At 33.0% G+C, this 139,592-nt stretch overlaps 6 protein-coding genes across 24 annotated transcripts; 1 reads left to right on the forward strand and 5 right to left on the reverse strand.

The window, feature by feature from the left end:
- Positions 1–7,372: 7,372 nt before the first annotated feature.
- LOC110656140 (protein KINESIN LIGHT CHAIN-RELATED 2) lies at positions 7,373–12,308 on the reverse strand. The gene is made up of 9 exons (XM_021812749.2): positions 12,196–12,308; positions 11,164–11,361; positions 10,701–10,974; positions 9,974–10,124; positions 8,853–9,075; positions 8,676–8,767; positions 8,351–8,486; positions 7,740–8,071; positions 7,373–7,643 (listed from the first exon to the last, which is right to left on the reverse strand). The coding sequence occupies exons 1-9, from the start codon at positions 12,237–12,239 to the stop codon at positions 7,396–7,398; spliced, it is 1,698 nt and encodes a 565-aa protein (XP_021668441.2). The 5' UTR covers positions 12,240–12,308; the 3' UTR covers positions 7,373–7,395.
- Positions 12,309–13,106: 798 nt separating this feature from the next.
- Positions 13,107–22,893, forward strand: LOC110656146 (uncharacterized). The gene is made up of 10 exons (XM_021812762.2): positions 13,107–13,317; positions 13,397–13,604; positions 16,127–16,252; positions 16,329–16,493; positions 17,793–17,922; positions 18,107–18,148; positions 18,931–19,266; positions 19,429–19,471; positions 21,985–22,062; positions 22,596–22,893. The coding sequence occupies exons 1-10, from the start codon at positions 13,229–13,231 to the stop codon at positions 22,660–22,662; spliced, it is 1,284 nt and encodes a 427-aa protein (XP_021668454.2). The 5' UTR covers positions 13,107–13,228; the 3' UTR covers positions 22,663–22,893.
- Positions 22,894–25,956: 3,063 nt separating this feature from the next.
- LOC110656164 (MDIS1-interacting receptor like kinase 2) lies at positions 25,957–29,460 on the reverse strand. The gene is made up of 2 exons (XM_021812790.2): positions 26,838–29,460; positions 25,957–26,477 (listed from the first exon to the last, which is right to left on the reverse strand). Exons 1-2 carry the CDS (start codon positions 29,290–29,292, stop codon positions 26,050–26,052), a joined length of 2,883 nt encoding a protein of 960 aa, XP_021668482.2. The 5' UTR covers positions 29,293–29,460; the 3' UTR covers positions 25,957–26,049.
- A 7,624-nt stretch (positions 29,461–37,084) lies between these two features.
- On the reverse strand, positions 37,085–41,203 carry LOC110656173 (serine/arginine-rich splicing factor SC35). Of its 3 annotated transcripts, XR_009142485.1 has the most exons (11): positions 41,025–41,203; positions 40,853–40,931; positions 40,002–40,081; positions 39,852–39,918; positions 39,559–39,630; positions 38,857–39,063; positions 38,468–38,654; positions 38,251–38,381; positions 37,831–37,963; positions 37,567–37,730; positions 37,085–37,466 (listed from the first exon to the last, which is right to left on the reverse strand). XR_009142485.1 is itself a non-coding variant. In XM_021812797.2 (8 exons), the coding sequence occupies exons 1-8, from the start codon at positions 41,098–41,100 to the stop codon at positions 38,376–38,378; spliced, it is 774 nt and encodes a 257-aa protein (XP_021668489.2). In that variant the 5' UTR covers positions 41,101–41,203; the 3' UTR covers positions 38,040–38,375. The 3 variants fall into 3 exon arrangements, 1 of the variants encoding a protein (XP_021668489.2); XR_009142484.1 differs by lacking the exon at positions 37,831–37,963 and having other exon boundaries at positions 37,567–37,781; XM_021812797.2 differs by lacking the exons at positions 37,085–37,466; positions 37,567–37,730; positions 37,831–37,963 and having other exon boundaries at positions 38,040–38,381.
- A 3,662-nt stretch (positions 41,204–44,865) lies between these two features.
- LOC110656183 (copper-transporting ATPase PAA1, chloroplastic) lies at positions 44,866–89,847 on the reverse strand. 17 transcript variants are annotated; one of them, XM_058131887.1, is made up of 18 exons: positions 89,210–89,847; positions 89,035–89,088; positions 87,505–87,658; positions 82,838–82,912; positions 82,360–82,637; positions 81,000–81,233; positions 80,597–80,715; positions 80,288–80,435; positions 77,423–77,569; positions 76,322–76,372; positions 75,760–75,932; positions 74,614–74,746; positions 66,653–66,750; positions 53,851–54,091; positions 52,224–52,427; positions 47,144–47,224; positions 45,265–45,533; positions 44,866–45,183 (listed from the first exon to the last, which is right to left on the reverse strand). In XM_058131887.1, the coding sequence occupies exons 1-17, from the start codon at positions 89,603–89,605 to the stop codon at positions 45,267–45,269; spliced, it is 2,853 nt and encodes a 950-aa protein (XP_057987870.1). In that variant the 5' UTR covers positions 89,606–89,847; the 3' UTR covers positions 44,866–45,183; positions 45,265–45,266. The 17 variants fall into 17 exon arrangements, 11 of the variants coding, with proteins under 11 accessions (XP_057987870.1, XP_021668509.2, XP_057987869.1 ...); XR_009142487.1 differs by lacking the exon at positions 44,866–45,183 and adding an exon at positions 45,900–46,018 and having other exon boundaries at positions 45,396–45,533; XM_058131891.1 differs by lacking the exon at positions 44,866–45,183 and adding an exon at positions 45,900–45,942 and having other exon boundaries at positions 45,396–45,533.
- A 43,324-nt stretch (positions 89,848–133,171) lies between these two features.
- Positions 133,172–136,167, reverse strand: LOC110656266 (ubiquinol oxidase, mitochondrial). The gene is made up of 4 exons (XM_021812926.2): positions 135,572–136,167; positions 135,353–135,481; positions 134,020–134,508; positions 133,172–133,432 (listed from the first exon to the last, which is right to left on the reverse strand). The coding sequence occupies exons 1-4, from the start codon at positions 135,941–135,943 to the stop codon at positions 133,373–133,375; spliced, it is 1,050 nt and encodes a 349-aa protein (XP_021668618.2). The 5' UTR covers positions 135,944–136,167; the 3' UTR covers positions 133,172–133,372.
- Between the last annotated feature and the right edge of the window lie 3,425 nt (positions 136,168–139,592).

A 139,592-nucleotide genomic window follows, 5' to 3' on the forward strand; every position in this document is an offset into this window, starting at 1 on the left:
TCTTTAAGAAAAATTTAATAAGAAAAAACTTGTAATTAATTAAAAAAATTAGATATGAAACTTTTTTTTTAAGAAATTAAAAAAAAGTACACGAATTTCGTTTTGCCTACATATCCTCTAGGAATTTAGAAGAATCAAAGTTTTCAATTCTATTACTTGCCCTTTTTCTAAAAACCATGTGATAAAATTTGATAATTAAAAAAAAAGCAAAAAGGGAAAAAAAATTAAAAATATTAAAAAAAAATCTTAAATTTTAAGATCATATCTTGTAAATATTCGTGATTCTCTTATTCACGTTTTCTACTTATTTCTTTTTATTGTACATATACATAAAAATGTATTAGTTCTAAAAGAAACAATACATCAAAATTGGTGAGAAAATCCCCATAGATTAAGGGTAGCCATGATTCAGGAATCGCTAGTTCAGGTTCAATGAAATCATTAACATGAACTAAACTGTCATGGAACAGTTTGGAAGACGATTCCTAAACCACTGGTTTCGTAGCCCCAGTTTAAAATGATTTAAAGGACGGTATAAAAAGGATGGTTCAAGACAGTTTTGAGGGTGATTTGGAGGCTGTTTAAGGACGATTTAGACAAAAAGGTTGGAGGAAAATTTTATTGATTTGGAATTAAGTTGTATTTGTAAAAATATTTTAATTTTTTTTAGAAATCTTTCCATCAAAATAAAATAAGAAAAAAGAGAATAAAATTAATTTGTCTTTAAGAAAAATTTAATAAGAAAAGACTTGCATTTGATTAAAAAATTAGATATGAAATATTTTTTTAAGAAATTAAAAAAAAGTGCATGAATTTCATTTTGCCTGCATATCCTCTAGGAATTTAGAAGAATCAAAGTTTCCAGTTCTATTGCTTACCCTTTTTCTAAAAATTATATAATAAAATTTGATAATTAAAAAAAGCAAAAAGAGAAAAAAAAAATAAAATAGAAAGTATTGAAAATTTTATTGAGGATATAAAGAATAACAGAGTAATTGAGATAATATTGAAAATTTCAATGAGTGTATAAATAAAGTAAGAAAATTGAGAGAGTATTGAGAATTCAAAAGAGTGTAGAAAATAATTGTTTAGAGAATTTGAGAGAAATTGAGAGACTATTGAGAATTAGGAGAGTTTAGAGAATAATTGTATAGAGAATTTAAGATTTATATGAATGAATTAGGAGTCAGGTGAGATATTTATTGAGTTCCTTTGTATTTAAACCATCGGTTTGATCCGGTTCAGAACCATTGATTTGATCTGACTTGAAGTGGTCGGTTCAACTAGATTCAGAACTAAAGTGGTCGGTTCAATTAGATTCAGAACTAACGGTCCATGGTTCCTAAAAAATATAAATCTGAATCACTGTAGACACCACATTTTGGGCCGATCTTTAATCACAACTCACATTTCAGTCGATCTCTATCACTTACTTGACCTCAAGTCATTTTCTCCGAACCCACAATAACTTGTTCCCAGATGAATAATAAATCCAGAGTCTATCCGATCTCATGAATAAATTGAGCATTTTCCGATCTCTATGTTTATTCCACTTGTTTTGATTAATTACCTAACCATCAATCTGCATTTAGTTTTTCGATCCCCTAAGCCCAAATTTTAGGTAATTCCAAGCAGTTTCAGGATTAGATCTCGCTCGCATTATTGAAATACCTAACCAAGTTAATATCTTATCCGATCTCTGACTAATCCTGAACCTAGCAAAATTGGACAGAGACCTGGGCTCAAATTATGTATTTTCAAAGGTTTCCTAATCTCATCTTTGCGCTTAATGTTTACCGAGCTCTTTAAGCAGTCATGTTCGATAATCGATCTTAAGATTTGTGATTGGACTTATCTAATTAATTGGGAATTGAATTAATGCTCATTCATTCTTAGTTTAGTATTTTTTTGATCTCATCAAGAACCTATCAATAAAGAAATCAGCAAATAGAAGGAGGGATCGGGAAGCAGCAAAAGATCAAATACGGAGAAGAGATGAGAAAGAGATCGGGAAATAAAAGGAGGGATTGGGAAGCAGGAAAAGACAGGATGCAGAAAAGTGGATAGAGATCAAAATAACAAGCCTCAAATCAGTCAATCACAATGAGAGGTCGGGTAGACTGAGGAATGACTTACAGAGATCGGAGGGCCTGAGGAGTCAAATCACTTTTAATCATAACCCTTAATTCATAAGAATAATTCTCCTACTGTCAGATTTGAGTCAGTTAAAGCATTTTGGGTATGATTTAGCCCTCACCACCCATTTCATTTTTAAGGATGCACTTTTCGCCATCGGATTTCAAACGGTTAAAGCAGCCCAGTATATCTCAACTTACATTGTTGATCATAATTGTAAGGATGGATTTGAAGCCCTTGGATCAAAAGTAAATAACTAATTTAGCACCTTTAGCTCCCAGCCCTTGGATTTAATCTGTAAGACAGAATTCCTGATCGTTGGATTAAAGAATGAAAAGACAGAGATTCTGAACCAAATCCTGACCCTCAATCTTGATTTTCTTTAATTCTAAGACGTCAGATCACGTCCTTTTAAATATGAGCCCTCCATCTCCTCCTGCTGGAATCCTGACCCACTGTTTTGAGTACCCATCTCCTATAAATACCTGAATGCAATGTTATGGAGATAGCGGTGATTATTAAGGAAAAACTCGGGAATTTTGCTATAGCTTTATTTTCAATCAGAAACTCTTAAGGTTCTTAGAGACTTTAGAAATAAGTTTTTCTAAAGGATCTTATTGCGGAAGCTATAGGCCTTGCAATCCATACCCTGGACAACCTCGCACGGTCTTGGAAACTCAATCACCGTCTATCAAGAAGATCTCACTTCAATCGCTTATAACTCCTCAAAATCACCTTACTTTCTCAGTTTTAGTGGCACCAGATACATGAAAACATCGGTACCAGCTTGCTCGTTGTTTCAGTCTTTTCTACAGGTAAGTGCTCGACTTATCATTCTCAAATGTTCATGACATAGAGTCTTTGTTAGATCTTTGTCGCAACAAATCTTCAGAATAAGTTTACGTCAAATTGGACTTATTTCACCTTCTGTGACGTTCACGAGTTTTACCTTTTATTCTTACGTTGTCCTTAACTTCTTTACGTTATTTCGTGTAAAAAGAATAAATAGTTCAAGACACTGATATTCTGTGAATACCGTAAGGAGTATAGACAGAAGAAGACAATATGGAGATTCCCGATCATGAAAAATGATTAGGAATAGTATGGACAAATTGAGAGGTTAGCTACTTAGGCTAGCTCTGGAAAACAGGAATGAGGTCAGGATTTGGAATTAGGCTCGGACGGAAAACCTCTGAAATAATATGTCTAAAAGACTCTAAATGAGGAGTCGTAATAAGCTAAGGAGAGTTCGGTAAATAAATCATGATATCGGAAATTAAAATTCTGGGATAATATGAAAAGCGAAAGGTGATGTGAGTGATGCTCTCATATCTAATAGGGTCAAACGAGTTCGGTCTCACAACCGAGACCTTTTAAAATTCATTTTTGACGAATCAGAAAAGATGGGGAGAGAGTCCTTACCCAAATCCTCTTAGCAAAAATTCTAATAAAAAACATCTTAAGAGATCGAGAGAGTTCTTACCCGAATTCTCTTAGCAAAAATTTTAATAAAAAACATCTTAAGAGATAAGGAGAGAGTTTTTACCCTAATTCTCTTAGCAAAAATTCTAATATATACATCTTAAGAGATCGGGAGAGAGTCCTTACCCGAATTTTCTTAGCTAAAATTCTAATAAAAACATTTTAAGAGATTGGGAGAGAGTCTTTACCCAAATTCTCTTAGCAAAAATTCAAATAAAAATATTTTAAGAGATTGGGAGAGAGTCTTTTCTCGAAATCTTTTCAATTAAAATTTTAATATTTAAATACCGAGGTACATAACATGTGAGCCGAGAATCCTCTTCATTCATTACGAATCTTTAAGGACTCAAATAACATCTCTTTAAAATTAGAATCCTAATTCAAAGCAGAAAAATTAGATAAAATATGTAACAAATCAAATAAACAAAACACCAATTCACCGTAGGGTCATCCCATGCACCCGTGTTCTTGAAAAATCCAAAATGGTGAGATATTAAACGCTCCTTTTATCAATGAAAGGACCAACATCGTGACTCCAAACCCCCTCCCAAATTATCAATCGTAAGTAATTAAGAGCACATCGTTAAATTTGCTGACCCTCATTAAGAGACGAGGTGGGGTGCCTAATACCTTCCCCACTCGTGAACAGACTCCAAACTTAGAATCTCTGTTTTGGAAGTGGTTTTTATTTTTAGTAATGGTTTCCTTTAATTTTCCTTAAAATTAAAGTGGCAACTCCTCACTTTTTCCACTTCGGTGAGAATCGTCCAACGACTGCAAAACCCTTGCGACATGAATCAATCCACAAAAGGGTGGTTTTGATCCAGTTTGAAGCTGGTCCTATTTTTGAGTGGTTTCGATCTAATTTTGATTGAATTGGATTCGAAACCAAATTGTGGCCAACCCTACCATAGATGAACAGTGCAATTTCAATTTGAGATTAGAGGGCATCTTTGGCGAGAAGAAAAGAGAGGGCATTTTTTTCTCTTTACAAGGAGAGAGAACCTACCTTTTTTTCTGGAAGTTGCTTTCCTTACTTTCTACATGTGCAATACAAAAAACAACGTTATTTCTTATTGTGTCTCATTTTGAGAGAAAGAGGCGTTGGCTTTTCTCAATCCTTCCCTTCCTAGATCTTTCTTTTCTCACTTTCTTCCTAAATGATATCTCTTTCTTTGACTAGCCTACCTTTCTTCCTTTCCAAACCCTATCTAAGAACCCTAGGAAAAAAGAAGACTTTGATTTACAGTTTGTTTGAAGAATTCTCTATTTAAGAGAAGGAAATAGAACGAGTGAATTTTGGTTTTGACCAAAACGCAGTCCTTTTTTCAGAAGTTAACCGTGGAATACCCATGGTTAATTATTGTGGACCTCATAATTAAATATTATTATTTGTTGCTAACCTAACTACCACATATGCATCTCTAGAAGTAATTCTCTCCCCTCGCCACGATTGAGTCTAATTTGTGAAGATAGGCTAAAATTGAATTTAGGCCAAATTTGACTATTAGGCCTTTACAAAATAAAAATAACAATAGAAAACCCTTTCAATATCTTAAAAATTTGAGAGAAAAGGAATTAATCAATTAGCAAGTTAATGTATTATTTTTACATTTTTATTATTTATTTAAAAATTTTCTAATCAATTTCTTAAAATGTAAATCAAAATAAAATGCTTTCAAAACCTGTTTGTTATGGAAAATACTTTTGTACTTAGGTTATGTTTGATGGAGCGTAATATAATGCAATCAAAATTGTAATATAATTGTCATTAAATTCCTCTGTTTAGTTACAAAATAAAAATATAAATAGTATAATGTAATAATAATTTTTATTTTAATATTTAATTTATTTATAATATTAATAATAAGTGGAAATCGTTGTAGTGATTGGTAGTCGAGTGATAGTGGTGGATAAGTGGTGGTGGCAACAGCGACAGTTGCAGTTAGATGGTGGTGGTGGTGGCGATAAGATGAGGTAATGGTGGTGATAGTGGCCAGGTGATGATAGAGATAATAATAGCTAAGCAGTGATAACGGTTATCAAGTGATGGTGATAGTGATGATGGTAACAGAATGATAAAGGTGATAGCAGTGGTGGTGATAATAGTGGTTGTGGTGGTGATAATAGTAGTGATAGAGGAGGAATAGTATTGGTAGTAACAATGGTGGCTGAGTAGTAGTAATAGTGATAATATTAATAATAAATAAAAAAATCAAAACAAGTAACCATGATTATATCCATTTTTATATATAATGACTATTACCTTATAAACTTAATTACTTTACGTAATTATCATTCAATTACGTCAAATTTTTTTGCGTTACTAAACAGCAAAATCAAGTATGCAATATAATTGCAATTACATTATAATTTTAATTACGTTATACCAAACATAACTTTTATTTCTTATGGTGCATTGACACAGCTTAACTGCATAATATGATATAAAAGTTAAATTGCTTTATTAAACAATATGGATTTTATTTTCTTATTATTTTCAAATAAAATCACTGAATTAGAAGAGATGGGTAATATAAAACCCATAGTCTTTTTTCCCATTCTACCCTTCATTCCCCTTTCTGGTCCCAAAAGTATAACAACTCTATTCCGAGGCCAAACTTTTTCTTATATTTTCTATATTAATATAATTAATAAAAATTATATTAAAATTTTATTTAAATATATTTTTTCAATAATATAAAATATTATACTTATATCTTATAAATAAAATTTTTATCTATCAATAATTATTAAAATTATTTAATTAATTTAAAAGAAATAAAATTTTAATTTTTCACTATATTGTTTTTACATATATAGTTTTAGTTTAAGATCTGTATATTTAAATTTGGATTCTAATTATAAAATAAATAATAGTAATAATAGTTAAAAAATAAATTAATTAATCCATCTAAAATAAAGCGTAACACTATTCTTAAACTTTCATATTCTAACTCAGAAAATTCAATTAATTAAAAAAAATAGAATAATATGTTAAAAATTTCAAAATATATCATGTAAAAATTAAAAAAAAATTCATTTTTAAAAATAAAATAAAAGTTTTTTTTTTAAATAAAGACATTAAAAATAAGAATCTTAATTGGAAAAATAATCACAATATTATTATTAGAACAATAAATTATATTTTATTATAAATAAAATTATTTTAATAAAATAAAGGGAGCATACAGAGAAAAAACAAAAAAAAAAGAAAGTTGAAGAACCAAAATAGGGGAGTAAGAGGGTCCTTTTACTGTATTCAATAATGGTAAAAGTGTGCCCTCTTTTAATAATAATAATAATAATAATAATAATAATAATAATAATTGCTAAATATAATATAATAATAATAATATAATATAAAAACACCAATTTCGTTGTCGTTTTTTAATGCACCACATTATTTTAATAAATAATTTTAATTTCACATCATATTGATAATTTTTTTAATAATGAACCCAAATTTTTTCTATTTTAATTTTTTAACTCTTCAAATATTATGAAAAAAAATATTATTTCCTTTTATAATGTAACATCATATAATATAAAAAAAAATTTATTCAATAGAAATGACAAGAAAATTGTTATTCAAAGAAATAATAGCTTGAGTGACTGCATGTGATATTTGCCCAGCAAATGGAAGAGTAGAAAAATGAAGACTGAACAGGACAAGTTAAAATTGTCATGTCCTTTCCCATAAACCATGTAGTTAAAATTGACTAGTTGTTTGTGGAGAAAGAGAAGAGCATCATTGAAGGCTAATGAATTATGATATTAATATTGAACCGTTTGTTTATATTTCATCCTCAGCACAGACAATCTTTTCTGAATGGAAAATTTCTCATCCTTTCTTCCTAATTTATCTAAGTAGAATACAATCTTCTTTAGGGTTTGCATAACCTCTTCACTCTCATGGCTCTCTTTCTCTTGAATATTCAAAACCCTCTTGAGTAGCTCTAGCAACTCAGCATCTGCCCTCTTTAATCTGGTCTGAATGGATATCAAACAGTCCAGAGCCTCCCCTGTGCCATATCAACATTAAGATATAAATATATCAAACTACACCAGATGACCAAGTTGTATTGTATCACTAGAAAAGCAAATAATAAGAAGCTTACCAACTGGAAGAGAATCTTTTCCAAATGCCTTCTCACGAATGCGCAAAACCTTCAAAGCAAGTTGCTCTGCTTCTTCATCCCGATTTAAATGGTATAGAGTCACTGCAAGATGTAACATTGGGAAGGTGATGGACTGATCCTCAGGGCTTACAGTTTTCGCCATGATATCCAAACTTATCCTCAACAACCGCTCGGCCTCAACAAAATTCTTGGACTGTGAATAAGAGGTAGCAAGATTTAGAAGGTGGGTAACTGAGCTGGGATGATCTTTTCCTTTGGATCTTTCAGAGATCAACAAGCATTCCTCTAGCAGCTCTCGGCCTTCTTTTCCTCTAAATAGCAAAAAAGGGAGCGGAAAAAAGATCACCTTTTCCGAAAAAACAGCTCAGTTATAAATTATAAACCAACCAATTCAAAAAGATGAATCATGAGACATTGAATTTGGTGTATAATTTCCCATGATTTTCTCCCTGCATACTGAAGCAGTTTCATTTCAAAAGCACTGGCAAAGGAAGGGGGAAAAAATTCCACCATAACAAGCAATCAAAATGCAAAAGAGAAAAAAAAATGCACTTTTCATTCCCACATCCTGATGTTTTATCAGTCTTTACCTCCCTACAACATGAAGTAATTCTGCCAAATCAATCCTCATCTTCTCCATGATACTGTCATCCAGAGCTATATAATTTGTGTCCTTGATGAGCTGAAGACCCTTTCCATACAAGTCAATAGCTTCTTCGACATTCCCTATATGAAATAGGCATATGAACCATGGTTGAGTGTTTGTGTGTGTCTACATACATATATATATATATATAAGTACGGTTTAGAAGCTAATATTGCCCAAACACAGAATACCCTTAAAGCAGGGAATCCACTATGACAAGTGAATCTTTCAATAAGCTCAACATAAAGATATCCGAACGCCTATCTTACCTGTTGAGCACTTCACATGGGCTAGGGAACACAAAGCCACGCCAATTCTTCCATCATTTTCTCCATATAACTTACTATATATGCTCAAAATTCTAGACAGAGACAAAATAAAAATGAAGTTAATGATCATACCTAACCTCTAATTATTCAGCAAAGACAAAAAGAAAGTATAGTAACCTAATAAAATGAATTTCAGAATCAGTAGTTCTTCCTTCCTTGAGCAAAAGATTGCCTAGACCAATTAAAGGGACCACCAAGTCTTCACTCTCTACACCTCTGCTTGATTCTAAAATAGTTATTGCACGTTGGTAAATCTCTATGGCTTTTGTCACTCTTCCAATTGAAACAAGAACTTTTGCCATCCCCAAAAATGGTGAGACAAGAAAAATACTACTTTTCCCTGGAAAAACAATGAACTAAGATGAGCATTGAGCTTTAGACTGGGACTTCCCTTGCTAAATAATTGAAAAAATTTTCCAAAGATCAATTGAAGTACTGTGGTCAAACGTAAAGCAATATAATGCGAAAACAACTATTGAAATCTACACAAAAATTTCATATCATTGTTAGTTTAGTCTCCATTTTCATTTACATGATTATATTGTTCAGCTACAGTCAATTTGAAATTGCTGCAAAACTGCAGAAAACTTTATATTATAGATCAAGTCTATAGTCAAAAGAAAATTAGGACTCCAAGATGCATTTTGTATACAAACAGCATAAATGCAAGGATATGGATCAGTTGCAGACAGGCATTCTAACTTTTAGTTCCAGGAACGCCCAATCTAAAAGGAAATAATGTGCTATTGACCAAAAAGCAAGCTGGTTTAACTGCAAGAAAATTTTTAATTGCTTCAATCTAGTAGGGGGAAAAAAAAGCTTTCCAGCTTCAACATTATCACTTTAGCACTGTAGCTTACCTGCTAGAAAATTGTTAAGAATAGATTCTTATAATATTAGTAATAAGGTAACCTGTCACAATAACTGGTATAACAAGTAGAGCTAGTCAAAGTTGAAAGACACCAGAAAATTCAAGATATGATAAAATTCTAATGCTACACCTACAAAGACAAATAAAAGCTTCAACATTATCACTTTAGCACTGTAGCTTACCTGCTAGAAAATTGTTAAGAATAGATTCTTATAATATTAGTAATAAGGTAACCTGTCACAATAACTGGTATAACAAGTAGAGCTAGTCAAAGTTGAAAGACACCAGAAAATTCAAGATATGATAAAATTCTAATGCTACACCTACAAAGACAAATAAAAACAAATTTGCACAAGATAGGACTTACCATATTTGCTTTCTAGAACACCTATTACTCTTTTATATACAACCATGGAGTTCTCAAACTTCCCCAAAGCTGAATACATGCTTCCCATGTGTATTAATACTGAATCTAGAAGGGGGCCATCATCTTTTAGACTTTCAACAACCTTGTCCAACTAGTCATACGTGAAAATGAAGATCACAAAGAAAGAGATTAGTTAAAAATCTATGCATGAATGTATGATTGTCAACATATTCATAACCTCCCATATTGGTACAGTGTGTACCAATGCACTCAACATCTGTTCAAGTAAGAGAAAAAGAATAAAAATACTATCATACACATTTTATCTTGATTTTAGTCCTTATAAAATGAAATCACTAAGTTCACCTCTCACATATTGATAGAGCATTGACAGACGTTCGCTTGAACCATAGCCCACGATCATGAATAAATACACCTTTATCTTTCATATAGATTTTCCAATTTCCAGTTCATAAGAATTTCTCTATACATGTGCTGACAAGTTTGAGTTGGTCAATAAAATTCAGTAGCAAATCCATGCAGAATATTTACAAACCCGGAAAATGCAAATTTATAACATAAAAAATAAAATTTATTTATAACTCATACTTTGTCGAGAACCTTCTTAAATTGAATCTAGGTCCATAAACATTAAATCACCAATACAGAACTAAAAACCAGAGCCTACAATCATGCACAGACTGAAAAAAAAAAAAAAAAGACTTACCAAATACAGTATAGGCCCAACAGACTTCAAATCACCAATAGCCATGTATCCCAACGCTATGACGTCAAGTGTAGCAGCTTCTTCAATGCCTCTAGCACCTGCATTAATCTGCTCTTTCACAACTTCATAATTTGCTTGGAGTAGGTCCATAGCGTTGTCTTTGTTTCCCATCAAAATCATTGACTTAACTTCATCATACAACTCTTGCAATTGTCTCTCAAAATCTTTCATACCATCCGAAGGATTACTTGGGCTTTGAAGCAATGTCCTAGACCTGCTAATACAGAACAAACACATGATCAAATCCATGAACTTTTTAAACATGTTAAGTTGCTAAAATTTTTATCTTGATATATGTTCAAATCTTAAAAGTGATCTCAGAATAAGTGATATACAAACCTGCAAAAGGTCAAGCAAAGATAAATAAATAAATATAAATATCTATGCTTGAGCAAGTTCCTACCTTGGGAGGTCACTTGGATTCGAGGCACCTGATGAATTTCCTTTGCATGCCACATCCACATTTAATGAGGCAACTGAAGTAAAAGTTTTCAATGTGCAGTGAGGACTAATGGCTTGAGCCGGTATCATGTATAGTTTGAAAATACATTTCATGCCTTTCTGATGACTTGAATGCAAGTCGACAAAAGCTTGATTAATCCTGAAATGTTTAGACCAAAAAAAAAATGAATTACAACCTTGCAAACCTAATAAAATTATGGCATGCTCAATTACGCACTAATTAATTAACAAGAAAAGGTAGACATAAAAAGAGAAGTACAACTCCAAGTGAATAAAAAAACCACTAGAAGCCAGACATATCGAGCAAAACCTTTCAAGAAAAGAAGGAAGCTACTTTTGTTATCTGAGGGCTGCACCCCTTTTCTCTTAAGACAATGATCTATCAAGAAAAGGATACTCTTTGGATTCACTATAAAAAGTGGATCCTCCTTCTCAAGGTTTGATCCTTCACTTGCTATGTCATTCTCAGCCATTTAAGATAATATTTGTTTCTTTTCAGTCAAATATGAGATTGGTTGCGATGAGGGTAAACTTATGGGAAGATCACATTCTATTTTCTATAGCCTTTGCTCCTTCCAAAGTTCAATCTTAAGCACCCATTAAATTTTTCTGAATACCAAGCAATAAAAATTCCTTATAACCTTTATTCCCGTTGAACAATCATGGTCATCATTTCAGTGGAAATCCAAGCAGGAAAAAATCATTAACTTGAAGATATTGTCTTTTGAAATTCAAAGAAAACAGTAAAAATTGGCACTTTTGAAAGCACCAATGCGAGTGGGAGTTTCTCTTCTTAAATTTCAAAACCTCTATCCTTAGCCATTAAATTCACGTATGCCCTTTTGGAATGAAGAGTTCAAGTACCCTAATAAGAAGAACCAGAAAGCCAAATCCAACAAAAGAATTAAAAAAAAAAAAAAAGGAAGAAAAAGAAGAAGAAGAACATCAAGAGAAACAGAGAAAGAGAGAGTACCGGTGGTTGCTTAAAGAGGGGAAAGATAAGAGAGAAGCTGCCATTTCCAGGAGTTGCAAAGCAGAGAGACAGCCGCTAAGTAGACTCGCCTCTAGTAACCAAAACGTAGGAATTCTATTGGTATTGTTTATGGATTATATATATTTTTCATATTTATATGGATTAATTATTTATTGGCTTCGATATTGATTAATGGAATTTTTTAAAGTTAATTATATATTATATTAAAAATTAAATATATAAAAATTGTTACAAACAAAAATATTATAAGGATATTAACTAGTCAAAATGATTAATAGTTATATTTAATAAATTATAATATTTTTTCATAAAAATTAATTTATAAATGATTAATAATTTTATAATTAATAAAACCTTGTCAATTTAATATTTATATTTTTGTTATTTAATATGATCATTGTATATAAAATAATTTGATTATAATAATTAATTATACTTAAATTTATATAGTATCCATCATAATTAATAATTATTATAAAATTTTTATTTATATTTTTTTATAACACTTTTCATATAAATTATTAAATTATAGTCTCTTATATATTAAAATAAAAAATTATAAAATATTTTTTATATATTTTTTTAAAAATAATTCAATTAAATTAAATCAATCAAGTACTATTTTATTATGAGTTCATTGGATTAATATTTTAACGAAAAATTTTAATTTTTTAGTTATGAATTCAATTGACAATAAATTTGTTTTTTTAGAAGCAATTAAAAATAAATTTGTTGATTTCCAAATTTAACAATAAAATTATCATCAAAATGACTATTTTTATTAATTTTGTAATATATATTTAATAATTAATTAGGTAAGAAATATCTTTTTTTCCATAAAGAGAAAATAATCCTGTGTTCGATCCGACCCGACCCAGTTGCTGGGGCCGAGTCGGCAGGCAAAGCCAACAAGAGCTGGTTCCTTTTATCGGTGAAAAGGAAACAGCTCTCTCTCTCTCTCTCTCTCTCTCTCTCGGAATTGCTACGAAGAGCTGTTCTTGTTTCTTTAACAATGGAAGGTATGATTCCTTCTCGCTCTAATCGCAAGCGTCCTTTCTTGGAAGGCGAAGATGAGGACGACGACTCCAACAAACCCCCCAAGTACTTTTCTCTCTTTTTCCTTTTCTTCAATTTGTAATTTCTCTACTCGAAATGGCTAATTGTTGGATTCAATTTCCAGGCAGAAGAAAATTCGATTTCCCAAGGGTAAGAAGGTGAAGCCAGGGGACGAAGCAATAGTGAGTAGAGCCAAAGTTGAAGATATTCCGACCGATACGAAAGATCCCCGTTTGGCTGCGCAGGAGCGTGCAAAGCGTCGTAATCTTATCACTGCTGAACTCTTTAGCGAAGAACTCAATGAGGCTTCTGCAGCTGAAGTCACTTATGAGGTTGGTTTTGTTTTGGATGGTATAATTGTATGCTTGTTTGTTGGCTTTATTCTATTTGCTTCTGCATTTTATGATTGCATTGAATTGCTTTAAAGCAATTTTCTGTTGAATACTCTAGAGGATATATGTTTAGTTTAAGTAATTTTCCTGTGTGTGGATTCAGAATAAGATATTTTAAGGTTTGAAATTAAAAGTGAAGTTATATAGGACTTGTAGATTTGCGAGTCTTCAAACCCTAGAGCTGTTTTTTGGTTTAAATTTCAAACTAGGAAGCTGAAATGGCCACAAATTGGGTGTTTAAGTAAGTGTTGAAAATAGGTCTGGAAATATGTGAAAAATTTATGCTCTGAAGTTTGGTGCTACAGAACTGCAAATGAGGTTATCCATATAACCAGCGTTTTGAAGGACTTAGGTTTAGATTTATGGGAGAACTGGAGTGCAAGGTTAGGAAATTGAATTAGAGTTTATTAGAATGAGAAAAGAAAATAAATTGGAGGCCTGTTCATGGCTGTTAACATAACTTCAGTGCTGTAGAAGGAGCAGTTTTGGAAGAAAGGAAGAAGAAGATGAAGAAAAGAGGAGATACAGCAGGTACTAAGCTTTTCAAATCAAAGACTTATAGTTCCATTAATCAACGCCTAAGAAAATGGCTAGTTATGTGAGTATTTATAGGGGCTTGATAATTAACTCTACCACCAGGATTAGCAAGCCCAAACTTAGAAGATTCTAACTCAATACTAAATATTAATAAGTAGCGAACAATTTTCTGAAAATTGTGCAGATACAAATGGCTAAATTTCTAAATTAGTGCTAAACCTTAAGGCATTGTTTAGTTATAGAAAATAGTGCATCTTTTCTAGAAAATTGGTTCCAAGAAAACAGGAATATGAGGTTTTGTGTGTTGCAAAAATTCCAAAATGGAGCATTATAAATTAATTTTTCAAGTTTTTGGTAGCCTTTGGAAAACTGATTGGAGTTTTTTTCTGCTTGATTCCTTTGACAAAGTGATCTTTTTTTATTCAAATGGAAAACACAAAGTTCCCCACTGCGCCAAGGTTGTTGGTATTACAATGTTAAGTTCAAATCTCAACAGACACATTTTTCTTTCTGTTTCAACAATATGTTTTGCATGCTTTATGTATGTTTGTGTGTGTTATCATTTGTTTCAAATTAAGTTGCTAGAATAATAGTGGCTAAAGTTGTAAAAATAAAAAAATAAAAAAAAAAAGAAGGAAAAAAAAAACTATAGCTCAGGCTGCAAAATCCCTTATTTCAATATTTTAAAGCATTGAATACCCTTTACCCCTTGAAATTCTTATTGTACTTCTTTGCAATTTCATTTTTTGCTACTTTTTTCTTGTGCTATCTGTAGCAGCTTCATAGAAGGTGCATTTTGCCTTTGATTTTCAGTAGGCTTATTTTTTGAAATATGTATCTTTTCATTTTCTTATGATGAAAAATTTGAGTAGGAATGATGAATCATGTGATTTGACACAATTTGGGGAATAACAAAAGAGAAACCTTGCCAATGAACTTTATGATTTGCATGTTGCATTCCCCGCAGTTTGAGTATTTACTCGTTATTCTTTAACCAATAAAAGGTGATAGACTGCTAAAATTTCAGGTAGTAAGTAAGGGGGAGCTCTTTTAGGACCAATATACATACACATCCTTCAGATAAAGTAACTCATCTAATTGAATGTTGTAACCGGTAACTTTGGCTTGTAGTCTTTGAATTTCAGCCCCTACTAATGCTATCCATCAAGTTTAAGTTGCTAGGATTGTTTGTTTTGATGGTTGATTCCAAACTGATGTGACACATCTTAATACTTTTTGGTGGGTAGCTATCAAGCAATTGCTGGGTTCTAGGGTTTAGATTTAAGGAAGGAGGGGAATTTAAGGTTAGGAAATTGAATTATGACTGATTAGAGCGGGAAAAGCGAAGAAAATAAATTAGAGACTATTTGTTGGCTGTCAACCCCACCTGAGTTGCTGTAGCTACAGCTTTGGAAGAAAGGAAGAAGAAGAGGAGGAGAAATGGTATGCACCCAGTTTTTACAAATCAAATACTCATTCATTTATCATTAATGTCTAAGAAAATAGTTAGTTATACAGGTATTTGAAGAAAATAACTAATCCTACTCCTACTCCTACCAGGATTAGTGATCCCAAATTAGAAATATTCTAAACCAATACTAAAAAAGCAGCAAACAGGTTTCTGAAATTTTGAAAATAAAAATTCCTAAATATTGCTAAACCATAAATTTCCTAAATAGAACATTTTACATGAAATACCGAACTACAAAATAAACAATTAAATCAAAATAAATACATCTAGTTTAATTGAGCTTATCACTTGGTGTTAATGGATCATGCTTATTAATATTTCCATTAATGCTTTTTTTGAGCATGCTATGATTAGGAATACTTACTTCTCCCGAATTGACAACATTTGCTTTTAAGATCATCAGTAACTTGAACAAACAAAAAGACAGCCTATGATGAGGAAATTCTTTTGGCAGGATAATGAAAATTTTGTTGAAGATGGGATTCAAATAGAACCATTCAATCTTGACCAAGAAAGGGAAGAAGGCTACTTTGATGTAGATGGAAATTTTGTTGAGTATGTCAATGAGAATGAACACAAGGTAAAGCGCTGTGTTAAACTGCATTCTTCTCGAAATTCAGAATTAGATTTCTTGATTTTCCTGTGGATTTTTGCAGGATGCATGGCTTGATAGTGTTGAAGTTGATCCAAGATTTGCTGGCAAAAGCTCTATGGTAACAACAATAGAAGATGATAATAAAAATGATTCAAGCGAACTTTCATCTGAAGACATTGGAATAATAAAGAGGCGTATTGCCAACTTTCTTGAACCAGGGGAAACGGTAAATTTTTTTAATTTATTTTGTGGATTATTTTTTAATGTAATCTTTTGTTTGATTTTTTTTCCACTTTCAGTTAAGCTAGTACGAACAAAATTACAGCATGTCTTTTGCTCTTGTCCTTGAAATAAAATATTTAAATTAGATTATATAGATGTAAATAGTTAAATAATTGGTGATGTTTATATTTCGAAGCACCAGATTTTTGTGTCTTGTATCTTAGGTTAGTGATCGAAACTTCAGCTTTATATATAAATTCATTTGATATGCTAATGCTGTCAATACATGCACTGCTGATAAATGTCTTATTTTCAACTTCCCAGATCATTTCGTTGTTTACTACAACGGTTCTTGTCTTCTCTTTGTTGATGATTGATATTGTCATTATCAAAATAATATATATGGATTATGGAGCTGAGGCCCAGTCTTTGAATTGTTCAGATGTTCAGTTATTATTTATCTATTTTGGATCCTGATGAGATAGCTATCACAATATTGACAGGTTTCTCAATGTGCAGTGTTTGTATTAATTTCCTCTTTTGCTGTTCCACCAGAGAGGTTTCACAGAGTGAAGGAAGTTATTAGGCATGCAAAAGTGTGATTACATTGGTTTAACTATCCATTTGTGCTTGAATGATTACTCCCGCTTTAAATTAATGGTCCAATTAATAAATATAATGAATCACCCTTGGAATATATCAACATTTAAACATTGAAAATTATTTTTTTAAGGGGCCTTTGTTGGATATATCAATAAATGCATTTATTGAGTCTCTTTGAAAAGTTAAATTTTGTAAGTTAGAATATATACACACAACAGATTAAGTAAAAAAAGTTTATGACCCGGAGTTGTTTGCTACAAAGAGTGATCCTGACTCCTGAGTTGTTCTTGTGTCCTAATTCTCTGGTGATTTTCACTAGTAAACTTAAGATACAGAATAACTTAACACTTGGCGTAAATAATGGAAGATTGGGTATCTTCTATCTAAGAAGTATCTGAAAATGCAGTTTCTGATGCTATCCTGATTTTGTAGTATGGTTTTAAGTTTTAGCATCAGCAATGTAGAGCTGCAGAAATAGTTTAAAGTTGCGTTTTATTGACATCTAATTAGGATTTCCGAGTATATTGTTGCAATAAGAAATATAGGGTGATTAAAGAAATAAAAAGCATTGAATTTACATATTGGTATCATGGCTTTTGAGCCTCATAATGGTATTGTCTGTCAATTATGAAGGTGCACACTGTTTCGTATGAGTATGTGTGGCAAGGTGTGGAGTGAGTTAATTTCATTTTGCTAACAGGTGTTACAAGCTTTGAGAAGGTTGAAGGGTGGTTCAAATAAGAGGAAAGAGAAGATGTCAGCTGAGACACAGCTTCTATTTGACCAGCTGACTGAAGATGCAAACAAGTTGTTGGATCATGGCGAATACAGTTAAGTGTGTTACTTCAGTTAATCAGTCATTGGAGTTCAAAGTACTTTTGAGATATTTTTGATGCATATTATTATGGCATAATGCCTTTTCTTTTCCTTTTATTTTAAGATGTTTTATTGCCTTTAACTTTTGCACGATGATGTATTATTAAGTACTCACTTATTAAAGGATCCATTATGCAGATGTCTATCATGACAAGCAAGAGGTGTTCGACCGGGAGGCAGGTTGGTACAATGTGTAGTAGTTTTTCTTGTACTCTTCTGCTTTTTCTTCTTTTTTATTCTTAGTTTCTGGAAATGTTATTTTTCTTTAGAAGAAACAAGAAATTTTTATATTGTACTGTGTTGGACTAGTTGGTTTGGATCTTCTTATGTGATTCTTGCATGCTAAATGTGTTATCATGTCTGTGAATTGATAGTGGATATTACTATCTTGTAATCTCTCAGCTCTTCTTTATAGCCCAAAACCCGTCTTTGTTTGTGTGTGTGATTCCTTGTTTTATTGTGATATTTCCTTCTTCATAGTCCTCTGATGTCCCCGAATATCCAACTGCCAAAGAAATACTGCATCCACTGCTACAAGCCTTCCTGACAAATCAGAGAAATTTATAGTACAAGATGTTGTAAGAATATATGTAATGAGATTCTCTGTAGGTCTGGAAATACTTCTAAAGTAAAATTAGTGATATAAATATTAAAAGTTCTCTTTTATCCATATTATGGTTAATTTTTTTGTATCCTTTCAAAAGCTTTTGCTCCGGTAATTCTATGTATACTATAGATTAGCAAAACCTCTATCCTTATGGTGTTGGTGCATGATTTGTTACTGTAGAATAACAATTTGTTATTTACTTGTCAAATTTTCATGTTTTAACCATGATGATAGTTTTCTGAAGGATACTTCCATCTGTTAAGTTTTGCCTTTATTAGCATTTTCATTGGCCTTAAATAAATTTGGTTCCTTGTTGGTGATTATTAGTTAAATCTGATTGTGTTATCTTCTTTAGAAGGATATGAGAAGTTAGCTCTGGCTAGGGAGAAGAGCGCATATCCGAGTGCAGGCCAGGAAATTTCTTACAGCGTGGGAAAGGACTTGTCCTCTGATATAACAGATCATGGAGCAGGCTCCTCGATATTGTCCAATGCTGATGTGGGTGGTTCAAACACAAATGTATCTGCTGGACATACCTCACACAATGATGCTGATGCATACGACATGTTTGCAGACGATGATGATAATGCTACTGCTGGACCATCCTCCAACAGTAGTAATTTGGTTTCTGGCCCTAGTTCTAATGGAGTTAGTCAACCACTTTCAGATGGCCAGATCTCTGGTTCTGAAAGTAAGTTCTTATTTTTGACTTTGTTGTTGAGAAGTTCATGACGGAATTAATATTTTTCTTTGATAAGATAATGGCTTTTTGAGAGTCATTGTCTGTATGAATATTAATTGCTTCCTTCACTCGGCCTGGTTTTCTTATGCCTTGTAACATTTTGGTCTGCAGCTGGAGATTTGCAAGATGATTATGTTTATGATGAGGCATCTGGGTATCTCTCTCTCTCTCTCTCTCTCTCTCTCACACACACACACACACACACACACACACACATACACAAACGCGGAAATATGCAAGGTGTTTTCAAGCAAATTACTATTGAAAGCATTGCAGTACTTTCTGATAATTGTTGTGTTTGCCACCTGTTTACTTGCCTTACTGAGCAGTCTTTCATATGGGTGACCTGACTTTAGGATGTGGTGTTGCTTCATGCTAAGCTGCAATAAGTGATTCTGTGATTCTCAGCCCCATAATTAGCTTGTTCATTGTTTCCTTCAATGGTTATAAAGACAGAAACTTCTAGTTCTTACCATGCTTCTTTATCATTATTGAAATGGATAAAGACAATAAAGGTATAGTATGGCACAAGCATGCTGAAGCAATGTTTCTTAATATATATCTTCCAAGAGGTGGGAACACATGATTGTTAATTTTTTTAATTGCCAAGAGACTCCTAATTATAAATAATGGATAAGACTTTGTTATAATTCATGTCCTTTATAGAAGATGCATGCTTGGCATACATAAGTAGAGGTTGAAACTTCTAGGGAAAAGGTTCTGAGTCGCCCCTATACTTTTCAGTAAGGCACAATTGAGCCCTAATTCTTTTTTGGACCCAATGAAGCCCTTGAACATCAATTTTGAGTTCATTTAGGCCTTTGAATTAAAATTTTTCATCAATTTAACCAATTTGATAAACTTTCATTAAAATTCTGTCAAAATCTGACATACGGTCCTATAAAATTAATAAAATATTATCTAAAAATATTAAAAAAAAAAAGAAGCAATAATCCATGGACAAAAAAGCCTTCAAGCCTTCTAAACTAAAAAAATAAAATAAAATAACCCAGAAAATCAAAACTCAATAATAATTCATCCACAATCTAGAGGCAAGACAAGAACAAATTCATTGACAATAATTCATCCACAAATTCAGCCACAGTCGCAATTTCAGCCACAATTATCAAAATCCATAAATTCACCCTCAATAATCAAACCTAAAATAGTTCATCCATAATCTAGCCATGAATTAAAGAACTACCCTAAAACCAGAAACTTAGCAAGAAAAAGCTCTTCACAAAAACCAACATTAACAAAAACCCATTAACTTTTTAGTCCTCAAATCCCAAAATATATCTTGCCTTTCTTGCTTCCACAGTCCATTCCTTTTTATCTGCAGCACTCACTACGCCCCATTTTTGGTTTCCAGAAACATGTGGGTCATCACAAGCACCCTTCTCATGAACAAACTGCCTTGGCCAGAATTCATGAGCATTAAGAGTATTTCTGTGGACTAGAGATTGTGAATCCAATCCCCATGAGCAGCCACCATCCTGCCACAAAACATCAACTATGGTCTTTGTCTTCACAATAACAAAGATTTCCTGGAAATTTTAGTAGAGATCTCGCATCTTAAATCCTTTTCCTATCTTATCTTGCTCTTTAATGATCTCAGGGCCAGATGCATCAAAAACCATCTGCTCTAGATGCATCAAAAACCATCTGCTCCATCACTTCCTCAAGAGCTTTGCCAATGCTCTGGTGGATGGCATAGATCTGAGAGGTATGCACACCACCCTTGATATGCATGTCGACGCCTGCAAAAGGGTGTCGTCCGAGGAGAAGCATGGGCTCGTAGTCCTTAAAATGCAGGATCTCAGGCTCCACCAGCTCGATATGGCAGCCATTGATCTGCTTAGGCCTCTCTCACTCTTGTAGTAGTTGATGAATATGACGGTCTTCTTGCGGCTAAGCACTAGATGGACTCGATTGGTGCTGCTAGTGTTTCCATTGTTAGGGCTTGTGACAATAAGAGAAATTGAACGAACAAGTGGTTATTCAATGGCTGAAGCATTAGGTTTTCTTTTTCTTTCATTTTGCTTTTTTTTTTTTATTAAATTTGAGTTAAAAGGTTTATAAATTTTCAATAATACGTTATTTATTTTATGGGTCCCATAAAGTCACCTTGCTAACTTATTAACAGAGGAAAGTAGCACCATATAAATTTGGGCTTAATTATTGAAAAAGTGAAGTTCAAGAGTCCAATTGGACCCAGAAAAAGTATAAGGCTCAAATAAGCCTTGTCCAAAAGCATAAGGGCGAATGTCAACCTTTTCCTTAACTTTTATGTACTCATTCTCATTATTTGATAGTACTTGTTCCTTTAAGATTGTGGATAAACAATTGTGTTGGTTATTATTGGTTTTCTTAAGTTTCAAAAGACACTCTTGTAATACATTTCCTAATTGACTAATTTACATTTTTTTGTCTTTTTGTTGTTATAATTGTGATTGTTGATTTTGTATTCGCTAATTTATGGATTCTTTCTTTGCCCAAGTTGATCCCGCTTTAGTTTCTAATCATTATTCTGGTTATAAGTTATCTTTTGCTCTTTTCTTATGTTTGGGGCTTGTTCTGATAATCAACTTGTCATTGTATTCAGTTTTTTTTTTTTTTTTATTCTTTTTATCATCGAGTGTCTCAGAGTTTTCGATATTCCTTCAGGTACTACTATAGCAGCAGTTCAGGTTACTATTATGACCCATCTACAGGATTGTACTGTTATGCAACATCAGGGAAATGGTAATAAAATTACATTCTAATTTTAGTCGAACTCTTGTTTTTGTGTAGTAGCATTTAAATTAAACTGAGTATGGTACAAGAGATTCCCGACCTTGTGCTTTATATGGTTCACAATTAGTTTTTATAGATGATCCAAATCGATTCAATTTAACCAAACTTGAACCAACCACAATCCTAGTTCAGTTGTGGTTATATGAATTATTGTTGTTACTCATTTTCAAATCTTTTAGAGGTATTTTATATTTTGTATGAGATTTCCAGTCATTACTGTTCCAGTATTTTGTCATTGGTTGGTTAAGCATTGCCTCTAGCTGGCCTTAGGTTTTCAACTTTTGGATGAGCCCTTATAGGAGCCTTGAGTTTTTGTTTGTTTGCTGGGATGTTGTCCCCCAAAAACTCCCAGAAGAGTTGTCATACGTAGAAAATTCACAAGTTGGCAAGTATTTGTTCCTCATTAAATGCTATACCTACATGCAGATGTAATTGCAATCGTACGTAGCCCAACTAAACCTTTTCCTCATCATTTCTTATAGGTACTCATTCAATGAGGAGACTGGCACATATGATGAAATCCAAGAAGTTTCCTCAACTGCAAACTAAAGGAATCAGTTTTTTTGCTCGCTTGTGGAATTTGTACAGTCTACCAAGGGAGAGAGTTGTAATATGAGAAACTGGATATATAAGAACGATTTGATAAAGGTGCCTTTCTTGCACTTGAATAACTAACCCTTGCATTGTAATTCCCTGCTGAAGATGAGCTAAACTTTTAGCAATGTGAAAACTTTAAGATAGTTTTAATTTTTATGTTACTTCCAGGAGTTTGTTCTGTCATTTGTGCTCCGATAGCAGCTCATTTCATTCACTGGAGGCTTAATTTTACCTACTGTTACTTATCTTACCTTTGACTTTAATTTATATCACAAAAATATTTAATACTACTCAAGTCTATCTGATCAGATTTCGTTGGATACTTTGGACATGCCTTAATGGATTAGGCACAATAAAAAATATCTCTTTTGCCATATAGAGAGAAGTCTCGCCATTTATGCATGTCTATATCAGTTTCTTGTTAGAGTAACAAATGAAATCTTCTCAAAATATTTGAGTTATATTAAATTAAAATTCGAATATTTTTATGGTATTGATTGAATCATTGGAATACCTTTTAGTCTTAATATCACATTTCCTGGGATGGTTGACATATTTTTATGTGATTTATTTCGATTGAAATTCGAATTTAAGATTTTACAATTCTATAGACAATGGTAGAATTATTGAGCTAAAGCTAATCATTTACCATTGAATTTTTATTTTCTTTGTCAACGTTGAACTCTTTTATCTTTGCCAAGCCAACGGGATTGCATTTTTCTTGTAGAAGGTTCTAATTTTCTCGCACTCAAAAGAGATCAACAATTGTCGCGCAGATCAGAAAATATTTCCGGTAATATAAGCATCTTTTGACTTCTATTTTGTTTCAACCGAGGCTGATTGCCCGCTGGGATAACTAAAAATTTTATACTATCACACCGTAATTAAGGAGCACAAGTGGTGCGATTAAGGAATTGACCGAGGAATTTGACTATAACTAAGGGAGTGATTAGGGGATTTGCCCCCAAAAAAAAAAAAAAATTCTTTGGCTCAATGATGAGCTCAGCCATAGTTCTACAAAAGGGGCTATGTTTGATGTAAAATTTGACAAGATTGAGTCTTTGGAAGTAGTTCTTGCATTGAAGGAGGAAAATGAGTTTGCTACAGGAACAAATTAAAGTGTTGTGAAGAGAAGTTGACGCGAAAGAAGAAAAAGATCATCGAGTTGAAGGAAGAAAAGATAATGCTCCTGTAAAGAATCCAGAAATTACAAGACGAGGAAGATATAAGAGATGTATTTACTAGAAAATTTAGGTTTATTTGTATGGCTGCATTGTGCTTATTTATCATTGTTATGATTAGTTTTGTGAAGCGAAATGACAAGAAGTTTGTGTATCTGAACCAGTTTGTTTAACAAAAAATTATGTGTTTCCAGCAATGTCATTCTTCTGTTTGAATTTGATTTGCCTGTGATTGACTTATCAATTAGCAATTTGGTGAAAATCCTTGTGTAATATGAACAAATTTGTGAATGAGGCATAATGAAAAAAATGCTAGAAATGTAGAGCAATAATTTAGTTAAAAAGCAAAATTAGAATCATGGAAATAATACCCAAACAATGGTGGAAACCATATTCATTGTCAGAAATAGATGAGTTTAAACACCACAACCATTAACTGAGAAACAAAACCATGTCCAACATAACCCAATTCTAATGCTTCAAAAATCTAAAAGTATTTCCTAACATTCAAAAGCCACCCTAACATATGTAAACAATTTGATGTGGTCAATGATTGTGGTGGACTACCAAAAAAGTTCTCTACTGCTCATGGGTTCACAGTTTTCTTGCCATTGGTTGATCTCTTAACTGGTAACTTGCTCCGGATGCTTGAACCTCCTTGGTCAATGGTTGAACTACTTTATGATGCATTTGGTGATGTAGGTGCTTGAGACCCAACTGGTTGTGAAGATTGGCCTTCAGTTATGGCTGTAAGTAACTTGCTCTGGATCCTAGAACCTCCTTGGTCAATGGTTGAACTACTTGTGATGCATTTGGTGATGTAGGTGCTTGAAACCCAACTGGCTGTGAAGATTGGCCTTTAGTTATAGCTGCAACTCCTTAACCTGCTACTACATTTCCTTGAGTTGATACTGCATGTCCTCCACCTGCTGCTGCTGCTCCATGTCCTCCAACTGTTGCTGCAACTGATGCTAATCCATGTACAATATTTACTGAAAATTCACCTGGCATCTATTGAGTAAAAATAATACAAACTTAAATTAATTCAAAACAGCCTAAGTTGTTAAATATCAAGCCGACCTCAAACTAAAAAGTAGAGTGATCACACTTAGAATCATACATCTTAGGTCTAACCTTCTTCTTCCTAATAGCATCAAGGTCATATTCATCACTGCTACATGGTGTTTCAAAACCCTCATCTTCAAATTCATCATATTCACTTTGATAACCATGCTCCCTATTCTTAGGCTCCAAATCTACACTAGTCCATCCATCCATCCAGTCCCATTTTAGCTTTTTTAAAAATTCTTTTATTTTCATAGCATTAACAAATTCCTTGTCATCCGTTTCATACTCAGAAGCTATAAATCTTCAACGTTGCTAGCTTCAATATATGATGCATCATGGACAGGTAACTCAGTCGCAATTTCATAGTGGATTTCATCAGCTGCAGCTTCATTAATTGGATCCTTAACAATCTGTTTCATCAAGTATTGGATCCTAAGTTACTCTTTCCTGTTCAACACTTCCAGCCTCCACACCACTACTTTTCTTAACTCTACTTTCATACTAATACCCTTCCATGATGTAGCAGTGATCATGCTTTATGGACGATAAGATCTGGACCTCTAAGCTCTATGAAGTTGAAGTCTGCACATCCTTATTTTTTTTGTGTGAGTTCACTAGCTCTCCTCTCTGGGTTCCTTTAGCTATAGTAATGGGTAAGTTAATAGGTTAGGCTTGGTATTCAGTAAATTTAGTGGGTTAGGTTTATTAAGCATGGTTAAGTGATGAGGTGAACTAAATTTATTATTAAAAAATGTGACGTGACATTTTCACGTGACAAAAGTCAAAATTCTCAAATTAGCTTTTAGGGTTTGGATATAATTTCTTCTATTTTAAAAGTTATGGAGAAATATCCAAATTTTAAGATTTTAAAATTATAATTAATTAAGAATTTTATCATCAAAAAAATTTTGTATAATATAATTTTGAAAATAAAAGATATATAAAAATGAATATTAAATTATATCATTAAAATAAAATAATAAATAAGATTAAGTAAAAAAAAAATAAAATAAAATAATGAATAATCCGAAAACAACCAATTATATAGTATTATTGAGTCAAAACTCATTTATTACACATATGTGAACAATTAGTCTTCCACAACTTGGATGTCAAGATCCAAAACTTGTTTCAATGCAAGTGTGTGCAATCCCTGAGGGAGAGGAAGCCTTCTTGTGCATAACTCTTGAGAAACCTGCTGCATTGTTGGCCTAAATTTTGGATTGGCATTAATGCACGAGAATGCTAGTTTGATGATGGTGACAATTTCATCAGCCAACTCAGGATCAGGAGTCTGCAGGCGCTGGTCCAATACATCTTTCAACTTCATGTTAGTAAGAGCATTCAATCCTGACAAAGACAATGCTATTGATGAAGATGATGATGATGAAGTTGATGAAAATGATGGAGGTGAGCATATTAGTTCACCAGGATAATGCCCCATGATTATTTCAAGTGTCACCACTCCGAAACTATAGACATCACACTTCTCAGTTACCTTCATTGTGTATGCAAGCTCTGCAAATAAACACACAGAAACATGAAAACAAATTCATGGAAGAAAATTTAAAAAAGAACAAATTATAATTGCTTATAACTCCCCAAACCTAATCTGTATAAATTTTTTAAGAACTCTCACAATCTATTGAAATATGCAAAATATACAATATTTATATTAGTTTATACCATATCGGTTGGTATCGCCATTTCAAATCTCACAAAATATTTTGTTCTGTCATAACAAATATCATAAGCATTTGACAAAATACCATAAATTATCATTTTTTACATTAAATTTTTAATGATGTTAAAATTAATACCGTTCTTCATATATAGTATTAAAAATCCACTTTCTCAGTGAAAGGAGAAGGCCATTACCTGGTGCAATGTATCCATATGTGCCTGCTAGACCTGTCCAGTTGGATGAATCGTTCTTCATGAGTCTTGCAGTGCCAAAATCTGAAACCCGAGCTTCATAATTCCCATCCACCAGTATGTTATTGCTTGATATGTCCCGATGAACTATAGGTGGGGTGCAGTCATGATGCATGTAAAAGAGAGCATTCACAATCCCTTTAACAACATTAATTCTTCTAGTCCAATCCAACTCTTTTGCCTGTTCATCTTTGCCCAGGATTTTAGCTAAGCTTCCCCTCTCCAAGTACTCATAAACCAGAAATGATTGTCGTGCCTGCAAGCAAAAACCATGAAGCTTCACAATGTTTCTGTGTCGAATTTTACTCAATGCCTGAATCTCACTCTCGAAAGTCTTTTGATCTTCCAGCTTGGAATAATGAATTTGGTGAAGCTTCTTTACTGCTACAACCTGACCTGTTGACAGCTTTGCTTTATAGACACTTCCATGTCCTCCAACTCCAATGCAGTACTTGGAATTGAAACCTTCAGTTGCTACTTTAATATCTGCATAGACTAACTTTCCATCATAGCTCCAGACTTTAAACAAATTCTGATGCTGTGAATCGACAAGCTTGTTGCTTATTTTGTTCCTTCTTTTTGTCTTCAGGATACAGAACACACCAATAAAAATAACCCAGATGAATGATGCTGCAGAAAGAGGAACAAGAATTAGAACTAGTGAATTGGACCCTCCTTTCCCATTGTTAAAAGGAGGAGGACAAATCTTCAAGCCTGTGTAGTTGCCGCACAAGCCTTTGTTATGGGTAAATGCTTCTGATGGTGCTTCTCGAAAGGCTTTGTTATCTGGAATTGGACCCTCCAACCCATTGTAGGATAGATCAACCAGTCTCAGACTCTGCATTTGGTCGAATGTGGAAGGAATGGAACCAGTGAAGTTATTGTGAGAAAGATTCAAAATTTCCAGTTTGACCAAGTTCCCAAGTTGCCATGGAATTTCACCAGAAAGTGAGTTTCTACTAAGATCTAGCTCAACTTGCAGGGACACCAAATTTCCAAGTTCAACAGGAATTCCTTCACTAAAATCATTGTTGCTTAACTTCAGGTACAACATTTTCGAGCAATCGCCAAGTTGTTTGGGTATCATGCCACTTAGATTGTTTGCTGCTAGATCAATATAGGCAAGATCGGGCAACATTCCAAGCTCTGGAGGAATACTGCCATGAAGATTGTTATTGCTCAATGTCAGATTGAACAATGACTTCAACTTCCCCAACTCATTTGGAATAATTCCTTCAAGATTATTTGAAGAAAGGTCTATAAAATGCAGAAGTGATGCATCTGCAAGCTCTGATGGTATCACCCCAGTGACATAGTTGTTGGAGATTTTTAGGCTTGTTAGAAGTCGGCACTTTCCCCAATTTGGTGATACCTCCCCAACAAAATTGTTGTAGCTCAAATCTACATAATCAAGCTTCGGATATACACCAAAATCTTCAGATATATTACCAGTAAGATTATTCCTGTCCAGTCGAAGTCTAGTTAAGGTTGTGCAGTTTTTCAAGCCTTTAGGAACAGTACCTGTAAATAGGTTATTACTAGCACAGAAGTCTTCTAGTATACCACCATGACAAATGTTCTCTGGCAACAAGCCAGAAATGCTATTGTTTGACAAGAATATTAAAGTCAAATTGGTAAGTTTATTGATCTCTTGAGGCAATGGACCTGAAAGCTGATTCCCATAGAGTGACAAAACCTTTAGGCTTGTCAGATCACCTATGGAGGAGGGGATTGAGCTAGTAAAGTTGTTTAAATTAAGGCGAAGCTCAATAAGAGATCTCAACTTTCCAAGTTGTGGTGGAATTGATCCTGACAGGTAATTGTTGGCAAGTTTCAGTACAGAAAGATTGGTCAAATTCCCAATACCAGCAGGAACAGACCCTGAAAGAAGGTTGTTAGAGAAGCTCAAGACATTGAGTTCTATCATGTTTCCTATTTCCTTGGGAATGTATCCGTGGAATTGATTGTAACCCAGATTGAGAATGGTGAGTTTGGATAGGTTACTGATTTCAGGAGGGATTTTTCCAGTGAGTGCATTGTAATGGAGATCAAGAGAAGATAGATTAGACAAGGCTGAGAAGTCAAACTCATCAAGCGTACCTTCTAATTCGACATAAGTCAGATTTATCCGGGCAATACTTCCAGCATCATTGCAGCTGATACCAAGCCAAGAGCACGGACTTATAGCAGAGCTGCTGGTATTTCTAGGATCAAAATTCCAAGAAGAGAGGACAGATTGAGATTGGTCACTGAGGCTTCTTTTCCATTTGAGTAATGCTTCCATTTCAAATTCTTGTGCACTTGAAACAGAAGCAGAACAAGAAAGAATCAACATCATCATCATCATCATCAGAAGAAGAATAAGAAATGAGAAAACCTTGAACAACATGGTCCTCATACAGAAAAATCAAAGCAAGAACAAGAATTAATATTATCCTGGAAAGTGGGATTGACCTAGATTAAAATTTACATATGAAATGCAAGATTTGATGAGTATAGTTTGGTTGCTTCAATATGAGTTGAAAGTGTAAAATATTTGGCATTTGTTTCTTCCAAGACAATTGCTATTCAGTCAAGTCTTTTTCATATAGTGACAGCGAAGAATTGTGGGTGGTGGAATAATAGAAAATTGAAGAGTCGAGCTTCCTTGTTTTATTTCAAACATGCCTAACCAATTAAACACGGCAACTAGACCTTTCAAATCATATTTGAATATATACTGAGTATTGACTTGCATCAGAACACAAATATAATATTGATTTAGGTGATCAAATCCTGAGGAGGGACAAACAACCCACAGTAATTTAAAGAAAATATGCAGTTTCAATGCATCGAATATTAACTGAAGGATTATAAAGTTGACAAGTATTTATTCATAAATATGTGATTTAATTTTTAATTATTTTTTTATATTTGTATAATTATAGATAAACATGTAATTTCATTTTTAGTTTTTTAAACATAATTGCAATAAGAGGTGTAAATCTTTTTCCAATAAAATATCTAAATTTGAAAGTTCTCCGATTAAAATTGTTAAAAAAAAAAAAACTCAGAAAATAAAGTGTTATATGTTAACTTATTATTCCTGCTGTTTAGCCAAGTACATGTTTTAGCTCTGTCATATTATGTTTTGTCAACTCAATAGGAACCTTCAAATTATCTTTTCTTGCATATGACAAATACAAAAAAGTTTGAACTAGGGGTGAGCATTCGGTTCAAATCGAATCGAACCGAATCAAACCGAATTAAATTATAAAAATTGAACCGTAAATTTTAGAAATCGAACCAAATCGAAATGGGTGAAAAACTGAATCGAACCGAACGCTCTATTTCGGTTCGGTTCTATTTAAATCGATCGGTTTGATTTTTTTATTGATTTTTTAATTTAGACTTGATTTTCAAGTTATTTGGTCTAATTTTAACTTTGGTTTGAACCTAATAACCATTAATCAATGAAATTAAACAATTAATATATATATATATATATATATATAATTAAATATAATTCATAAATTTTTCATAAAAATAAATCAATTCAAAAATCGATTCGGTTCGATTTAGTTTGATTTGACTATATAAATTACTATTCTGTTCGGTTCGGTTTAACCGATTTTTTTCTCTTCAAAACGAACCGAACCAAACCGAAATAACCAAAATTTTATAATGTAAAACCGAACCAAACCGATTGAATTTTAAAACTGAACCGATTGAACCAAATTGACTCGATTCGGCTCGATTTTTCGGTTTAAACCAAATTCTGCTCAGCCCTAGTTTGAACCACTAATTTCATTGAAGGAACAGACTGGACTATTAGACTCTAACAGCAAAAATCAATGTCCACAAACTGCACATCTATCAAAAAAAACAAAATAAAAATAAACACTTCATATAAAATGGAAACAAACATTAACCCTAACAACAACTAACAAAACATCTCTCAATGAAGAATAATTGGATCTTTTGATGAACTTCACCAAAAATCAGATCATTGTGAAGAGAAAACTAATTATTTATTAAAAAAAATTGAATGAAAAAATGACATGAAGAAGTGAGGGTTTAATAAGCCATATGGCGCCTTCAAAGAGATCAAGATGATAACTGCTTCAGGGAATTTTAACTAACTACAGCATGGTGGGCACATAATCATACATAATTAAGAAATATGTAATGGCAATGGAAGCATTGAAGCATCAATTTTTGCTGATAGAGCCATTGTTAAAAAATATATATATTATTAAATATGTTAGGTAAATGATATTAAAAATTAATTTAAAATTAAATTTAATATATTTTAATTGTAAAATTTAAAAACAATTAAATATTTTTCAATATATTTAAATTATTTCTTAATATAAATTTTAATTTTTAAATCACAATTCTAAATGGAACCTTAATAAATTTATACTCATTGTCTACATTAATGTATTTTAAGTAGAAAAAAAAATGACATAATTTGTTGAATTGTTAATAAAAAATAATTTAATTAATTTTCTCTACTTAAATGAGAAATTTTTCAAAATTTTAAATATATGTTTAATAAAACTCATAATTTTTGAAGTAAGATTTATGAACATTTTTAAAAATTTCTAAAAATCTCCATTTGCAAACTCACTAAATTAATGGATTGAGAAGATTTCTTTTTCTAATTTTAAATACTTTTATAAAACTTTCTTCTTTCAAATAATAAAAAAATATAAAAATTTAAAAATTATAAAAAAAATTATTTTAAAAAAAAATTGCTTGCTTTACCTCCATCCAAACAAAATATTAAAAAGGTCTAGTGGTGTATCTCAAGTCAAGTCAAAATACAGATTGTCTCTTGCCTTTAATATAAGTAAAAATAAAATACAATTGTTTTTTCAAATTCTCAATCTTTTTTGTGATTTTGCCTTGCTTGGAGCTTGGAATTGGTAACAAATTTCTCCAAAAGATCTCTTCAAACCAAGCAAAAGGCTTCTCTTTTATTATTATTATTATTTTTGTTCCATTTAATAGGTGACCTCCAAGACTTTTGGTGTTAGCTTGCATCTTTATATGTAAATGATATTGTATTTTATAAGATTCTTAAGAGTTATATAGGATGTAATAATTATTAAAAGATTTAATTTTATAAATTTATTCAATTAATTCAAAAAAATTGTGAAAACTAGATTTTAAATTTTAATTAAAATTAATTATACTAAAAAAATTGTTGAATTTAGAAGTAAAATTTTTTGTTTCTATTTGCCAAAATTCAAAATTTTAGAGGCAAATCATGACTTTTTTTCTTATCTTTTAAATTTTAGACTTTGTTTGTTTAACAGAAAATATTTTTAGCATATTTTAGAGCACTCAGAAAAATATATCATTGAAAAAAAATTCTGATAAAAAGGAAATTAAATTATATTTTTTAAAAAAGTGACTTTTTCTTTTTAAAAAGTTTTTTTAATTTTTAAATTTTAATAATCTTATTAAATGTGAAAACATCTATACATATACGAAATAAATATATATATCCAATTTAATATTGCAACTGAACAATGCAAACTATTTTCATAGAAAATATTTTTTTCCATACACAAATTATTTTCCACCAAGCAATTTGAGCACTAGTAAGGAACCTTAAAAATTTATAATTAAAAAAAAAAAGTGAACTAAAATATTATAAAGCTAAGAGTAAATTATTAATTCCCATGAGTTTTGCCATAGTATAATTTACAATTTATTATTTTTAAAATTAGTAATTTTAATCCTTATCGTTGTTAACAATTCAACACTATAATATTTAATGATAAAACTGCTATAAAGAATCAAAGATCCCATTTGAAATGTCATAGATATACCCTATTTAATTTTTTATTCAATGAAATTACAACATTACCCATACTTTCAATATTATTGTAAAAAACAATGTATGAATTTTTTACCATTTAAATAAAAAAATAAAAAAAATAAATTTAATCTTCATTTATTTCATAAAAAATAATTTATATATATATATAAATATTTTTATGAAAATTATTTTATAAGAAAATATTTTTCATGAAAATATTTTTCATTATTTAGTTGTAATGTTAAATTAATAATATGTATTTATATTATACATGTATAAATATTTATCACATTTTAATAAGTCAAAGTCCATAAAATGACTTAATTTTTTATTTTATCAGGAAAATATGATTGATTCATTTCCATAAATATCCAAATGCTAGAAAATATAAAAAATATTTTTCGAGAAAATATTTTCTTCTAAACAAATAAATCCTAATGTATAAATAACCACAAGTTTTTCAATATGTTTTAGTTTTGATTATATTATAGCTCATAAAATATTTAATTTAATTTAATTTTTGAATTATAATATTACATAATACTTTAATTCTGTAAAATTTTACACTTACAATTGTATAGTGCATATCATTAAAACAAAAATCTCAAGGGCTTTTTAGTAATCTACAATAAACTTAAGTCTAAAGCATAGATTTGTATGAAAGCAATATCCTAAGTTGTAGACTTTTTAAAAACTTAATTGGATTTGTTTGAAATCTCATCCTCTATCATCTTATTGTCTACTCTTCCACTTCCCATAAAATTAAGGGATGTTGACATTTTTCCATATAATTTCCTATAAAATTCTCATTGATTATCCCTATACTCTCATTGTTTATTCCAGCTGTTGATAATAATATAAAGGGAAACTCAATACACAAATCATCTTATATTTATGAACTTTGAAAAGACTTGATGGACATAACGTTTAGGAATGACAACGAGTCAAATTTTTATAGATATTCGATCCGATCGAATCCTAATAATACGGATTTGTATATTATATAATTAGATTCGAAACGAGTTCAAATTTGAAAAATAATATCCGTGATGGGTTCGAATCAGGTTCAGATTTTACATATTAGGTATTCGTTATCCGAACCCATTTACATAAATACTTAATTAAATATAAAATATATATTTTTATAATAATATTTATAAATTTTTATATATTTTACTTTATATAAAATAGAATTTAAATATTTTATGAAATTATTAAATTTTTAAAATATAAATTATTAATTAAAATAATTTTTTATACAAAATATTAATTAAAATATATAAAATTAAACAGGTTCAAATTTTTTTCGAGTAATAATAATTAGATTTGAGACAAATTCGGATAGTGAGAAAAAAATTTAAATAGGTTTGAGATAAATTCGAGTTTTAATAATATTAATTAGATTCAACTGCGAGTATACCATACCTTTTACCATCTCTAATAACGTTATCATTACCTCTACATATGCAGCTCTAGTCTATTCCTTACAAATGCAAAAAAATAAAAAAAAAATACTTTTAAAATAGTATCATTTTTATTTTTTTCAAATATCACTCAAAATTATATTTGACATAACATAATTAAATATGTAATATAATTATGAGTATATTATATATTTAATTACTTTATTGAATAAAGAAATTTTAATATAATGAAATAACTATTTCGTAATATAATCAACTATATTTTAACTAATGCAATGATTATATTATTATTTATAAAAATAAATATAATAATAATAATTTATTTTAATTTATTTCACATATTGTTATCACTGTTGTCACCCTTCAATCACCGCGCTACTACCATTACCATTCAACTATCACCACCTCCACAATTACCACTACCACCACCACCATCATCATATCACGATCACCGTTATCTAATTATTACTGTCACCATTTAACTACCACTACCACTACTTGCACTATTTAGCCACTACTACTACCCAACCACCACCACCTGCATCATTTATCAACCACCACAACTCATTACTATAGCTATTACCACTTATTATTAACACAATAAATAAATTAAATATTAAAATAAAAATTATTATAATAATATATTAATTATTTTTTATTTTATAATCAAACACATAAATGTAATACATTACATTATATCATTCATTTTATTATATAATTAATTATATTAATTGATTATATTCTGTTCCATTACGTCATACTAAGGACAGCCTAAAAGGCTTTAAAATCTAATAATTCATACGTATATTTATATCTTCCTAAAAATTAGCCACTAAGGTGGAAGAGCTTAAATTTATTAAATTTCTATTAAAATTTTATATATTTTAATAATATTAAAGCAGCCTTTAAAACTATAAAATTTCGCATTCAAATTTCACTCAAATCTAAATAGAAAAGAAAAACAAAATCTCATACTTTCACTATAAGGTTTCAAATCCTCTAGATTACCCCATTAATATAATAATATTGAATAATGATGAAATCCACCCTATAACCCACCAATTATAGTTATCAATTCAGCCATTGGAGGCAACATCTGCAATTCTCATCCTCCAATAGTGAAATATAATGAAAAATTAAAATAAAAAGTACTTTATTTTTGCTACTTTGACCAAAGAAAAGGGTAATTTACTAAAATACGCCTAAACTTTGGTCAAATGCACAACTCAGCCCATGTTTCAATTTATCACAATATCATCCCTAATGTTTGAAACCATTTAACAATTTCATCCTTCTCTGTGAAGTTACCAAATTTACTACTAAATAAGGTCTTAGCGAAGAAAAATAAAGCCCTAAAATAAAAATCTAATACCAAAAATACCTTTAAACCAAACCCGCCCTCACACTCCCACTCATTGGTCATACAAGCCACAACCCCTCTGCCACTGCCTTGATCCAGCCCCCCTCCCATCACGATACCCACCTCCTCACCACCATAATAACTAAACCTGCAGCAGAAATGACAGGGAACCAAACCATGCAACAGAAAACAAGGACATCCTCTAGTCCATTCCATAAAGAGGGTGGGTAACCCAGTGCATGAAGCATCTCACACTTATGGGCTTTAGAGAGAATTGATGTACAGAGTCTTACCCCTTGTTTCCAGAGAGGCTGTTTCCATATCCTTCGTCCATTCCATCCAAAGGCAAATATCAAAACAAAAAAAGATTTCCATTGGGGCTGAGTTGCAATTCTACACAATAGATCATTCCTCAACCAGCCCCATTCACGCAATAACAGCATATCAATTTAAAAGATGGGAAAACAAGACATGCCCAAAGAACAGTCGAGTCAAAAACATATTGGTTTACTAAAAATAATTAGAAACCCACTCAAACAAACTTCAGCATCAGAACTCAAATGACAAATACTAACTACTAGTCAATCCTTATCCAATTGCTATTTTCCTAATATTACTCCTTCCGCCTAGTGTTATGGAGACACAGATAAGGCATTTATCATCAAGCATAGTTATTAAAGACTCAAGACTCACCAAGGCGCCAAAGGCTCTGGAGCCAAAGCACAAGGTGTGCTCCTGAGCAAGGCAAGCAAAGCAAAAAATAAAAAAATTAATATATATATATATATATATATATATATGCACTGTAAATTTAATTTATATAATGTTTTTATATGTAATTAACATCTATTTCATTATTCATTTTTATTTTATTACAAATTACATGAGTGAAAATTATCATTAAAATGCATTACATTAATTTATTTTTAACCAAATATAATATTAAATTGATCATTTTAATTTTCTATTGTATTATAATTTTATTTTTTACTATATATTTAATTTAATAATATCTACTAAATGTAACTTAAAATTATTTAAATTGAATTCTATAAATTTATTATGAATAATTACGTATTCAATATAAAACTAATTTATATTTAATATTTAATTTCCGAAAAATACAATTAAAAATACATTAAAAAAATCCTAATAACCACGAGCCCTTTTAAAGTGATATCCACCCATTTAAAAGATAAGCCCAATTAAAAGCCATCAGCCCACCCATTCCCATCTAACCTACTATTACCAAGTTGTAACAAAGACACCCCAACACCACTGTGTTGGGAGAAGAGAAACCAGGTACGTCTCCTCTTCTTTTCCTTCATTGCTCTTTGCTGCAAAAGAGCTAATCTTACTGGAGCACACCTTGGTGCGCCTGGCAGGCACCTGGGTGCACCTATGCAACATCGCCTGCCTGGAGGGTTTCTAAGCGCAGACCCCTCAACCTCAAGTGCCAAGGCACACCTTTAACAACTATGCATCAAGGAACTCAGCTTATAAAATAAAGCATAATATAGGCAGACCATAGTGGTTTGGGAGGCATTTGTCACATATTGCTAACAACACCACAAAAAGGTAGCAACATCAAGTATCACATCAGCAAAGAACAATCATTTGATCATAGGCATTATAAACAATTTCAGTAACTTATGAAGCAAAATTTCAAGGACAACTCATGGCAGTAAAAAAGGAAACATAATTGTCTGCACATGACATTAGGCGAGCTTACAAGTCAAAGCAGATCCTTAGGAATTGACCCCAAGCCAGCAACACAGCTAGGCAGCCATCATCAATATCAACAACTGCTAGTATAATTAACAACCCGATCCCATTAGGAAGGGCAGCAACAGCCCGCTACAAGTGGTAATTCATTAGTACTTGCATAAGTTATGAACGAAGCCATGAATATCATACAACAGAACGGGCATCAGCTACCACTTCACAGCTACAGTCACGGACTCATATGCTACTCGCTACATTAAGCAACATAAGTCAAACTTCACATGCTGGGATTAAACATGGTAAAAAGTCTAATCAATGCCCTAAACAAATAACCAAACATAAACATGTTACCATGTCCAACTCAGAGCAGCATATTATGTTTGATTTTAGTATCAGCAGAGAACTACTGAGTAACAGGACCACTTCATGTTCAGCATCAGCTATAGGTAAAACACGTTCATCTTGTGTCCAACTTTTAAACCACCACAGCAACTACAAACCCAAATCAGGACCAACTTTCCAAAGCAAAACAAATGCCAGAGGAAAATCAGGTCAACATCAGACACCTGAATGACAAAAGTGTTTCAAAAACCAATGACTGACTTCATTCCTTACCAATCATCAGATAATTTTGAGTAATCACAATCATAATCATCCATCTACATTTAACAAACAGCATCAACAGCCACAATAGCCACAAAATCAACATTCTGGACATCAGCCCCCATAGCAATCTTTCCGGAAACAGCTATAAAACCCAACAAATGTTTATAGTGAATCAAGGCTTCTATGAAATCAACCACATGCAAGCAATGATCAAAGAGTTTGAAAACAGGACCCCCAAAGATTAAAAATGAAAGATAAGACAGGAAAAAAGAAAGAACATAATTATGTAGCTTACAACTCAAATTATTTTATGAATAATAGAACAGAAACCTACAAACTACAAGTTCCGTACATACTAAACAGACCAAGTTAAGTATGCATAAAGTTCAACATAGAAATATTTAAGCACCAAAACGAATCCAACCCTACCAAAACTAGCTCATAAAAATTCTGACCAGAACAGATTTGAAAATCATTAGTCCTCAACATCTGTAACATGACCATAAGAAATGCACTAGTCATGTGCCATAAAATTTTCCATGCAAACTGCAAGTTCATTCCTACAAAAAAATTTTTTAAGAAGTACGTCAGATAAGTAATCAACCTACGGTTGCAATAAAAGATAACAGGAGCTAAAACAACTCACATCAACATCTGAATTTCGTGGGGATGGGCTACGAGAAGCAGCAGGTCGACCTCTAGGTGAGGCACTCCGTGGAGTTGGAGACCGTCCATCACGGCTATGTCTATCAGGGCTTTCACCTTTAGAAGGAGAATTCTTGTGGGGAGAAGAACTCCTTCGAGGACTTGGGCTACGTCTAACAGGGGATGCACTGATATATATATATATATATATATATATATATAGAGAGAGAGAGAGAGAGAGAGAGAGAGAGAGAGAGAGAGAGAGAGAGAGAGAGAGAGAACATCAGACAATTATTATAATGATCAAAAAAATCAAATAATAATAATGCAAGGGTAAAAAGGTCAACTCTTTAAATCCACAACGATGCAATAATTATCAGAGTTGTAAACCTATCCACTGATCGACTGCTACTCCTCCGCTCATCATCATAATGCCCTCTGCCCCGGCCTCTAGAGTGATCAGGACTGACACTGCGACTCCTGCTCCGTCGACGATAGTCTCTGTCCCTAGCACGATACTTTTCACGCTCATATCTGTCCCGACTCCTGCTGCGACTTCTCCTCCTATAGCCTTTATCTCTGTAGTCATCTCGGTACCTGAAATTTTGAAATATCCAGCAACAAGAAACAATATGGTAATTTAGTGACACATTAGCCTATAGATATAAGCTTAAAAGATCCCAAACAAAGGTGTCACCGAGGCAAACCCTCTCAAGCCTCAAATTTTAGCACCATCACATCAACTTATATCTACTTGGACACAAATCGAGAGAAGGATCACATACGTTAGCTCACAATAAAGGAACATAAAGAATGACCCAAACTCATGATGAGCAATAGAACAATTAAGATAGTGCTTCAGAACAATTTAAATTAGTGATCTTGCCGTCAAGTGATATTCTTGTTAGCTTCAAGCAGCAAGACATGTTTCGAACTTGAATGAATAATAAAAGATAACAAAGCATGCAGTCCATGCGACCAAGGTTAGAAACACCATTAATCCACAAACAGGGGAAAGAGGGGAAGAACCGCAATTTCTGAGATTCACGTAATATTGTTCATCAAGCCATCTTGGAACAGAAGAATGTATACCTTCTTCGAGGACTGCGACTCTGAGACCTGTATCTTGACCTTGGAACAGATTCAACAATCCTTCCTTTATGACTGATATAAAAATAACAATGATTGATTCAGCAAATCAAGACCGAAAACAATCATCATTACTTATATGATTTAAATGAGCAACATTAAGGAATTATACTCATAGTGCTCCACAACAAGTGAAATTTGTCTTATAGTGAAACATGCAAATGCATTTGTAACAGAAAATTAGTGTTTAATAAGAGAACAAATTATTAACCACTAACTTTGAAGTTGGAACTTACACCCTCTCAGCATTGGGCCCATATTTCGCGAACTGAACTGTAATCTCCCGCCCATCAACAACTCTTCCTGAAAAGAGAAATATTGGGGGAATCAAAAGGCATACATTTAGACATATACCAGAAAAAGGGAAAAAAGAAGAAAAGGTATACCATCTAGCCTATCCACTGCCTTCTGTGCCTCATCTGCATACTTATAGCGCACAAATGCAAATCCACGAGAGTCACCAGTCCTAACCAATAAAAACCATAGACAAAACGTTATGATAAGAAGGTTAACATTCTTCATACTCTCTGTTTTCTAGAGAGTAACCTTCATCGCACAAATCCCAGTATCCAACAGTGGGATAAGTTTGCCTGTGAAATCATGAAAAACAGTACCACACGTGCCCACATGCCAAAAGGCGCAAAACCCAAACCACAAAAACAAACAGCCCATGCTCAAATCTCTATTAAACCATTCAAAACTGAAAACAGAGCATCATAATAACCCACAACTCACACACAACTGATTGAAACACTACTTGTACCACTTGATAGCATTGAAGGAAATACTAAGTGCCAGCTGCCAAATTACAAAACTTCATAGTTCACATTGTCTTTAAATTTGCTTCAAGAATATGGGCATAGCATGCCATTTGCCCCTTCCAAGCTTTGCAACAACAACAGGAGGCACACCACTAGTTATGCATGGAAATCGAAGCAACAAATACATAGACAAGATGCAGATTTGATGCATTCCCATGAAAATTTTCACAAAGTGAGTTAACCCAACTACTCTTATGCGTTTACTATCTCCAAAAGTTAAAACAAGACCGAACCTCGTACGAAGAAGAGATTCCACATTCCATCGTTCAATAAAACAATAATTTCAATTATTTTCTTCAAGGAATAAATATAATCAGAATTGAGATTACATAATTTCAGCAAGAGATCAATAAGAAAATGACAAGCAAAATTGTAATGATAAAAATCAATAAAGAAAAGGAAACGTTGAGAAGCACCTTCGATCTCTGGGGATAAAGATGTCGACGACCTTCCCGTACTTGTCAAAAAGAGGAAACAGATCATCAGCAGTAGTACCTAATCAACCACAGAACCAAAATCCATATTCAAAAGCAGCCAAAAAGAATATCAACAGCAGAGAGAGAGAGAGAGAGAGAGCTGGGTTCTTACGGAAGGTGATGTTGAGGACAAGCAGGGAGTACGTGTCAACAATATCAGGAGGGCCAGACCTACCGAAGTGAGACATTTTTGGTTTCTGGTTACAGGGACAGATCGAATTCGATAGAAGAAAGAGAGAGAATTTTGGGTTTGTAAGCTTTTTTTTTTTTCTTAACAAATTTCTTGAACACTCATCTTGATATATTCACTATAAGCGTACATAATTGCCCTTATATTCTCCTTTTATTACCTTTTCTACCATTTTCTCTTTGCAAACGTGAACACAACGGAATTAAAAATTTTCTCTCGATTTTCAAAAGGAAATAAAAATAATAATGTAAATTTTAAAAAATTATAAAAATAATTATTATATTTAATAAAAATAAGAATAAAATTAAAAAAATAATTAATACCTATTAATTTTCTCAAAATGATAAATAATTTTAGGTAAAATAATTTTTAAAAAGCAATAGATAAAAGTAGATAAATGAAGTAATTCTTATCAATTATTAATTTTGATGATAATAGAAGTGGATATTAATAAGTACTAATCCAATACTCAAACCTGATTATGTATAAAATAAAGTTGTTTATCAACTAAGTTAATCCTTAGTATTTTTTTCTTTTACAAAGTTCTCCAACTAATTTACGATTACCGAGTGATGCTGTGTGGATAAATAATAAATGTGAATCAAACAAAGCATTTCTCTTTGGAATTGATATGAACCGTTAAGCACCACATGTTGCTTAGATTGAATCGCAAGGAATAAGCCATTTAGAGCATTGAAGAAGCTACAAGATTGGTGGGCACTCTTGTTGAACATTACCATTGACGATAGAAATATTTGCTACAAATGGCCAATCTTGTTGAACATTATCATCGATGGTAGAAACATTTTCTTGGAATTATTGCAATTCATTGCTATTTTCATCATCACCTTTCTTCATCTACAATGTCATTTATGATACTCACTATAAACCGTGCCTTGTCGCAATCATGGTTAGCAGTAAATTGCTCATCACACAAAAGCATAAGCCCTTGCACCTTCTATCATTCAATTCTGATAAAGTCCTTTGTAACTAATAGATGAACATCCATGGCGAAGGTTATCAATTGGGCAGGAATTTTATGTAATCAAGTGGGTATAAATTTTGAGGTACAATGAGAGAAAAGTAAATGAATCTTGATGGATGGTTTGGTAACCAAGAAACAAAGAGAACATAAAACTTTAAGAACAAACAAGAGGGAAGAACCCCATGTTCAAGAATGGAAGAGGAAGAACCAGGGAAAAAATCAATAGAATGATGAGTTACTGTCTCAAAAAAGAAGGAATTAAGGAGAAAGGAAAGTTTCAAGATATTATTCCACTGTTTGCCATGGCCAAGGATCAAAGCTCTGATACCAATTAATATGAAATGCTGAGCACCATAAGTCATTAAGGTTGAACCATGTGAGGAATAAGCCACCTAATAATGTGGCATTGTAGCAAAATTACGGTTTAGTTGTTGTTATACAAAGTGATTATTAATTTTAATGATAATAAAAGTGAATATTACTAAATATCACTACTTTCTAAAAGCTTTTATAGTTTTTCTTTTTTTATCATTACATCAAGTTTGTATTCTTGTGTTAGAGGTTAGTAATTTATAAATATTTATTCTCAATGCATTAATGAATTATCATAAAGCTTTAGAATGGTTTCATAATTAAACTCAGATAAGATGATTTTAATAGCACTCCTACTAAAGACATCTCTCTTTTTGTTCTAGTTGTTCTGAAGAGAAATTTTTCTCGTTTTTCTTGCTTGCTCTTTGGTTACAGCCAAAACTCCTTGCAGGTGTTTTCTTACTCCTTTTGTGCAGGAGAAACCCCATTCCCGACCTAAATTAGGGGGTTCACCCTTCTCATGATTAAATTGGTGTAAATAAGTTTTTGTTGATGGTTTTTTCAGTAGATCTGCATAATAGTGAGGATATTCTTTGATTTGCTGTTGTAGGTGTTATGTCCTCAACTTTCAGTGGTCATGCATGCTTATGCCATTAGAGGCAGTTGTTTGCTTTATAGTTTTCATTTTCTTGGGTTAGGTATCTCTAGGGACATATCAATGCCTCTGTGTAGCGTCCAAACTTTAGTCTTCCATGACCAAAGACTGTCAATGAGCTTTGCCTGCCCCTGTATAGCTTCTGAGTTTGTTGCTTTTCTCTTGTTACTTCGGTTGAGTGGAGATGTTGAACAACAATGGTTACAGAAGCTATTTTTGGCCACCATTCTAGTATGTTGTGTGTTTGGTGGGTAGCCTCCTCTATCTGGGCTTCCATGGTTCAGTGATATGATCCCAAGCTTCCAAAAACTTAGTGTGGCATTAGAGCAAAATGGCATTCAGGTTGCTTTACTTCTTTATGGGTTGGATCCCGTGGCTCTAGGATTTAATTTCCTTTTGGACTTAAACCTACTTTTTCAGAGCCTAAATTTAATGGGTAGGAAGATCTTTATGATAAGCCTTAAGCCTACTTATACTCACCTCCTTTTTCAATGAAATATTATCTATATCTTTCTTTGGGTGCTTTTTTATTTATTTACTTAGAAAAGATAGAACATAAAGAAAAAATATTATTCATTAGTTTTACACTTTGTTTAGGAGGAGTGTAAGGAGGTAAGGTAAGTTTTTTTTTTTTTTTAAAAGTAAAGTAATGGAAGATAAGGTAAAGGTTTTTAATATTATTTTGTTTGGGAGAAAGGTACACATGGTAAGTTATGTTGTTTGGACAAAAAGATAAGAGAAGATAAAAGCAAGAATTAAAATTACAAAAATAACCTTATTATATAATGAGATGTTTTTTCAACAATTATATATATATATTTGGTAATTTTCATGTCTAATTAAAATTCAATTCTTAATTGTTATAGAAAATGCAGATTTATCACTTGTAATTCGTAAGTTGTTTTTTTTTTTTTAAAACCATAAATGTCTTTATGTGTTTATTGATATAAAGGTATAATTTCTCATTTTCTGTTTTGTTTTTGCTTGACATGGACATGAATTGATTATACAAAAGTTTGTGAGTATTCCTAGAGTGTACAAAAATTACTGCAAAATCGTAAAGTGTAGTTTTATATATATATATATAAACCTAATGTAACTAAATGGATTGAGAAATAGATTAACCTAAATCGGTGGATGAATAGGTTACTGATAATTTTTAATAAGGGTATTAGTGAAAATAAATAATATATAATTTGTAAAAACCTTTAACATCCCAAATTTAGTGAATTGAGAAGCTGATATTTTTTAGAGTTTTAAAAACCTCAAAAAAAACCTTCAAAACTTTACCTTTCCCCTAAAACCTTAGGTTATGTACCTAAACTTTACTTTACCTTAAAAAACCTACTACCAAACATAGCGTTAAGCGAACTAGTATTTAATTTAATTTGTAAATTCAAAAAACTACAAATAAGTTAAAAGTCGTAAATAAAATACTCCTTATGATTTATTTATTTATTTTAAAAATATCTTTAATTAAATAAGAATTATATTATCCCAATAATTTTTTAAAATATCAAAACTACTCTATTTTAACAATCATAATACTTAATTACATATATTTTTTTATCATTTTAACAAATTAAATTATTGTTAAACACATTTTAACTAAATATTTAAATTATTTAAAAAATTAATTTTGAATAATTTTACTTAATCAATTAACTATTTATTTTTTATATTAACTTATAAATTAAAAATAAATAACCAAACAATTAACTATTTAACGCTTTGCTTGTCAACCGTATGTAGTGAGCATATCAGCTTTGTTTACCGTGCAACACGCCTTACAGAACATTCTATTCATCATGGAAAGAAAAGCAATGCATTTTACTATAGTATAAACCATTGGTTCTCTGCACAAGACTGAACCCCGCATGTAAAACGTTAAGACGGACTTCTCCATACAGACAATGTAGAATAAATCTCTGAATGCTATTTGTGAGCTTAGGTGGAAATTGGAAAAATAATTGTATGATGAAATGAATTTCCTGGGAGATAAGAGTTGCAACAAAATCAATCCTAAGAAATTCAAACTCCAAAATATGTTTGAAGCCGAGTACTTAAAATCCAGCTCTATTTTCAGAGAAGCAACGTGACAATCTTATACCTTATAATCTTCACAAAGTCTGCAAGTAGAGTTCAGTTATATTGTAACTTCTCCATCTTATGAGGCATGCAGAAAAAGGATGTATGTTTTGTGAGCTTACTTTTATCGCGCTTCTCTCCATTTGGGGTCAGAATATGATTGATTCATTTTCTCTCTCTGGTCCATGAGAATATCAGACCCTAAAATAATCTTGGTGCTTGGAGATGTTCCATAAGCCTGTTTCTGCTTTGAGGAGAATTTCAATCTCAGAAGCAATGAATTTGTCATCACGCCAATAGAGCTTAAACCCATGAGAGCTCCAGCGATTGATGGGGTCAGCATGGTCCCAGTTACAGGAAGCAACACGCCAGCTGCTATTGGAATTCCAATCTGCAAAGATATACAAGCAGCATAAAGACAATATTAGTTGAAGTAAAAAAATGTTTCAAGTTATACATTAATTTCCTACAAAATGAAAAAGAAGTGAAGAAAAGATTAGGGGATTGCCTTTGGCAGAGCTCTTTATGAGACAACAACAGCAAATTAAATTGGTATCTTTACAGGACATGAATGGGTCAGAGGATGGTGTCGAAAGCAAGGCTATAACAGAGTATAGTTGGGATGGGCAGTACGTTGTTTTGGAATAATTGTTCAACTTTGGCATGAACCGAGTCTGGGTTAGCAAACAAACAGCTTATGAATATAGTTAATCTTGATCATGTCTCCATGAATATGTTCACAAAGGTTTTCCGTTACCTGCAGAGTGCAGAGTTGGGGCAATGGCATCCAATGTTTAATGCTGGGCCACCAATGGATGTGGATGTTGGTTAGCAAAACTCAAACAGATGTCTTTAGTAAGCAAGGCGGCACTTCCACTGATGCACCAGTTTGCAGGCAACAATTGATTGCAGCCATTGAGAGATAACAGGTACTTATTTGAAGGTAAAATGGAAGCCAAAAACATTTTTTTTCAATTGGCAATCCACTGTAATTCTTTGCTTTTGAAAAAACTATGCTAAGCATGTTCGGAAAGGTTGCAAGCTGACTCAAAATGAATCCATAAGGTAATTGAATTGTTTGGGATAGCAATCTAACAGGTACAACTACACTTTCCTGGGTCAAATCCACACCAAATAATGAAGACTTCATAATTACAAGAATTGTTCTGTGAATTGTAGACATGGTTAAAATTTTGAAATTAACAAGGCAGACTATTGCAAGAACATTCATAGCATGAGGCAGAAGACAGAGAGATGAATCATAAATCAGACAAACAGAGCAAGCAGAGCCATTTAAAATGATAACAGTATGCTGCGGCTGTCAGGTATATAAAGGCATGATGTGAAAGGTGCAGGCCTGGGGTCTAGATATAATTCACAAGGATGTAATAATGTGGTATTTACCTCCACCAGATACGTATTTGAGTCAGAATGTAAAATTGATTGAAAAACGGCAGTACAATATTTTTTCCTATAATAAAGTTGCAGGGAGTCTGGACTCTGGAGGGTGGAGGAGGAAAGTAAAGGAAATAAATAGCAAAACGACAAAAAAGATGGGGGTAAAAAGGTTTAACAAGTATAATGAAATACCACATTCACAGCAAAAAGCTACTTGGCAACATATCACGGACACTAGGTGGACAGTGACTATCAAGAATTAGAAACTTCAAACTTGTACAAGTTATGCTCCGTTTTTTCAGTAACATAAAATGCAATGGTTTTCGGAATTTAATCCATTCAGCTTGTACTAATAAATAAGGCAGCCTTGGGTAACAAATGGACAATGTATTAATAACAGAATCCTACTCTTTTGTGATTGGTGATATCAGCTTGCAAAATTCAAAATTTTCCCCCTTTTTCTTTCCTGAACATCCGATTAAACTTACAAATAAACATAACCTGGGAAATGCCAGGTTGGATTTCTTTTCAACTTAATGCTCATTTAAGGGGCTTTTGGTACTGAAATATATGAGCTATAATTGTATAATGTACAAAACTTACAATGTTGTACGCAAAAGCCCACCAGAGATTTTGCTTCACAGTCTTCATGGTTAGCCTGCTTAGTTCCAATGCATCAAGCAACTGCATGGAAGGAATCTAAGTCAATCACACTGTTCACGACGCCAACAACACAATAATGCTGAAAGGCAGTATATACCCCAAGTCCTAAGCCACATCAAAATCTTTCATACCATTCATGTCAAACAACAATGTAACAATCATTTAGTTAAAACACTGAAAATGAGAACATGGTGAAAAAAAAAATTTACATGGCACACAAGTCAACAGCTTAAATCCAAAGCAATATCAAAGAAATTGTAAAACTAATGTATGGTTTTCTCTCAGTTCTACAGGGCTGCCCAGTAATTTTTTTAACAGGCTGACAAAAGATGATCTAATGCATGAAAAAAATATAGTCAAAGTACAAAGTCCAAGATTACATTTCTTGGATGACGTTAACATTGGATACAAACTCAGCAGGACAAGGACAACCAACAATAACAAAATCTGGCAAGATTCTAGCCACTGGAATAGTTGATGTATTTAACAAGATTTGACTAAATCTACCTTGTTATGTGCCATATATACCAAGAAACTAGCCACTTAAGGGCATGATTTTCGTAAGACTACAACTCAACTCAACTAAGCTTTTATCCCAAAAATTTGAGGTCGGCTATATGGATTCGCTTTTTCCACTCTAAACGATTTTGGGTTAAATCCTCAAAAATGTGTAATGCTTCTAGGTCATGTTGTAATACTTTCCTCCAAGTCAATTTAGGTCTACCCTTTTTTTTTTCTTTCTATCCTTTAACCTAATGTGCTCTACTTGTCTAACTGGAGCCTCCGTATGTCTACGCTTCACATGACCAAATCACTTCAATCTCCCTTCTCTCAACTTATCTTCAATTGGCATCACTCCTACTTTTTTCTAATACTCTCATTACGAACTTTATCTAATCTAGTATGGCCACTCATCCATCTTAACATTCTCATCGCTGCAACTCTTATCTTAGACGCATACGACTCTTTCAGTGCCCAACACTCACTATCATATAACATAGCCGGTCGTATGGCTGTACGGTAAAATTTTACTTTCAACTTATTGGGAATCTTACGATCACATAACACTCCCGTAGCACGTCTCCACTTCAACCATCCGACTTTAATCCTATGACTAACATCCTCCTCACATCCCCCATCTATTTAAAGGATTGAGCCTAGATATTTAAAGTGATTACTTTGGGACAATACCACTCTATTAAAACTAACTCCTTCCCTATCACCAGTTTGGCCTTCACTGAACTTGCAATGCATGTATTTTGTCTTCGTTCTACTTAACTTAAAACCCTTTGACTCTAGAGTACTTCTCCAAAACTCTAGTTTTCTATTGACTCCTTTTCGTGTCTCATCTATCAGAACAATATCATCCGCAAACATCATGCACCAAGGAATACTCTCTTGTATATATTTCATCAATTCATCGAAAACTAATGTAAAAAGGTAAAGGCTTATGGCTGATCCTTGGTGTAATCTAATTGAGATCAAAAAATCTCGTGTCCCCTCCTACTGTGCACACAATAGTAGTTGCTCCTTCATACATATCTTTCAACCCTTGTATGTTCCTAATAGATACCCTCTTTTGTTCTAACACATTCCATAAGACATCTCTTAGAACACTATCATAAGCCTTCTCCAAATCAATAAAAACCATGTGTAGATCTTTCTTCACATCTCTATATTTCTCCATCAAGCTTCTAATGAGAAAGATCGCTTCTATAATTGAACGACCGGGCATGAAACTAAATTGATTAAGAGAGATAGAAGTATCATGACGTAGTCGATGCTCCACAACTCTCTCCTACAACTTCATAGTATGGCTCATGAGTTTAATTCCCTTATAGTTTGAGCAACTTTGTATGTCTCCCTTATTTTTAAAAATAGGTACTAAAATACTCCTCCATTCATCAGGCATTTTCTTTGAGCTTAGAATCTTATTAAATAATTTAGTTAACCATGCCACTCCCATATCTCCCAAACACTTCCACACTTCAATTGCTATTTCATCAGGTCCACAGGCTTTACCCACTTTCATTCTCTTAAGTGCTTCCTTTACTTTTAAAAATTTAATCCTTCTAGTATAATTCACATTCTTTTCTATTGTTCTATAGTCAATATTCACGCTATTACCATTTTGACTATTATTAAAAAGATCATTAAAATAATTTCTCCATCTTTCTTTAATGTTCTCATCTTTCACCAACACTTTTCCTTCTTTATCCTTAATGCACCTAACTTGATTGAGATCTTAACATTTTCTCTCTCCTCCTTCCTAATCTATAAATATCTTTCTCCCCTTCTTTAGTTCCAAGTTTCTCATATAACTTTTCAAAGGCATGTACTCTTGCTTGACTAACTGTCTTTTTTGCCTCTTTCTTTGCTATCTTGCACTGTTCACATGTCTCATTATTATCACATTTAGGTAATTTCTTATACCATTCCCTTTTTCTCTTCACTGCCTTTTGTAGTTCCTCATTCCACCACCATCTCTCTTTTGAGGGTGGTCCATGTCCTTTAGACTCTCCGAGTACTTTTCTAGCTACTTCTCTAATCTTTGATGCCATCTGTATCCATATATCATTGGCCTTCATATCCAGCTTCCATACTTCGGACTCAAGAAGCTCATTTTTGAACTTCACTTGCTTTACTCCTTTGAACTCCCACCACTTTGTTCGAGCTACACTATTTCTTCTGACCTTACTTGAATTGTTCCTAAACTTGACATCCAAGACCACCAACTGATGTTGACTTGCTAAAGCCTCTCCTGGAATGACCTTGCAATCCTTGCATGGAGCTCTATTTGTCTTCCTGATCAAGAGGAAATCGATTTGGCTTCTATGTTGCCTACTTTTGAAAGTCACTAAATATGACTCTCATTTTATAAAGTAGGTATTTGCTAGTATTAGGTCGTATGCCATAGCAAAATCCAGGATGCTTTTTCCCTCCTAATTTCGACTGCCAAAACCAAAACCTCCATGAACATTCTCATAACCTTGTCTATCATTTCCTACATATCCATTCAAATCTCCACCAATGAAAACATTCTCTTCATTTAGTATGTTTTGCATTAAATCATCCATATCTTCTTAAAACTTTTGTTTACTCTCACTATCTGGTCCTATTTGTGGGGCATAAGCACTAACTATATTTATTGTTTCTCCTTCTAGTACTAGCTTTACTAGTATAATTCTATCTCCTACTCTTTTCACAGCTATTACTGCGTCTTTCAATGTCCAATCTATGATTATGCCCACTCCGTTCTTATTTCTCTCCTTTCCGGTAAACCACAGTTTGTGCCCTGAATTACCCACTTCCTTACTTTTCTCTCCTACCCGTTTAGCCTCCTGAATGCAAGCAATATTCACCCTTCTCCTTTCCAAGGTATCCACAAGCTCCATTAATTTTCCTGTAAGTGATCCAACATTCCAAGTACCAATCATGATCCTCCTTCTATCCTGCTTCTTCCTAATTGGTCTCCCTTTATGATATCTTCTATTATTTTCTATGTCTATCTTGTGTTCTGTTCCACTATCTGTTCCACTATCTGTCCTATGGACTAACTTCTTTACCCACACCCGTCCATGATATGGGAACCCTTGCTCACTTAACACCACACCCGAGCGCCAGCATGGCGCGTCACTTTCGGTGAACGCCCTACACCCTTGCATATTTCTCACTACACCCGGGCTCCGATGTAGCGCGTCGTAAGTAGAAGACGCCCCAACGTTTATATCATTTGAATCCATATCATAAGGTGTGACGAAATTTTTACGCTGGTTGTCACCTACCGCAACCCTCTTCCTTTATCCGAGCTTTGGACTACCCACAAAAAAAAAAAAAATCTTATTAAAAATGAGGATTTTGAGTACAATAGGAAATACAAAATAAACAAACAGAAGGAGAATTATCAAATGGACAAAAGGGTGCTCCCATCCTCGTGAACATTAGATAAAGAAATAAATCCCTATAAAATCACAACCAGCAGAACATTCCAAAGAGGCCAAATAATAAATTCGATGAGATAGAGACAATATGGGCATATTTATCCTTAAATTTCTTGTGTTTCATTCCATACAGTTACACCATACCAGAACAAACTACAACTAACGCTTGCCTAACACTTGCTCTTTCTCTCTATCCAGATTTACTGCATCAATCATACCTACAATTTAATTTTGTGGTTTCAGTTAATTTTATGGTTTCAATTGAAACTTATGTCACAGAGAGAGAGAGAGAGAGAGAAACTTAGAGAGAACTAGAAACCATGTTCTTTAGAGTTTATAATATGGCTTGGAACTTTTGATAACAACCAGCAATATTGGTTGGATGTTAAGGACCGAATAGTTCTTCAATTTCTCAATCTGTTGAGAATATTGGAACTATATTCACTTGCAGAAATATTACATATATATGAACAATAATGTACAAAAGCTATTTCCATAAAATCTTGAGGTAGCCAAGAGGTGCTAAGTTTTCGTAGAAAGAAGGCATGATCTTCAGGCCCTTGAAGAACTATGCAATAGACCAAAAAATGTGTTTGCTCACGAGCACACAAATTTAATACTCAAAGACTTTCCCTTGAGAAATATTAGGAATGAAGAATTCACATTAAAGGGCTAGCAACAAGAATAGTGCTTAATGGTGACAATAGAACTAAGAAAGCAAAGTGCACTGCATTTATGTTGCAAATAATAAAAGAGGCAGGTCCTATCTGGCATGGGGAAAAAGGCATTCTTGGTCTTAGGATTGCCTGATTATTACTTATTATTTTAATTACTGGATTGAACTTACGGTGTTCCCTAAACCATTTTTGTTTAGGTGCCATTCTTTAACACTTATCGTGAGAGTAGAGTTTGGAAATTGATGTTACATTTGAGAATCATAATCATGTAGCAGGATTGCACAACTTTCAAAGACAAGGCGGAGATATACAATTTGGGCAGCAAAAAGCAAATCATATTAGTGTTGTTTACATCATATAACATACAAGCAAGGCTCGAAATTATGCATGTTTTCCAAATACCTGTGACAACCTATTGCCAGTCAGTACAATGGAAGACACCTCACCAGCAGCTCCAACACCTCCACCCATAGCAACTCCAATGTGTGATGATGCCAAGGCAGCAGCATCATTGATTCCATCACCAACCATGGCTACTATGTTCTGATCCTTCTGAAGTTCAGTAATAAACTTCTTCTTTTCATCGGGTTTAACTCTAGCTGTCACCTTACATCCATAGCACATATTATGAAATCAAAAGTAAGCATTGATGTATGATATATCATGCACACAAATTTTGAATATGTTATATATCTAAACACAGACCATGATCAACTGCCATAAGAGGTGGTTAAAAGAAATAACGTTTATAATTCGAATCAGTAATACCAAACCAAACAGTTCCTAAGGTTGCCTGTAAATTTCACACTTTGAGTCCATGTAATGCTTGTGTCCATGCCCAAGCATGGAACCAACTTTCAAGGATATGAAATTTTCAGTACTATAGATGAAGCTGCTCATAAAACTAACAGAAACTACCACTAAAGTGGTTCACATTTCCCATATTCCAATAATTTTATTAAGCAATTCTCTAATCAATAACTTAAATTCTTTCATAAGCCGACTATCACCATACCAAAGAACAGCATGACTTCTATGTGCATTATACTGTTTAACACTTCTCCACCAATCTTTTTTAGGCACCTCATACATTACCCATACCATGGTGCTGCAAGGAAGACTAAAAACTATACTAATAGACGTGTGATCAGTTGAACATTTAATGTTGACTGGAAATTTTATGGAATAAAGACTAAATTAATCTGAGTTATTTTTTAATGTCTAGATAGACCCTAAAATTTTTACTTGGCCCGATTAGCACAAAGCGTCTATTTTACGGTCATTTTGACCCGATTAATGACAAGGTCGAGTGTCAAATACAAGCACAAGTGAATTAATTAGAACGAATCATTAATATTAACAGCTGGATTTTAAGGAAAAATGCTATTCTTAAATGACTGCGTGTCCACAAACAAACTTTTACTAAATCAATTTTCAAATTGTCCAAACCATCACTATTCATCTCTCTTCACTAGATTCTACAATTTTGTTGCAGAAAAATTCCACAAGATACAAGCTAGGGTTCAACAATGTTGAATTAGAAAGGGGAGAAAATAATAACCCATACACAGAAATTTGAGTGGTCCTACATTCACAAGGAAAGACAATATGTTCAATGTCATTGCCCAGTTGAACAAATGAATTCAACCCCAAATTTTGCAAAGAAGGGCATAAAGCATGATGGAATTCTAAATACCACGAAAAGCATAATTCAACATTAGCAATGCTGCTTCTAGTGTTAGAAGCTTAAGGTTTCTTGGACCTCATACCTTATCTGTCAAATAATAAGGATGTTACTCTTCTTATAATTTTATTTATTTATTTATTCACAGAGGATGTAAGTGTGGTTACTGATTTACTGGCTAAAAGTCCAATTCATTTTGGACTTTCATGTTGAACTATTACTGGTTTTTCCAAACTTATCCAACTGCAAGACTAGTTTCTTTTCAAATCTATTTACCATGAAAAGCCTTCATACACATGGCACTTATAATCTGTCACTTTCTAATGCAAGGATATTTTTTCTTACCTTCTCCTTTGGAATACCAACAATGGATGCAACATATTCAGCAGTATTCTTTTTGTCACCAGACAGCATGTAGACATTAATTCCTTGCCTGGACAAAGATTCAACAACATTTCTAGCATCTTCTCTAATCTGATCCTCCAAGTATATAAGACCAGCAATGGTGTTATCGACTCCAACATAGACAACTGATTGATTCTTAAGATCCTCCACTTCTTGAAAAGGATTCTTATAAGCTCCATTCCTATAGAAAACAAACAATTAATTGAAAATATGTCACATACAAGGAACAATTAAACCCTTAAAGAGAAAGCAGAAGACCTTCTGTTCTAAGTATGTCAGTTTGAATGGTAAAATCTGTACTTTTTACGATATATACTACAATTATTTAGTCTAATTAGGAATCTAATTCCTATAATTATGCTCTCCAATTTATTCAAAAAAGTAAATATTTTTTTAAAAAAATTCAATGATTTTTAACTATTTCTTTCACCTAAACATTAGCATGCATAAGTTATAGGAACAAGCTACAAATAATATGACACTAAAAGTACACATGGAAGGCACATATTCCTTCTATGGTTAAGGCATTTATCAGATTAATGCTTAACGGTTGATGAAATCGAGGCCAAGGAGTGTGGATTAATATGTAGGTTGGTGTCCATAATGAACTTGTCTTAAAACTGCTTTCCATCACCAAAATGTTGGCTTAAAATTGGGCTTTCCATCACCAAAATGGCCTAAGTCATTTTGATTTAATTTGCCAATACTTATATTTCGTTTAATTTTTCTTGTACACTGCCAATGTGAAACTTATTACCATAAGTCATATTCCAACACCTCCCTCAAGTGCAATTGGGTTTAGCTCAGACTTCACAAGCCTCATCGTCACTTGGCAATTGGCATTGCATGGGGTGGTCCATCTAACTTGGGTCTAATTTCTCTTGGCTCTAACCTCAAGGTTTAACTCACTAAGCTAACCCATGGATCCACCTAAGGCAAGCTCAATTAGCTTAACTCACGAATCTAGCTTGTTGCAAATCAGCTCATCATGCTTTTGTGATATGCCATAAATGGGGGCAAAAATTTTCATTAAGTTAAAATCTTGAAACATGTTCATCAAAAGCAAGAATGGTGGAAAAAACATGGGAAACTCTAGAACTGTGGTTGCATGGGCTTAGTTAGAGCAAAAGAAATAAGTCTATTTGAGGTTAACAAGACTATGCCTAAATGGGGTCAACATATGAGGCATGGATGTATGGGCTTGATTAAAGTGGTGAAATTGGGACCAACTGTAGTGAAAAACGCGAAACCTAAGTGGGGGATCCATATGGGGCATGTGAGTAATGCATTTGGGGCTATTAGAGCTTGTAAAGAGTTGAAAAGTCAACTCAAATTGGCTAAGGAAGAGAAGTGACTTCCAAAAGGGAAGGGGATTCCTTATGTTGCATGGAATTTGGAAAGTCAAAGAAAAATCTCTAAAAGTAAACCTAAAGTGAAAGAGATTTGGAAGACTACTTCTAATTAAGAGGTAGTTTAGGTTTAATATTTTTCTATTTAGTTTATGCTTAGTACTTCCCATATTGTAAAAGGACCTTTACCTATAAATAAGCCTCATTTATGTAATGTCACAAAGTTTATGAGTTTTATGAGATCAATATAATTTCAGCATTGTGCTACCAAGTTCAATTCTTGTCAACCTTGTGTTGTGGTGAATTACCTTCAAGACTTATCACTTACCTTTGCTTGGGAGTGTGCTGTCTACCTTGTTCTTATCTTCTTATGGGGTGTCAACTTATCAAGGAGCCTAAATCAAGTCTATCTTTTGTTCTTATTTTCTGTGGCGTGTTACTTATCAAAGGAGCAAGTTCAATCCTATCTTTTTGTCTTTGTTTCGTTAGTTATTGTTTCTGTTCTATAAAATCGAAAAACCATTAAAAGAGTTGTGTGAGTTTTCTTGTGTCACATGTGCTTGGTTTGTGTTTTCCTTACAGTTCGTTAGTTTTCATCTCAGTTAATTTGTTTCTTTTAGCCGAATGCTATGTTATTGTGTTTAAGTGTCCTTTGCTTTCTTTTGTTTCATGATCATAAAACCTAAAAAGATTAGTCTTATTTGGCTTATTTTCTAACTTAGCCGATTTCCTCATTATGTTCTTGCTACCAAAATGATCTTCTTCTTTTTTGCGTTCTTTTGGGCACATCATTTTGGGTCTTGAAACTACAGTTGTTGACCTCACAACTCAAATACCATGTTTAAATTGACGGTCAATAAGTGCAGATTAATGTTAAGATATGTACCATAAAAAGCTAGGATATGTGTATCTACAGTGATTGTGTGAATATATTTAGGTGCTAGAATCGTGGCTATAATTACCTATAATTAGGATTGTATTTTCTATTTAGTTGTCCGTACAGATTATAAATTGACACCATTGGCTTGAGAGTATAATCAAGCTCTTCAATTATTCTCAATATTCTTTTTCTGTTCTATTTTCTCACATGGTATCAGAGCTCTCGGCGGGTCTGATTTGAAATCTAAAACAAAGTCCTCATAGGGAGGAACTTTTCCTCTTTTTTCAGGTCACTTTCTGGGCTAGTGGATTACCTAGCCCAGGATCGGCCTCTCCACTAACCCCCGGTGAAAGACTCCGGTACACGCGCCTTCACGCGCTTCTTCCTCGTCGACTTGCCGGCCTCAGGCGACCTCAACCACACTGGTCCCATCACCTGTTTCTCACTTTTTGTCACTACCTCTTCATACAGTAGGCTTTTCTGACGTATTTCTGAGCAACATTTCAATGTGCTTCTTTTGCCAACATGTCTGAGATTGAGGAGTCCTCCAATACAGCCTCCAACACAGGTTCTGAGATTCTCACACCCATATCCAACACAGGTTCTGAGATTCTCAAACCCATATTTTCTTCCATTGGTAATTCACCAGCTATTACTACTATTAAATTAGTAGGAAATCAAAATTATATGTCTTGGGTTGCATCAGTGGAATTATGGTTTATGGGGCAGGGGTATGATGACCACTTGGTTAAAAATGCCATAGATATAGCTTTAACAAATAGAGGTAACTGGACTAAGATTGATGCTCAATTATGTAGTCTCTTCTGGCATTCTCTAGACCCAAAATTACTTAATATTTTTCAGTCTTGTAAAACCTGTTGCAAAGTCTAGACTAAGGAAAAAACCTTATATACAAATGATGTGCAACGTATTTATAAGGTAGTATCAGAGAAGGTTCATCTGCAGCAAAATCAACAAGATATGTCTAGTTATTTGGGACAGGTAGAATCACTGAAAGATGAATTTAATTCTATCATGCCATGTACTGATAATATTTCTGAGCAACAGTGGGACAGGTTCTTCATGGTTTTGGCATTGATTGGGCTAAGGCCTGACCTTGATTCTATTAGAGCCCAGATATTAACTAGTTGGGTTATTCCCACTCTAGAGGATGTGTCTGCCAGGCTTCTACGCATCTCACTCAGTAAGAATAATTTCTCCGGAATTAAATCTTCAGTTTTAGCTGCAAAAAGTGGAAACCAACAGAGATAGGGCACTTATCAGAGAGGCAAAGGTAAAAGGCTCCATTGCACTTATTGTGATAAGAGTAATCACATTCAAGACACTTGTTGGGCCCTTCATGGTCGACCACCACGCCCCATTCAGTCAAATATTGTAGGCCGATCAACTACTCATATGGCTCAATCCAGTGAAAATGGTATTCTTCCATTACCTGATGGAAAGGATCAGGCGTCAGATTCTATCCTATTAACTGGAGCTGATTACAAGGAGTATTTGCAATATCAAACAGCCAAACAACAATCTTCTAGCAATGCTCATTCTAGTAATTCATTTGCTTGTCTAACACAGTATTCGCTCACTGGTCCATGGATCCTAGACTCTAGTGCTTCTGATCATATATATGGTAACAAAAGTGCTTTCTCATCTCTAGTTTCTCCTCCGGTTTTGTCTAAAGTTACTTTGGCTAATGGTTCATAAACTTTAGTTAAGGGTGTAGGAGAAATAAAAATCTTTCCATCTATTTCTTTAATCACAGTTTTGTTCACACTAGAATGCCCATATAATTTAATTTCCATTAGTAAATTGACTAAAAATCTCAATTGTTCTGTCACCTTTACAGCTGACTCTATTATTGTGCAGGACCGAAGTACGGGAAAGATGATTGGAGTAGGATGTGAGTCACAAGGGTTGTACCATATTCTTACTTCAAATTCTCCGGTTGCTCTTGCCTCTACCACTTTCGCTGATCTTTTTCACAATCGTCTGGGCCATCCGAGTCTTGCCAACGTAAAAATTTCATCACACCCTATGATATGGATTCAAATGATATAAACGTTGGGGCGTCCTCTACTAACGACGCGCTACATCGGAGCCCAGGTGTAGTGAGAAATATGCAAGGGTGTAGGGCGTTCACCGAAAGCGACGCGCCATGCCGGTGCCCGGGTGTGGTGTTAAGTGAGCAAGGGTTCCCACATCATGGACGGGTATGGGTAAAGAAGTTAGTCCATAGGACAGATAGTAGAATAAATAGTGGAACAGAACAAAAGATAGACATAGAAAACAATAGAAGATATCATAGAAGGAGACCAATTAGGAAGGAGCAGGATAGGAGGAGGATCAGGGTTGGTACTTGGAATGTTGGATCACTTACAAGAAAATTAATGGAGCTTGTGGATACCTTGGAAAGGAGAAAGGTGAATATTGCTTGCATTCAGGAGACTAAATGGGTAGGAGAGAAAAGTAAGGAAGTGGGTATTTCAGGATACAAAGGAGAGAAACAAGAACGAAGTGGGCATAATCATAGACAGGACATTGAAAGACGCAGTAATAGCTGTGAAAAGAGTAGGAGATAGAATTATACTAGTAAAGCTAGAACTAGAAGGAGAAACAATAAATATAGTTAGTGCTTATGCCCCACAAATAGGACTAGACAGTGAGAGTAAACAAAGATTTTGGGAACATATGGATGATTTAATGCAAAACATACCGAATGAAGAGAATGTTTTCATTGGTGGAGATTTGAATGGACATGTAGGAAGTGATAGACAAGGTTATGAGAATGTTCATAGAGGTTTTTGGTTTTGGCAGTCGAAATGAGGAGGGAAAAAGCATTCTGGATTTTGCTATGGCATACGACCTAATACTAGCAAATACCTACTTTATAAAAAGAGAGTCACATTTAGTGACTTTCAAAAGTGGGCAACATAGAAGCCAAATCGACTTCCTCTTAACCAGGAAGACAAATAGAGCTCAATGCAAGGATTGCAAGGTCATTCCAGGAGAGGCTTTAACAAGTCAACATCGATTGGTGGTCTTGGATGTCAACTTTAGGAATAATTCAAGTAAGGTCAGAAGAAATAGTGTAGCTCGAACAAAGTGGTGGGAGTTCAAAGGAGTAAAGCAAGTGAAGTTCAAAAATGAGCTTTTCGAGTCCAAAGTATGGAAGCTGGATATGGAAGCCAATGATATGTGGATACAGATGGCATCAAAGATTAAAGAAGCAGCTAGAAAAGTACTTGGAGAGTCTAAAGGACATGGACCACCCTCAAAAGAGAGATGGTGGTGGAATGAGGAAGTACAAAAGGCAGTGAAGAGAAAAAGGAAATGGTATAAGAAATTACCTAAATGTGATAATAATGAGGCATATGAACAGTACAAGATAGCAAAGAAAGAGGCAAAAAAGGCTAGTCAAGCAAGAGCACAAGCCTTTGAAAAGTTATATGAGAAACTTGGAACTAAAGAAGGGGAGAAAGATATTTATAGATTAGCAAGGAGGAGAGAAAGGAAATGTCAAGATCTCAATCAAGTTAGGTGCATTAAGGATAAAGAAGGAAAAGTGTTGGTGAAAGATGAGGACATTAAAGAAAGATGGAGAAATTATTTTAATGATCTCTTTAATAATAGTCAAAATGGTAATAGTGTGAATATAGATTATAGAACAATAGAAAAGAATGTGAATTATACTAGAAGGATTAGATTTTTAAAAGTAAATGAAGCACTTAAGAGAATGAAAGTAGGTAAAGCCTGTGGACCCGATGAAATACCAATTGAAGTGTGGAAGTATTTGGGAGATATGGGAGTGGTATGGTTAACTAAATTATTTAATAAGATTCTAAACTCAAAGAAAATGCCTGATGAATGGAGGAGTATTTTAGTACCTATTTTTAAAAATAAGGGAGACATACAGAGTTGCTCAAACTATAGGGGAATTAAACTCATGAGCCATACTATGAAGTTGTGGGAGAGAGTTGTGGAGCATCGACTACGTCATGATACTTCTATCTCTCTCAATCAATTTGGTTTCATGCCCGGTCGTTCAACTATGGAAGCGATCTTTCTCATTAGAAGCTTGATGGAGAAATATAAAGATGTGAAGAAAGATCTACACATGGTTTTTATTGATTTGGAGAAGGCTTATGATAGTGCTCCAAGAGAGGTCTTATGGAATGTGTTAGAACAAAAAAGGGTATCTATTAGGTACATACAAGTATTGAAAGATATGTATGAAGGAGCAACTACTATTGTGCGCACAGTGGGAGGGGACACAAGAGATTTTCCGATCTCAATTGGATTACACCAAGGATCAGCCATAAGCCCTTACCTTTTTACATTAGTTTTAGATGAACTGACGAAACATATACAAGAGAGTATTCCTTGGTGCATGATGTTTGCGGATGATATTGTTCTGATAAATGAGACAGGAGAAGGGGTCAATAGAAAGCTAGAACTTTGGAGAAGTACTCTAGAGTCAAAGGGTTTTAAATTAAGTAGAACGAAGACAGAATACATACATTGCAAGTTCAGTGAAGGCCAAACTGGTGATAGGGAAGGAGTTAATTTGAATGGAGTGGTACTGTCCCAAAGTAATCACTTTAAATATCTAGGCTCAGATGGGGGATGTGAGGAGGATGTTAGTCATAGGATTAAAGTTGGATGGTTGAAGTGGAGACGTGCGACGGAAGTTTTATGTGATCGTAAGATTCCCAATAAATTGAAAGGAAAATTTTACCGTACAGCCATACGACCGGCTATGTTATATGGTAGTGAGTGTTGGGCACTGAAAGAGTCGTATGCATCTAAGATAAGAGTTGCAGAGATGAGAATGTTAAGGTGGATGAGTGGCCATACTAGACTAGATAAAGTCTGTAATGAGAGTATTAGAGAAAAGGTAGGAGTGGTGCCAATTGAAGATAAGTTGAGAGAAGGGAGATTGAGGTGGTTTGGTCATGTGAAGCGTAGACATACGGAGGCTCCAGTTAGACAAGTAGAGCACATTAGGTTAGAGGATAGAAAGAAAAAAAGGGGTAGACCTAAATTGACTTGGAGGAGAGTAATACAACATAACCTAGAAACATTACACATTTCTGAGGATTTAACCCAAAATCGTTCAGAGTGGAGAAAGCAAATCCATATAGCCGAACCCAAATTTTTAGGATAAAGACATAGTTGAGTTGAGTTGAGTTTTTCTAGTTTATCTTCTTTTGAATGTGAATCCTGTCAACTTGGGAAACAAAGTCATGTTTCCTTTCCCAAGCGAGTCAATAATAGGGCTAAGTCCATATTTGAAATTGTCCATTCAGACATTTGGGGTCCAAGTCGTGTCAGTACAACTTTGGGATTTCATTATTTTGTTACTTTTGTTGATGATTATTCTCGTTGCACTTGGTTATTTTTAATGAAGACTCGTTTTGAATTATTATCTATATTTCAAAAATTCTCTACTGAAATTCGTAATCAATTTGGTGTTTCTATTAAAATACTTCGTAGTGACAATGCAAAAGAATATTTGTCTGCTCCCTTTACTCATTTCTTATCTTCTCAGGGTATTACTCACCAAACTCCATGTGCTTATACTCCTCAACAAAATGGGATTGCCGAACGAAAGAATCGTCATCTAGTTGAGACTGCCACGCACTTTACTCATCCACAATAATGTTCCTCTTCGTTTTTGGGGAGATGCTATTCTTACTGCTAATTACTTAATTAACCGAATGCCTTCTTCTGTTTTGCAGAATCAGAGTCCTCATTCCATTGTGTTTCCCGACCAAGATGCCCATCAGTTGTCCCTGCCTGTATTTAGTTGTATTTGTTTTGTTCATGATCACACTTCTGTCAAAGACACACTTCAGTCCAAATCAATAAAATGTGTCTTTTTGGGATATTCTAGACTTCAAAAAGGTTACAAATGCTACAATTCACTTACAAATAAATACTTTGTGTCAACTGATATAACCTTCTTTGAAATATCTCCCTATTTTTCCTCCAACATCGCATCCAAGGTTTTTATTCCCACCGCCTTACCAGTTCCTACTCTTCCACCACCACCTCTACACGTCTACTCACGTCGTCCTCATCCTCCCACTAACACCATTGATGCTCCTTTGCTTGATACAGGTACAACACCGGCTCCTGGTGACTCTCGCCCTCCTTCATCTATACCTATTCCGGTCTCGCCTTCAACAGATGATGCTACTCCTCCCATTGCCATCCGAAAAGGTATTCGTTCGTCTCGAAATCCTCATCCTATTTATAATTTTGGAAGTTATTATCGTTTGTCTCCTTCCTAATATGCTTTTGTCACCACTTTTTCTAATGTATCTGTACCTAACACTGTTAGAGAAGGTTTGGAACATCCAAGATGGTGTAATGCAATGGTTGAAGAGATGACCGCTCTCCATAACAATGGCACTTGGGATTTGGTGCCACTACCGAAGGGCAAATCTACTGTTGGCTGTCGATGAGTTTATACAGTCAAGGTGGGGCCTAATGGCCAGATTGATAGACTTAAAGTTTATATTGTTGCAAAGGGCTATACTCAGATCTTTGGCCTCGATTACAGTTATACCTTCTCTCCTGTGGCTAATTGCCTCGGTTCGCCTTCTTATTTCCGTAGCTGCCATCCATCACTAGCCACTTCATCAATTGGATATCAAAAATGCCTTCTTACATGGCAAGCTAACTAAGGAAGTTTATATGGAGCAACCACCAGGGTTTGTTGCTCAGGGAGAGTCTGGTTTGATGTGTTGCCTGCGACGTTCTTTATATGGCTTGAAACAATCTCCGAGAGCATGGTTTGGACGGTTCAGTATTGTAGTCCAACAATTTGAAATGTCTCGGAGTGAAGCTGACCATTCAGTATTTTTCCACCATAATGACCATGATAAGTGCATTTATCTCGTTGTTTATGTTGATGACATTGTTATTATAGGAAATGATCATGTTGGGATCTCAAAACTCAAACAACATTTATCCAGTCATTTTTAGACTAAGGATCTTGGGAAGCTAAAGTATTTCTTGAGGATTGAAGTGGCACAATCCAAGACAGGTATCACCATTTCTCAAAGGAAATATGCTTTGGATATACTGACAGAGACAGGCATGTTAGACTGTAGACACGCAGATACTCCTATGGATCCAAATGTAACTTCTGTTTGCTTGTTTATCTCTTTAGCAGCTACATATGATTGGCCCCTGCTCCAATTAGATATCAAGAATGCTTTCCTTCATGGTGATCTTCAAGAGGAGGTGTATATGGAGCAACCATCTGGGTTTGTTGCTCAGGGGGAGTTGGGTAAAGTTTGTAGGCTTCGAAAGTCTCTTTATGGCTTAAAACAAAGTCCTAGGGCCTGGTTTTGGAGATTCAGTAAAGCAGTACAGGAATTTGGTATGCAAAAGAGTAAGTGTAATCACTCAGTATTTTATAGGCAATCTGAGGCTGGTCTAATTCTCCTAGTAGTTTATGTGGATGACATTGTCATCAGTGGGAGTGACTCTGCAGGTATTTCATCTCTTAAAACCTTCCTCCAAACCCAGTTTCAGACCAAAGACTTGGGATTGTTATAGTATTTCTTGGGTATTGAAGTTATGAGAAGTAAGAAGGGTATTTTCTTGTCTCAAAGAAAATATGTCCTCAATCTATTAACAGAGATAAGAAAATTAGGTGCTAAGCCTTGCAGTGCATCAATGACTCCAAATTTACAACTGTTAGCAGGAGATAGTGAGTTGTTTGAAGATCTAGAGAGATACAAGAGATTGATAGGAAAATTGAACTACCTTACAGTCACTCGTCCTGATATTGCTTATACCGTTAATGTGGTAAGTCAGTTTATGTCTTCCCCAACTGTTGCTCATTGGGAAGCCTTGGGACAAATCTTGTGTTATCTGAAGGGCACTCCAGGAAGAGGTTTGTTACATGGTAATCATGGGCATTTGAATGTTAAATGTTTTTCAGATGCCGACTAGGCTGGATCTAAGGTAGACAGGAGGTCAACTACTGGATATTGCATTTTTGTTGGAGGAAATTTGGTGTCTTGAAGAAGCAAGAAGCAGAGTGTAGTTTCTCGATCTAGCGCTGAATCGGAATACGGAGCCATGGCACAATCAGTATGTAAGGTAATGTGGATATTTCAATTACTAAATGAGACAGGTTTTAAGACCTCCCTGCCTGCAAAATTGTGGTGTAATAATCAAGCTGGTCTCCATATTGCTTCTAATCCAGTGTTTCATGAGCGGACCAAACATATTGAGATTGATTGTCACTTTGTTCGTGAAAAGATTGAACAACAGATCATCTCAATAGAACACATTAAAACTGGAGAGCAGTAAGGAGATATTTTCACAAAAGTTCTGAATGGAGCTAGGATTGACTACATTTATAACAAATTGGGCATGATTAACATCTATGCTCCAACTTGAGGGGGAATGTTATGGAAAGTCAATAACTATATTATTTTTCTGTATATTCTGTATTCTATATTCCTATTTAGGATTTCTTATTTAGGATTTCTTCCTAATTAATAGAACACAATTATAGAAATCAATTATATATATATATACCCATGTATAGATCAATTGAAATCAAGAAGAATTATCTCTTTCTACAGTTGGAAAACTCAATCATCTTACAATCACATGCCCAGACATCTCTTTGCTGTAAGTGTGGTCAGTCAGTTCCTTCAAGCACCATGTAGTAGTCATTGGGATGCAGTTATTCGGATACTCGGATATATTAAAGGAGCTCCAGGATAAGGCCTATTATATGAAGACACGGGTCATTTACAGATTATTGGTTACTAAGATGCAGATTGGGCAGGTTCTCCTTCAGACAGACGGTCTACTTCAAGATATTGCATTGTGATTGGAGGTAATTTGATTTCTTAGAAAAGTAAGAAGCAAGATGTGATTGCTAGATCAAGTGCAGAAACAGAATATCGAGCTATGGCTTTGGCAACCTGTGAAATTATATGGTTGAAACAACTTCTCCAAGAGTTGAAGTATGGGGAACTTAAACAAATGCAGCTAATCTGTGACAATCAAGCTACACTTCACATTGCCTATAATCCAGTGTTTCATAAGAGAACGAAACATATAGAGGTGGATTGTCATTTCATCAGACAAAAGATTGAATCTGGGTGTATTGCCACTAGCTTTGTTAGCTCAAATAACCAATTAGCAGATATCCTGACAAAATCTCTCAGAGGCTCTCGGATTGAATATATTTGTAACAAGTTTTGAGCATATGATTTATACGCTCCAGCTTGAGGGGGAGTGTTAAGATATGTACCATAAATAGCTAGGATATGTGTATCTGCAGTGATTGTGTGAATATATTTAGGTGCTAGAATCGTGGCTATAATTACGTATTTAATTAGGATTATATTTCCTATTTAGTTGTCCTGTACAGATTATAAATTGACACCATTAGCTTGAGGGAATAATCAAGCTCTTCAATCATTCCTAATATTCTTCTTCTGTTTTATTTTCTCACAATTAATAAAGATGCAATTCTCCATGCTAAATTGGGCTCTCCATTTGGTTTGATTTAACAACATTTCTATGCCCTTTAATTATCTTGAACATTGTCGACGTGGGACTTGTTCCCACAAGCCATATCCTAACAATAGTATCAACCACAATTATCAATTATAAGGTCAATACTCTAAAAAGTGTTATTGCCTGATGTGTTTGTCTAACACTAAGCAAAGTTGTTAGACAAAAGATATATATATATATATATTTTACATTGCTTAGTGTTAGTATATATATTTAGAACATGCTTTTGCTTAGTGGTTTATCAAAGACAACTAATAAACAAACCAAAGGCTCACATCACAATGACTTCTGTGTCTGATAAACTGAAGGCAATGCATAAGCAAATAAATCCAAACCACCATAACAATGACTCCTACCAGGTGTGCAGCACACGCCCATTCAAAGTTTTTAGCAAACTAGAAACCTATCAATAATCTACCTTGATTGCAAATGCTTCTACATTAAATTACAGAGTATTAAATAATGGAAGCTCAATTTAATAACATTTCTTTAAAAAAAATCCATCTATCTAAATGATAAGCCATTAAAAAAAAATTCATTATTTTTGCAGTTATTAAGACTATAAGAAGGAATAACTTAATTGAATTCATGAATTTACCTAAGTCAAAGTATGGATTGATAAAGGTTTTTTTTTCTTCAATACCATTTGAAATTAGAAGGGGCAAAAAATTATGAAGATTATGGATTAAATGTTTCATTAGGCCAAATTGATTTAACTATATAGGTCATACAACAATCCTCTTGTATTGATTTGCCGCACTCATTTTGATACAAATACATATTTGTTGTTTAATAAAAACGTGCAGAGCCTAAAGAAGAATATTCAAAGATCTCATAGTATATTTGCCATCAGATTTGAAATCTTTTGTGCATGAAGATCGTGGAGTACCTCAAAATTAGAGTCATGGCAGCATAATCAAGATAACAATGAGTAAAATACCTTTGAACCCAATCCAATGTTCCAACAGACACCTTCTTGTTCTCAATAATAGCTATAGCACCAAACCCAGGTTCCTCCATGAATGTTCCATCTTTCACCTGCGATGATAATCTTTTTATGTGAAAAATTTGAGCTTGAGAATGTCTATAAGTCAAACTACTTCAAATCCCATCTCACTATCAGTCTTGCAATTGTATAAGTTGCAGATATGTCTTGGCTACGCCAGAATTTGTATTTGATATATAAAAATATGCAAAATTAGAAAAACATGCTGTTGAAAACCCAAAATTAGATCCATGCATTATAGGGATTATTATTTTTTCCTCCTTTTTTTTAGTAGTTTCCTATTGATTTAGGTTTCCTTGTATAGTTAGGATTTTCACGTATAAATAGGCCAAATGTAAAAGAATTTTACACACTAAAACATACAAATTTTTCTCTCAAAATCAGTTCTTCAAACATGGCATTAAAGCCTTGCCATCATCAATTAGCATAAGGTTAAGTGATACATAGACTTAGGGTCCTTTCTAGGTCAAGCTTCGAAGCAACTTTACAGGAGGAGTTGGCTGACACCGCCCCTTCTTGGAGTAAGACCATCTTTTCAAACTATTCCAAACGTCACGTCACCATCCCGGCAAGCACGTGGCTTCATGCACTGTTAAACCATCTGTGGCTTTTCCCACACGCCGACGCGTGAATACGTCTCTGGCAACCTTTTCCAATCGTGCTTCTTTCCAGCAAACTCCAATTCACGTTGCGCCTCTAACCAGCCTAGACCCTAACTTGGTTCTAACTTCTCTCTTTGAGTTTTTTACATAGTAATTCTATCTTCGATCAATATAATTTGAGATGGTTAAAGGGAAGAAAGGAGCTACTAGGGGCAATGTCAATGTTTTTAGTGATAATCCCTCTCTTCAAATCAGTCCTATAAAGTTTGATAGAACCAATTACCTTACTTGATCAAGATCATGTCTTCTGTTTATTAAAGCTAAAGGAATGCAGGGATATATTACAAAAGATAAGCCAAAACCAGAGAACATTAATTCCACCTATAATTAGTGGGAATTAGAGAATTTTTTGTCTTGACTCATTAATTCTATGCAACCTCATGTAGCTATTGAATATTTGTGTTGAACAGTGCAGCTACCATTTGGAATGTTGTTTCACAAACTTATTTGAAGCGGCTAACGATGCACAGGTTTATGTCTTAAGAAACAAGGTTCATAGTATAAAACAAGGTGAGATGACTATTGCTTAATATTTTGGTGAGTTGAGTGGCTTATGGCAGGAGTTGGATTACTATCAAGAATTTCAGGCTACACGTGCTAGTCATGCTATCAAGTTTCCGAAATTGGTTGAGAAAGAGCGAACCTATGATTTTTTTTGCTAAGCTAAATATAGATCATGACCAAATTCGAGTTCAAGTACTTACTAAGGATCCTTTAAACTCCTTAAGGCAAACCTATTCTTCTGTTCAAAAGAAGAAAAGCAGAAGAAGTGTTATGGTTCATGCTACACCCATTGACAAGTCAATGCTTGTTGATGCTGCCTCTAAAGAACAGTCATATAGCTCTAGTCCCTCAGACAATGATCATTTACACTAACTATTGTGGGAAATCTCACCACACTAACATTGCTAGAAACATTATGGCCGCCCAAGCAAGGGGCGTAAAGGAAAAAGAGCGAGCTCAACAAGACCATAAGCAAATGTATCTAAGACAGTAAAGTTTTCTGAGGATACAACTACAACTAAAATTCTGTCCAATTAGGAAGTGCAATCCCTAAGATGTTTGCTTTCACAACTGGAATCTCAACCTACCATAATTGCCTCTTCCAATTTTGTCAAATCAGATAATATTTTTCTTCTCAATTTTGACAAAATACTTTAGGTAATAGACTCGAGAGTAAACAAACACACGACTGGCTCTTCAAACAAATTCACAACCTCTTTAACATGTTCAGAAAAAGAAAAAGTTCATATAGTGAATGGATCCCAAACTGGTTTTTCAAGAATATGTTCTAATAAATGCACTCCTACTTTGAATCTCATCTTAGTTTTGCATTTGTCTAGTTTCTCTATTAATCTCTTATTTGTTAGCTCTATTACAAAAACACTTAACCATAAAATCTCATTTTTCCCTACTCATTGTATATTTTAGGAAACAAAAATAAGGAGAACCATTGGCAATGATAGACTGCAAGATAGCCTATATTTGCTAGATGACTATGGTGGTTCCTCAAATCCTAGTTGAAACAAAACTTTGTTAGGACAATCTGTAAGTGCTAACCAAGAGATTCTCCAGTAACATAAGAGATTAGGACATCCTTCTTTTCAAACTTTAGAGAGGTTGTATCCTATTTTCTTTAAGAAATGCAAGTCCATAGTTTTTAGTTTATGATGCTTTTGAACTAGCTAAACACACAAGATAGTCTTATCTTTCAATAAATGATAAAACATTAATTTCTTTCATGACTATTCATTCTGATGTGTGGCGACCTACCAAAACCGTGTTTTTAAGCCCTTACCTTTTTACATTAGTTTTAGATGAACTGACGAAACATATACAAGAGAGTATTCCTTGGTGCATGATGTTTGCGGATGATATTGTTCTGATAGATGAGACACGAGAAGGAGTCAATAGGAAGCTAGAACTTTGGAGAAGTACTCTAGAGTCAAAGGGTTTTAAGTTAAGTAGACATGCATTGCAAGTTCAAAACGGTGATAGGAGTTAGTTTGAATGTCCCAAAGTAATCACTTTAAATATCTAGGTTCAAGTAGATGGGGATGTGAGGAGGATGTTAGTCATAGGATTAAAGCGGATGGTTGAAGTGGAGATGTGCCACGAGTTTTATGTGATCGTAAGATTCCCAATAAATTAAAAGGAAAATTTTATGCTATATGGTAGTGAGTGTTGATGCATCTAAGATAAGAGTTGCAGAGATGAGAATGTTAAGGTGGATGAGTGGTCATACTAGACTAGATAAAGTCCGTAATGAAAGTATTAGAGAAAAGGTAGGAGTGGTGCCAATTGAAGATAAGTTGAGAGAAGGGAGATTGAGGTGGTTTGGTCATGTTTAGACAAGTAGAGCACATTAGGCTAGAGGATAGAAAGAAAAAAAGGGGTAGACCTAAATTGACTTGGAGGAGAGTAGTACAGCATGACTTAGAAGCATTACACATTTCTGAGGATTTAACCCAAAATCGTTTAGAGTGGAAAAAGCGAATCCATATAGCCGACCCCAAATTTTTGGGATAAAGGCTTAGTTGAGTTGAGTTGAGTATAGATGGTTTGTTACTTTCATTGATTGTTGCACAAGATTAACTTGGGCTTACTTGATGAAAACAAAGAGTTGGGTGTTTTATTGTTTATAATAATTCCATAAAATGATTTGTACTCAATTTGATGCTAAATGAAATTCTAAGAATTGATAATGTTATCGAATATGAATAGAGTATTTCAGGCTTACTTGGAGTCATATGGTATCTTGCATCAAACCAGTTGTGTTAACACTAATGCACAAAATGGAGTGTTTGAAAGGCAAAATAGACATTTACTTGAGGTAACTCTGGCATTCATGTTTATTATGAACCTTCCTACTTCTTACTGAGGGGATGTTATTTTGTCTGCAGCCTATTGGATGCCTCTTAGATCTAGATTTTAAAAGTCCTTTGAAAGTTTTGCAAGGAAAAAACTCTTATGCTCTTCCATCCAAAGTTTTTGGTTGTATGTGCTTTGTTCATAAGAAAACTCAACTCAACTCAACTAAGCCTTTATCAATAAAATTTGGGGTCGGCTATATGGATTCGCTTTCTCCACTCTAAACGATTTTGGGTTAAATCCTCAGAAATGTGTAATGTTTCTAGGTCATGTTGTACTACTATCCTCCAAGTCAATTTAGGTCTACCCCTTTTTTTCTTTCTATCCTCTAACCTAATGTGCTCTACTTGTCTAACTGGAGCCTCCATATGTCTACGCTTCACATGACCAAACCACCTCAATCTCCCTTCTCTCAACTTATCCTCAATTGGCACCACTCCTTCCTTTTCTCTAATACTCTCATTACGGACTTTATCTAGTCTAGTATGGCCACTCATCCACCTTAACATTCTCATCTTTGCAACTCTTATCTTAGACGCATACGACTCCTTCAGTGCCCAACACTCACTACCATATAACATAGCCAATCGTATGGCTGTACGATAAAATTTTCCTTTCAACTTATTGGGAATCTTGCGATCACATAAAACTCCCGTGGCACGTCTCCACTTCAACTATCCGACTTTAATCATATGACTAACATCCTCTTCACATCCTCCATCTACTTGAAGGACTGAGCCGAGATATTTAAAGTGATTACTTTGGGACAGTACCACTCCATCCAAACTAACTCCTTCCCTATCACCAATTTGGCCTTCACTGAACTTGCAATGCATGTATTCTGTCTTCGTTCTACTTAACTTAAAGCCCTTTGACTCTAGAGTACTTCTCCAAAGCTCTAGCTTTCTATTGACTCCTTCTCGCGTCTCATCTATTAGAACAATATCATCCGCAAACATCATACACCAAGAAATACTCTCTTGTATATGCTTCATCAATTTATCTAAAACTAATGTAAAAAGGTAAGGGCTTATAGATGATTCTTGGTGTAATCCAATTGAGATCGGAAAATCTCGTGTCCCCTCCCACTATGCGCACAATAGTAGTTGCTCCTTCATACATATCTTTCAACACTTGTATGTACCTAATAGATACCCTCTTTTGTTCTAACACACTCCATAAGACATCTCTTGGAATACTATCATAAGTCTTCTCCAAATCAATAAAAACCATGTGTAGATCTTTCTTCACATCTCTATATTTTTCCATCAATGTGTTTTTATAGGATATTCTGGTACTAAAAAAAGTGACAAATATTATCACACACCTTCCAAAAAGTATTTTGTCATTATTGATGTCACTTTTAAGGAATCTGAACAGTATTTCCAAACACCTCTTCAGGGGAGAATAAGAGCAGATCTTTTTCCTTTTTCATCCTCTTTCCTCCCAATCTATCAAAGGGAGGTTAATGATGTTCCAAGATGAATCACCACATGTTCAGGACATATCACCTCAACCTATAGGGAGATTGAATCGATTGGATTTGAGAACCTACACTCTTCAAAACAAAATGAATGAGGCCATTAAGCATGATACTCCTGATTAATTAAAATTCCTAGATTCAGACCTTGGACATCATGAGATATGTAATGAGCTCTCTTCTATCAATGCTAATTCTAATCCTGATTCTAATCTTGATGTCCTTATTGCACTAAGAAAAGGGGTCAAAACTAGTACCAAACACCCTATCTCTAATTTTGTGCCTTATGACTCATTATCCTCGTCTTATAGAATCTGTCTTGTCTGTTTCTTCTGTTTCTATACCACAGAATTGAAAGGAAGCATATCTTGATTCAAAATGGAAGACTGCATAGTTGCGGAGATGAAAACTTTAGCAAAGAATGGGATATGGGATCTTGTTACTCTCCCTATTGAAAAAAAAAAAACAATTGGATGCAAGTGGGTGTTCACTGTAAAGCATAAAGCACATGGCTCAATTGAGAGATACAAAACCAGATTGGTGGTAAAGGGTTTCATATAAACATAAGAAGTAGATTATCAGGAGACCTTTGCTTCTGTTACAAGAATGAACACAATCAAAATTTTATTGTCGTGTGCAGCAAGTCTTGATTGGGATTTACAGTAGTTCGATGTTAAGGTAACTTTTTTAGATGGAGACTTAAATGAAGAAGTATATATAGAAATACCTCCAGGGTTTGATGATGAAAAAACCAGAGGGAAGATTTGCAAATTAAAAAGGGCTTTGTATGGTCTAAAGTAGTCTCCTAAGGCATGGTTTGATAGATTTAGCAAGGCTACGATCTCCTTTGGGTTCTATCAGAGTAATGTTGATCACACTCTATTTATAAAACACGATACAGGTAAGGTCACATTACTTATTATTTATTTAGATGATATATTGGTGACGGGAGATAATAAGGAAGAAATTGCCCAATTAAAGAAACACCTAGCACAGGAATTTGAAATTAAAGACTTGAAAAAACTAAGGTACTTTCTTGGAATAGAGATTGTCAAATCAAATAAAGGGATCTTTATTTCTCAGAGAAAGTATATACTGGATCTTCTTGAAGAAACAAGCATGCTAGGCTTTGAACTAATAAAGTCTCCTATTGAAGCAAATCAAAGATTGCAAGCTAGAGTTGGAGAGTCAGTGGATTTAGAAAGATATCAAAGGTTAGTTGGCAGATTAATTTACCTTTCACACACTAGATCGGACATAGCTTATGCAATAAGTCTAGTAAGTCAATATATGGAAGGCCCTTATGAATCTCATTTAGATATTGTTTTTTGCATTGTGAGATATCTGAAATTTGCTCTTCAAAAAAGACTTTTTTTCTCAAAGCATGGACATCTTCAAATAAAGGCCTTTACAGATACAGATGAGATGGATCACTTGATGATAGGTAGTCAATAACAAGTTATTGTACTTTTGTTGGTGGTAACCTAGTCACTTGGAGAAGCAAGAAGCAAAATGTCATTGCCAGATCTAGTGCAGAGGTTGAACACAGAGCATAGGTCTAGGCGTTTGTGAATTGCAATGGTTACGGAAGTTGATGAAAGAAATGAAACTATGAGAAACAAACGATTTATACTTGTTTTATGATAACAAAGCTGCCATCAATGTTGTCTCTAATCCAGTACAACATGATCAGACCAAGCATATAGAGATTGACCGACACTTCATAAGAGAGAAAATAGTGGATGGATCGTTGAGTATCTCTTGTATGGCTTCTAAAGATCAATTGGCCGATATGTCCACCAAGGGATTAAGCAACAAAATTTTTCATTCTCTAGTTTGGAAGTTAGACATGTGTAATAAACATGAACCAACTTGAGATGAGTGTTGGAAACCTGAAATTAGATCCATGCATTATAGGGATTATTAGTTTTTTCCTCCTTTGTATATCTCATTTCCCATTTTTATTAGTTCCTATTGATTTAGGTTTCCTTGTATAATTAGGACTCTTGTGTATAAATAAGCAAAATGTATGAAGGATTTTACACATTAAAATATACAGATTTTTCTCTCATGTTTCAACACATACTTTCATTTTTTAAATACACAGGGGTTAACAAACCAAATATGCCAGGTATGTGCAGCCACGCTAGAATCAAATTTTCTATGTTTGTCTCCAAATATATTTGCTATAGCGTCTTGTAAAATTTTCCCAAAATACATAATTTTAAGGGCCAAAGATTGGGGATCTTTCTCCCCTTCCCACACTATGGTTTCCTCCCCTTTTCAATGGTTACCATATCTCCATCTCTAAATCCAAAGCTTCAATTGAAGAAAAACACACATATCATATACACGTGCACCAATCAAAGAATTATATATGTAGAAGGCCCAGCATCATTTAGTAATTAGTACTGTTGATGGTTTATCCCCTTCAATCCTAGTTAGTAATTCATCATAGTTGAAATCATTCTTTAACTGGCAGGAAGCTCAAAAAAACTACAATTGTTTATCCACAGTTTTTGAAGCACAACATTGAATATAATTTCAATTCATTGTCCTATTGAAGTTTTATTTGATCATATTCAATTTTATTCACAGAACATGCACTTAATGTCCTAAATCTTCCAAAGGAGAATAAATTGGTAACTAGCTGATGCATTAGGAAATCCAACATACACAAATTTTTGGCAAGGGTCAAATTTTGCCACCACTAATTGCACCGACTATGTACATTTGTATAGAAACTCAACTCAACTCAACTAAGCCTTTATCCCAAAAATTTGGAATCGGCTATATGGATTCGCTTTCTCCTACATTTTTATAGAAAATGAATGTGAAAGTTGAACAGAAGATGCAAATTCTTCAAGCTTATAAATAAATACCTTCACATTCTGACAACCAGCAGACTGAGCAGCTTCTACTATAGCTTTTCCAACAGGATGAATAGTATTTGATTCTACACCAGCAGCTAGCTTCAGAACTTCAACTTCTGACCATGTAAGATTTAAATTTTGTCTGCATCAAGGTATACCCATTCCGACTTAGAATGCAACAAAGGAATATCTATCAGAACATTCTTATTCTGTAAATGCAACAAAGCAGGAATATCTATCAGAATATGTATCTTCTGTGAATATATGGGCAAGTTCAAATGTCTCACCTTTACAGCAGTGTTCAAACACCCTCAATTGAAATTTAAGATTAGTCTATTTATTGGTTAAAATGGTCATATCAATGATTACAACTAGCAGGTCTGATGATCATGAGTATTTGAGCGCAGAAGAGCACATTAAGTAACCATAAGCACATCACCTAGTGCATAGATGATAGAACTGAAAGAAAGATTCAAAATGTACATGAGTTGTAACAATAAGCACATCACCCAAAAACAGCAAACCAAAAAACTTTATCAAACTGAGAATAAAATTAAAACAATAAATCTTTTTCAACTCTACCTACTTTCTGAAGATGAGCCATTGGGTAACTCATGCAGCAGATTATTATGTTTGGTTTTCCTATAAACTGGCTAATAATGATTAAAAATGAATGCAGCTAACAAGAATGCATGCTGAAATCAATGTGCAGTCTAGTAGAATTTGAAGTTTCTTTTTCCCTTCTAGAAAAAAAAAATGTTACTGAAGACAAAAAAAGTACAAATTGGAGGATTAGATACATACTTGAGTTACAGAACAAGTGAATTAAAAACAAACCAAATGAGAGAGAGAGAAAAAAAAGGGGAAGAAAAAGAACATAGTTTGTTATCTTCCTAGGTCTACATGTGCTAGTCTATTTAAGCACAAAGCACTACAATGATCTTAAAACATCTATCCATTTCCATAGATACACTTTTCAAATGGGAACATTAAGCAAGACCAACATTAGAAAAAGAAAAAAAGAAAGAATAGTTAATGCTCACAATTGTTTCCCAATTCCCATACATGTGGATTTTGGTAAAAGCAAACATTAAAAAACATCAAATTGAACAATAAAATAATCTCATAATAGAAGAACTCCTGCAACAACTCAACTGTATATCTGTAATTTTCACACCTCCAAGAGTAACAACCTTTGTTACAACAGGTCTGCCAATTGTCAAGGTCCCTGTTTTGTCAAACACAATGGTCTTCACCATTGAAAACTTCTCTAAAACATTTCCACCACGCAAAAGTAATCCTCTCGTTGCACCCAGTGAGGTTCCAACCTTAAAATAAAATAATTAGAAAATAATTAAAAAGACAAAAAGGAAGGATTTAAAAAAAAAAAAAAAACTGAGATTTTCCCTAAAATTTACTTTTCACCCTATTGCATCAAAATTGGCAATTTAAGTCTTTATAATATCATCATTGAAAAGCATAAAATTTCTAAGGGACTATAGTGTTTATAATATAACAATTTAGGGACTAAGGATTATAATACAACAATTTAGGGAATAAGTATATATTATCAAGAACCCAGGGCCATTTTTGTAATTAACCCAAGAAAGAAGGAAGAGAGAAAGAGTAATGCAGATGATGATCAATCAAAATCTGTTAATTAAATAGGAAATCATGATTATTCGGCATGAAATTTGGGAGTACAGTAGGAGGATACCAGCACAGCAGTAGGTGTGGCTAAACCAAGTGCACATGGACAAGCAATAACCTGCATTCAGCATATAGATGTTCACTCATCAAACAAAACAAGTGGAGAATTTAAGCACTACATACTACCAATGAATGAGAACATAAAATAATCCATATTTTACATATCGTAGTGTAGAAATTCTTCATTGACTGGATGTGAGGTAAATAACAAAGTTTTTATTCCAGATCTTGACATGAATTGAGAATTTAAACCTGAATTCAGTAACCAAAGTGATGTAGCACCACAAAGAACACTCAAAATGGAAAAAATAAATGAACTCTCAATTTTAATTAATTCTAATTGTCAATAATAATCATAATAAGCTCTGAAAAACTACCTAGATTACACAGACATTTTATAATTTATAGTCCAATAACTAGTTCTACTAGTACTAGGATTAGGAATCCCAAAATAAAAAAAATACAAAACCAACACCAATTAGGAATACTAAACCAACTCAAACTACCTAAATAAAATACTACTTCCAAAATTTCTTCTTAAAATAGGTAGACCAAAAATCCCTAGTAGAAGATCATGCATCACACAGTGATAGATATATGTCACAATGGTTTAACTTCAACAGAAATGCATAGATAAGTTAAAAAATCATCAGATGACTAATTGCATGTGATGTGAAAAGTGAGAAACAAGGTTCTTTCATTGTTTTTCAAATTGAATCTTGAATGAAGCCACCATCATTGGAGTCATTATGCTCAAATATTTCTGTCAGCAAAGTAAATGAGCTCAATTATAATTAATTTCTTTCAAATTTTTCACAGTATAACACAAGTTGCTTCACTCACTAATCTATGATGCTCCCTTCCAACACATCTAAGGAAGATAGTTGAGCTGCTTATGTTAAGAGGAAATAGAAACCAATGAAAAAGCAAAGATAAGATGAAGCAGGATTGGTTAAACTACATATAAGACACAAGCAAGCTAACACACACAAATAAAGTGTTACCACAACAACTATGAAAATAATATCAACGAGAACAGAGCATTCCTAAGGAATGACATCACAGAATCAATCAAAAATCAGATAGCTCCAACTGCCAAGAGTCATACCAAAACACTGCAAGAGAGCTGTAGAGCTAGTGACACTGGATTTCCATGGTGAAATGCAGCAGGGAGCACACGTGTCCCAAACAAGTTCCAGAACATAAACGTAGCAGCTGAGAGTGCCATTACTCCATAAGTAAAATGCCCAGACACCTGGTGAGGCAAGTAATAAGAAAAAAGTGAATTTCTTCAATACACCACTGCTAGTAAGGCAGTCGCCTAAGAGTCTATGAATGAGCACATTTATTCCACGTCTTCATTAAACCTTCTACGCTTTTGGCATCAACCAAAAATGAGCATTTATAAAGAAAAGGATTATAAGCAAAAGAAACCACAGGTAGGACTGTGTGTTTGTATGTTGGGGAAGGGATGTGGCATAACTGCCAATGAGTTGAGAATTGAATAATAGTGCCAGAATTTATATAAATGATTTGTACGACCATTAAAAAAAATTTTCACATAACTTTCCATCTCCCTGGTAAAGCCAACAAATAAAACAATAAAGTCCCCTCTTTTTTGCTACTCAGAAAAATTCCGCAACTTGTTCTTCAACAATACCAGCCCTTTGAATTCTTGAATCATAAACCAATTCAAGCAAAAATAGATTTATAAGCCCTGAACCCTTTTGGCCTTCTCAATTTCCAGTCCTAAAATCCTAGATTATCAAGCCCTAGTCAAGCTTAAAGGAAGAATTATGATAGACTTTCCAATCTTGTCCTATGTCATAATGAACATAAAATCCAAAAACAAAGCACCTACTTGCTTTGATTGTTGAAGAACCAGGTTGTTAAAGACATTATACTGCTGCAGTGTTTGAACTGCACCATTTTGGGAAGGAAAATTTTTCAGGTTTCTATTTCAGTTTTGAGGAATGTAAGCGAAAATGTTACACAATTTTGTAATGGTTCATGCCTTATTAGAGTATCAAATCATCACACCTCTTCAAAATCAGATAAAATGAGAGAAATGTGTTTAAAGATCAACAAGTAACTAGAAAGGAGATTGTATGTTCCTCTAACAGTTATGTCAAAACAAATTCATGGTTCACATGCACATTAAGAAGTTAAGACTAAAAAGAATCTGCCATGGCAGGTGCAAGGCAGTTGGGCTATGGATCAAATGGGCCTGGGAAGCTTAGAGATGTATACAAGAAGAAAGCTAAGAGCAATGGCAAAAGATGGGCCAAGGGAGAATTCTGGAAGGAATGAGGCAGCTGAGCTGGATAACAGAATGGGTGCTGTTACATGTGTTGCAGGAATTGTTATTGTATTTCCTTATTTCATTAATGAAATTGCCTTCCCGTCTTTTCCATCTCATATTTCTATTATTGTTTAAGCTCTCTCCTCTATCAGAATCAAATTGAATTCATGAATTTACCTATATCAGGCTCTATAATATTGACTGGTAAATCATTTTGCTAATCTTCCAGAAAAACAACACAACCACAGGCTGAACAACACCACAATACTGTAATGGATGATTCTAGTATCATATTCAAGCATCCAATCCAAAACCTTAAGGCCACTTGGATTCACAATTCAAGCAACTGACCCTTGGTCAAAAATTTTGACCCAACTGGCTTTAACAGAAAAAATTATAAGCTGAACCATTAAAACCAGTTCTAGCAATTCAGTTTAATGGTTACTCTTTTTTCTTTGATAACTCTTACACAGAAAATGAAAATTAATCAAATACTAGCAAATATAAGTTTTAACATTTTTTATTATGATAAATGATGAAAAAAATTTGATCAAATTTATCAAATGTAATGAAATTTTTAAAAATTGAAAAATATTTTTATTCCTTTTATTTAAATTTCAATACTCAAATAAACGATAAACCATATTTTCCATCACATATATTTCATATTGAAACATTATTTTTTATCATATTAATTACACTATTATAAGATATACAGGTTTGGTTAATGTTTGCCAAAGTAAAAAATTGAACCTAAAACTGGATAAAGCAAACATATAAACCAACCTAACCTGACCAGTTCTGCAGTTCAGTTAGCTGAATTTTCAAGAGTGGTTTTTCTGGTTTGGTCATGTTCAGCGCAGAGCATCAAATGCTCAGTACAAAAGTGTGATAAATTAGTAGAGAAAAGAGTGAGAAGGAAAAGGATGAGACCTAAGATGAAGTGGAGTGAAGTGGTATCGAAGGATTTACAAGTTCTAAATATTGATGCGGACTTGGTGTCTAACACAATTGAATGGCAAAAAATAATCCATATAGCTGACCCCAACTAGTTTGGGATTAAGATTTAGTTGTTGTTGTTGGTTTTTCTGGCTTGGGACAGTTTTCAGGTTTCTGGTTTTTTTTTTTTTTTTTTAACACACCTAGGGAAGACCATTAAAATTGCCAAAGAATAGAAATGATTCTTTCCCAAACGATCATTAAAACAAGATGTAAATAGAAAATCAGAGCCTGGTTTCAACATTTGGTTCTCATCTCCACCAAAACCATCCTTGGTCAGTTTCTAAAGAGAAACTTTGCACTAGTATCTTGTTCGAAGAACCTCTCACTTCTGATGCTCTTTAATAAATACCCAGATTGCTAATTCTTTGAAACCTGCTGTAAAAATATTTAACTTCGAACCAAATAGTTTATTGTTGTTTAGGATTAAGGCTTAGTTATTGCTATTATTGTTATTTGAACCAACGGCGCTAAGTAAAAACGATGTTAATATTTAAACTTATGTATGCATAATGTGGCACTGATCCAGCTTGTCAAATAAAATCATATAACATATATTTGAAACTAACAAAGATAATAAGATTATAGAGACAAAAAAAAAAAAAACTACCTATAAACTTTGAACATGATTATACAAAAAATAATATCACAAGAAAGATACAGAAAAGAAACCTTGTCAGCCAACCGCTGTACTGGAGCCTCTCTGCTCTGTGCTTCTTCAACCAAACGAACAATGTCTCCTACGGCAGTCTCACCACCTGGTCTTCGCACTTCAACTGTTAGAGTCCCATTGAGGTTTATACTTCCAGCCGCTACTTGACTCTAGCACAGGAAGAAATTCCACACACTTATTAATTTGAAAGGAGATACATCAACTAAAATTACTTGTTGAGAGGGGGGAAGGGCGAGGGGGATGGGGTGAGATGGGTATGATTGCTGAGAGAGTTAACTATGGAAACATGAAATACTAAAATTAGTTACATGTAACTGGAGAGTAATACCCCAGGTAGTTTAGTCACTGGTAATGGCTCCCCTGTGAAACTCGACTCATCAATAGTGCTTCGACCAGCTCTAACTATTCCATCAGCTGGAACACGATCCTAAAATAACAGAAGAATGTATATGTCAAGGTCTTCAAGTTGACAAAATCTTTGATTGAAATCAACCAGTATCTTAATTTATGATCCTGTCATCATAAATTAGGGAGGGGAAGGGATGGGGATATTTAAAAAAAGGAGCATAATGAGAAGTGAAACATTTAGTATGCAAGTTAACATAGAATAAGAAAAAGCAAAATTTTAGAAAAAGTGGCTAATTAGATGAATAATTAAATATAGAAATTATATAAAATAGTACATGGAAGAAAACAAGTCCTTTTACTTACTCCAGGTAATACAACAATTTGATCTCCAACAGAAAGACTGGCACAAGGAACTTCAACAATTGAGCCTGGATCTCTTGCATCACCATGAACCAGAAGACGAGCTTTCGAAGGTAAAATACTTAGAAGTCCTGTCATGTCACTGGTTGCTTTAATTTTAGCTCTTTGCTCAAGATTCCTTCCCAGCAAGACGAAAGCTATTAACATGATTGGCTCCTCAAAGAAGGCCTTCCAACCCTGCTCCCACATATCCATTCAACAGAAAACTATCAGATGATTAGGTTATTTACCTGCCCATCTTAATTACCCATTTTAAAAGCCAACGACTACAACATTACTTGGGAAAAAAAAAACAAAGAATAACACGTTAAAACCATACACTCATGCATAAAAACAACAGACAAACACACACACACATACACACATATAAATGGAATGCTTAATGCTGCCACTAAAAATTAAGAAAATCTTGCGCAATTCAAAAATGTATTTAGTACTTGGGTACAACCAATCAATAATCATGCCTGATTTAGGTAATATTATATGAAGACATTCACCAACAAGTAAAACTCCTGAAGTAACAATTGTAACCATTAATATATAGAATATTATTCCGATGTAATTAGAATGTAGGACAACAGTAGCATAAAAATTAATGCTTCAATCCTATATTGGCCAACAAGTGCTAAGTGGTCCATGACCACAACAATGTAGCTGTGGCCGAAAACATGACATTTTGGACTATAAAATAGGAGAAGTGTTTAAGTATCACAAAGTTGCATTTTGTGAAAAAAAAAAAAAAAAAAAAGAAGGAAGCTAAAGTGTGAAATGAGACAGATTTAGAAAGCAGAAGGGAGTAAGGTTAGAGGTAGGCTGGTAGCTATTGCAACTCTTTAGTTACTTGTGATCCAACCAGCACAATCTTAAAGTATTTAAGTCATTCCAATTTCATAACATTTTAGGTTTAGCTTCAAAGTCAAGTCATAATGGTCACCTCAAAATACAAAGTGCATGTAAGGATTAAACACTTAATAAGGCTCTTTCCTTCTAAATATGCAATTTCATTTGGGGCAGAAACTGTTAGGGACAAACAAGAAGTTGTAACTTGTAAGTACTAAATAGTAACAAACAACAGTGTTACAGAAAACATTTAACTCAAAGCATAATATAGGACCAAAATAGCTAGCCCTTAAATAAACAAAGACTTCAGTTCAATCATATCCCATTGAGAAGAATCCAAAAAATAAAAACAATGTGAATATCAATAGAAGCTCATAAATCATTATGTCACATATTCCCTCACAAATAGTCAAAGAATACAAATGAAATTAGAGTCATACAAGGAATAGGAAATATCACTTACCAGCCCTGGTATTAAGGCAGCTAATGAACTAACAGCAAATGAAGATAAAGCCCCAAGACCAACTAAAGTATTCATATTTGGAGCCCCCTTAAAAAGGCTTTTCACACCATCAAGGATAAGCTGACGCCCAGGGCCAAGCAATGTAAACAAAGACAAGGACAGATGGAATCCTGTGGAATGAAACATGTGGATCCATTTCGCCTTGAAAGCAAAAATATGAGAAAGATGGCCAAAGAGGCATACAGCACAGAGAGCCCAAGAGACAGCAAGCTCACGACCTGTTAGATAAATTTGCTATTAGCATCAGGTTTCTTGATAAATATGTCATAATATGTAAAGATTTACAATTATGTAAAAGGCATAACTACAATATCCTGTTTCAATCTAACGAGCTAAAAGAAAGGATGAAAAAGAAGTAAACTACTACAGCATAACTTAGCTACTGTAATAATCTACAAAAATGAAACAAGAAATCTACCACTTTCTCTTAAACGATCACGCTTTTCATCCATTTTTTTTTCAAAAACACTGAAAAAGTTCTCTCCCCCTGCATCTGCACATAAGCAAGAAGCCAAACTGTCAAGACATTACATAGATTGGAGAATAGGGGTGCAAAAATGCTACACAAATTTTATAATTTTTTGTAGTCTTCCTCATAATCTAGATTACAAACAACCAATATAAATTAAGATTTATCCATGGAGCTTTGAGTTCATTGAAGAATTTGTTTACTTGAAACATAGCTGTAAGCAAACAAAAGTCAGAACAGATTTCATCACATTGGTGCCCACAAAAAAACTGAGCAATAATTTTAGGCTTCCAGACTTATCATAAACAAAAAAGGATGTAATGTATCACATATGATTTTGACATGATTTGCATATATAATTTCACATATCTTAATAACAGATTTGTTTGGGATTAAGGCTTAGCTGTTGTTGTCATTGTTGTTGTTGATCTTAATAACAGATTTACTATAGATAAAATGCACCATAATACAGGAAATATACAAGAGACCACCAAAATTAAAATTAAAAAGAAGAAGAAGAAGAAGGAAAAAAAACATATTCTATGTTAGAGCATCAATAAATTGTTGCAGTGAACCCAAACATTGGCCTTTGTGGGAGTAGAGACTATAAGAGCCACTTCCTGAAAGTGCTATATTCAATCTTATTATTACCATATATGACAGAAACATGTTCCAAATTTCTCTACCCATAAAAGAATGAAGTCAATAACCAACCAATTCTTCTTCTAAATGGATAACACAAATTTACAACTTCTTCCTCCTGAAGAAAGTTTCACACATCAGACATCACAATATGAGAAAAGGTATATATCCACTCCAAAGAGAAAACTCTTGACAGAAAACTGTCAAGAGCTCATTTTAACTCTCTTCCCAGCAAATTTCCTTATTTTTCATCTTCATATATATTGCTTCTTGCCAAACATCTGCATATTTTTCTTCTTAACCATGCCACCATTATTTCTCCACATTTCTCCTTGAAAATAAAGTTGTTCATAATTTCATATCCTTTTAGTGCCGTTCTAAACTATTCTAACCAGCTCTTGCCAGTTGTAACGGACTCCAAGCTACTGCATGTAGGTGACTTAAGATATCACTAAGAGGAATGAAGCAAGTGAAGAGTATATGAAATTGTGTGGAGCAGTATTTGCATAAGAATTAAGCGTTTGAACGTAAGCAGAACATAGCCCTTGTGTGAATTTGTGTTTGAACGTGAGTAGGGCATATCCCTTGTGTGAATTTTTTTTTTTTTTTGGGCTACGTTAAAGTTTCACCTGCCAGTATAAAGGTTTTGCTTGATGTAGCAGAAGCGTTGTTTGGTTTAGCATCACCTGCCAGTATGAAGATTTTGCTTGATGTAGGAAAAGCTTTGCTTGGTTTAAGTCCACCGCACTCTCAATTTACTCCACAGAAACACTAGCTTGCCAAGCAATCTTCCAAGGAAACATGTTGCCATAATATACCTTATTGCTAAACTTAACTTCAATCTTATATTTCATTCAGTCCCTCAAATGGATCCTCACCCAGGCCAATATCTCTGAATTTCACATAAACAGCAAAAACCATCCAGAGACTCTTGCACAGGATAAACCATCTCATAAGAATTATAAACCATATCTTCATCACACTAGATAAAGTTCACAAGAACATTAATTTTCCAAGGGATTCTGATAATGAGGCTTGAAATGCAACTAAAGGAGATAGGGCATTCATGCATGATCCGTGAGGTGAACCAAAAAAGAGAAGTTACAGAAAAATCTAGATTACTAGAGAGGCGAACATGAGATCATTTAAACCATCTTTGGCATCACCAAAATCACACAAACAACATAATAATTGTCCCAATTGGCATATTTAGATGAACAATCATATCAAAGATGAAAAACCCTAACTCAAAACAATCCAAATGTTTAACTGCTTCCATGACAATCCAAGTCAAGCACCATGAAGATAAAAAATGTTCTGGGCTGGCCAGCTACCCTGCCATCCTTACTAATTTGTCGAAATTCTATCAAACAGTTGCTGGTTTCAAAGTTTTCATTAAGTGAATTCTATTTACCTAAGTTAATAGTCATGGACATAGATTTCTTGTGTTAACTAAATTTGCAATGGAAATTGGCTGGGTAAATAAGCCTGAAATAAAGCTATATGACCTCCTAAGGAAATATAGCTCCCTTCCAAGTGTCTAGCCTCTTACAATACCTAGAGTTTACCAGATCCCAGAAAACACTAGACCTATGATTACCACCTGAAAGTGACCCCCAATTTAGTCAGCCACATAGGGTACTCTATCCTCTCATACACATATCTAACAAACCAGCTACAAAGATTTTCCTTTTTTCAAAATTCAAATTAATACTTGCCAAAACATTCTTGGACATGTTAATCTTTAACCGTGGCATCTTCTCAAAAATATTAAGGAGGACCAAACTAATTCATTAGGTGGTTTGCAGGGCTGAACTAAATTAAAGCCAAGCTTGTTGTTATCTGAGATAAAGGCCCCATCAATATGTGTAGCTGGCTTATACAAACTATAAACATTTTACAAGCTGTCTGGTTTCTGTTTTCTGAAAACTGATTTATATTCTTAAAAGTGAACTGCCTTGACCAAGCAAACTTGTTTGCCCAATGTTTCTAACAAAATTTCAGGAGAACTTGTATCCAAAACAAATCCAACGGAAAAAAGCGATTTCCAATCATTCCAAAAGTAGTTTCCAACAGAACAAATGAAGAAACAACTTCATGCAATCAACAAATAAATAAATACATAAAAGAAAATTCACAAAATTTTCCAAGATACAATGAGACCTTTGCTAGAATGTTTGCAGGAGGAACTACCTTGGAAAGAACAGAAGATACTGAACTTTTCCCCTAATTCCAGGAAATATATACTAAGAATAATTGTCCGCTAAATAATACATGTGTACAATAAATGCCAACTCTCTTGTGCATGAAATACAGTCAACCATAACAGATGAACATCCTAAGCTCCCTTATAATAACTAAAGACACAGTAAATCCAACTGTACAACAGCAGATTCTCCAAAACAAATGGGCTCCTCAGCCTCAGAAATCTCTCCCTTCAACCAACCCACCACAAGTAGCCGCTGACACTCACCTATTGGAGGGAGAAATCATATGATTAACAATTACTACTTAAGTTGTCTTTTGATTTCTAATATAATGGAGATGATATTTGTAAGATACACTCATGTAAACAAGTTACCATAGGAACTAAATGAATTAGGGACATACCACAAAAGAATTACAATTGCTCCTTATGAGAAATCTTTTGCATTTCTACATTGAAATATCTCCTTCAATAGCTCCCTGACCTGCCACTAGTCCACCAAATTTAGAATGAATAACAGAAACCTTGAGCTATGGTAATATCTACTGCGATTTACATATAGAGGTTCCTAACAGCCGGGTAGTTATACATGATACCTTGAGAAGAATATGTAACTAATCTTTCTTTGTTTAGAGACCAAATCACAGGAGCAGCAGCACAAGTAAGAAACATTAGCACAAGCAGATTAATTTTCCAAATTCCAACTTCTTCCAAAGCAGATGCTAGATAACCTATGTGGCTTAAACTTTAGAAAATTAAATATAATTACAATATTCACTGGCAAAGTGAATTTCAATGCTCAGAACAAATTTCAGTTCTCAATAATTAACATCCCAAGCACATTTTGGGAGCAAATTCATAGGACACAATAAAGGCTAATGGGAAATAAACAGTCTGAGAACCAGCATAGGGACGTTTCAGGAGCCAATACTAATGAATCATCAATGAACATTTAGCAATGTTCCATGCGCATACCTCAAAAAATTTGGAAACTATGAATGAACCAGCAAGCAAAATGTTTCTCCTTTCCTTTTGATAAGAGAAGAAATTTTATTGAAAAAAGAAAGAAATGAAAGTACCCTTTGGTAAAGAAGAAATCCTCCTACAAAACTCAACAGGCAACTACAAACAAGAACATAAAAGATGAGCTAAAAAAGCAGTGCCCTACAATCAAGTTGGATAAAAATCAAGGGAACCTCTGTAATCTGTGGATGAAATGGAACCACAGAATGGTTGAAGGAGATGAACACCCAGGGCTGAAGATAAATAAGTAACTTCTATGCAATTTCCACATAGAAGAGAGATACTTAATATTTTAAAATCCTCGTTCATAATTTCTAGATCTACAACTTCTTTTTTTTTTTTTTTTTCATTTTCCCCTCCCAAGGTGGTCTTTCTTTTATGAATCTTGTGTACTTGGGTTAAAGATATTTAGAGAAACAGTTATAGTAAAGTACTGGTCATAGAGTCTCAATCAACATATGAAAACACACTAAGTATGCCACAGATATTACAGTTTCACCAACGGTCAAATAGGTATATTCACTAGTCAATTTTTAAAACATAAGAGAAAAAAGAGAAAGAAGAAGACATAAAAAAAAAATAAATAAATAAATAAATAAAAAATTCTGATAACAAGAGATAGAAGAAAAAGGTACAAATATTCAATAGCTCTTTGTGATTTCAGCTAGATGAGGAGAAGTGCCTAAAACAATAAAAATGGCAATGACAATAACAATAATAATAATAACGATCATTATATGCTTGCCTCGAAGGTTAGATTTGAAACCACAACTTGTCAGATGCTTTGCGAGTTCCTCTCCCAACTGTTTTTGCCAGTTTGGTACAACTTTTGCCTCAGATATAGGCCACACAATTGCAGTCTCAGTTGTGAGATTGACATTAGCAGAGGAGACTTGTGCCTGTACATAAGTATGATAGACAAAGGATAAACAAAACGATTGCAGAAATAACATGAAGTTCTTAAACAAAACAAATCAAAATCTAGGGATGAAAACAGGGTCCTCCACGCTTGACTCTTCAGTGCTATGTTTCGCAAAACACTCATAAATCATAATAAAATCCCCACACAACTTCCACTACTAGAAGAAAGGACTTCCAAATCCCATCAAACAAGAACTCTGAATCAAAATGTCTCTGCCATGTATCCAAAATATAGCATTCAGATTTAAAATTTACTTTTTAAAGCAGAAAACTTCTATGAATATTGGCATTGTCTAATTTCTAAATTTAACTAAGTATAAGACTGTTAAATAAGAGATTTTTGTGCTGTCCACAGATGACATGAAAATGCTTAAAGGGCATTAACTTTCCTAACTTGTATTAGCCCAAAAGAAAAGTCCCACACGACAACTGAATGCACTGTCAATCCTGGCAAATGAAGACATTTGTTTAAAAAAATTTGTTTTCTTGAGAATCATGGTTAAAAAGATTTCTCCAATTGGGTGACTCTAAAAACTTCTTTTTTAAAAGAATTTAGTTCATTTTAAGCACTATCCATCCTAGCAAATGAAGCAACCAAACAACTGAGTGTATTGAGTGAGTGTTTGGTTCACCTTTTAGGTACAACTGATAGATGATAAACACCAAATAGGTGAACCAAAGTATTTAGTAAACTTCAAAACAATAGAATAGAGCTCTCAGGTAATTGATATGATATCCACCAACGGCGGTAGTTTGTATCAACTCTATTCTCTATTCTTAAAATTCTCTATTCTTAAAATTCTCTATTTTTAAAGTTGTTACTCATCAGCTGATTTTATACTTTATATAGATCATATTATCATTTTTTCATGTAACTAAAAAATCAATATTATTAATATTGTTTGCTTTTAACTTTTTGGTTTACAATCTTAACATCTTAATTAGCAGGTAGCAACTTCATTACAATATTTTCTATTAATAATATAAAATATAAAATATTTATTTATTATCAAAAATACTTTTTTGACGTTTAAAAATTCAAAATTATAAGATTTTTCTTTATGAGCAATAATAATTACTTTATTATTCTATAATTACATTTTTAAAATTATTTAATTATTTTCTTTTTTTAAGAAATTTAATTATTTTCTTATTTTAATAATAAAAAATAATATGATATTATAAATCAATAATTATATATTTTTTTAATAATATAATAAATAATTTAGTATATTAAATTAATAATTATATATTTATTTTAATAATAAAATAAATAATATGATATAATATATTTATAATGTTATATTTATCTGCAGCTGAACCACCAAACAGTAGTATATATAAAAGAACTTACTTGACTTTCCAATATTCTCTTTACACTGGCTGCACATCCCCCGCATGTCATTCCCTACCATAAAGAATCAAATTTAGCACATAGCCCAAGAGAAAAGGAGAAAAGGGGAAAAAAATTAAAACAAAAACAGAACAAGTATAACAGTGAGAAAAAGAGAAACATAAGAAGTTCATACGCCAACATCGAGTATAATAACATCAGAAGGCAGAGCGGAGACGTCCTCTGCCCCTCCTGCAGACAAATTCGACTTAGCATCACCGCCATCCGATCTATCCCCACCTCCGCCGCCGCCGCCGCAGCCGCCGCCGCCACACGGACCTCCACTGCCAGTTCCACCACCAGAGGTCGCAAAAGACGAGTAAGAATTGGAGACGCAGTGCAAAGGGTGCGGCAATAGTGCAAAGGAGGCCCCGAAAGAAGAAGATGATGGGAAAGAGGTGCGAGTGTAGAAGGAAGTGAGGGCGCGAGTGCGGAGGAGGGAGGGAGATTTGGTAATGAAATGGCGGTTTAGGGCTTTGGAGATGGTGAAGACAGCGAGTGAAGAGGTTGAGAGAGAGACTGCAGACTCCATTGCAGAGAAAGAGCGAGAGAGAAAGAAATGGATTTTGTTATCTGTCCATGTGTTTCTTCTCTCTCTGCCTATTAACCTTTCAATTTTCTAAGGCAGCGAAGCACCGTCAAACGTAACGGATTGTTTTTATTTCCTTCCTTATAAAGTATGCGCAAATATTCCGTCCCATTAATGGTGATATTTAAAAAAAATTCACTTTATTGCCTTTTTGAAAAAATTAATATTAATATCATTATTTCTTATTATTATTATCCTCTACGTACTTATCTATTTTTATCACTTTTTTTAAATTAAATATAAATTTTTTAATCAATTATTATTTTTTTATAAAATAATGTTATTCGTTCATTTTCTCAATTTTTATACAAAAAACCATTAAACAACTTGAAATGGGACCAAATTTATCAAAATGTTCTTATTCCTCTATTTCTAAAATCTCAAAATTTGGTCTTTAAATTTTAAAATTTTCAATTATGTAAAGCACACAATTTAAATTTTTAAGAGAGTATTTGGCTTAGTTAGTACTTTGAGCTAAATTGATTTTATAAGTATTTAAATTTTATTAGTTATATACTTAATTAAAGTATTTATAAGTTATTATAAGTTGTTAATGTATTTGGTAAAAAATAACTTATAGGTACATTTATTATTAAAATAATTAAAAAGAATATTCAATAAAATTTGAGGTGAAATTTTAAAATTAAATAAAGACAATATGATAAAATATTTAGTCAAATTAACTTAAAGTTTAGTGTTTGTAAGCACCAAAATGAAAATTTGATCCTTCCAACTTTTTTAAGTTATCTTTAGAGCTTATAAGCTAAGCCAAACAAATGGGGAAAGTTATCTTTAGAGCTTATAAGCTAAGCCAAACACCCTTTTAAAAGAATTGATATTTTATTCTTTTGGTTTATTTGGCTCTAATTGGTGCTCGAACTTGAGATAGAATTAAAAAAATTTTATTAGAGGTAAGTAGATTAAAGAAATAAAACATCTTGAAAAGTGTAAAAAAATTCTCTTGTTTAGTTTGCATTATCAAACTAACTTTCGAGAAATTGACCATTTTACTTCTCTTACTTACCTAAAAGGAATTTAGGCCTTATTTGGTTGGGGCTAAGTTAGTTAAAGAACTTTAAGTTCCTAAGAAATATTAGAGTACAACTTGTTCTGCTGGCCATATTAATTAATTGCCCGTAGACCCAATCAAGGGTTGATTTGGAAACCAAAATCGAATTGGAACCAGTCAAGCATGTTTTTTGACTCAAACCATGAATAAACCATATTGATATTGAATCGAAATCATTCGGTTTGGTATCTCATTTTTTCATTTAAAAATTTTAAAAAATATAAAAAAATTAGACCCATTGGATTTGGATCAAATTGAACAAAAATTGAAACATTAGGGTTCACAGTTCCGGTTCTGATACCGACGATTCCAGGTTGGCTTCGAAACCAGCTTAGTGTCCAAGTCTAATTATCTGAGAAGTCAAGAATTTTATTTCCTTTATCGTATAGGAATTTCTTACTAAGCTAAATCCAATTAAGTAGGGTTCTTGTAAAACAAAATTACTTTCCTATTTTTATCCTCGCCTCTTATTTACTCTTTCTCAATTCTTTATGCTATTTCATTGTTTTAGCTTAGTGGTCCTTGCTTACAAACAAGTTTTTATTTTCATTTTAGAATAATTACTATTTAGTCCTTATATTTAAACGAAACAACTACTTGGTCTCTGTATTTAAAAAATACACTATTTAATCCTTATTTACTTCCATTAAATTGTTTAGTCCTTCCGTTAATTTTTTTGTTAGCCAATGCCAGTCAAATTATTACTTAGTTTTTTTATTTTAATAAAACTAATTAGTTAGTGTATTTTTGAAAAACATATTAATTAGTTCCTATAATTTAGTTTCGTTAATTATTTAGTCCCATAATTATTTTTTATACCTAAACTACTCTAGTCCTCTCCCATTTATTTCTCTTTTATCCCCCTTATTTCTCTCTTTCCATATTTCTTCTTTTTTATATCCACACCCTTATCTCATTATTTTCTATTTGTTTGTATCTTTTGATAAAAATTGTATAAACTGTCTAAACAAAAAAGTTAATAAGTTTTCTTAGATTTCTAAGTAATTAAGAAATTTTATTTTCAAGTAGAGAAAACACAAAAATGATGTCCAAGAAATTAGATGAAAATACTTGAACCATTTAAAAAATGTAAATTCATATTTAGTCTTCACATGGCAAAATTTCCATTTTTATCCAAGAATATATTTTTCAAAATATTATTTTTTAAAATACAGGGACCTATTAATTAGTTTCACTAAAATAAAAGGATAAAATAGTAGTTTTTTTTCAAAATATAAGGATTAACTACTTAATTTTTTTAAAATAAAGAGATTAAATAGCAGTTTAACTAACATTGATTAATGAAAAATTTGATAGAAGGACTAAATTGTTTAACAAAAGTAAAATATAAAGATTAAATAGTATATTTTTCAAAATACATAAATCAAATAATAAGTTTAATTAAAATATATGAACTAAATAGTAATTTTTCCTTATTTGTATGAGTGATTTCTTGTTTTTTTAGGAGGAACTATATGATTATTAGTTTTTTAATTAAAAGTATATATATGAGTTTTCTCTTTTGTGAATTAATTAATGGATACATTGTTTCCTCTAACTTCCGACATGCTATATGCTTTTTAGTCCTAAATAAAAATGTTGATAAATTCATTTAAATTAATTATTTTATTTTAAATTGTTATTATAAATAAGTTTTATCTGGATAATAAATATTCACATGCTATACAAATATATGCAAGAAAATACATTTTAACAACATAATAAATATTCACATCCTATACGTGTAACTTCATAAATGAAAATGTGTATGAATTCATTTAAATTATTTATTTTATTATAATAAAGTGTTATTATAAATAAATTTGGCAAAACAATAAATATTCACATTCTATGCATATATATGCAAGAAAATAAGTTTTAACAAGATAATAAATATTCACATTCTGTACATATAACTTTATATATGTATTTTGGATGCTAAATTTATGATAATATTTTGTTGAATTCATTTTAGTCATTTCACTATATTAGCATGCGATCCTTATGGAACCTTACAAATTTATCTTTTTAAAATATTCATTTACCTTTTTGATAGTATCTATAGCTCTCATTACACTTACAAACATTATCAACATTTTAATCTAATGGCAAATTCTCTTTTTTTTTTTTTTTACCTGAATGGTAACTTCTATATGTTCTTATTAATGTTATGTTTATATTTGAAGTACCAATATTTATGTTATTTTTACTGTCACTTTCTATTGATGCACTTTCACTGCCCGAAAATTTAGCATGCCAACCAAACACATTCAAACCATACTTCTTAGGAAATAACTTCCCTAAAAGTATACTTCGTAGGAAGTAAACTTTCAAGAAAGTATGCCATTTTGAAAGAAATGAGGCCTTAGTAAGGCCTTATTTGGTTCAAAATGGTACATTTCCTAAGAATTACACTTTATATAAGTATACTTTCAGATAATTTACTTTTTAAGAAGTATAATATAAATGTGTTTTGTATGAAAATTAATTTCCCAGGAAGTGAATTTGCTCTTAAGTTTTAAAAGATAATAATACGTATAAAATATTTTAAAGTGTAATAAACGGAAGAAAAAATTGTTTTACTAAATCCCTATTCAATTGGCAGTCATTGAGCAAAAGTAATTTCATCACAATTGCATCCACATCAAGTGCTTGTATTAGTGACAATAGCTTATCTCCCATTTGCTTAGGCAACCACCTATCCTTCCACACTTTGATTCTAGGACCATTATCAACCCTCCATCGTATTCTTACCACTAAGGTGTCCCGAGCTTGTAAGATGTTACGTCAAATGACAGATAAAGCCTCTCAAAGGCATGGCTCCACAAATTTTTCATATATTTTTTTTATTTTAAATACATGGTTTCCCCACACTTGGGCTAGGAGTAATATTCAAGTAAAACTCTCCTAACAATGACGATTCTATAATTCAAACTCTGACCTTGCAAATATTATAATATATATAATATCATATATTTATTTTTAATGTGTTCTCATTGATTGGCCCCTCCAAAGTAAATAACAAAAAAAATTATTATTATTGTAACTTAATAATGTTTGAATTTTTATTTTAAACTAGGAAAAATACAAATATTTTTACTATAATGTGTGCATATAATGTAGAAAATTCAATTTTAAATTAATGTACTCTAATTCAATCTATTATACTTCAAATATTTAATTATGAATTTTAATTTTTCTTAATATATTAATAATATTTTAATTTGTTTTACTAGTTATTTATTAGTTCATTTCAGCTTTATTCATTAGAAAATTTGCAAAATCTTGATGATAACAAAATTATATTATAATAAAATTGTCCATATTACTATAATCACATCAAAAAATTTTTTATTCCCCCCCTAAAAAAAAATTTAAGCCACTATTAAAGTGCAAAGCAAGATTAACCTACTGAAGCCCAAACCTTCCTAACTTTGAGAAGTTATAGGTGACTCAGTGAATTTTCCTTCGTTTATTTTTTGCACCCCATCAGAAATTAGCTATCATTTGTTCCAATTCCTTACAAAAAGTTCCATGTAAAAGGAAACAACTCATGGCATGGGTTGGAACGAATTGAGCTACTGCCTTAATCAAAACCTTTTTGCCTATTGTGATTAAAAACTAAGGGTGTCATCCTTGTAAGTTGCTCCACACTCGCTCTGCACAAAATAAAAACAGAGAAGGGTACCCCTAGTAAGCTTTAAGGATGGAGAAAGGGAGCCATTCAACAACAAAAAGTATGAAATAGAGGAAATATAGAGTATAACCAATTGAACAAATTGATGATGAAAATCCAATTTCAAAAGGATATTTTCAATAAAAAGGCCACTTTAACCTATTATATGTTTTATTCATATCCAATTTCAAAGCAAAGTGACCTTCCTTATTTTTTCCACTGTTTTTTCTTCATATGATAGAAACAATTCAAAGGCTACAAAGGAGTGGTCTTGGGCTAATCTAATTGGGACAAATGCACATTAGATTTCATTAATAATAGGAGGTGAAATTAATTTCAGCTGATTAAGAATGCAGTTTGAAATTAATTTGAAAATTATATTGCGCAGTGCAATAGGACGAAAATCCTTTGAAAGCTTTAAGTTTTTAGTTTTTGGAATAAGCGAAATGTGGGTTTTGTTCAAATCAAAAGGCTCAAAACATTTATTAAGCTCATCTAAAACATATTTCTTTTTCTTCTTTGGCTCCCTCCTAATGAAAAAATCTAGTATTCATATCTCTATCTTTTAACCATGAAACTCAAGACATTTGCATTCATATAATTTCATCCTTCTTTAAAGTGGCATTTAACTCAACTTCTTTGCTTTTTAATTTTTTCACTATCTCCTTCATTTGCTTTCGACTTTGGAGGTATTCCATCCTTTATCGAATTCTTTTGAGTGCCAGTTTGATGCTCCCAAAAGTTTCCTTCTCCCAAAACTGTAGTTCTTTAGCATAAGCCTCTAGTCGATATGTTACACTAAAAGGCTGAAAACTACTACTCCAACCTTCTCTGTAACCCATTCACGCTCCTTATGCTCCAACCATATAGTCTCAAAGTAAAGCAACTTCTTTACTACTCAATTAGAATTAAACTACAAACAATGAAGAAGAATTGGCACATGATTTGAATTCTACCTCAGAAGGTGAGTCACTCACATATCTTAGATCAAATCCCTCTAAGCCCAGTTGGCTAAGAATCTGTTAAATTGTTCTTCTATGCTGCAATAAACCACCCAACCATTAGACCTTGTATAAGAGTTTCCTAAATAGCCCAAATCATCCAGCCAGCTATGTTGGATGGCATTATGGGAAAGTGTCATAGCTTGAACTGGCTTTGCTAAACCTTTTGCTTTTTCTTTCAGGAAGAGGATTTCATTAAAGTCACACCCATATAGCCACGACATATTCCCTTGTGGTTTGATAGCTCTCAAAAGTTGAAAAGTGAGATGTTTATTATCATCCTCTAGCCAACCATAGACACCTGAGAAAAACCAATAGCACTTATCACCCACATTCTCCATTTACATGTGAATATGGTGTAGGGAGTATGATACTAAGGAAGCAACTACCGAATAAGTCCAAATAAGACATAATCCACCACTTTCTCAATGCCCTTCTCAAACACACTCCATTGTGAAACAATCAAGTAAGCCTGCTACCACAAACTTTATCCATCTCGTTCTTTTTTACTCGAGTTTTGATAAGGAAAACAACTTAGCTTTATGGTAAAATGGGAATTTTTTAAGGAACTAAACACTCTGGGGTTGCTAAACCCCCGATAGTTCCAAACCAAAGATTCATGGCCATAGACAAGGCTACAAGATAGGGGTGTGTAACACCCCTATGTTCATTAGGTTAATACATTCCACTATTTCGGTGATCGGTGTCTGCCCGAACAATTGGGATGTGTAAAACCATATTTAAATCACTTAGACACGCCATGAACAAAAATTAATAGCAAATACATGAAGGTGAAATTGAAATAAGAAAAACAAAGTATAAAGGGTTAAATGAGCCAAGGCCACAGCGATAGGTGACCGAACCGGGAAGTTACTGCGAGGTCAGTCGTAACCCCAATTTCGTATGGGACATTGTGACATCGCAGGCCTAGGAATAATTGCAAAGCTAGTGAAAATGAGAGAACCACAGAAAAGAATTAATAACAAGGTCAAATAATTGAATCAGGGTTCAGAAAGCAATTTAGTGCTATTGGTAAAACGGATCAGACCGGCAAGGGGCAATTTGGTCAATTCACCCTTAGAGGTGACTCTTGGCCTAAATGTCTATCAATATGTTGGAAATTAAATTTATGAAAAATAGATTTAAAGTGAAGAGGTTATGGAAAGAAAGGAAATAGAAAAGAAAAGAATAATTTAAATAAAGGTTTATGACATCATAAGGCCCATGTAAGCATGACATCATTAACAAATTTAAATTCTAATTATTTAATTATGGGATAAATATATAAAGAGACAAATAAAAATTAAAAAGGAAATTTTTTTTTTATTTCCTTCTTCTTCTTGCCATGACTCTCCTCTCTCTCTTTTCTCTCTTTAAATTCCTCCATGGCCATGAATTTTCAAGCTTTCAAAGCTTGAATCAACCCCATAAATCCCACAAATTTCCTAAATAAATCTTGTTCTTAGATCTTGGCAAGCATATTAAGAACAAAAAGGAAGAAGAAATTAGAAGAATTAGAAGAATTAGAGCTTTGGAAACACTTCATTAGAGGTTAGTCATGAATCTTCTAAATTCTCTTTATATTAATGAATAGACACTTGAAGTGAATGAGAATTTGATGAAAATAAAACAAAAATGATAAGTTTAGGGACATAGTGAATTTCGGCAGCCATGGGATTTGGGTGGAGATGATGTGTTTTAGTTTAATAAATCATGTATACAAGTTCAATTGAGGTAGTAGATGTGATTAGTAAGCTTTAATTTGAATGAATTGAGTTAATTGGTGAATTAGGGTTCTTAGCCATTGAAATTTTGGGGGAATTTGGGGAATTTGGGGAATTGATGCAATTTGACCTAATTGAGGCTTAAATTGGTCAATTGGTGTGAAATGGAGTGTGATTGCATGATTGAAATTGGAATGGAGCTGGGTATGGTAATGGTCAAATCTGAACAGCCTAACCATTGTCCACTTAAATGGCCATAATTGAAATTCTGTTACTCTAATTGGTATGAGGCCAATTGGAGATGAAAATTGAGACCCAAAGCTACAATTTTTATATAGAAACCTAGCCCTAAAGCTGACCTTAAGTTAGTGAAAAATTAAGTTGAATCTGGATCACACACCCTGCCACTGCACAGAATTGACCATATAAATAATACTTGTTCAAATGGTCATAACCTAGTGTAGAAAGGTCTAAATAACCTGATTTTTGAACCGTTGGAAAGATATGACATAGTAGAACAACTTTTATGAAGAATATAAACTCGAATTCTGGCCATAACCTTGTCAATTTACCACCCAAATTTGGGTCACCATATCTACCAAAACCTAAAACTTGCTAAAAAATCTGGACTTTGGTCAATCCGGCCAGTTATGATTAAATGGCCATAACCTGAGCTGTAAAACTCCAAATGGAGTGATTCAAAAAGGGAATTAAAGCTAAGACACTAAGGAACAACTTTGATAAAAGGAAGTTAGCCAAATTCCACTGTAGAGGGTCCAATGGAACAGCAGAATTAAGTGACCCAAAACTGAAAATTTGCAAATTCTCCTAGGAAATCTTAAATTGAGTTTGGCAATCAACACCAACAAAAATGTGAACGAAAATGTGGTATGTGGAGATAATTAGAATCAACATACCTAGTAAGTATGAAAAAGTCTATATTTTGACTTGAATAGTGAAATGAATAGTAACCCCAATATACCAAATACAAAGAACTCCATTTTAAGCAAATTTAAAAGTATAATCAAGTGTGTATGAATTTAATTATTGGATTACTTATGAGGTATAGTATTGAAACACTGTAAATTATGTGTTTCAGTAGAAAAAAAGACTGGGAAGGAGGGAAAAAAAACTTGAGTCAAGACAAAAAGGCGACTCACTAGAGGTTTGTACACAACTAAATTGATTTAATTGATTTTAATTTTTGTAAATTGTTTTGAATAAATGGTAATGGTTTGCAATTATGATTTCCTTCTTGCAATTATGAATTGTGTGTTGCCAATATCTTATAGATTTGAAAATGAATCGAATGTGATTATTGAATTGGAAATGTAATTATGTGATTAGAAAATCTTGTAATTTGTTTTTAAACCACAATTAGCATGACAGTCTCGTTCAGAACTCCCTAATAGTAATGACTATTTGAGGTTGGATAATTGATATTAATTATGTCTCCTATTAATAACGGTTAGTAGGATGACAATGTATGAGTACTCATTAGCTAGTTAGCCCTTCCCTCATTAGTAACGGTTAGTGAGGTGATTTGCTTTATCGTAGTGTACAATATGGCATTGATCGTGAAATTTTGTGTCATGGTCTAGACTGTGTGTTCTTGGCAACACCTTTATTTTGTGATTTGTGAAAAATGGTTTGAAATAAATGGTTCATGTTAACTTGAGATTTTGGAAAACACCTCATGTGATTATAAAAATTTTAATTTGTAATAAGTTGAATTTGCTTAGTTGTGTACCACTGAGTATCAATATTCAGCGATAGTTTGTTCTGTTGTCACAGATAAGGAAAAAGATAAGTCAACAGAGTAAGCTGCTTGAAGTTGAACTTGAAGCTATTTTGGACTTTTTACGGTATATTAATTATACCCTTTGTAAATTTTTCTTTTGATGTAAATTAATTTTATGTATCCATATGTACACATTGAGCAGTTGTCTAAAAGTTGTACTGTTATTTTGATTAATGTAAACTTTATAATATAAACTTGTTTACATTTTTTTTTATGTATAAATGCAGTATGTAAATTTCTTTTAGAATTCTCTGAAATTATGAAATTGAGTTGAATTGAGATTAACTTGGTTTGAGATTAATGGAGGTTGGAATTTAAATATGTATTAGAAGTGTTTTTCACAGGTTTTTGAAGAACTATTTTTCCCAAATACAGCCGGCACTCTGTCGAAATTTTTACAAAAAAATTGCGGAGATTTTAAATTAATCAATAATTCAATTTTGATATTAATTCCAATTAAAGGATTTTAATAATTAAGAAATATGACCCACCATTTTAAATTGAAAGGAAAAGGGTTTAAAATCCCTTGTAGCATGTTTAATGAGTTATCGGTAGGCGAAGTTCGGTAATTCATTAGATATACTACGGGATCATATTATGCCTTATGGAGGGGTAAAGTGTGACAGGGTGCGCATTCGGTTCAAACCAAACCGAATTAAATTATAAAAATTGAATTATATATTTTAGAAATCGAATCGAACTGAACCAAAATGGATGAAAAATCGAATTGACCCGCTCTATTTCGATTCGATTCGGTTCAAACCGATCGGTTTTGATTTTTTATTAATTTTTTAATTTAGACTTGATTTTCAAGTTATTTGGTCTAATTTTGATTTTAGTTTGAATCTAAAAACCATTAATCAATGAAATTAAATAATTTATATATATATAATTAAATATAATTCATAAATTCCCCATAAAAATAAATCAATTCAAAAATCGATTCAGTTTGATTTGATTCGATTTGAATATATAAAATTATTATTCAGTTCGGTTCGGTTTAATCAATTTTTTTCTCTTTAAAATCGAACCGAACTGAAATAACCGAAATTTTTATAATATAAAACCAAACTAAACCGATTGAATTTTAAAACCGAACCGATTGAACTGAATTGATTCAGTTCGGTTCGATTTTTCAGTTTGATTCAACTCCAACATTTCTCATTTCAACATAATCTCAACACAGTTCAATAAAACTCATCATCATTGCATTTAATTTAATTTACATATACAAGTCTCAGTTTACAAAAAGAAAATCACAAATAATATTATTACAAGCTTTTCAGTACAACTACTCAATTTATTCCATAAATACATATGAACATAATTTACATTAACAAAAATTATAAGGGTATAAAATATTATACCAGTAAAAAGGACCTCAAAAATAGTGTTCTTCTGTCACTAATGCAGCTCACTTTGCTGCTCTGTCTTTTCCCTTATCTGCAACAACAAATAAAAGCTATCGCTGAGCAACTTTTACTCAGTGGTGCACAATAAAAATTTAAAGATGTTGAATATCAAAACATATATCAATAATCACATATTTAAACCATGTCACAATTATAATTCATGAGATTGAAGTCAACTTTTATAATACCATTTTGTCAAAATAATTTATAAATCACAGTGTTGCCAATCCATACACAACTTAGGTCATGGCATAAAATTTCCGTCAATACCGTGTTGTACACCACGACAAAGCAATCTCAACTCCACTAATCGAAATCAATGAGGGAGGTGGCTAACTAGCTATATGAGTACTCATCCGATCTCAACCTCAATTGGCAAGCCAGAGAATGAGGAAAATAGTCTATCTTAACCCCATAAATGGAGGAGGAATACAATGATACTGTCATGCTAAGTGTGAATCCAAAACTAATTCAAAATCAAGTTATTTAAATATTTCATTCAAACATTAAGCAAATTTTCATTTCAAATTTCAATTCACAATTAGGCAACACAGCATTTCTCGAAACCCATAATTAATACAAATAGTTCACAATATACATCTAACAAGTTTTCAAGTAGAAAATGATAAATCAAAATTTATTGCGCAAACCTAGTATGAGTTACCTCTAGGCCTTGACTCACTTTTTCCTTATCCTTTATGGTCTCTTCTTCTACTGAAACACAAAATTAGAAACATCTCAATACTCATCTAAACCATTTCCCACAATTAATTCAACACTAATTATATGCATACTAAATTTCTCTTATAATTTTCCCCTAAGTTTTGAGCTCTTTGTATGTGGTATGTTGATGATTACTATTCATTTGATCAATTAGTCAAAATGTTGACTTTTTCATACTAAATAGGTTTGTTAACTCTAATTGCACCCACATACCACATTTTGGGTCACAATTATGTTGGCATTGATTGCCAATTGAATTTCTAATCTCCCTAAGTGAAACTTCAAAAATTCAATTTTGGGTCACTTGCTTGCACTATTCCATTGGTCTTTCTACAGTGGGAATTTGGCCAACTTTCCTTCATCAAAGTTGTTCCTTAATGTCTTAGTTTTAATTCCCTTTCTGAATCACTCCATTTGGAGTGTCTTAGCTCAAGTTATGCTATTTCTAAGGTGGCTGGCCGGATTGGTTCAAACCCAGAATTCTGGGTACCATTTTGGTTCTGGCAGTTTTGAGCAATCAAATTTGGTTGACAATTTGACTTGGTTATGAGCATAATTTGGATTCGTATTCTTCATGAAAGTTGTAGTACTATGTCATAGCTTTCCAACGCCATAAAAATGAAGTCATTTGGACCTTTCTACACCAAGTTATGACTATTTGAACAAGTGCTATTCATATAGTCAATTCTGTACAAGGGCGGGGTACCTAATCCGAATTTAACCTAATTTTTCACCCATTTATGGTTAGTTTTAGGGCAGGGTTTCTCCATAAAAATTGTTACATTATGTCTTAAGTTTCATCTTCAATTGGCCTCACACTAATTGGAGCAACAGAATTCAATTTATGGCCACCTAAGTGGACCAAGGTCAAACTGTCCAGATTAGGGCAGTACCACCTTCACACTTCAATCTAATCTATGCATTCAATCACACCCCAAATCATACCAATTGACCAATTTAAACCTCAATTAGGTCAATTGGTAGCAATTTACCAAACCCCCAAAATTTTCCCCAAATTTCTCATTGGTTAAGAGCCCTAATTCATGCAATTGCTTAATTCATGCCAATTTAAACATACCTATAACATCTATTTACTAAATCAAGCTTGTTAACACCTTTAACATCAACAAGTCCCATAAAACCCTAGTCATGCTCAAGGTGACTAAAATTCACTACTTGCATTTTATGAAAAATTTTCATAATTTCCTAAGTTATTCTACCTCTTTAACTAAAATTTCAACAATATGTAGAGAGAGAGAGCTTAAAACTAACTTACCTTAAATTGAGAATTTTCCAACTTCTTCTTTCTTCAAGTTTTTCCTTCCTTTCTTGCTCCAATCTTCTTACCAATATCCAAACACAAAACTCAACTAAAAAAACTACTAATTTATGGTTGAATTTTAGGATTAGAAAAGCTTATAAGTGCTTTAATGGAGGAAAGAAATAAAAGTGAGAGAGAAGTGGAGAGAGAGGGGATGGCAACAATGTTGAAGGAAGCCAATTTTTTTTTCTTTTAAATTTTGTCTCTTTTATTTGTTATTGTCCCATAATTAAAGAAATTAGAAATTAAAATTATTAATTGTATCATGCTTAAGTAAGCATGATGATGTCATAAAACTTTTATTTCAATTTTCTTTTCTTTTCCTTTTCTTTTCTTTCCATAACCTCTTCACTTTAAATCTAATTTTCAACATATTAATGGACATTTAGGCCATGAGTCACCTCTAAGAGTGAATTAACCGAATTGCCCATTGCCGATCTGATCCGTTTTACCAGTAGCATTAGATTGCTCTCGGAACCCTGGTTCAATTTTTCGATCTGGTTTTTTATTCTTTTATGGGGTTTTCATAATACCCTTAACTTTACAATAATTCCTAGGCCTGGGGTGTCACAAGGTCTCATACGAAATTAGAGTTTTGACTGACCTCGTAGTCACTTCCCGATTAGGTCATCCATCGCTGTGACCTTGGCTCATTTAACCCTTTATCCTTTATTTTTCTAAATGACTTAATTATGGTTCTAAGCCTTTGGTTTGTCCGGACTGACACCGATTACCGAAACAGTAAAATATATAAGACTATGCATGTAGGGGTGTTACAGTTGGGAAGGAGACTTTGAAGGTGGAGAAAATTATCATAGTTATCTTGGATGATGAGAAGTTTAAAAAAAACAGGTAGTAACAATGAAGGTGGAGTTTTTGTTACTAGTTCTAGTCGTTGTAGAAGCAATCCACGTGGAAACAATTGGAGAAGGAATAGTAAATCGAGCTGAGACCATGAGTAGACCATGAAAATGGAGAATGTTACTACTGTCAAGAGAAGGGTCACATTCAATACCATTGTATGAAGATGAAAGAAGATCATGTAGAGTTTAAACAATTAAAGAGGAGTCACGGAAAGGAAAAAGAATGAACCGTTATAATTGCAATGGATGATGGTGTTGATGGCAAATATTTGAATGTGGATGATGATAAGGAAAAGGCAAAAGATCCATTATAAGATGAGTGATTAATAGATTCTGCTTGTCATTCCATATTTACTCAAAGAAGGAGTGGTTTAATGTGATTAAAGAAAAGAAAGTAGAAAAAGTGAAGCTAGCCTATGGGAACAAGATGGAAGTTGAAGGTATTGGAAGAGTGAAGATCAAGCTGCATGGTGATGAAGTAAAAGTGTTCGATGAAGTGTGATATGTTTCTAAATTTGAAAAGAACTTAATTTGCTTTGGTAAATTAGTTTCTTTGAGTTATGAGAGTTCGATTCATGGTGGAGTCATAGAGTTAACTGAGGTGTTCTTGTAATCATGAAGGGTGAGAAGATTGGTGCAAAAAATCTCTACAAATTAGAAGGAAGCACATTGATTGAAAGAATGCAAGTGAAAGCAAGAGAAAACATCAATAATCAAGAGTACAAGAAAGTATCCAAGAGAAAATTGATTTTTGCAGAAATTGTGAAGACTAATTCCATTTGACTTGGAGGTGGAGATTGTTAGAGTCCAAGTTCAATTGGAATTAAGAAGTATAATTAATTTATGAGGTATAATTAGTTTAGAAAGATTAGTAGAATTTAAATTATAAAATTTAATAATTAGAGTCGTAAAAGGACTAGGTTTTAGTGACCTATATATATGAGTAGTTGATTAGGTACTATAAGAAATATATTGCAGAGAGCCCATAAAGTGGAGAGGTGTGTTGAATTCCGTGAGTTTTGTTTGAGTGATTTTGAGGGTGAGAAAAATAATTAGTGATTGTAATTAATTTTTCTTAATAGTAGATCTGTTTGGTGGAGTAGACTTACGACAAACCATGTTAAATTTTGTGTTCTTTATTTTATGTAGGTGTGATTTGCACAATAATAATATATAATACATTATAAAATTTGTTAATGTTAAATTTGGATAGAATGTTGAATAGATTATGTGTTAATCCATTTTAATTTAGACTTATAAAAGTTATTGAATTACTTTACATATCAAAATAATTAGCTAATTTAATATTACAACCCAAACATTTATATATTATCATTTTACTTCATATTCTTTTAATGTGAGATTCCCAACACTTCCCTTAAGGGTAATCACATGATTGTGATTGATAATTAATTAGGATTTCTTTAACCCAATACAGACTTTATGGGCAGCTGAAAACCACAACTCTGTCCGAACTCTGAAACTACGTTAAATTTACAGAGAGTGCTGGACAAACTACACATTAATTTATTTTAATACGAGTTTATATAAGTGATTGAGTTACTTTATATTTTAAAATGACTAGCCAATTCAATATTATAACCCAACTATTTGTATATTACCTTTTTATTTCATGTTCTTTCAATGTGTGATTTCCAATATTCAAAATACAATGTTTATTACTATTAACATATTTAAAAACTGAAGAGCAAATATGTCATTACAAAATTTAAAAAAAAAAATTCACCAAACAATATAATTATTGTCTATTGTATTAATTAATTTTAGTCAAGAAAGCATAATTAAATTTCATTCAATTGAAAATAGTTTGAATTTTGAAAATTTACAATATTGAAATAATTTAAAGGTATGTGTTATTTTTTTTTTAAAAGAAAAAAGATTTTGCTATCCAAATTCTCAAACTCAAGGATAAAATTGGCATTGAAATAAAAATATCAATCACAATAAGAATTTTTTAATATAAAATCTATTATACAAATGAGAGTTATACTTTAATTTAAAAATAAAATAAAATAAAATTTTAATGGCAATATTTTTTCGCAAATCTTAGAATATGATGATTTCACATATTAACTCATGCATTATAATTATTTCATCACTCTAGTGCAATTTAAATAGTGGTGTAATTTAAACACCAAGTACTATTTTTTATAAATGAATTCCACAAAATTGTATGGAATCTAAATATGAAATTTGATTATTTGATTTAAATAAAAATTTATTTGTAATTTTTAATAATTAATTTTATGAAATTCATTATAATTAAATTAAATCTCATCAAAATTGATAGAATTTATAAATAAATTTCAAAATTAAAATTATATATATTTTAAGTGATAAAATTACCTTCTTTTATTATATATTATATTATTCTATTTTATTTTCCCTTCTCATTTACATTCTCCCATTTTGTCTATATGACAGGCATAAAAATAGACATAGATACAGATACAGACAAAGACACTAACATAAACATATATTGACACAGACACTAACATAAATAGAATTGACACAAATACAGATACATACAGACACAAACATAAATACAAATAGATAAATATAGATACAAATATAGATGAACACAAAGATAGATATAAACATACACAGATATACAGGTAGACATAAATACAGACAGATAAAAATAGACGTATACAGATAGAGACAGACAGGTACAAACACAGAAGTAAATAGACACAAACAAAGATGTACAAACGCATAAACAAATACAAACATAGACATATACACACGTGAATAGATAGATACAGACACAAATACAATACAAATATAGACATAAATATATACAGATATAGATAGATAGACATAGACACAATTACAGACCAAAAAAATAGATAGATACAGATATAAACAGATAGACACATATACAAATATAAATATATATATTGACACAAATATTTATAAACCTAAACAGATAGATACAAATACAAATACGAATACAGATGAATATGAATACAGATATAGATAAGCAAACACATACACAAATAGATAACATTGTAACTATTTTAAATAACATTTTGAATTGAATTATTCACTCACACCAAACACAAAATTCATGTCATTTCAAATGAATTTTATATTTAATAAAACATATACCAAACAAAGGAATTCATTTGTGAATGCTTGATATCCTGAAATTCATTTACAAATGAAATAAATTTTATCATAAAATTAAATTAAATAGGGTCTTAAATTTTATAAAAATTTATTATATGCTTCTGAGGATAAAAGAAAGCATTAAAATTATTATTATTATTATTATTATTATTATTATTATTATTATTATTATTATAGTGTTTAATAATAATATTATTATTAAATTTTGTATTTTAAAAAATATAATGCATTATATATTATAATAAAATTTCATTATATTTAATTGTTTAAAATTACATTATGCTATTTGGATTGCATTTGATAGATGAAATTACTATGATACATTAGTCAATTGTAAGATGAGAAAAAAAAAAAGCTTTCTATTAAATTTCATTTTAGTAAAATTAAGTATCGCTCTTATTTATATAATAAAATTCAATTATACTCTCAAACTTTGAAATGATTAAAAATTTCATAATTATTATATAGTATTTTAATTAGTTTATGTGTTATAATATATTAATATGATGAAATTAAAGTTCAAAATAATATGATATAATAATGAGTCAAAAATAAATTTAATAATATTATAATACAATTTAAATAGCTTGCACCGCCTTGCAAATGCCTCTTCAACTAAAATTATATTGTATAATTAAACAACATGTGCTTTTCTTACCATGCTTTGTCATGGGCCGCACCAGTCGCGTATTGACTTGCTATATTATAAAAGAAAAAATTACTATTTAATCACTATATGTTAATAAAATTAATTATTTAATTTTTTTAATATATTATAGTAAAATTATTTATTTTTTTTAATTTTTTTATTATTTATGTTACTCAAATTTTCAATTTGATTTTTTACTCCAGGGGAGAGAACAGTTCATGACTTTCCTAATAATAGTGACCCAATTGGGAAAACGAGTTCATAAGCCAATCAAGATAAATCCACACTCACTACATTAGCATTAAACAAATTGTTTTTGCCTTTGCGCAATACAAAGAACAAAAACAAAGGGAAAAGAAAAGAGTCTTCTGCAAATTGATATGACAAAGAACGAGAAATTTCATTCATATGAGCTGAAAAGAATTACATGCTACTGTTTATTTACATGTGATACCTTCCAAAACTACTCAACTATAACAACCATGCCAGCCTTTACAAATGAGTTCAGTACCATTAACTTAAATCGTTCTTCATAAGTAACCAACAATAGATAATGAGGGAAAAGGGAGGATGACATAGCTTATCATCAAAATGACAATTCCGGCAACGACTTTGATTTATAAAAATCACTGGAAAGATATGCATATAGTAGAACAATCTTTATGAAGAATATAAATTCGAATTCTGCCATAATCTTGTTAATTTAATACCCAAAATTTGGCCACACCGGCTAATTTAATTGACCATATAAACAAAGATTTGTTCAAATGGACATAACCTAGTGTAGAAAGGTCTAAACGACCTGATTTTTGAACCGCTGGAAAGATATGACATAGTAGAACAACTTTTATGAAGAATATAAGCTCGAATTCTGGCCATAACCTTGTCAATTTACCACCCAAATTTGGGTCACCAAATCGCTAACCTAAAATTTGCTCGTAACCGACTTTCAAATCCGCCGCTTATGATTAAATGGCCATAACCTGAGCTGCAAAACTCCAAATGGAGTGATTCAAAAAGGGAATTAAAACTAAGACACTAAGGAACAACTTTGATAAAGGGAAGTTAGCCAAATTCCACTGTAGAGGATCCAATGGAACAGCAGAATTAAGTGACCCAAAACTGAAAATTTGCAAATTCTCCTAGGAAATCTTAAATTGAGTTTGGCAATCAATACCAAAAAAAATGTGAACGAAAATGTGGTATGTGGAGATAATTAGAATCAACATACCTAGTAAGTATGAAAAAGTCTATATTTTGACTTGAATAATGAAATGAACAGTAACCCCAATATACCAAATACAAAGAACTCCATTTTAAGCAAATTTAAAAGTATAATCAAGTGTGTATGAATTTAATTATTGGATTACTTATGAGGTATAGTATTGAAACACTGTAAATTATGTGTTTCAGTAGAAAAAAAGACTGGGAAGGAGGGAAAAAAAACTTGAGTCAAGGCAAAAAGGCGACTCACTAGAGGTTTGTAAACAACTAAATTGATTTAATTGATTTTAATTTTTGTAAATTGTTTTGAATAAATGGTAATGGTTTGCAATTATGATTTCCTTCTTGCAATTATGAATTGTGTTTTGCCAATATCTTATAGATTTGAAAATGAATCGAATGTGATTATTGAATTGGAAATGTAATTATGTGATTAGAAAATCTTGTAATTTATTTTTAAACCACAGTTAGCATCACAGTCCGGTTCAGAACTCCCCAATAGTAACGACTATTCGGGGTTGGATAATTGATATTAATTTTGTCTCCTATTAATAACGGTTAGTAGGATGACAATGTATGAGTACTCATTAGCTAGCTAGCCCTTCCCTCATTAGTAACGGTTAGTGAGGTGATTTGCTTTATCGTAGTGTACAATACGACATTGATCGTGAAATTTTGTGTCATGGTCTAGACTGTGTGTTCTTGGCAACACCTTTATTTTGTGATTTGTGAAAAATGGTTTGAAATAAATGGTTCATGTTAACTTGAGATTTTGGAAAACACCTCATGTGATTATAAAAATTTTAATTTGTCATATTTTGGTTTATTATGCTTTGTAATGAGTTGAATTTGCTTAGTTGTGTACCACTGAGTATCAATATTCAGCGATAGCTTGTTCTGCTGTCGCAGATAAGGAAAAAGATAAGGCAACAGAGTAAACTGCTTGAAGTTGAACTTGAAGCTATTTTGGACTTTTTACAGGTATATTAATTATACCCTTTGTAAATTTTTCTTTTGATGTAAATTAATTTTATGTATCCATATGTACACATTGAGCAGTTGTCTAAAAATTGTACTGTTATTTTGATTAATGTAAACTTTATAATATAAACTTGTTTACATTTTTTTTTTTTATGTATAAATGCAGTATGTAAATTTCTTTTAGAATTCTCTGAAATTATGAAATTGAGTTGAATTGAGATTAACCAAGATTAATGGAGGTTGGAATTTAAATATGTATTAGAAGTATTTTTCACAGGTTTTTGAAGAACTATTTTTCCCAAATACAGCTGGCACTCTGTCGAAATTTTTACAAAAAAATTGTGGAGATTTTAAATTAATCAATAATTCAATTTTGATATTAATTCCAATTAAAGGATTTTAATAATTAAGAAATATGACCCACCATTTTAAATTGAAAGGAAAAGGGTTTAAAATCCCTTGTAGTATGTTTAATGAGTTATCGGTAAGCGAAGTTCGGTAATTCATTAGATATACTACGGGATCATGTTATGCCTTATGGAGGGGTAAAGTGTGACAGGGTGCACATTCAGTTCAAACCGAACTGAATTAAATTATGAAAATCGAATTATATATTTTAGAAATCGAATCGAACTGAACCAAAATAGATGAAAAATCAAATTGACCCGCTCTATTTCGATTCGATTCGGTTCAAACAGATCGGTTTTGATTTTTTATTAATTTTTTAATTTAGACTTGATTTTCAAGTTATTTGGTCTAATTTTGATTTTAGTTTGAATCTAATAACCATTAATCAATGAAATTAAATAATTTATATATATAATTAAATATAATTCATAAATTCCCCATAAAAATAAATCAATTCAAAAATCGATTCGGTTTGATTTGATTCGATTTGAATATATAAAATTATTATTCAGTTCGGTTCGGTTTAATCAATTTTTTTCTCTTCAAAATCGAACCAAACTGAAATAATCGAAATTTTTATAATATAAAACCAAACCAAACCGATTGAATTTTAAAACCGAACCGATTGAACTGAATTGATTCGGTTCGGTTTGATTTTTCAATTTGATTCAACTCCAACATTTCTCATTTCAACATAATCTCAACACAGTTCAATAAAACTCATCATCATGGCATTTAATTTAATTTACATATACAAGTCTCAGTTTACAAAAAGAAAATCACAAATAATATTATTACAAGCTTTTCAGTACAACTGCTCAATTTATTCCATAAATACATATGAACATAATTTACATTAACAAAAATTACAAGGTTATAAAATATTATACCAGTAAAAAGGACCTCAAAAATAGTGTTCTTCTGTCACTAATGCAACTGACTTTGCCGCTTCCTTTTTCCTTATCCGCAATAACAAATAGCTATATCACTGAGTAACTTTTACTCAGTGGTGCACAATAAAAATTTAAAGATGTTGAATATTAAAACATATATCAATAATCACATATTTAAACCATTTCACAATTATAATTCATGAGATTGAAGTCAACTTTTATAATACCATTTTGTCAAAATAATTTATAAATCACAGTGTTGCCAATCCATACACAACTTAGATCATAGCATAAAATTTCCGATCAATACCGTGTTGTACACCACGACAAAGCAATCTCAACTCCACTAATCGAAATCAATGAGGGAGGTGGCTAACTAGCTATATGAGTACTCATCCGATCTCAACCTCAATTGGCAAGCTAGAGAATGAGGAAAATAGTCTATCTCAACCCCATAAATGGAGGAGGAATATAATGATACTGTCATGCTAAGTGTGAATCCAAAACTAATTCAAAATCAAGTTATTCAAATATTTCATTCAAACATTAAGCAAATTTTCATTTCAAATTTCAATTTACAATTAGGCAACACAGCATTTCTCGAAACCCATAATTAACACAAATAGTTCACAATATACATCTAACAAGTTTTCAAGTAGAAAATGATAAATCAAAATTTATTGTACACAAACCTAGTATGAGTTACCTCTAGGCCTTGACTCACTTTTTCCTTATCCTTTATGGTCTCTTCTTATACTGAAACACAAAATTAGAAACATCTCAATACTCATCTAAACCATTTCCCACAATTAATTCAACACTAATTATATGCATACTAAATTTCTCTTATAATTTTCCCCTAAGTTTTGAGCTCTTTGTATGTGGTATGTTGATGATTACTATTCATTTGATCAATTAGTCAAAATGTTGACTTTTTCATACTAAATAGGTTTATTAACTCTAATTGCACCCACATACCACATTTTGGGTCACAATTATGTTGGCATTGATTGCCAATTGAATTTCTAATCTCCCTAGGTGAAACTTCAAAAATTCAGTTTTGGGTCACTTGGTTACACTGTTCCATTGGTCTTTCTACAGTGGGATTTTGGCCAACTTTCCTTCATCAAAGTTGTTCCTTAATGTCTTAGTTTTAATTCCCTTTCTGAATCACTCCATTTGGAGTGTCTTAGCTCAAGTTATGCTATTTCTAAGGTGGCTGGCCGGATTGGTTCAAACCCAGAATTCTGGGTACCATTTTGGTTCTGGCAGTTTTGAGCAACCAAATTTGGTTGACAATTTGACTTGGTTATGGGCAAAATTTAGATTTGTATTCTTCATGAAAGTTGTAGTACTATGTCATATCTTTCCAATGGTATAAAAATCAGGTCATTTGGACCTTTCTACACCAAGTTATGACTATTTGAACAAGTGCTATTCATATAGTCAATTCTGTACAAGGGCGGGGTACCTAATCCAAATTTAACCTAATTTTTCACCCACTTATGGTTAGTTTTAGGGCAGGTTTCTTCATGAAAATTGTTACATTATGTCTTAAGTTTCATCTCCAATTGGCCTCACACTAATTGGAGCAATAGAATTCAATTTATGGCCACCTAAGTGGACCAAGGTCAAACTATCCAGATTGGGGCAGTACCACCTTCACACTTCAATCTAATCTATGCATTCAATCACACCCCAAATCATACCAATTGACCAATTTAAACCTCAATTAGGTCAATTGGTAGCAATTTACCAAACCCCCAAAATTTTTCCCAAATTTCTCATTGGTTAAGAGCCCTAATTCATGTAATTGCTTAATTCATGCCAATTTAAACATACCTATAACATCTATTTACTAAATCAAGCTTCTTAACACCTTTAACATCAACAAGTCCCATAAAACCTTAGTCATGCTCAAGGTGACTGAAATTCACTACTTGCATTTTATGAAAAATTTTCATAATTTCCTAAGTTATTCTACCTCTTTAACTAAAATTTCAACAATATGTAGAGAGAGAGAGCTTAAAACTAACTTACCTTAAATTGAGAATTTTCCAACTTCTTCTTTCTTCAAGTTTTTCCTTCCTTTCTTGCTCCAATCTTCTTACCAATATCCAAACACAAAACTCAACTAAAAAAACTACTAATTTATGGTTGAATTTTAGGGTTAGAAAAGCTTATAAGTGCTTTAATGGAGGAAAGAAATAAAAGTGAGAGAGAAGTGGAGAGAGAGGGGATGGCAACAATGTTGAAGGAAGCCAATTTTTTTTTTCTTTTAAATTTTGTCTCTTTTATTTGTTATTGTCCCATAATTAAAGAAATTAAAAATTAAAATTATTAATTGTATCATGCTTAAGTAAGCATGATGATGTCATAAAACTTTTATTTCAATTTTCTTTTCTTTTCCTTTTCTTTTCTTTTCATAACCTCTTCACTTTAAATCTAATTTTCATAAATTTAATTTTCAACATATTAATGAACATTTAGGCCATGAGTCACCTCTAAGAGTGAATTAACCGAATTGCCCATTGCCGGTCTGATCCGTTTTACCAGTAGCATTAGATTGCTCTCGAAACCTTGGTTTAATTTTTCGATCTGGTTTTTTATTCTTTTATGGGGTTTTCATAATACCCTTAACTTTGCAATAATTCCTAGGCCTAGGGTGTCACAAGGTCTCATACAAAATTAGAGTTTTGACTGACCTCGTAGTCACTTCCCGGTTAGGTCATCTATCGATGTGTCCTTGGCTCATTTAACCCTTTATCCTTTATTTTTTTAAATGACTTAATTATGATTCTACGCCTTTGGTTTATCCAGACTGACACCGGTTACCGAAACAGTAAAATATATAAGACTATGCATGTAGGGGTGTTACAGTGGGGAAGGAGACTTTGAAGGTGGAGGAAATTATCATAGTTATCTTGGATGATGAGAAGTTTAAAAAAAACAGGTAGTAACAATGAAGGTGGAGCTTTTGTTACTAGTTCTAGTCATTGTAGTAGCAATCCACGTGGAAATAATTGGAGAAGGAATAGTAGATCGAGCTGAGACCACGAGTAGACCATTAAAATAGAGAATGTTACTACTGTCAAGAGAAGGGTCACATTCAATACCATTGTATGAAGATGAAAGAAGATCATGTAGAGTTTAAACAATTAAAGAGGAGTCACGTAAAGGAAAAAGAATGAACCATTATAATTGCAATGGATGATGGTGTTGATGGGGAATATTTGAATGTGGATGATGATAAGGAAAAGGCAAAAGATCCATTATAAGATGAGCGGTTAATAGATTCTGCTTGTCATTCCATATTTACTCAAAGAATGAGTGGTTTAATGTGATTAAAGAAAAGAAAATAGAAAAAGTGAAGCTAGCCTATGGGAACAAGATGGAAGTTGAAGGTATTAGAAGAGTGAAGATCAAGCTACGTGGTGATGAAGTAAAAGTGTTCGATGAAGTGTGATATGTTTCTAAATTTGAAAAGAACTTAATTTGCTTAGGTAAATTAGTTTCTTTGAGTTATGGGCGTTCGATTCATGATAGAGTCATAGAGTTAACTGAGGTGTTCTTGTAATCATGAAAGGTGAGAAGATTGGTGCAAAAAATCTCTACAAATTAGAAGAAAGCACATTGATTGAAAGAATGCAAATGGAAGCAAGAGAAAACGTCAACAATCAAGAGTACAAGAAAGTACCAAGAGAAAATTGATTTTTGCAGAAACTGTGAAGACTAATTCCATTTGACTTGGAGGTGAAGATTGTTAGAGTCCAAGTTCAATTGGAATTAAGAAGTATAATTAATTTATGAGGTATAATTAGTTTAGGAAGATTAGTAGAATTTAAATTATAAAATTTAATAATTAGAGTCCTAAAAGGACTAGGTTTTAGTGACCTATATATATGAGTAGTTGATTGGGTACTATAAGAAATATATTGCAGAGAACCCACAAAGTGGAGAGGTGTGTTGAATTCCGTGAGTTTTGTTTGAGTGATTTTGAGGGTGAGAAAAATAATTAGTGATTGTAATTAATTTTTCTTAATAGTGGATCTGTTTGGTGGAGTAGACTTATTACAAACCATGTTAAATTTTGTGTTCTTTATTTTATGTAAGTGTGATTTGCACAATAATAATATATAATACATTATAAAATTTGTTGATGTTAAATTTGGATAGAATGTTGAATAGATTATGTGTTAATTCATTTTAATTTAGACTTATATAAGTTATTGAATTACTTCACATATCAAAATAATTAGCTAATTTAATATTACAACCCAACCATTTATATATTATCATTTTACTTTATATTCTTTTAATGTGAGATTCCCAACACTTCCATTAAGGGTAATCACATAATTGTGATTGATAATTAATTAGGATTTCTTTAACCCAATACAGGCTTTATGGGCAGCTGAAAATCACAACCCTGTCCGAACTCTGAAACTACGTTAAATTTACAGAGACTGCTGGACAAACTACACATTAATTTTTTTTAATACGAGATTATATAAGTGATTGAGTTGCTTTATACTTTAAAGTGACTAGCCAATTCAATGTCACAACCCAACTATTTGTATATTACCTTTTTATTTCATGTTCTTTCAACGTGTGATTTCCAATATTCAAAATACAATGTTTATTACTATTAACATATTTAAAAACTGAAGAGCAAATATGTCATTACAAAATTTTTAAAAAAAATCACCAAACAATATGATTATTATATATTGTATTAATTAATTTTAGTCAATAAAGCATCATTAAATTTCATTCAATTGAAAATAGTTTGAATTTTGAAAATTTACAATATTGAAATAATTTAAAGGTATGTGTTATTTTTTTTTAAAGAAATAAGATTTTGTTATCCAAATTCTCAAACTCAAGGATAAAATTGGCATTGAAATAAAAATATCAATCAAAATAAGAATTTTTTAATATAAAATCTATTATATAAATAAGAGTTATACTTTAATTTAAAAATAAAATAAAATAAATTTTTAATGGCAATTTTTTTTCGCAAATCTTAGAATATGATGATTTCACATATTAACTCATGCATTATAATTATTTCATCACTCCAGTGCAATTTAAATAGTGGTGTAATTTAAACACCAAGTACTATTTTTTATAAATGAATTCCACAAAATTGTATGGAATCTAAATATGAAATTTGATTATTTGATTTAAATAAAAATTTATTTGTAATTTTTAATAATTAATTTTATGAAATTTATTATAATTAAATTAAATCCCATCAAAATTGATAGAATTTGTAAATAAATTCCAAAATTAAAATTATATATATTTTAAGTGATAAAATTATCTTCTTTTATTATATATTATATTATTATATTTTATTTTCCCTTCTCATTTACATTCTCTCATTTTGTCTATATGACGGACATATAAATAGACATAGATATAGATACAGACAAAGACACTAACATAAATAGATATTGACATAAACACTAACATAAATAGAATTGACACAAATACAGATACATACAGACACAAACACAAACACAAATAAACAAATATAGATACAAACATAGATGAATATAAAGATAGATATAAACATACACAAATATACAGGTAGACATAAATATAGACAGATAAAAATAGACGTATACAGATATAGACAGACAGACACAAACACAGAAATAGATAGACACAAACAGATATATACAAACGCATAAACAAATACAAACATAGACATATAAGCACGTGCATAGATAGATATAGACACAAATACAATACAAATATAGACATAAATATATACAGATATAGATAGATAGACATAGACACAATTACATACAAAAAAAATAGATAGATACAGATATAAACAGATAGACACAGATACAAATACAAATATATATATCGACACAAACATTAATAGACCTAAACAGATAGATACAAATACAAATATAAATACAGATGAATACAAACATAGACATAGATAGGCAAACACATACAAAAATAGATAACATTGTAACTATTTTAAATAACATTTTGAATTGAATTATTCACTCACACCAAACATAAAATTCATGTCATTTCAAATCAATTTCATATTTAATAAAACATACACCAAACAAAGGAATTCATTTGTGAATGCTTGATATCCTGAAATCTATTTGCAAATGAAATAAATTTTATCATAAAATTAAACTAAATAGGGTCTTAAATTTTATAAAAATTTATTATATGCTCCTAAGGATAAAAGAAAGCATTAAAATTATTATTATTATTATTATTATTATTATTATTATTATTATTATAGTGTTTAATAATAATAATAATAATAATAATAATAATAATAATAAATTTTGTATTTTAAAAAATATAATGCATTATATATTATAATAAAATTTCATTATATTTAATTGTTTAAAATTACATTATGCTTTTTGGATTGCATTTGATAGATGAAATTACTATGATACATTAGTCAATTGTAAGATGAGAAAAAAAAAAAAAAAAGCTTTCTATTAAATTTCTATTTAGTAAAATTAAGTATCGCTCTTATTTATATAATAAAATTCAATTATACTCTCAAACTTTGAAATGGTTAAAAATTTCTTAATTATTATATAGTATTTTAATTAGTTTATGTGTTATAATATATTAATATGATGAAATTAAAGTTCAAAATAATATGATATAATAATGAGTAGAAAATAAATTTAATAATATTATAATACAATTTAAATTGCTTGCACCGCCTTGCAAATGCCTCTTCAACTAAAATTATATTGTATAATTAAACAACATGTGCTTTTCTTACCATGCTTTGTCATGGGCCGCACCAGTCGCGTATTGACTTGCTATATTATAAAAGAAAAAATTACTATTTAACCACTATATGTTAATAAAATTAATTATTTAATTTTTTTAATATATTATAGTAAAATTATTTATTTTTTTTAATTTTTTTATTATTTACATTACTCAAATTTTCACTTTGATTTTTTACTCTAAGGGAGAGAACAGTTCATGGCTTTCCTAATAATGGTGACCCAATTGGGAAAACGAGTTCATAAGCCAATCAAGATAAATCCACACTCACTACATTAGCATTAAACAAATTATTTTTGCCTTTGCGCAATACAAAGAACAAAAACAAAGGGAAAAGAAAAGAGTCTTCTGCAAATTGATATGACAAAGAATGAGAAATTTCATTCATATGAGCTGAAAAGAATTACATGCTACTGTTTATTTACATGTGATACCTTCCAAAACTACTCAACTATAACAACCATGCTAGCCTGCACAAATGAGTTCAGTACCATTAACTTAAATCGTTCTTCATAAGTAACCAACAACAGATGATGAGGGAAAAAGGAGGATGACATAGCTTATCATCAAAATGACAATTCCATCTTAACTTGGGTTTGCAGTGTCAGGCGTCTTCTATCTTTTCAAAGCTTCCAATGGTGTTGGTTCAATTAACAAGGAAGTGGAGAATCATGCATGCAAGAAAAAAGAGTAAGGTTGGGCCACGTAGACAGCAATTCTCTCATCCACTTGCTGCTTCTCGTGTGACAACACGCTCCTTGCTGATTTCGCAAAATTGTATTTAAGTGTAACAATTTTTTTAAGTTTAGGTGTCTAGTAGGTCATTAAATTAGTTCGAGTGTGTAATAGGCAAAACTCAAATAATTTAGGTGTACAATGACTTATTTGGCCTCACAAATCTCGGGAATAAAGTTTTTTTTTTGCCCCCTAAGCTTTTTGTTAATGTTCAATTTTACCCAATTTTAACTTTTAAGCTCAATTTATCCAAATTTTTTGATTTGAGATCAAATTTGCCCCTAATGAGTTTCACGCACTGTTTTAGTACGTGAGTTGTTTTTTTTTAATATTAATTAATTAAAATATAAATTAATTACTTTAAGATCCTTTAAAATTTTGATTAATTACAAATAAGCTTCTAATTAAAAATATTCTCTTTTTTAATTAAAATTAAAATAATAATTACTTTAAGATCCTTAAAAATTTTAGTTAATTACAAATAAACCCCTAAATAAAAATAGAATAAATTATAATTTAATCCCTAAAATTTGACAACACCTACATATTTAATAAATAGTTAATTTTATAATTAATAATTATTTTGTAAAATTAACTATATGAATTATGTTAAAAAATTTAATATGTAATTTACAAATTTTTAATTTGTAAAATTAAAAATTTATAATCGTATAAATTTTTAATTTTCCTCATGAGGGACTATTTTATAAATTTGTTAAAATGTAAAGAATTAAATAAGTGAGTTTTAAAATGTCACGACCCAACCTATGGGCCGGACCGGCACTAGGACCTGGGCTAGCCTAAAGCCCCCGAGGCCCGTAGTAAGCCTAACTGTTCATTAACCCAACTCTAAGGCCCATTTGGGCCCAAATTCAAGAAAACAAACGGACAGAGTCCGGCCATAAAATGGACTTACCAACGGGGAGTTTTCGACTCACCCGACCTGTAAACACAATATATAGTCAATTGGGGAGCTCAGCTCACCCTCCACATACTCATCAACAAAATAATAAATGGGAGCTCAGCTCCCTCATCCAATCCATCAAACATGCATAGCATATTAAGTTTACAGGTCCCAAAATAATAATTTAGTTTACATACCCAAATCAAATAACATTTCTAACACATGCGGAAATTCTAAGATTTAACAAGTTTATACAAACAGTAATAATTGACCTGCGAGGGAGAAAAGCAGGTTAACCAAAATAAAATCCTCCTGTAGCCTGAAAAAAATATTGAACAGGAATGAGCGTTCAACTCAGAGAGTAAAATATCAATTTTAACCATAATCTCTATAACTATCTAGAACTAATGCACCCTGTAGAGTGAAATGCAACATCAACAACATTTTCACATCACAACATCAAAAAGGCAATTTGGAGCACTCACGCACCCTGTAACATCAATCATAATATATGGAGCCGATCCTATACATACCTCTCTTAAATCCAACTCGTGCCAAATAAGAACTCAATTTCTGACTTCCACTTAAATATCAAATCGGGTCCCAAATGAAGAACTCAAGCCGTGTCTACCCCAAGGACCGGTCCCGAAGAACTCAAGCCGTGTCTACCCGTCCTATCCATAGTCCACACCACATCACACGCACGCCAACGCACGCACACTGCTCCAAATTACCACAACAACATACATGGCACTTTCACAGTCATGAATGCAACATAAATCGTGCCTAAGGTTTAACTACATAAATATATGCATATAAGTGATGCATGGGCATGCTTAAACATATAATAATAGTGAAATTACAATTAAAATTAATATTTTACTCACAGACTTGACGATGGTCACTGAGGCGGCTGGAGGAAGAAGGCTGTCCCGGCTCACCTGACAATTATATTACAATTATTTAATACAATCGACTCAATACAAACAAAGAAAAGACCAATTACGTCCTAAGTCGCGAAAAATCCAGCAGAGTCTCCCTATACCTAGGACCTACCCAACCCGCAAAGGGTTCAAAACACACTTCTATACTCACAATCCATATATCCACAGCTCAATCATATCACACAGCTCTCCGGCCCATCAAATCAGCCATCCATTACAATACATAAAATTTCAATTTAGTCCTTATTATTGATCATTTTTGCAAAATCGCCCAAACAAGCTCTAAAAATTATAAAACTTTGCCCCATGTCCTTAGCAATATTACTAAGCTATTGCAAAAAGAATCGTAATTTTCTAAGCTACCACGAATATTTTATGGATTTTTAATCCTATTTAAGCACTAGAAAATTATGAAAAGTAAGGTTCGGTTTACCTTTGCGATTCCAACCAGAACGCGCCGACGTCGACAATGGGGCTAGCCAAAACCTCGGTCCAATCGAGACTTTTCCAGAACGGTCCGTCTGCCCAAATTTGCATCTGGCCAATCGCCGAATTTCCGCGAATCGAGGATACCTACACGAAGCCCATAACACGGGGTTAGTACATAAATTTTCAGAATTTTCTAAGCTCATTAAATGCTCGGAAAAACATCGCGAAGTTTCGTGGGACCCACCAAAACGATGTCGGAAAAATTAAATTTATGTCGCGCGAAGCTCGTGAATGGAGGGTGCTAGTGGCCTCGGTTTTCGTGGGATTCACGGTTTGAGAAATCTAGTCCAAAAGTCGAAATGGGCTAAAATCTTCCCGAGCAAAAATCGGACAAACCGCCGATGGATTTGGCGTTCTTCATGTCTATGGAAAGCTCACGAGTAAATGATTTTAGACACAAGACCCGGTCCAATTGGTGGTCGGATCGCCGGATTTGGGGAAGTCAAAATGCGCTGGGGCGTTGCGCGTTTTTCCGTCTTTGGGCTGGAGGGCTGGGATTTGGGCCACTGGCCGGCTGGTGGGCAAATGGCTAGCTGGCCGGGTGGGGAGGAGAGAGAAAAGAGAGAGAAAAGGGAGAGGGACGACGCATGGGAAGAAAAAGGGAAGAAGGAATAGGTGCCCGATTCGACGGTCCAATCCGGTCCGCTCGATTCAAAATACAAAATTTTGAATTTTTATCGCCTCGGACCAAAAACGAGGTCCAAAAATTCCGAAAAAAATTCCAGAAAACTCAGAAAAATACGTAGACTCTAAATATATTTTTATTTTTGCCATGTGATCTTTAAATTAATTTTTAAAAATCATCAAAGTTTATATTTCGGAAAATCGAACCCGATTTTTAAAATTTGAAAAATCTCAAAAAATTCCTAAAATTTAAATAAAATTAAAATATCAAAAATACCAATAATGCTCATAAAATTTAAAATTTTGGGGTGTTACATTCTTCCTCTTACGTAAAATTCGTTCTCGAATTTTACACAAGGCGTAATAAAGCACATGATTATACATTGAACAGATAAGGGTACTTGTTACGCATGTCCCGCTTCGACTCTGTGTGCACTCTTCCACCGATCGGCTCCTCCACAAAACCTTAACCATAGGGATCTGCTTTGGATCTTAGCCTTACTTGGTAGTCCACTATGGCTACAGGTTGTTCCTCAAATGTCAAGTTCTCTTTAGCTCTATCACATCCATTGCAAAGACATGAGAAGGATCGGGAATGTATTTCCGAGCATGGAGATGTGAAACACGGGATGAACGTGAGAAAGGTTGGGTGGTAGCTCCAACCGTAGGCAATCGCTTCTAACTCTATCAAGAACCTCAAAAGGTCCGATATACCGAGGTGCCAACTTGCCCTTCTTTCCAAATCTCATGACTCCCTTCATTGGAGAAACCTTCAGGAATACATAGTCGCCCACTGCAAACTCCACATCCCTCCTTCTAGGGTCTGCATAACTCTTCTGCCATCGAAAGTCGCTTTCTGCTCGATTAAAGGAACTACCTCAAGTGTACTGCACTAGGTCACATCATGCACCTTCGCTTCCCCATTTCGCCCAACACAGAGGAGACCTACACTTTCTTCCATATAATGCCTCATAGGGTGCCATCCCTATACTAGAGTGGTAACTGTTGTTGTAGGCGAACTCCACCAAAGCTAGCTGCTCATCCCATTGACCTCCAAAATCCAAGACACTCATACAAAGCATGTCTTCCAGTGTTTGGATTGTCCTTTCGGATTGTCCGTCCATCTGAGGGTGGAAAGCCGTACTGAAGTTCAACTGTGTGCCAAGTGCCTCCTGCAACTTTCTCCAAAATCGAGAAGTGAATCGGCCTCTCGGATATTATGGAAGCTGGAACTCCATGCAATCCGACTATTTCTAATGTAGAGCCGGCATACTGTGCACAGTATGTAGTCTTTACGGTAAGAAGTGAGCCGATTTGGTCAAGCGGTCTACAATTACCCATATCGAATCATATCCTCGCGTGGTACGAGGCAACCTACCACAAAATCCATAGTGATCATTTCCCACTTCCATTCGGGATAGGGAGCCCTTGCGCCTTCCCGACGGTCTCGGTGTTCAAACTTCACCTTCGACAAGTCAAGCACTTGGACACAAAGTCTGCTATGTCTCTCTTTATGCCATTCCACCAATAGCTATCCTTCACATCATGGTACATCTTGGTGGAACTGGGTGGACATCTGCATGTGTAGTGTGCCTCGCATGATTTCATTCCCGAGGTTGTCTACATCGGCACACATATCCTAGAACCTTGTACTAGGGCGCCATCATTGGCAAATCCAAACTCACCACCTTCACCTTGTCAGATTTCTCTATAATCTTCATCAATTGTTGGTCTCGTGGCCGGGAAACTCTAACTCTGTCCCTCAAGTCCGGCCTCACCAAAAGTGAGCCAACAATACCCTCATCCGAAAGATCTAGGATTAAACCTTGATCCATCAACTCATGTACCTCTGAATCAATGGTCTCTTCTCTCTTTGAAATGTGCGCCAAATCGCTGAAGATTTTCTCGCTCAAGGCATCTGCTACAACATTGGCCTTCAGTGGTGGTACTGGATGGTGCAATCATAGTCTTTCGTAAGCTCCATCCATCTCCTCTGCCTCAAGTTCAAGTCCCTCTGTTGGAAGATGTACTTCAAACTCTTATGGTCGGTGTATATCTCGCACACTTCACCATACGTGTAGTGTCTCCAAATTTTTAGTGCAAAGACTACACCGCCATTTCCAAATCATGGGTGGGTAGTTGCTCATGCCTCTTCACCGCCTTGAAGCATAAGCCACTACCTTTCCATTCTGCATCAAGACACACCCTAGGCCAACTCGGAGAGGTCACAATACACGGTGTATCCTTCACCACTCACGGTGTAGTGTCAACACAGGGGGTGGTTAGACACTCTTTAAGCTTCGAAACTCACCTCACACTATCTGTCCAAATGAATGGAACATTCTTCTGGTCAACTTAGTTAGGGAGCCGCTATTCGGAGAAATCTTGTACAAAACGCCTATAGTAGCTACTAAACCTAAAACTTCGCACCTCGGATCGTTGTAGGCCTAAGCCAATCGATTCTGACTTCAATTTTCTTGGGATCCACTTGAATGCCATCACTAGAAACCACGTGTCCCAAGAATGAGATGCTTTCTAGCCAAAATTCACATTTTGAAAATTTGGCATATAGCTGGTGCTCCCTCAACGTCTGCAACACCATCCTCAAGTGCCACACGTGTTCTTCCTCGGTCCAAGAGTATACCAGAATGTCATCTATGAATACGATGACAAAACGGTCCAAAAATGGCTTGAACACCCTGTTCATCAAGTCCATGAAGGCTGCTGGTGCATTAGTGAGTCCAAAAGACATCACCAAGAACTCATAATGACCATATCTTGTCCTGAACGCCATTTTGGACACGTCCTCATTCCTGATTCTCAATTGATGGTAGCCTGACCGCAGGTCTATCTTGGAAAAGAATCTAGCTCCTTGGAGCTGATCAAACAGATCATCGATCCGAGGAAGTGGATACTTGTTCTTCACTGTCACCTTGTTCAGCTGTCTGTAGTCAATGCACAACCTCAATGACCCATCCTTCTTTCTCACAAATAGAACAGAGCGCCCAAGGTGAAGTGCTCGACGTATAAAACCCTTGTCCAAAAGCTCCCGTAGTTGCTCCTTCACTCTTTCAATTCGCTAGTGCCATCTCGTAAGGTGGCATCGATATGGGGTTTGTACCCAGACAACATCAATGCAAAACTCTATTTCCTTCTGGTGGCAACCCGAAGCTCCTGGGAAGACATCCATAAATTCTCGACAACAGAACATTTTCCATGCCGACACCTTCTACGGATGTATCTCTCACTAATGCCAAATACCCTTGGCATCCACGCTCAACATTTTTCTAGCACTAATTGCTGACACTAAATTATATGGAGCCACGCTCCTGTCACCATCAAAGCTAAACTCTTCCACACCAGGTATGTGGAAATACACCTTTTTGTTCCTGCAGTCTAAAATGGCATAGTGAGTTGACAACCAATCCATCCCGTGATTACATCAAAATCCATTACCGGTAGAGGAACCAAGTTTGCCGGGAGGATCTTTCCATCCACTACCACCGGGCTACCGGAAAAACCATATCTACATCTATGTTGTCACTAAGTGGGGTAGCCCGACAAAGGGCACTCTAAAGTTGTAGGGTTTCTACCAACCTCATGGCAAACACAGGAGACAAATGAGTGCGTAGCACCGGATCTATCAAAACACGAGCCTCATAAGAATGTACGTAAGAATACACGCCACAACCGCATTTGAAGCTTGAGCATCCCGTGGGTCGGTGAAAACTCGAGCTTGACCCCTACCCGAGTGGCGTAACTCGAGCATCGACTTCTACCTCTGACCGCCTCCAAATCCACGCCCCTTGTCTCGGCCTGTTGCACATCGAATCGATGCCGCCATGTTGGAAGTACACGGATACAACTGGCGAGGAACATTTGCAACATAACCCTATGACCCCATCTGTGGATCGCTGAACACGGTGCATTCCCTAGCAAAGTGACCTGGTTGGCCACACCTAAAGCATACTCATTAAAACATCAAAAAAGATACTGAATGTCCTCTTCCACATTTGTGCACAAGGTGCCAAAGAGGATCTGAACGAGCAGAATCGCTGCACTGAACTATTACCACCGCTGGATCCGCACTCGTCGAACCCTCGGATTTGTGTCTAAAACCACTCCTCTTATTCCTGCTTCTTCCTCTGTAAGTAGTTTGGCCACCACTATCCGTAGTACCCATGTGGGGAACACCAAGAACCCTCCGCCTGCTTTTTCTTTGCTCTACCGTCATCCACAAAGATAGCTAATCTCAATCTGTCTGCTCGATCAACCACCACATCAAAAGATCGATCGGACAACATGGCAGTTCGCATACCTCTGTCAAGCCCCTTTAGGAATCTTTTCACCTTCATAGTCTCTCAGAGATACTGCTGTAGGGGCATATCGCTAAATTCGGTAAATTGCAGAGCATATTCATCTACTGCACTGCCATTCTGCCTTAAGGCCTCAAAGGCTCACCGCTTCGATCTCTCAAGCTTTCGCACAAACCGATTGATAAAAAGTTCCACAAATCGAGCCCATGTCAATCCCTCCATCCGGGTAACACGTAGTCATTCATCCATTGTCTAGGCATAGGCCCCATGACATCCGCACACACTCTATCGGTCCTTCTATCGCCAATCAGTGTAATTTTGTTCTCGCCGTCTCAGAATCTAAAAACCGATATGCATCGTCGACACATCATAAGTTCCGTGCACCAACTTCTTGAAATTAATTATCTGCTTATAAGGTTCCCCTCTTGGTGCGGTGGATCGCCGCCGTGGAGGGTGGACCATATCGCGCCATCATGTCGATGGTTCTCTGTAATCCAGCTAGAGTAGCGCCATTGGGTCCATGGGACCTGCCATAAAAGACTGATCTCAGATCGTGGTGGCATTGCTCTTCTACTTGAGCAGCTCTAGGCCTCCTACCCGCCTCCTCTGGCGGCGCCTCATCTGCCGACACCTCGTCAGCACATCTGTTCTTGTGCAATGGCAGCCTCTCACGCTTCTACGCATTTTCACGAAATTCAGCAAAGATTAGCCCACAAAATTCAAAACTGCACATTACACAGCTCTATAGACTCATATTTACACACAATATATGAAGCAGAAACTAGAAGCAAATACGACAATGCAAGACGAATGTGGACCCTATTTTTCTGCATGTGACTCCTAGTAGACTCTTCCCAACACTTTAGACAAACATTCCCTAAGAATCTGGAGCTTAAGCTCTGATACCACATCTGTCACGACCCAACCTATGGGCCGGACCGACACTAGGACCTGGGCCAGCCTAAAGCCCCCGAGGCCCGTAGTAAGCCTAACTGTTCATTAACCCAACTCTAAGGCCCATTTGGGCCCAAATTCAAGAAAACAAATAGACAGAGTCCGGCCATAAAATGGACTTACCAACGGGGAGTTTTCGACTCACCCGACCTGTAAACACAATATATAGTCAATTGGGGAGCTCAGCTCCCTCATCCAATCCATCAAACATGCATAGCATATTAAGTTTACAGGTCCCAAAATAATAATTTCGTTTACAGACCCAAATCAAATAACATTTCTAATACATGCGTAAATTCTAAGATTTAACAAGTTTATACAAACAGTAATAATTGACCTGCGAGGGAGAAAAGCAGGTTAACCAAAATAAAGTCCTCCTCAGAGCTGAAAAAATATTGAACAGAGTGAGCGTTAATCGTAGAGTAAAATATCAATTTTAACCATAATCTCTATAACTATCTAGAACTAATGCACCCTGTAGAGTGAAATGCAACATCAACAATATTTTCACATCATAACATCAAAAAGGCAATTTGGAGCACTCACGCACCCTGTAACATCAATCATAATATATGGGAGCTGATCCCCTATACAGCTCTCTTAAATCCAACCTGGTGCCAGCGAAGAACTCAGCTCGGACTTCCACTTAAATACCAAATTGGGGTCCCAGCGAAGAACTCAAGCCGTGTCTACCCGAAGGACCGGGTCCCAGCGAAGAACTCAAGCCGTGTCTACCCGTCCTATCCATAGTCCAGACCACATCACACGCACGCCAACGCACCCACACTGCTCCAAATTACCACAACAACATACATGGCACTTTCACAGTCATGAATGCAACATAAATCGTGCCTAAGGTTTAACTACATAAATATATGCATATAAGTGATGCATGGGCACGCTTAAACATATAATAATAGTGAAATTACAATTAAAATTAATATTTTACTCACAGACTTGACGATGGTCACTGAGGCGGAGGAGGAAGAAGGTCATCGGCTCACACGACAATTATATTACAATTATTTAATACAATCTGACTCAATACAAATAAAGAAAAGACCAATTACGCCCTAAGTCGCGAAAATCCCAGAGTCTCCCTATACCTAGGACCTACCCAACCCGCAAAGGGTTCAAAACACACTTCTATACTCACAATCCATATATCCACAGCTCAATCATATCACACAGCCCCTCCGGGCCCATCAAATCGATCATCCATTACAATACGAAAATTTCAATTTAGTCCTTATTATTGATCATTTTTGCAAAACTGCCCAAACAAGCTCTAAAAATTATAAAACTTTGCCCGCGGTCCTTAGCAATATTACTAAGCTATTGCAAAAGAATCGTAATTTTCTAAGCTACCACGAATATTTTATGGATTTTTAATCCTATTTAAGCACTAGAAAATTACGAAAAAGCAAGGTTCGGGTTTACCTTTGCCGATTCCGACTTGAACGTGCTCGACGTCCGACAATGGGGCTAGCCAAAACCTCGGTCCAATTCGGAGACTTTTCAGAATGGGTCCGTCTGGCTGAAATTTGTAGATTGGCCAATCACGAATTTTCGGGAATCGAGGATACCTACACGAAGCCCATAACAAGGGGGTTAGTACATAAATTTTTCAAAAATTTCTAAGCTCATTAAATGCTCGTAAAAAACATGCGAAGTTCCGTGGGACCCATCAAAAACGATGTCGGAAAAATTAAATTTATGTCGCGCGAAGCTCTCGACGAATGGAGGGTGCCGTGGCCTCGGTTTTCGTGGGATTCACGGTTGAGAAATCTAGCCCAAAAGTCGAAATGGGCTAAAATCTTCCCGAGCAAAAATCGGACAAACCGCTCGATGGATTTCGGCGTTCTTGGTGTCTATGGAAAGCTCTCGAGTAGATGATTTTAGACACAAGACTGGTCCAATTGGTGGCCGGATCGGCGGATTTGGTGGGAAGTCGAACGCGACGCTGCAGTGGGGCGTTACGCGCATTTTTCCGGCCGTTTAGCGGCGGCCACTGGGAGGGTCAAGGCGGCGCCGGCCTACGGGGTCAAGGTGGTGGCCGTCAAAAGTGCGGAGGAGAGAAAAGAGAGAGAAAAGGGAGAGGGACGGCGCGCGGGGAAGAAAAAGGAAGAAGGAAAAGGCCGTCCGATTCGACCGGTCCGATCCGGTCGATTCGATTCGGCAGTTCGATTCGAATACAAAATTTTGAATTTTTACTCGCCGACCAAAACGAGGTCCAAAAATTCCAAAAAAAATTTCAGAAAACTCAGAAAAATACATAGACTCCAAATATATTTTTAGTTTTGCCACGTGGTCTTTAAATTAATTTTTAAAAATCATCAAAGTTTATATTTTCGGAAAATCGAACCCGATTTTTAAAATCCGAAAAATCTCAAAAAAATTCCTAAAATTTAAATAAAATTAAAATACTAAAAATGCTCATAAAATTTAAAATTTTGGGGTGTTACATAAAAATAAAGGACTAATCTATAAATTGCACTAAACATCAATGACTAAATTATAATTTGTCTAAAAAAATTATTTTTTATTAATAAAAATTAAAATGATATTTAATTAAATAAAAATATTTAAATTATTTTTAATAAAATTAAAATGTTAAAATAATAATTTAATATTAAAAAATAAAAAATAATAATAATTAAATGTTTTTAGTTTGAGCGCGTAGAGCACACTTTAATGGAGAGGAGTATATTTAAGCTTAAATAAAAAGATTTGGATATATTGAATTAAAAACTTGAAAATGGATAAAATTGAAAGTAAATAAAGAGTTAAAAGAGAAAAAAATAAGCTTTGAAACAAAAATCTCTTGATTTAATTTATTACTTTATTATTATTTATCAAACACGTGTACAGCGGTGGGCGCAATGATGTGAAGTTGTGGCTCATGTAAAGAAAAAGCTCTAGAAAATAAAAACAAAAAAGTGAGAGTGAGAAGCTTGTTCTCAATCTCAATCGTAATAAGGCTAACATTCTCAATCCTTTTGTCTTGGCCTACTACTGCAGCTTTTTTGCTTTGCTTAGTTATCCAAATTTCATGAAATAGGATTGAAAATAGAATATATTTTATTTTATGTTAATAATATCAAGTTTTTTTATTTTAAGTGTGTGAATTTAATTTAATATTCAAGTAAAATTTTTTCAATAACAATAATTTATCTTACCTAAAGATCAACTCCTAACTACTAATCCAATCACTTGTTTGGATGTTAATAATATCATTTTATAGAATATTAAATTTTTGATTTTAATTTTTCTATTAAATTTAAAAATACATAATCATTAACTTTGCTCAATTAAGACTTTATCTTAAAAATTTAGAATCGACTTATATGGATTCACTTTCTATATTCTAAACAGTTTTGGGTTAAATCCTCAGAAATGTATAATGCTTCTAGGTCATGTTGTACTACTCTACTCCAAGTCAATTTGGGTCTACCCCTTTTTTTCTTTCTATCCTCTAACCTAATGTGTTCTACTTGTCTAACTGGAGTCTCCGTATGTTTACGCGTCACATGACCAAACCACCTCAATCTCCATTCTCTCAACTTATCCTCAATTAGCACCATTCCTACCTGTTCTCTAATACTCTCATTACGGACTTTATCTAGTCTAGTATGGCCACTCATCCACCTTAATATTCTTAACTCTATAACTCTTATCTTATACGCATACGACTCCTTCAGTGCCCAACACTCGCTACCATATAATATGGCCAGTCGTATGGTTGTATGATAAAATTTTCCTTTCAACTTATTGGGAATCTTGCGATCACATAAAACTCCCGTGGCACGTCTCCACTTCAACCATCCGGCTTTAATCCTATGACTAACATCCTCCTCGCATCCCCCATCTACTTGAAAGACTGAACCGAGATATTTAAAGTGATTATTTTGGGATAGTACCACTCCATCCAAACTAACTCCTTTCCTATCATCAGTGCATGTATTTTGTCTTCGTTCTACTTAACTTAAAACCTTTTGACTCTAGAGTACTTCTCCAAAGCTCTAGCTTTCTATTGACTCCTTCTCGCATCTCATCTATCAGAACAATATCATCCGCAAACATCATGCACCAATGAATACTCTCTTGTATATGTTTCGTCAATTCATCTAAAACTAATATAAAAAGTAAGGGCTTATAGCTGATCCTTGGTGTAATCCAACTGAGATCGAAAAATCTCTTGTGTCCCCTCCCACTGTACGCACAATAGTAGTTGCTCCTTCATACATATCTTTCAATTTGTATGTACCTAATAGATACCCTATTTTGTTCTAATACTTTCCATAAGGTATCTCTTAGAACACTATAATAAGCCTTCTCCAAATTAATAAAAACCATTTGTAGATCTTTCTTCACATCTCTATATTTTTCCATCAAGCTTCTAACGAGAAAGATTACTTCCATAGTTGAATGACCAGGCATGAAGCCAAATTGATTGAGAGAGATAAAAGTATCATGACGTAGTCGATGCTCCACAACTTCATAGTATGACTCATGAGTTTAATTTTCCTATAATTTGAGCAACTCTGTATGTTTCCTTATTTTTAAAAATAGGTACTAAAATAATCCTCCTCCATTTATCAGGCATTTTCTTTGAGTTTAGAATCTTATTAAATAATTTAGTTAACCATGCCACTCCCATATCTCCCAAACACTTCCACACTTCAATTAGTATTTCATCGGGTCCACAGGCTTTACCCACTTTCATTCTCTTAAGTGCTTTCTTTACTTCTAAAGATCTAATCATTCTAGTATAATTCACATTCTTTTCTATTGTTCTATAGTCTATATTCACGCTATTACCATTTTGACTATTATTAAAGAGATCATTAAAATAATTTCTCCATCTTTCTTTAATGTCCTCATCCTTCACCAACACTTTTCCTTCTTTATCCTTAATGTACCTAACTTGATTGAGATCTTGACATTTCCTTTCTCTCCTCCTTGCTAATCTATAAATATCTTTCTCCTCTTATTTAGTTCCAAGTTTCTCATACAACTTTTCAAAAGTCTGTGCTCTTACTTGACTAAATGCCTTTTTTGCCTCTTTTTTTGCTATCTTGTACTGTTCATATGCCTCATTATTGTCACATTTAGGTAATGTCTTATACCATTTTATTTTTCTCTTCATTGCCTTTTGTACTTCCTCATTCCACCACCATCTCTCTTTTGAGGGAGGTCCATGTCCTTTAGACTCTCCAAGTATTTTTCTAGCTACTTCTCTAATCCTTGATGCCATCCGTATCCACATATTATTGGCCTCCATATCCAGCTTCCATGCTTCGGACTTGAGAAGCTCATTTTTGAACTTCACTTGCTTTACTTCTTCGAACTCCCACCACTTTGTTCGAGTTAGACTATTTCTTCTGAACTTACTTGAATTATTTCTAAACTTGACATCCAAAATCACTAACCGATGTTGACTTGTTAAAACCTCCCCTGGAATGACCTTCCAATCCTTGCATAGAGCTCTATTTGTCTTCTTGGTTAAGAAGAAGTCGATTTGGCTTCTATGTTGTCTACTTTTAAAAGTCACTAAATGTGACTCTCTTTTTATAAAATGGGTATTTACTAGTATTAGGTCATATGCCATAGCAAAATCCAGGATGGTTTTTCCCTCCTCATTTCGACTGCCAAAACTAAAACGTCCGTAAACATTCTCATAACCTTGCCTATCACTTCCTACATGTCTATTCAAATCTCCACCAATGAAAACATTCTCTTCATTCGGTATGTTTTGCAATAAATTATCCATATCTTCCCAAAATCTTTGTTTACTCTCACTACCTAGTCCTATTTGTAGGGCATAAGCACTAACTACATTTATAGTTTCTCATTTTAGTACTAGATTTGCTACTATAATTCTATCTCCTACTATTTTCAAAGCTATTACAGTATCTTTCAATGTCCTATCTATGATTATGCTCACACCGTTCTTGTTTCTCTATTTTCCGACAAACCACAATTTGTACCCTGAATTACCCACTTCCTTACTTTTCTCTCATACCCATTTAGTCTCCTGAATGCAAACAATATTCACCCTTCTCCTTTCCAAGATATTCACAAGCTCCATTAATTTTCCTGTAAATGATCCAACATTCCATGTACCAACCTTAATCCTACTCCTATCATGTTTCTTCCTAATTGGTCTCCTTCTATAATATCTTCTATTATTTTCTATATCTATCTTGTTTTTTGTTCCACTATCTATTCTACTATCTGTTCTGTGAACAAATTTCTTTATCCACACCCACCAATGATGTGGAAACCCTTGCTCATTTAACACCACACCCAGGCGCCGACATGGAACGGTGAACGCTCTACACTCTTGCATATTTCTCACTACAACTGAACTCCGATGTTGCGCGTCGTAAGTAAAGAACGCCCTAACATTTATATCATTTGAATCCATATCATAAGGTGTGACGAAATTTTTACGCTGGTAGTCAATTACGCAACCCTCCTCCTTTATCCGGACTTGAGACCGACTAAGCGCAAACTACTCAGACGGAGTTTAAAAATACATAATCATTATTATAATAAACATTTTTTAATTAATATTAGTGAAAAATTCCCAAGGACATAGTTAAAATTTTTTTGGTAAAAAAAATAGATTATTGAAGAAATTTAGGTTGATGAAAAGAAAATGATTGAAGCAATTTATGAAATGCAGGAGACAAGTTTAAAAGTTGAAACACAATCCCGTCAAAGCCCAACCTAATCACAAAACAAAAATGATACAATCTGCCAGACTCCCAAATGAGAGTCACATGAAATGCAAAGAGCTATAGTTAGCCCTTTGTAGAGCTGGAAGAACACCAGTAAGCAATTATAACCAGGAAGCATCACTCATCTTTTATTACTCACAAAATCTACATACAATTTTGCAAATTAATCCATACTCAGATAGTTTGTGGCATTCAACATATACAAGGGAAATATTATCTAAGTTTATCTCAAATTTATAAAGTCAGAAGTCCATATTCAAAACAAATTCAAGGATGATCACGTGGGACTGGTTCTCTTACGCTCAGTGATAACCAAGTGGGGCAGGTGCCTCCCTCAATTCCTTGCCCTGAAAATGAATATCCTGCACAGCCAAGGGCGGAGTTCCAGTCAGATCCAAATTAAAATATATAAAACAGGTAATTTAAGAGATTCATAAACGAGCAAATTTAAATTTCTAAAAAACGAAACAAAAAAGTGTAAACAAATAAACTTAGGGGCCATTTGGTTAATAAAATTGAGACTTCATCGGTTCTCATTCTTGTGCAAACTCTATTTTCTCACAGTATATGCTCTGCAGAAGGAAAATGCAAATGCTTATGCAACAGAACCTCAACGTGAAATTTGCTTGTGTATAAAACATGCATCATGATTGAAAATCAAGTAGACTTCAGCTGTCCCAAGCAGTCGGCAAAAGTTCAATGAATAAAGAATTTTATTGTCTATATTTACGTACTTAATAAAACTAACAATAGCAGCCTTAATTGATTGAATCATTCCCTGATCAGCCTTTCCTTAAATTGTTATGCATGTTCTATTCATTTTTTCAAAACATTGTTAAGATCAAGTTCCCATACTGGCAGAATTAAAAGTACTTTATAGAAATTCACAATTATCAACTTAAACATGAAACAAAGAAAGAACATCAAAGAATTAGTAAGTGACACTCACAGAAGCAAAGTGGTTAACATCACGATGATGAGCTTCGTCAGCACGGATCACTGTTATAACATCCTCCAACGTTGCATCCTTTGGCAGCCTCCAGTAATCTATTGCGATAGCAGGAGCCGGAACATTTTCAATTTTACCGTCTTTGATATCTTTTAAATACTCTGTATATGAGTGAATAGCCTCTTCCTCCAAATACCCAGTAATTCTATGAGCCAATTTGGGAGAAAGAAGATAAAGGACAAAGTAAGCATTAAAGAAGACTCCCTGCACTGCAAGGACCAGTAACCTCTCATACCACCTAGGCTGCACAAGCTCCACCATTGTCATCAGGTGCATCCGCTCATTCTCAGCTTCCTCAAGTAGGGCTTTAATCCAACCACCACTTTGCTGGAGCTTGCGAAGAGAACTTAGGTGCAGCAGCATCCCTCCTACCATACCAGGGACAGCAGCCACAGTTTCCAACATCATGGCACGACACCCATACCGTCTCTGCAATAAATTTGATAAATTCATTTCAATGAAGAAAACATTAATGGAAACCAAATATAATTGCAAGTTGTTTGATTAAAAATATGTCTTATCCGCAGGAAAACAGAGAATCCGAAGGCCGAGGTTCTCAGTCTCAGATTCCCAGAAATGCTTAACATCATACCATATCCAACGGTAGAAAGAAAGTCAAACCCCCCCCCCCCCCCCCCCCCAAAAAAAAAAAAAAAAAAAAAAAAAAAAAAAAAAAAAAAAAACAAAAAAAAGGGAAGAAGATGGATTATGCAAGAAAAAAGTTTCTTGAATAAATTATTTATTCACACAAATAATAATGTTATTTTCCCAATGGGCATTGCAGGGAATTTTATTACCATCTATCTCGTGACACAACGAGTAAAAGAATGTCCAAAGAGAATTGATCAACAAAAATAAACATTACTTACAGCTCCTCCGATCACCCAGACAATTTACACAAGAATTCTAATAAAGAATCAAACGATATTGAATTGACGCTATCTTTACACCACCAATCATTTCCTCTCCTAAAGATTTGTCAAGCTAACACTAAAACAGATTATGTAAGTATTTCTACTACGATGAAGCATAAGGCAATGCTATCCATTTGCAGAGTCCAAACAAACCCAATTTCCTCCCCATTAATGCCTCAATTTCACTCCAAAACAAGCTCCAATCTCTCTAAATTCCAAACCCAAGATTTTGATATCTACACAGTGTTCTTGAACGACAAAATTCAAATGCGAAGTCAACCAATTTTGAAGCCATATAAATATTTTCCACAATTAATTAATAAACAAACGCAAAAAAAAGCAAGAAGAAGACAACGAACCTGAAAGAATATATCCGTTGGGATTCGAAGCAGTTTCACTGTCCTGTAAGCAACCTTATCGAGAAATGTCTTTGGCACATGATGCTTCGACAGATCAATTGATGTGTTCGACTGGTAAGTCTCCCATGGCTACATAAGCAAAAGCCTAAAGTTAACTATGGCTTAAGCAGAACGGAAAATTTTTCGAAAAATTATAAGAAAATCGCTCAATTTACATACCATGAAGCAATTCCATGGCCACTCGGTACCATCTTCTCTCAAGATCTTAGGCCTCGAAATCCCCCAGTAACTCGACACCACCGCACCATCACTCGCCTTCACCGATTCCACTTCTTTCTCAGCCTGCTTCCCCACCGACTTCTCTGTTTTCTCGTTCTCAGCCACCGCTGTCTCCGCCGCTGTGCTCATCATCCTCCTCCAGTAAAACACACCAAACGACGCGCCATTTCGGCTCCTAAACTCCGTCCAAACGTCCATCGGCTTCAAAACACCAGACGTCGTTACTGCCGTTGCCGTCGAAAAGTACCTGCCGCCACGAGCTCCATTGACCAGGAAGCCTCGCACCACCGACCTGACCACCAAGTGGTTCATCTTCTTCTTCACGTTAGGGTTTATCTCTTCTTCTTCTAAGATTGACCTTCTCTACGCGGGTTTTAGAGGAGTCTCCATCGAAGCTTATATGAGGAACGGAAACCAGCTAGAAAAGGAGGTTACGGAAAGGAAAGGATTTTCATCACCTGTTTCGCGGGTTCCTACTGCTTGGGCTCCAAGAAAACTGTAGCGGCTGAGATATTATGATGTTGAGAAATATCTTAGCGACAGTAAGCTGCGACACAGCAGATTTTCCTTCTATTGCGAGAAAATTCCCTCGAATATGGAGCGAACGGAAGGGCAACGATGTAACTTCAATAGTTAAAAAATTTCCAAAAATAATTTTATTTTATAAAAATTCCTCTCACAAATTAAAAAAATATAAAAATATATATTTATCCCTTTACCTTAAACTCTTATTTAATACAATCGTTATATATATAAAACAGTTTAATTATAATCATAATAAAACACATTATAATTAACGATTACAATGAAACATTATATATATATTTATATATATTAATTTTATTATATAATTTTTTTCTTTTTCTTTTACATTAAAAAAAATTAATCATTTTAATTATTATTTGACCTATCATAAAAATATTAATATTATCATAATAATTTATATTTTTTATAATAAAAAATTTATTTATTATTAAATTATATTTATAAATATTATACTATAGCTTTTAGATAATTTTTTATTCAAGAAACCTCTAATTAAAAGTGATTTTTCTAAATAAAATTTAAATTTAAAAATTTTTTATAATAAATTAGAATTAATAAATAAAAGTAAAATATGAGATAAAGTTTATTCACTTACTATAAAAATTACTGTAAAAGGTAAGGGATTACTTTATGCAATTGAATTCTAATTTGCAATCGAAATTTAGGTTTAGTAAATAATACTTTTATTAAATTTAATTAAATTATAAAAATATTATATTTTTAAAATAAAATTATTAATAGAAAAATCTTCTATAAAGTATTAGTTAAAATATATAAAATTAAATTAATTTAATTATAATTTAAGTAATAACAATTAAATTTAGGATAAATTTTAATAATTTATAATAATTTTAATTAAATTTAAGATTATTTTAAATATTAAAATATTAATTTAATTTAAATTCGAGAAAAAATAATTTGCAGATAAGCCATAACATTAAAAGCTTTAATAAATATTTAGGTAATCGATGATTTGTTGACTGAAGATGAATTATAAGAGTAGGTGTTGCAGTAGAGTATCAAAGCTCATCCCCAAAAAGACAGAAACACCCTTTGCTTTTTTGTATGGAACACTACGATCTTTCCAGGTTTTGGAGAACATAAAGATGACGAGCCAATAACTGATGGTAACACGTGGATAGATTTTAGTGGTTTCCATAATTTATTGGTTGGAGAGGAGAATTTGAACTTTTTCTTAAATAAGATATTTTTTATTTGGGGTAGAAACTGGAACCTTCCCGAGCTTGAATAAATAAAAATAATTATTATATATTAAAAAAAATTTGAAAATGGAAAAGTCGTTGGTTGCCCGTTCACGCGGTCGCCGTTTTGGTAACTAATTGGTTGTAAGGAGAAGAAGTATAATTTGGCGGCAGATAAATAATAAAATAAAAATATTTATCTACGTAGAAAATAAATTTAATCTATGATATTTTTTATACTGTGTTTATAATTTTAAAAATTTTTCTCTTTATTTTAGAGAAAAAATAATTTTTCATAAATTTTTCTTTCTTCTTTAATTTTTAGTAAATCTAAACAAAAATAATAAAAAATAAAATTATTTTTCTCACATATTTTCTTTCTCCTCTTATTTTCCTCTCTTCTCAAATATAGTGTTAAAGTTTATATTTATTGATAAAGTTTAATTTAATTTATTTTTAATTTTTTATATAAAATAATTTAAAAATTTTAATTTAAATCTAATTTAACTTAAAAATTAAAAAATTTAAGAAATTGAAATTTGAAATTTTAAATTTAATCAATATTAAATATTTAATTTTAAAAATATTATATATTTTAATTTTAAAATTATATAAACTCAATTATAAATTCAATCAAATTTTATTGACTAAATTATAATTTTCTCTTCAAATTATTCGTCTTTTAAAAAAACTTCACTAAAAAAAAAGTCACTAAAAACTTCAAATTATTTTATAAAATTTAAATTCCATAGAATTTACAATATTTCTTGTTAACATAATAAAGAAAAATCTAACTAAAAAAAACTATCATAAAAGAATTATAATGATATGATTTTAATAATTTTAGAAATTAAATATAATAAAAATGATATATTCAATTACAATAAAAGTAAAATTTGAAATAAAAAATACCTAACATAAAAAGCACAGTAAAAAAAATTAATAATATGGCTTTTAACCATTTTAGAGATCAATAGTAATTCCAAGAAGTTAGCTAATCATTATAATTAATAAAACTTTAATTATGATATAAATTATCAATAATTTTATTTTATTATATTTGAGAAAAAAAACAAAATTGAGGGTAAAAAAAATAATTTTATAAAATAGATTTTTTATTTGAGTCAAAATTTAAGGGGGGAATTATTAAATTTTAAGGAGGAAATTTTTAAATTTAGTATTTTTCAAAGTAATAACTTTTTAAAATTAAAATTAATGGGAAAATATTAAATTTGAAAAAGGAAATTTTTAAATTTAATATTTTTAAAAGTACTAATTAAAAAAAATAAGAGAGCAATTATTTCTTTTAATTAAGAGTCTATTTAGTATTATTATTAGAATTAATATTGAAAAATTACTTTTTTAAATATATCAATTAAAGAGTATTAAAAAATAATTTAAAATTAAATTTAATAAATAATTATAAAAATATTAAAATAATAAAATAAATTTTTTAAATTATTTTTTTTAATAATATCTAAAATAATATTTTTATTTAAAAATATAATTTTAATCTTTAAAACTCAATAATTAAATGTAACCTCGCCCCTGCTCCGGAGTAAGACCATTTTGGATGAAATTTTTTAACTTCACACCGGGAAACAACATGGCTGACAGCCTCCCAATCATCCACAAAGGCTTTTAAATTCATATCGGTAAAAATAAAGGGTAAAAAATTTAAAATTTAATAAATTGAATTAGAGTTTAATAAATTATTATTAAATAAATATTAATTATATATTATAAAATAAAAAATTTTATAAAATTAATAACAATGTATTATTATAATTAGTACTAGTAGTTTGATATTCTTCATAAATAACTAAATTTTAATGTGTGATGTTTTAAAAAAATTATTTTCAAATATTTAATTATAATTTTAGATAACAATATTTTAGGACAAAAAATATATAAAATAAAATTTTCATAATAATAAATTTACTTATATCAATAAAAAAAATAACTTTGATATATTAAAATTTTATAAAATAAAAAATAGAGAAAGTTTTGTATACATATTACATTATAAAACATTATAAAATTAAAAATAATTTAATAATTTAAGTTAATATACTAATAAAATAAATCATTGATATTAATTATTTAAAGTCACAAGTTGATGAAATAAATATTTTTTTTTAAATTGTTATGTGTTAATAGCTTTTAATTATTTTATATTAACATATAATGTTATTTAAGTCAATTGAAAAATA

This window comes from Hevea brasiliensis, chromosome 13 (genome assembly GCF_030052815.1).
Source record: "Hevea brasiliensis isolate MT/VB/25A 57/8 chromosome 13, ASM3005281v1, whole genome shotgun sequence".
NCBI lineage: Eukaryota > Viridiplantae > Streptophyta > Magnoliopsida > Malpighiales > Euphorbiaceae > Hevea > Hevea brasiliensis.

Bases quoted from the DNA above. Each gene is read 5' to 3' on its own strand.
- LOC110656140 (XM_021812749.2), bottom strand. From the start codon at position 12,239: ATGGCAGCTTCTCTCTTATCTTTCCCCTCTTTAAGCAACCACCG. The intron at 11,362-12,195 runs GTACTCTCTCTT...TAAACATTTCAG, and splicing joins CCCTCTTTAAGCAACCACCG to GATTAATCAAGCTTTTGTCG. The intron at 10,125-10,700 runs GTAAGTCTTTTT...ACGTATGACTAG, and splicing joins TTGGGCCTATACTGTATTTG to TTGGACAAGGTTGTTGAAAG.
- LOC110656146 (XM_021812762.2), top strand. From the start codon at position 13,229: ATGGAAGGTATGATTCCTTCTCGCTCTAATCGCAAGCGTCCTTTCTTG. The intron at 18,149-18,930 runs GTTGGTACAATG...TATCTTCTTTAG, and splicing joins GGTGTTCGACCGGGAGGCAG to AAGGATATGAGAAGTTAGCT. The intron at 19,472-21,984 runs GTATCTCTCTCT...ATATTCCTTCAG, and splicing joins GTTTATGATGAGGCATCTGG to GTACTACTATAGCAGCAGTT.
- LOC110656164 (XM_021812790.2), bottom strand. From the start codon at position 29,292: ATGAGGACCATGTTGTTCAAGGTTTTCTCATTTCTTATTCTTCTTCTG. The intron at 26,478-26,837 runs GTAATGGCCTTC...GTTTATTTGCAG, and splicing joins ATATGGATACATTGCACCAG to AGCTTGCATACACAATGAAG.
- LOC110656173 (XM_021812797.2), bottom strand. From the start codon at position 41,100: ATGTCTCACTTCGGTAGGTCTGGCCCTCCTGATATTGTTGACACGTAC. The intron at 40,932-41,024 runs GTAAGAACCCAG...GTGGTTGATTAG, and splicing joins TGTCCTCAACATCACCTTCC to GTACTACTGCTGATGATCTG. The intron at 39,064-39,558 runs GTATACATTCTT...TCAAAATTTCAG, and splicing joins AGTCGCAGTCCTCGAAGAAG to GTACCGAGATGACTACAGAG.
- LOC110656183 (XM_058131887.1), bottom strand. From the start codon at position 89,605: ATGGAGTCTGCAGTCTCTCTCTCAACCTCTTCACTCGCTGTCTTCACC. The intron at 89,089-89,209 runs GTATGAACTTCT...TCTTTATGGTAG, and splicing joins TTATTATACTCGATGTTGGC to GGAATGACATGCGGGGGATG. The intron at 66,751-74,613 runs GTATTTATTTAT...TTATCATCGCAG, and splicing joins CTGGTTGTCAGAATGTGAAG to GTGAAAGATGGAACATTCAT.
- LOC110656266 (XM_021812926.2), bottom strand. From the start codon at position 135,943: ATGAACCACTTGGTGGTCAGGTCGGTGGTGCGAGGCTTCCTGGTCAAT. The intron at 135,482-135,571 runs GTATGTAAATTG...TTGCTTATGTAG, and splicing joins GGCCATGGAATTGCTTCATG to CCATGGGAGACTTACCAGTC. The intron at 133,433-134,019 runs GTGAGTGTCACT...TTGGCTGTGCAG, and splicing joins ATGTTAACCACTTTGCTTCT to GATATTCATTTTCAGGGCAA.